Here is a 144,179-nt window from a genome sequence, read left to right on the forward strand (position 1 = left end):
GGAGACAATTCCCCCAGAGAACTACTCCTCAATGAGAAAGGAAAGGAATTAAGAAAGAGACCAACAAAAGACAAGGAAAAGGGCAAGTATAAACAACAAGAAGAAGAAATGCAGAAGGGACATGGAAGAGACTTAAGGGCCTCGGACATAAGGCTTCCAGGCTGATGGACTAGATGGATTGGACAGTAAGGACTGACACGATCCGAGACCAGGAAGATGAGACGTTGGATGAAGATTGGAAGAAAATTTATAAAGGAAACTTTTTATTTAGGGAATTGGCTAACAATTAATGAATATTAGGGAAAATGTTGGAATGAAACTATATGACTCTAGCAGAAATGATATCAGGAGTTATGTATATTTGAAAACTAAGATTTAAGCTTTAAGGTATTTTAGGGTAAGATAAGGTTAAATAAATTAAGGCAATTTGAATAACAGAATATGGGGAAAGATAGTAAGGATTTGCTGAGCTAATTATTAAGTTAAACTGTCAAGATAAATTTTTTAACAAAAATTGAGAAAGATGGAAAGAATTTGCTGAAATAATTAATTAAACTAGAATACAAAAAGGGAGGTGCAAGGAGGTCAATGAAACAAGCAAATGGAAGTTATAGATATGTAATTTGGGATCTATGTTGTTTTCTTTTTTCTTGTGTTTTCCATTTTTCTTTTTGTTGTATTGTTGTTTCTTTTTTTCTTTCTATGTATTACAGTGTTGTTTTTAATTTTTCTTTTTTCTTTATAACTTTGAAACTACTAATAAATATTATTTTTTTTAAAAAATAAAGTACGCTGATACTATGTTAAATGGCCATGGTTTACCCCAAACAATTATGGGAGCTGTAGTTTGTTGAGGGTGCTGAGAGTTGTTAGGAGACCCCCTATTCCCCTCACAAAGCTACTATTTCCAGAGTTCTCTGTGAAGAGGGATTGCTAAAGCTTTTTGTAAAATGTAACTCTGGGAGGAGATTGGAGTCGTCCAACAACTCTTAGCATTCTTGAAGTGTTTAAAGCGGTATCATAGCGTTTTAGATGTATGGCATGCATATGGCCTCAGTTTGTTTCTGCTCTGTGTTACCCTCATTTGTGTTCATGCAGAAGCTGGCCCTCTCCTGTTTCTGTATTCATTTATTATTTGACTTTATCCAATAAAAATGTGGATGGAAATTGCATTACAATATATATGTCAATTTTCTCTCTCTTCAAATACACATACATACATACATACATACATACACCATTTTATTTGCATGCCGACTTACCTAATTCAAACCATGCTTAAGGCGACTTACAATGTGTAAAAAGTTACATAATTGCAAAGTAACAAAAGTAGTCATGAACAATAAATAAAGCATCAAAAAGTACATAATCAAACTGAAACAATATGCCGTTTTAAACATGTTTTCCTTCCAAAATACTAATTTTAAAATATAATTTCTTTCTTTCTTTCTTTCTTTCTTTCTTTCTTTCTTTCTTTCTTTGTTGGAACATATGTGAAATCTGAACACAATTCAATCCTACCCCTGTTGACTAAGAAGTAAAAACCCCTTTGACTAGGGTACCTTGCAGGTAAACCTGCATTGAATTGTAGCCTTAATTCCCACCTGTACATTAGGCTGGAAGGGTCAGATCAGGTCAGTTTGGCTCTGAATCCACAAAGATCAAATTCCTCAGGCATTCCAGCTTGCAGGACCCCTGAGTTACACTGGAGAGGGGAAAAAAATAGAGGTAAATACAGTATAGCTACTGTAGGTAACCTCTATATAACGAACATTGAAAAACAGACAATTAATTTCACTTGTATTAGGGTTTACAAACTCTAATCTCAGCAGAGATTAGATGGCATCAACATTACAACAATTATTTCCTGGAAACTTGTTTCACCACAAACAACATTTCTTACACTCTCTTTTTCCAGTGAAGAATTTTTTAAAAAGGGGGTGGGAGTGATTTATGCTGTTGCCCTAAACTGCCTGACACTGGCAACCTCAGTCTTGCCAGGACTGTCAGCTCAAAAGCATTATTTTTTAGGGCAGAGAGCACACTTTTCTGGCTTCCCAAAAGCTGAGGACCTGACTGGCACATTGCTCTACTTCTAATTTTTGCTTCGTTCTCTGTTAGAGGGGTGCAAAAGAGCAAGAGAAGGGATAAGAAACAAAGGGTTTTGATACAGTAAACATGTTCACAGTAATGATCCAAAATTCAACATATCTGGAAGAGCGACATTGACACCAGGTTTTCAGAGAGGGGTTAGTGACTCTGCCAGCAGAGACTGGGCTGCCAGATTATGTGAAGCTTCACACTCTTCTGTTCCTCCAATAAACAGAAATATGACTCCCACGCTAATAGATAAAGACTCAAGACTTTGCTTAAACTGATAAGCATTTTCCAATTTACTGAACTATGCCTGTCTGCTTCGCAGGGGCCGTTCTATGTGGATAAGAAGCAAGAAATTAAAAAAGGGAAACTTTGGCTAAGTGACGTTTTGACACCATTTAGGGTGATGCTGAAGGGGGAGGGAAAAAAAACCTTGACAAGCCAGTGTGTGATGCCTTTGTATTTGAAATGAATTAGCGCAAATATGAGAATGTGAGTGACACAAATTGTTACAGCAGATAACTACGAGGCTCTGTGAAAGACATTTTACAGGATTTATGCAAGAACGATTCTCCTTAGGAGGCATTTAAGAACACAGATGGACTGTTCTTAAGGATATAGTTAGTATTTGAAGAAGACAATAATGGTCATAACACTTGCAGCTATGATGATTATTTGCAAAGGAGCTTCCCAGCTCAAAGCCCTAGAAATGATCAAGGTGCTGTTCCCTAGCTTGTAGAATCGGTTTGAAGCGAATGCCGTTGCAGAAATTTCCATAGCTCCACGTCATATGGGCATAACTAGGGATGGGAGAAGAATTCATTCTGTTCACTTTTCACATCAGACCAACTCATTTGGATGTTGCCAAGATTGCTGGTGGGGTCAGCATGCAACTTCCAGTTGAATCAACACTCCTCTGGGTTTTGCAATGCATTTTCGGTGCACAGAAGGGCCAGCCAACTCATGAGGCAGTGGGATTTGCACGGGGGTTGCAGATCCTGGTATAGATCTCTCTTGCCTCCTTGTTGCTAATGTAAATCTTCACTCACCCCTTCTTCCCCGGCTGGCCCCATTTTGTGGTTCGCCTCAGATGCCCAAATGTCTTGTTACAGTGCAGGAAAGGACAGACAAAAATGATATTTCATTGAGGAATGCATTAGAAAACATGAAAAGTGTGTATTTTATGTAAAACAAAAAAGAGGAGCACAACATGCATACAAAGTGTGTACAATGGGATGGGACGGGACACTGGGAGGTGGCACACCTCTATGATTGTTAGTGAGTGTGAAGCGGGATGGAATTCACTGCTCAGCCCATCCCTAGCCATAATGTGTAGGGCAATCTCTTCTCTGTTCATGCCCCAATTTGAGAGTAAAATAAATAATCATTGGGTCCTGTGTAGTTCTGGAGGAAGACAGAAGAACCATCGCTAAGGCCACATTCACACCTTCCTCCAAAAAATCCTGGGAGCTATAGTTTGTTGAGGATGCTGAGAGCTGCTAGGAGACCCCTATTTCACCTCCCAGAGCTACAGTGGCAGACTGGGCTAACAATCAATCCCTATTCACAGGGAACCAGAACAAGCGACCCACTATGCACATAGAAAGGAGCCTCAGTGCATTCTGACTGAAGTCCTAGAGACCTGTCCTTCTGGAGGCTGCCCTTGGCTTTTGAAGGGAACCTGGGGTGCTTTGGAGGTGCCTCTGTCTTGCACACTTTCTTCTAGACCTGCATGTAAACAATATTTCAAAATTATGTAGGCAAAGAAATTGTGGGAACTTCCTCACCCCAGGGTGAGAAGAGAAATTCTCCAACACTTTCATTGGTGAGGGGGAGCCAGCCATTGTAAGTGGTAGTACCATAGCTTCTTTCTCCCCCCCCCACCCCACCCTGACACAAGGAATTATTGGAAGCGACGGAGCAGCTGTAGTAAACAGGACTGGAGCCCAGTGATCCCAGTTTCGAAGAGAAACTTCTTCAGCCTGTTAAGTCAACAAGGTCCCACATTGGGTACAAGTTGAGGCAACTGCTGTGTACTGGCTAGCAGAGTTCCTTGCGTCGGAGATAATGAAAACATATCATTTATTGTAATATTGTACTTAATTTGATGATTCTGGAGTACTGCTTGTATGCACTGTATGTCTTATAATAGCGGGTACATTGTGATGAATACATTCGTTGTACTTTGCTTGCCATATATTGTGTCTTTGTATGTTGGCCTGAACCCCTGGCTTTTTCGACTTGTGTGTGTTCCTCCCATAACTGCCAGAGTTGGTTATATGCACTGGTATTTTCAGACCTGTGGAGAAGACAAATGGGGTTTATATCCTCTGCATTTCTCTCTTCTCTAAGAAGTCCCACTCCTTCTGTGCTGCCGTGGGCTCTGCAACTGGTTCCCTTCAAACTCTTCATATTGTTGGATGGGCTGGCCACATCTTCCTGAACTGATAATCCTTTGGGCATGGAGAGCAGTGCAGAAAATAATTTTTGAAGGTGAGAGGATTTGTGATGGTGCATTAGCTGTAGTGGTTGTCCAGTCAGGAGGGCTTGGGGAGTAATGGCACCACAATACATTCTGGTTTCTATGAACCGTAATGGATCAGATTGGATCATTCTTCTCTCCACCAGAAAACTTTAAGGACTGGAATGACTTGGTTCCATTACTTCTTAATTCCTAGCATAGATATTGTATGATACATCATTAGAACATTTTGCTCCCTTTGCATTATTTAGATGGGTTGTAATTCTAGCATTAGCTTAGATCTCAGTAGGATTTTGTTGGAAAATAAGTCTTTATTGATCTTCTTACTGTCATGTACACTAAGGCAGCCAATTCTTCTCCTGATGTATTTCTACGTTCTAAAAGGCTTAGATCTAAATCTGTAGAGTCTCAGTTGTTTTTCATTAAGACATTTTTCATTGTCTAAATAACCTTCATGGCCATACTTTATTCTTTTTTAGCTTTTCTGCTGAAGAAGTGAGCGTAATCAGACTGGTAAGAATGGGAGAATTTGCACTTCTGAATACAGGGTGTACTGTCACCACCGGCCATTATTGCTTCAGTGTCTCACACCATTCAAAAAAGGGCTGTTCACACATTACACTGAACACACATACAGGGTGCTTATACAAGTGTCTGTGTGAAATAATATATGCATGTTCTTGTCCCCTTAAATAAACTGGTGTTTCCATCAAATGCAGCTAGTGATGGAGGAGAAATTTGTCCTTATTCACTTGATGTGCTTTGGGTAGATCATGACCTGGATCAGATCAATGGTCCACTTTATAATCCGCAGTCCAGCGGATTCCATTGCAAGGTTGATCACGTTCACACCATACATTTAAAGCCCCATGGTACTACTTTAATCTGCCACAGCTTCTTCCAAATAATTCTGGGGAAGGTCATAACTGTTTAAAATGGTATCATAGTGAGAGTTGTGTGCTACCTCCATCCTCCCACGTCAATTTTGTTCCTTAAAACTTCTGCAATATCATATCCAGCCACTCACAGCCTGAGTGGCTAGCACATAGGACACCTTGCTGCTAGGCGCCTTGAGTGTGTCAGGAGCTCGTCCTACACTTGAGTAGGACCCTGGCGGAGACACATGCTGGACTGGCATGTTCTCTCCCTCCTGGTCAATCATTCAGGAGCTTCAAAAGCTTTCTTCAGCCCGAACATCACAGTGACCAATGCCAACAGATTTCAGCACACTTAGGGATCTACAGAGTGTTCACAGTTTGCGTAACAAACCTCAGCAACTCAGCATTTTGGCTAATCTACTTTATTTACATATAAACACACACGGAGCACTGCACCATGGCTCCCTCTCTCTCTAGCATCAGACAGCAAAGAGAATGAACAAAGGACAATAGTTCCACTTCACGGAACACAGTAACACAAACATCCTGTCTCCGTCACTTCCCACTCTGTGGAGTCAAAACATACACCATCATGTGATATACAACAATCCCATGACTGCAATCCCATGACTACATGAAGAAAATCCTCCTTGGAGTGATGGGGCTTATTTTGCTCACAGGGGGAATTGAACAGTAAAACCATGGCTGCTTCCATTGTCTATACCAGATTCTGGAGGATCAGACAACTTTGTGATTCATGAGCTCATTTTGTGTGTGGCAGTGTTATGGGACGCAGAAACCAAATCTATGTAAAACACAATAACAGACATAATCCAAATATGGTCTAAAGAATCTTGCCATGGCTTCCAGTCATCAATCAGTTATGTGCCTTTTATTGGGTTCAGTTGGCTTTAAGTGGACCCAACATTCTCAATAGGAAATTTATCCAGATTTCATGTTAGCTACCCTCTTAAACAGGTTCATAAAACCTTACAGGGCTTTAAGGTATGCCCTTAAATGTTACTTCTATATTTGCTGTCATTTTCATCAAGCATAATTTACAAAAGTAGAGGGTGTGGTGCAAAGCACTGACCATACAATAGAACATCACATTGGGAATGCTTTGTCAAAAAAATAAGATTACTCTCCAAAGGTGAGGCTCATCTGGATTTTTTTTTCACTGGCAGAAGCTGGAAGGCAACTTTTAGATCACACTGGGACAAAACATATTGGCCAGCGCTGAATTTCCACAGGGTTTATTTTTCATGGCACCAGGTGCATTTCAGGGGGTAATATTCTTTAGTCTGAAAGAACAGTATTCACCTAGATAAACAAACCTTTCTGTGCATCCATCCTGCTGCACTCTTGACAAAGTGCTTGCCAAAGGAGAGGGATTGCACCACAACAGTGCAGATGTTTATTTGAAGGGGCTCACAATTTGCTGCACTATGTTCCATGTGTAAGAACCTAAGGCGAACCTTGCTGGATCCGACCAAAGGCTATCTAGTACAGGATCTTGTTATCACAATGCCAATCTGATGTTTGAGGTAAACTTGCAAGCAGGAAAAGTGTTTCGGCAAGGAGCAGGAGAATTTGCCTTTGCCTACCATGATATGGCCCTGTCTCTTGACAGAATAAGTCTCACGAGACTTACATATCACTAAAAAAGAGAGGAAATCCATCACCCCCCCAAAAAAAAAACACTAGGCAGAAGAGGAAAGACATTTACACAAGAATCTTATGTAGTAAGTTCAGGGCCGGATTAGGTTTGATGAGGCCCGGAGCTACTGAAGGTAATGGGGCCCTTTATATGTCCAGCTGTCCTTTGTCAACAACAAATTGTTGCTGGTTTTTTGTGTTGAATATATGCTAATGGTAATTTATGGACCTAATAGGTCTCTAAAGCCATTTGCCCATGTTGCCATGCAACCAGTCCATGCAGAATGTAGGCACCCTTTGTATAGAAATGAGCAAACCAGTGATATTTTAGGAAGCAGGCTAGCAGGCGGGGTCCATTACTTACATCATAGGAGCCTACACAACACAAAACACTGTTGCTGTATGTAGGTTTTATTATTATTATTACCTTATATTTTGGAAATGTACATCCAGTTTTATTTTCTTTGAATTTTTTGGGGATCCCCAAAAAGCGATAGCCTGTTTAGCTTAAACATAAATCTGGCACTGAGTAAGTTATATGTACAGGTGCTATAATTCAAACAGAATTATGAAACATCTGACCATTGCACATGGTGAAACTGCTCCATTTTGAGTGGGGCACCCCGGATTTACAGAATCCCACCCCAAATTCTGGTGCCATTCCTGGATGTCCTGTTTTGAATTCCTCTGCTTCCATCTCCACTGCCTCCAGTGCTTCTGCCGCCTCCGCTGCCACTGCCAACACCATGGCTACCAATGTACTTCTGGAAGCTGATGCCACACTTGCCCAGGAACCAAAAGAGGGTGGAACCAAAAGACTGAGGTTTTTTTGGTGCTGCACTCTCCTATTCCTCTGGCACCACTTCAAGAAGTGTGTGTGTGTGTGTGTGTGTGTGGCATGTGTGCATGTGCATGTGTGTATGGCAGTGGTGGGGAAAGGTGGCCAGTGGTGTGATGGTGTGGGGTTGGGGAGGTTGGGTCCTGATTTGCTCTCCCAAGATGTTGAGGGTATGCAATTGTGTTCATACTCAGTCTAATGCCCACTTATTGGATAAGTGGCTGGATGGTTACGTGGGAGCCGGTTGAAGTTAAATCCTTCGAAGACAGAGGTCCTCTGGCTGGGACGGGACGATATGGGATTGAGGGGGCAACTCCCATCTCTTGCGGGGGTGCAATTAGTGCCAGCACCGTCCGTTAAGAGTTTGGGTGTAATCTTCGATACCTCCCTCTCTATGGAGGCGCAGATTACAGCTATAACAAAGGCGGCATTTTTTCATCTCCGCTAAGCTAAGCAGTTGGCTCCTTACCTCTCTCGCCCTGACCTAGCCACTGTGATCCATGCGACGGTCACCTCCAGACTGGATTATTGTAACTCACTCTACGTGGGGCTGCCCTTGAGACTGACCCAGAAACTCCAGCGGGTGCAGAATGCCGCAGCGAGACTCCTTACGGGGTCTTCGCTGTGGGATCACATTCATCCGGTGCTATACCAGCTGCACTGGCTCCCGGTGGAGTACAGGATCAGGTTTAAGGTGCTGGTTTTAACCTTCAAAGCCCTACATGGCCTAGGACCCTCGTATCTATGGGACCGCCTCTCCTGGTATGCCCCACAGAGGAACTTACGGTCCTCAAATAAAAACATCTTGAAGGTCCCAGGCCACAGAGAGGTTAGGCTGGCCTCAACTAGAGCCAGGGCTTTTTCGGCTGCGGCTCCAACCTGGTGGAACGCTCTGTCACAAGAGACTAGGGCCCTGCAGGACTTGACATCTTTCCGCAGGGCCTGCAAGACCGAGCTGTTCCACCAGGCCTTTGGTTAGGGCACAGCCTGACTCCCTCCTTTGGCAATCTTTACAATACTTTAGTTTATGGTTGCCATCAATTTTGATTTTAATTAATTCTTATGATGTTTTTATAATGTTGCACTATTTTAGTGTTGTTAGCCGCCCTGAGCCCGGCTCCGGCTGGGGAGGGCGGGATATAAATAAAATTTATTATTATTATTATTATTATTATTATTATTATTATTATTATTATTATTATTATTATTATTATGATCCTCTGCTCTTCCTTCTTATGGTTCTTTTACCTTTAAAGTGGATTTATTCCCGAAAGGCTTCAAACAGAAGAGCATTTCAAGAACAGAACTGCCCTCTGACAGGCTTTCAGAGTACCGCCCTCTGTAAAGTAGGACCCATGGCCATACCTATCCTTAAGCATAGGCTTTGGCCTAGACCTACCTCTCTGCTTTTGACCCCAGCAACTGCTCCCTCCCAATGAAGACAGAGAGCAGGGGCCGGACCTCAGAGAAAAGCAGAATTTAAATATTCCTGAAGGCCACATGCCATCACTTCAGACCATTTAAGGCTTCTGTAATGCCACTCAGAAGTAAAATAACTACCTCTCCTGAAGTGCCATTCCATTAGAGAGCAAGCAAGCATCAGTAGTGAGATAAATGAGAGTACAGAAAATTGATTTTATACTCTGGTTGTAAGTGTGGTCAGATTTTTTTAGGCCAGTGCATCAAAGAGGATTTTTAAGTTTTTGCAGTGGCTGAAAAACAAACAGTAACATAATATATACGCTTAAATAAATGCAATTTAATATATATTTTGATTTGGTTGTTGCCGAATTTAGATTAAAATAGCCATTAGCTTCCTTTTCGTTTCTTCCCTTCCCTGCCAGGCATATACTTGTAAGAAAGTAGAATCGCTGCTACCTCTTTTCTGCAAAAATACCTCCAAATGGCTTTATCATGTAGCAAAACCTCTCACGGCTTGATACTTGTGTGCGTCAGGCAAATAGTAGAACATATTCACTGCTACTGAGGAGATTGTAGGGGCCTGGAGACAGAAGGATACAAGATTTCATGATATTTCAACTTAATTAAGTTCTCCTGCAGGCCTGTTTGCATACCGAGAGGCAAAGAGCTCTCCGGTTTTGAACAAGACATGTGCATTGCAAAATCCTGATTCGATTGCACCAGGTTTTCTTTTTCCTGCCATGCTAAGTCAATGTTTAATTGCCATCCTTTCCCTTCTTATTTTCAGATCGGCCTGCTTTGGATTCTTGCCTTACTGATGCTGGTTGAGCAGCGGTACTGCTCAGGTGGGACGAGTCATTTCTTTTCAGGTGTTTCAGATCTCCTCATGGTTGAGTAAGGGCAAGGATGATTAATGCAACATCCTATTACTCTCCCTTCCTTGTCGCATTAAATAGTCTCCAAGGCAAGTAGACAGCAGGACGGTGACATTCTGAACAGCCTTGGCGCTCTCTTGGCAGCTTAACGAGAGCACTTTGGCCATTATTTCCCCCCTCCCACTTAGAAATTAAGAGAAGAATCCTCAACAACACTGGCAGAGCATCACAAACACATTAGCATGCCAAGGCTAATGTCACCCAATATGGCTGTTCAGATAAATCAGTATTTCAGGGCTGAGTCACAAAAATCTTGAGTCCATTGCTGATTGTTGTTGTTATTATTATTAATTTTTTCATGGGCAAACCAGAGTCTGGGGTGAGAAAAATGATACAATTGTGTGTCTGGCCATGGACCAAAGGGGCCAAATCCTTAGCTCATGTGAAGGAAGCCAATTTGCTGATTTAGAAGTGTCCATATGCTTTCCTCTAAATTACTTCTGTGTTAGTAATAACACAGGTGGAGTCCAAAGAGAAAAGTCTTGATAACATTTTAATGAGGAAGCTGAACAAACGAGTGTATAATTTGAGGAGAAATAAATAGCAAGGTTTTGTCTAACTTAGGCCTTGGCTATAGCAGGGAGACATTCAGCCAAGCATACAGAGGAAAGCTCCCTCAGAACTATGCAGCTACTCAGAGCACATGCTACCTCAGTGAAGATCATGCCACTCTGCCTGGTTGCAAAGCAACATCTCCACTTACTGATAACAGCATTAAACCTTAAGTTACACACTGAATGATCTCTGCTGTTACACTTCTAGTACTGGGGATGGGGACAGCTGAAAATATGAAGACAAATACTGATACATTAAAAAATCACATAAGTACAAGTGAAGTAAGGTAAAAGGCAACAGAGAAAAGAATTCATCACTTATTTTCTGGACCAGTGTGGTCCTTTCAAAGGCTGGTTTGGAACAGGGCAGGGATTGTGGCCTTCTAGATGTCATTGGGTTGAAATTCCCATCATCACTGACCATTGCACATGCTAGCTAGGACTGATGGGAGGTTGGAGTGTACAGACATCTAGGGGAGCACAGTTTCTCTATCCCTGGGGTAGTCATTGCGAATGTGGCCGAGGACAAAGGAAACTCAGGTTCAAATCCCAACGCAGCCATGAAACTCACTGGGCAGCCTCGAGCCTGTCACTTTCTCTCAGCCTAGCCTCATCTCAGAGATTGACTGTGAGGGTGAAACTGGGGAGAGCCTTGGACTCCACTTTCGACTCCTTGCAGAAAACACATAAAATAAACCCATGATTTTTTCATACCTATAGAAAATTAGGGTTGGGGCAAAACACAGGTGCCATGCAGAATAGTGGAGCTAATGGTGCAGGGGACAATATGTTCCACCCATTGAAGGCAAAGTGGTTGGTATTATGGACCAATGTGTATGTGTGCATGTGGGGTATATTTAGATCATGAAAGGGAAATAGGAAGTATGTGGTAATAAGTCAGGGTTGTCATATTAATTGTGCAGAATTTTATGCTGGAATGGTTTCATGGGAGGTGATGCTGTTGGTTTCGTCCCAAACAGCAAACACTGCAAAATTTTGTGGCATCCCTGAAATAAACCTCTGAAACTTTTCAATATGTATAATGCATATGCAAGTGAATCTATTAAAATGATTAGGGAGAAGCAATAATTTTGAAATGAGAATGAACATCTGGGTTGGTTTTGCTGCCCATTCAGTTTCTATGGGTATATTGCTCTTGGGTAGGGGAGACGTTACAAAATCCTGACATTGCTGTTTGCCTGATTACAGTATGACCTGCAGATTTACTAGCTTTTGTCAGGCCTGACAGATAATTATAACGTTCCAGCTCACATAATAGGGTGTTAGAAATATAGTCTTATTTAATGCCTTGTGTTTTTAAGCTCTATTTTGTACAGTACAATCGTAACAAAATGCATCGCTAGGACCTTGCTTTTATTCTTCGGAATAGCAACCAAAATGCTTGAACTCTAGAGAGAATATATACGTTGTCAATGTGTACCCCAGAGACATTTTGGGGGGGGGGGTTGTGTGTGGAATTTGACACTGGAAAACGCTCCTAAATATTTCCCCAGATGGATTCCACTCCTCATCTTTTAGGTATAGCCCTGGTTTTACCTGCTTGGCAAAAATAATACAAAGGTTCCATTCTGAAGATGTAGGAGGGGGCACTCAGGGGTGATCATGTCAAGGACCTGAGCAAGCAGGATGGTTGGCCAGGGCCTCAACAGAAGAACCAGTCATATCATCGGGGGACGGGGGACGGACGGACCCAGAGCCTTTTGAAAACCCATTGGATCCATCCTCCTCCAAGGGCAGACTATCTCAATAGATCCCCCACCTCTGCAGAGGGGGAAAGGTGCTCAAAGCCTATAATTCAACAGTAAGTGATACAACCATGACAAGTGGTGTCAATATCCTCCTATGTTCAGATCACCCTCTTTCTTCCCTGTTGAGAAAACAAGGTCCAGAGTGTGGCCTGCTACATGTGTTGTGGAAAAGAGAAGGCATTCAGACAAGACCATTGTATGGGTTAAAATTAGGCCACAGCTTTATGAATTGCAGCAGATGGATGGGTTTGGTATTGCAGAAGGCAAGGATCCTGATCTGAACAGCCCCACCTTCTGTTTGAACTCATGCCCAACCCATCTGATGGGTTCGTTTTCCACTGTTGTGACAGCCCTAACAATAGCAAATTGTTCTTGTTGAGAGAAAGGTGGACACCTTGTGACCAATAGCTAATTGTGTTTGGGAGTAAAATTCCTTTCTGGCCCTGGCAATCCAGCAACCAACAAAGTCCTCAGCAAAACCCTTCAATGGAGACGGTTGGGGTTTGGAAGAAGACTGGGTCTTGTGATCAGGGAATGCTTCTATATGTAGCGCCATACCAATCTCTGAGAGACGTCACAAGACCACACAAGCTCCCAGGAAGTCTCATGAGTCCACGTGGGCCAATTGGCGGAACTTGACGGAACTCAGTTTCGGTACCTCTCATTTGGGCACCATTACCATTATAAGAGAACAAGGGAGGTATTCATGATGAGTCCCAGCACCTCTTTTTCTAGAAAAATAGCACTGAGAATAAGAATATGTGAGGGGATAGGATTCGCAAAGATATCCTTGGAATGAAAATTGGGGTTTTTCAGCTATGTATCTGTTTTCATCTGGGAAACGTTGAATGATACATGCACACCAGTAGTTTTAATTTTACTTTTTTAATGCACATTGTTTTGTTATGTTTCTATTGGCATTATATGCTGCCCTCCTCTTTTAATGTGCTGTTATTGGCGTTTTGTTTTGTGGCGTTCAGTATAAGGGTTTCTTGCAAATTACAGTCTTTTAGATAATATATTTCTGGCCAATGCAAACTGCAAGAAGGAGTTTTATTGATCAGAGCCTGCAAACCACATTGACTAAAAATGTCATCAATTAAACTCAGATTATAGTGCAGTCTTGCTGAACAATAAGCATTGGTAACATCTCAGTAAGAGAATGGTTCAGGGTTGGATTTGGGGGGGACACACCCTCTGTTCCTCCCATATTTGTGTCATTTGCTGATAATGACTCTCCACTGTTATTGACAATAATGCCACACTAATGAACATATAGCCTTTTGCTCACTCTAAAAACATGCATTAAGTGGTTTAAATTGTGCATGTGGGTCAGCACAATTACTGAATCATATCAGCCCTTGAAAATTTATGAAATCATGAACTCTCGATATTGGTCCACAGCATGCTTGAAAAAGGCTCTGAAATGCAAGATAATTAACATCCAATGGTGAAAAGGCCCAAGTGTAATAAGGTAGAAACTATTTGGCAAAAGCATAAATCTGGTTTATAAATAGGTTCAGCATTCCTAATCTATGGAATGTGGCAGCTATTTGTAGTGGGGAGTGCAGGGAGGAGAAAAAAATGGGTGTGACACTTGTGGGGATAATCAGCCCTTCAAGATTCCACCTGGACACTATTTCCGACGGCCAAATCTTGGCTATGTCTGGGAAATTTCAGAATAGGGTTTCCATATGTCCTGAAACAAGTCAAAAATTTAAAACGCTCAGTGGCTTAAAGTCAGTATTAGTGCCGGATTTACGTATAAGATAAACAAGCTATAGCTTAGGGCCCCACTCTCTTGCCCCCTGCCCCCCAAAAAATTAAAGGAAAAAAACCCTGGATGTACATTTCCAAAATATAATATAAAAAACAAATAAAATAAAACCTATATACAGCAACAGTGTTTTGTGTTGTGTAGGTTCGTATGATGTAAGTAGTGGGCCCTGCAGATCCTGGAGGCAAACCCAAGAGGCCAGCATTTTGCCCTGGTTCTTTGCCACAGCAACGTGGTTTATACCCTGCTGTTGCCAGTTCCTGCTCCAGTGCGCCTGTCCTTCCTCCAGTTCCTTCTCCTGTTCCTGCATTCCAGCCTCATCACGTTTCCATCTTCCATTGAACTGCTACCATTGTTAGCATCCATACCCTGGTCCTGGTGTGTCAGGTCTCGACTGCAGCCACCTACAACCCACGACAGTTAGGGAGCTGCCTTAGAATCATAGAATTGTAGAGTTGGAAGGGACCCTGAGGAGCATGTAGTCCAACTCTCTGCAATGCAGGAATATGCAGCTGTCCCATACAGGGATTGAACCTGCGACCTTGGCATTATCAGCACCATGCTCTAACCAACTGAGCTATTTTGTTATATAGAGCCAAACCCAGTGGTCCATCTAGTTCTGTATTTTCTACACTGACCAGCAGCAGCTCTCCAGGATTTCAGACATGGTCCTCTCCCAGACCTATCTGGAGATGCTCTGCCACTGAGCTGCAGTCCTGCCTTAGGAAAATGGGAGGGCACCACCTTGTCATTGCCGCAGGCAGCAAAATGCCATGGACCAGACCAGACAGAATTGATACAAGTAGAGAAGAATGTCCCTGTTTTCAGCTGTGAGTTGTTGGTTTGTGTGCCCTGCATGTAAGCTAGCACTTGGCTGAGTACATTCTCAAGAGGCCTGCAGAGCTGAGTATAAACTTTGTACCTAGCCTACAGCTACAATATCCCTTTTCTCGATATATTGAAGCAAGTCAAGCTACATAGCTGAAAACGATGTAGAAAAACCTCCACGGAATGTAGCATGTACGCACGCATACACACACACATTCCTGGCAGAGTGCTTTTTTCAGCTGTATCTCCCAATGCGCCCTTTTTTCAATTCGTAGACAAATGAAAACTCAGAGATCCTGTATGGCAAAAAGTCTGTCACTGAGAGCGCTCGCACGGTTTTGACACATTAAGTAGTGCAGTGAATGTGTTGAGTATTCATTGTATTCATTGTAAAAATGCTTAGAAGTGTTACAAAAATAGTTTTTGGACTCCAGGTTACAGGAGCAGAAAAGATGGAGGAAATTCCCATTGACTCATATCACTGAATGACAGCTATTGGACCAATTTTATCTCTGCGGGTTCCAAGAACAACTTCCTCTCTTGCACATAGATTAGTTTAATTTGCTTTATCTACTGTTTAAAGACATTTTCCACCTACAAATCTGCCAGAATTCAACAGCTTAACCTCCTATGCAAAGAGGAATGCTTATGTCATTCAAAACTGATAAGACAGACATTCTACTCCAGCTGTAGTTCTGTTTTAATAGTTGCCAATGAATTAGTATGAGTATCAGATTCTAATACTTCATCTCTCTAAATACTATTGTTAATCCAGTGGCAAACTTTCAAGATTATTGTGTTGGGTATTATAGTGCTATGAATAGTTTAATTGAATAACTAGGACCATATTATGTCAAAGGTACTTACTAACATACCTTTGAACAGCCAATGAGGACATCAGATTATCATTTTGTCACTTGAAAACATAATGAAGATAAAAATATTTGCACTTATATTTCTCTTTTTGGTATTGGCAGAGCAATGCTCTTTGTATCTACTCAGAAGTAAGTGCCATTTGCAGCAATTTGATGAAGTGCTAAGCAGATTGATTCTTCAATGCAGGCACTTCTACTCTCCTCCCCGCTGGCCCATGTGCTAGTTCAGAACTTCTCCCAATCCCCCAAGGCATTTTTTTAGGGTGTAGAGGCATATGGTGAGAGGAGAAGTGGGAAAGCCCTATTGCGTGGGCTTTGGTGGGGCTCAATAGTTGAATAGTTACAATGGGCCTTACTCCCTAATAGGTGTGCATATCAGAAATCATAGAATCATATAATTGTACAATTAGAAGGGACCATGAAGGTCATCGAGCCCAACCCTCTACAATTCAGGATTATTTTGCCCAATGTGGGGCTTGAACCCACCACCCTGAAATTATGAGTCCGATACTCTACCGACTGAGCCATCCGGAGAAACTTTTTCAGTCTGAGGGTTGCATTCCCTCCTGGACAACATTCTGGGGGGCCATGTGCCAGTAGTGGTTAGAGACAGGGGGAGAAATTTGATTCAGTTTGCACTTAAAAGTGAAGCTACCAAAAAAACTCACCCTGCCTTTTCTGAAGCAATACATGAACTTTTTAAAATTGCAAACTGGTGTGGAAATGTGAAGAATGGAGACAGGAAAAATGAGACACTGAAAGAAACCAAAACTGACATATCTGCTAGTCCCTAGTGGTAGATGGAACCAGAGGCCCAAATGTGGGTGAAGCAGAGGTAACTTGTATTGTGGTATGAAAGGCTACGTTCCAGCTGCACAAAAACCAGAGGTTTCAAAATCCACCTCTCTGCTCTCTCCATCCAGGCAAGCAAGAGTCATTATCACTGCTCTAGGACATATTCTAGCAAGGCGAAAATAAAATGAGGAGGACACAGAGCAGGGCTGAGGAGGTTCCCCACCTCTGGAGTATAGGATTGCAGCGTTAGTATACTAAAAACAATTGCATGGTGTTTGTCTTTGCCTTTTTAATGACTCAATCCCCCCTCCCCCCCCCCATCCCAGTGTTTTAATTGACATGTGTGTTGCAGTACAAATGCTTCTCTCACATTTTAGGTACTTTCACTTCCCCATATCTTTTATAGATCTATCGATTTCAGTCATATTTGCTTCTCTCTGTGGGTGATGCCCATGAGGACTGAATGAACCATAAATTGCATAGAAGTTTCAGGAAAGTTTTCCTTTCTTAAAAGATGGACATAAATTCCTTTTGCATATTCACTTCTTTTCCCTGAGCGGACTTAGGCAAAATGGATGCCTTCCACAGAAATGTCCTCTGTTGTGTTTCTCTTCAGTACCATTTGCCTTTCATTGCCCTTGCGCATGATGGTGGCTGATTATTGCATCCTGTATACATCTCTGTGCAAAATAGCCACACATAGGAAGCATGGACCGTTGAGGAATGCCTTGTCTCTCGCTGCATGCTTTCAGTGCCTTGTTTTCTATTCTGTCTTTCTCTTTTTGTCCAGAACTGAGTCCTTTCCCCTCGTGTTTGGCAGCTCAGGGCTATCTGCTGGTCTGGTTGGACCATATATAACATTGGGAAGAATAATGCGAAACTCTCTCAATATTATTTAATTTTAATTAACAGTTACAGCCGTTCCGCATTCAAACACAATCTCTTCATCTCTCCCCCCCCCCACATCTTCTCCCCACATAGCACTGAAACATTTTTTTTAAAACACACACCAAAAAACAGTGCCCTCTGTAATAAATAAGGTTATTTGCCTGCCTGTTTGCTTTCCTTTTAAAGATAAAGCTATCTGGCTAGGGCTGTGTTAAGCATGAGTAAACCTGGACTTGTCCTCTTTCCAAATTGGATTTGGAATGCTTCCCTCTTTTATTGCTTTCCATTTTGCCGGCTGCCAAACCTCCCGCTAATATGCATAACATGGTTGTCATGGGAAGTACATAGCAACATGTCAAATCTATGGTTTGTGCTCCAGGAGGTGCTGTTGACATTGGAATAGATTCTGTACCCCCTCCCACTTGGCACTGGATACAAGGAGGGGGGGGGGGAGAATCACAGCTGCTAGGAAATCAGTAAAGGGAGGCTGGAAACGGTAAGATCAGCTCAAGAGTAACCTTAATTCCCCCCACCCTTTTAAAATACCTGCATATATATTTTCCCCCCAGGATGGGGGCATAATTGCTTAGAGGGCATACCTTGTTTGCCTAAAGCAGGTGAGCAAACCTTTTGAGGTAAATCTAAACTTTTGGAAAAGCCATTGTTGATGGGGGCTGAGAACATATTGGCCCAGAAACTGTCTCTGCTCCCTCTCCTTGTCTTCCTCCTTCCTGTCCTAGAGTTTCCGCAGGGTCCTTCCTCAGACTGGGGCATTGGGCGGACTGAAGTGAAATGGCCTCACTGAAGCACCACTGAACATACTGTGGTGGCAGCAGATAGCGTCTAAGATTTAAACAGCTTTTTGTCAAAGCTGCAAAGCTGTGGTGGTGCAGGAACTCTCAAGAACCACTTCATCACTCTGTGCCTCACTCTGAAGAAGGGCCCTTCCTTGGATGGTTCACATTGGCTAATGGACCAGACCGGACCATACCCTTCTCTGATTTCTACATCCTATCTAAGCAATAAATACCCATCACTGTGTCCTCATACTTAGACTTTTCAGTATCCTCTGTCTTCTGTCTCCATGTTGCCATTGCTTGTCTCAGCCATAGGACTAGAAAGGACCAAGAGGATCAAACAACTGCAATTTCTTATGAATTCTTCTGATGTACCATACTTTCCCCATCCCTCAAACATGTGATCTCTTAGGGCAAAAAAGCAAAGCAGCTGTAGCTTCACCTATTTATTGCCCATACAGGCTTGGTCTGATGGGAGCTGGAATCTAGCAACATCTGAGTAGCCATAGGAGGTTCCCCATCCCTAAATGGAAAAGAGGACTGTTCACTAGTTCCCCTCATGAATTCAGTGACTTCATGAGAGGGAGAGAGCATGCCCATTACCCATGCCTCCTGACTGTCACTCAGTTAACATAAAGGGACGCTACACACATATGGTTGTAAGTGCAGATAGTTCCTCTATGTCAGTGTTTCTCAAACTTTGCTCCAGCTGTTTTTGGACTACAACACCCATCTTCCTTAACTAGCTATACCAGTGGTCAGGGATGATTGGAATTGTAGTCTTAAAAAAACAGGTGGAGACCCAAGTTTGGGAAACACTGTTCTATGTGATCAGGAATCCCCTCTACCCCAGGGTCTCAAATCAAATGGAGGAGCCCTATGCATGTATATGCTCATAGCCCATCAAAATTCAGTGTGTGGATGTTGGGGAGTTGGCTTGTGGCCAAGCTGACTTCAAGAGTGTGGCTAGAAGTTTCCTTCATCACAAGTTCACTAAACATATCAGGGGGGGATGAGTTAATAGTCCTGATGCCTGTTGAGCTTTGGAGCAATTAAGTGTTCCACTGCTTATGCAAAGTTCTGCCGTAGCTCCCATATTTATTCTGCTGTCAATGCATGCAAATCCCTGACGATGAAGTGTATGGGACAGTCCTTGCCCGCAAGTGCTGTGCTGTGTGTACATGTGCATCAGAGGCACTGGATTGGAGCAAATGAGTCTGAATGCACATCTGGTCAAGGGAATCGTTTTACGGACCCTTCCATGCAGGAAAAAGATACCCATTACTGAAGAGAACCGGTTTTTATTTTCAAGTCATGCAGGCTATTTAAAACTCAGGAAATGGCAACAAGAAATCTCGTATAGCTAACAAGCCTACTGACTGGAAATGATTGGTCATTTGGAGGAGCTGATCTTTAAATAAATGTCAAATAAAATCGTACTACATCTCCTGGGAACACTTTATAAGGTGTTCTCACATTTGAAGATGGTTTGTACTATTTCCCGGTCTTTTAAGTGTTATTTATTACTGGAACCACCAAAGCAGCCAACGGGATGCTTTTTCACATCTGAGCATCAGCAGGAGTCTAAGAGATCCATTGTGCCTGACTGGCACTGAAATTGCTGGGGAATAGTTCCTCTGTACCTCACCCAATGCTATTGTGTGCTGCTTTTGGTGTGTGTAGCTTATTGAGCTTGCCTTCTTCCCCAAGAAGAGGGGACTGGGAAGAGGGCGTTCCATTATTGTAACTTGTTTGGCCTCACAGTAAAACACAGCTGGGAAGAAGAATGTCTTGCCCCAAACACTGAATGAAGCTATAACTTGGAGGAGAAGCAAACATTCTAAGCAGCCTTAAAAAACAAACCCCCAAACAGATGAGTTGGGGACATTCTGAGCAGTGAAGGGAAGGGATGCCTGCTGTAAGTTTGTTTCCCTCTGTGAGGTTCAAGAAACAAGCAATGAAGGGATGGAGAACTTCAGGCCCAGGGGCCAAATGCAGCCCTCCACAACTCTCCTTTTAGCCCTCCTTTTCCCTGATTCTGCTCTGTGGATGCTTTTGCCTGGCTAGATTGCATTCTTGAACTGTGATCATTTCTATTTCTTGCTGGATGGAGAGGTGTGTGTGTAGGTTCTCTATGGGGCAATGCAGCCCTGGAGCTGAAAACTGGTCCTCACCTGCAATGGTTCCTTACCTGCAAATGAAGGTAAACCTGCATCTAGGGTTGTTTATGTATGTATAGATGTATGTAGGGGGAATTAGCTTGAGTGGAGTAGAAAAATGGATGGCAGGAAAGAGGTTGAACACTTCTGTGATGCTCCAAAGTCTGTTGTTGTTGTTATTGTTGTTGTTAGTAGTATATTAATATTTTATTTTATTAAGAGAATTTCAGTTGTAGAAAATGAAGTGAACAAATATTATTTAAAATGGGCACTGTCTTTTTTGGTGATGCGTAAATGGCTACCCGAATATGTAGGCATTTATTGCCAGAAGTAGCAAGTTTTGTGATCAAGTTGTAAAGTTCAGCCTCCTCTGAAATCAATAGTATCTGGCAGTTGGGAATTCAAGTACTCTAGCGTAACTGCTTTGACTTTCAAGCTTTCTCTCTCTCTCTATGTGTGTGTGTGTGTGTGTGTGTGTATACACACGCACACTTCTGTGTATATGTGTGCATATATATCTACATATCTAAATATAATAACGTAACATATTGATGTAGATGCTTATTGTAAATTGCAGTGATGGTGGTGGTAAGAGGCTGGCTCCACAGCTCTGCCTGACAAGACTGAGGAAGGTCACTCTCCGTGTCCAGAAAGGTCAGCTGAAGGTCAGAGATAATGGTTTCCCATAACTGGGGTGCTAGTGCTGAGAAGGCCCCCTCACAAGTAGGGATCAGGAATAAATTCAGTTCAGTTCACATGCAGAAGTGCACCTACCCAATTTGCACTTTCCAAAGCAATACCCAAACAAAACCACAGCAATCTGTCAATTTTTGCACTTCTCTGAATTTTTCAGTGTAGTTCTCCAGCCAAGCAATGTGTGCAAAAATGCATGCACTAGAGTTAAACATGCATAAAAATGCATGCGTTAATGAAAATTGTATATTTGGGGAAACTGCATACAAAAATGTGTGTATTAGGGAAAAATGCACTCAAATGCTGATCAATTTTCATGAGGGTGTTAAAAAGAAAACTTTCAAAAACTGATGTGGAAAAGTAGAGAACTGAACTTAAGACTGGGATGAGAAAGGAAAGAAAAGTGACAGATTTGTCTATCCACGCTGATGGCGACCCATGAAGCTTCTAGCAATGGCACTGCAGCCATTCCACTGCAAATAAGTTTCTAAGTTAAGGCACAGAAGAGATATGGGAGCCTTTGTTAAGGAAGTAGTTCTTAATGCTCTATAGCAGGCATCCCCAACCTGCGGCCCTCCAGATGTTTTGGCCTACAACTCCCATGATCCCTAGCTAACAGGACCAGTGGTCAGGGATGATGGGAATTGTAGTCCAAAACATCTGGAAGGCTGAAGGTTGGGGATGCCTGCTCTGTAGCATTCACACCCACCCTCCCCCATAAACAGAGAAGCTAGTGCCATTTGCAAATATATTTTGCAATTTTTATTTAGGGGTGTTGACACCAGGTGCCGAGAATGAATCAACTCATTGAGAAGACATTTGCAAGAGATGTATGGGGAGGGCGAAGACTCCATGGAGATGTAATATATAACCTTTTAAAAGATTCATAGGCCAAAAGACATATGGAACCCTGGAAAGCCATTTCTTGATTTATTAAGGCATCTGAGTAATCTTTTATCCAATCCAAATCTAGCATTCTAGAAAGGGAACCCATAACTCATTTAAAGAAAAATTAAGAGACTGTAAGTTTTTTAAAAATCCCTATTATTGAAAAGCGGACATGCAGCCTGATGCTATCCATGTTTACTCTGTTGCAAGTCTCATTGTGGCTTACCCCTAAAGAAGCCTTTGTAAGGTTGCAGCCCAAGTCTCAAAGCTTAGAAAGGAAGCATGTATTCATTCCTTCCAGTTTTAAAAAGCAAGCCATCAGTTTACAGTGCTAAAATCTCAAAAGCAAAGTGAGATTGTGCTGTTTGTAATGATGGACGAGTTCCTTCCAACAGTTCGTTTTGTAACTGGTTCAGTTTTCTGAGCTTCCTAAGAGAAAGTTGTTTTTGTGGTTTTAATGCATTACCCGCCCTTCACTTTAAGGTACCATTTTGATAAGACAGAGAAAGTTTTAGTGAAACTCTTACGTGTGTTTTTCTCAAAGAGGGGCTATAATAAACAACATCATTTGTAATACTGGTGCATCTGGAGACAGAACCAACACACAGACAGAAATGTTCTTCAAATTTCATGCTTTTGTAATACTATTCTCTGCTAAAAAAATGCATGAAAATGCATATTTCAATAAAAATGTGTTTAGAAATATGTACGTTGAGATATCATATGTATTTAAATATGTGGATAAAAATGTGTCTAAGTATGATTAAATATCTTTATTAAAAAAACATAGATGGGAAATTGGGTGAAATGGAATTATGAATGAACACATGTGACTCTGACCTAGGTTAGAAATAGACTGGACCTTCCATACCTACCTGGAGAAGTTCCTTGTCAAGCATTCCTGCTGGTCCTCCCTTCCACAATTTCCTCAATAAACTTGCAAAAGGATAGGAGACCATAGTGGAGAAAGATAGCTAGCTGGCGACAGCAGAGGCATTGTAGACATTATCTGGATGTGTCGTAATAGACACATTACGATTGGCATGCTTGGGAATTTATTTAATTTTATTTATTTTCAATGTTTGATGTGTTGGCGTGTATTTTTACTATGCTGTTGCGAGCTGCCCAGCGTGGCTGGGTCAACCCAGTCAGATGGGCGGCATAAAGGTAAAGGTACTCCTGACCATTAGGTCCAGTCGTGGACGACTCTGAGGTTGTGGCGCTCATCTCACTCTATAGGCTGAGAGATCTGGCTTTTGTCTGCAGACAGCTTCCAGGTCATGTGGCCAGCTTCTGGAGAACCAGAGCAACGCACAGAAACACCGTTTACCTTCCCGCCGGAGCGGTACCTATTTATCTACTTGCACTTTGATGTGCTTTCGAACTGCTAGGTTGGCAGGAGCTGGACTGAGCAACGGGAGCTCACCCTGTCACAGGGATTTGAACCACTGACCTTCCGATCAGCAAGCCCTAGGCTCTGTGGTTTAGACGACAGCGCCACCCGCGTCCCTTATGATGGGCGGCATACAAATATTATTATTAATTAAAATTTTATACTGCCCTTCATCTGTAGTTCTCAGGGTGGTTTACAGCATAAAAATACAAGATAAAACATCATCATCATCATCATCATCATCATCATAATTTATTATTTATACCCCACCCATCTGGCTGCGTTTCTCCAGCCACTCTGGGTGGCTCCCAACCAAATATTAAAAACACAATACAGCATTAAACATTAAAAACTTCCCTTCATTCATTCATTCATTCATTCAGATTTATATAACACTCTTCATCAGTAGATTTCAGGGCGGTTCACAAGATAAAAATACAAGGTAAGAGCACAAATAAACAGCTAAAATAAAAACAACAAAATAACCCACCCTCCCACAAACATATTTAAAAGGCTGTAGAATATTAATCAGCCAAAGGCCTGGTTGTAGAGGAATGCTTTTGCCTGGCGCCTAAAGACATAAAATGAAGGTGCCAGACGGATCTCCCTCGGGAGAGCATTGTATAAATGGGGAGCCACGCAGAAAAGGCCCACAAAGAAGGGCCTCAGATGATGAACACAGAGTCCTGGTTGGTTTATATGGGGAAAGGCGGTCCTTGAGGTATTTTACACAATAAAAACAAGAACAAACCAAACCAATAACCAGTAACTTCCCCTCACCCCTCACTCCACCCCTTCCACAAACACATTTAAAAGGTGTTTTAAAATTTGGCAGCAGGGTGGCCAAATTTTCCTACTGTCAGAATTGTGTTTTTTTCCTCTAAAAAGGAATACCAATACTCTAGATAACTAAGAACCAAACCTGGCCCTTGAATGCATAGAGGCCAGACTGTCTCTGAGACGTCTTGCCACTTAGAACTCTGACAAAAGAAAATCAGCCAGATTTGTTCACTGTTATTTGCATTTTCCCCCTCATTCAGGGACAGAAGTACATTTGTAATGGCTGCAGTGATTGAGAATATTCATCTCCTACTTTCAGCCTGGCATGTTTACAAATGGCATGCCCTTGTTACCAAGGGCAAAAATTCAGAGTGCAGCCTTCAACGTCAATATTCTTGGACAGAATAGAATTTGGACCATAACACTGGGATTTGATGCAAACATTGGTTCTCCTGCTTGCCCATTTTCATGTCCATCTGCTAGCATGGCACTTTGCCTAGCTACAGAGCTGTGGGCCAGCTGCAATAGATGTATTTAATAAGTGCAGGTAGTTTTCAGAAAAGACCTCTCAAATAGCAGCAAGAAACACATCTATTGGATTGTATGCACACCAATCAGAATCATTGTAATGTCTGTTGATGCCAAACTAAAGCTCACCAAATGCATTGGTAATCTTTCTGCTTTGCACTGATAATCAGGCAATTCATATTCTCTTTCTTTCCCCCATCTTTCTTTCTTTCTTTCTTTCTTTCTTTCTTTCTTTCTTTCTTTCTTTCTTTCTTTCTTTCTTTCTTTCTTTCTTTCTTTCAACAATCCTCTCCCTATGATCTTAAAAAAACTACATATTTACATATTTATTCCAGCTAAAGTTAACAATTATTTAAAGTAGATTAAAATGAAAGAGAGTAAGCAAAAAGTATGGATTTTCCAGATTCCTCTACTTTTGTGGCTGCTTGAAAAGGCTAACTGAACAACTGAAGAACATTAATGCTTATACTTAAATAAAACATTGACAACAGAGTCACACATAGAAATAAACACATGGGAATTACAACAATATGTTGCATTGTATATTCTCCTGCTAAAAAGAAGTGCTCCTTTTCGTGGTTCCAGCCAGACAACTCCTGCAAGCAGGGCATTTTTCTCTTCTTTTCCTTCTTCCTGGATTCCATTTTTCCTTTCCAGCTGTTTTGCTTTAAGCAGCTGCTGAGAATGCTGTTTGGGGGCATCGTTCAGCCCAGACACTGAGGTCCAGTGCCGAGGGCCTTCTGACAGTTCCCTCACTGTGAGAAGCGAAGTTACAGGGAACCAGGCAAAGGGCCTTCTCGGTAGTGGCACCCACCCTGTGGAACGCCCTCCCACCAGATGTCAAAGAGAAAAACAACTATTTAGAAGACATCTGAAGGCAGCCCTGTTTAGGGAAGCTTTTAATGTTTAATAGACTACTATATTTTAATATTCTGTTGGGGAAACCCAGCCAGATGTGCGGGATAGAAATAAAATTATTATTATTATTATTATTATTATTATTATTATTATTATTATTATTATTATTATTATTATTATTATTATTAGTGGGGATTGTCTACTTAGTTTTCTTTTTTTCTATTATTATTATTATTATTATTGCATTTCTGCAAACCTTGGGCTTCTCCCAGATAAGACAGCCTTCTCCTCTCGATTCTCTGTGGCCCCAATTTGGCTACAAAACAGTAGTTGCTCACTACTTGAGTTCACTATTAGAAGGAGTGGTATGTGAAAATGTGTGCATTTGTATATTCTAATTCCTCCCCCCATGGTTCTAGAACCAATGTAGGGAATATTTGGTCCTCTGGGTGTTGCTGGACTACAAGTTCCATCATCCCTAATAGTTTGGCCCATGGCCAAGCATGATGGGAGTTGTAGTTCAGTAACATCTGGATGCTCAAAGGTTCTCTATATTTGCTCTAGTATGTTTCCTACCAAAGAAAGCCAAACAGATAACCCTCCATGTTCATTGTTTCCCTCTATGCTTTGAGCCAAAATTCAGTCCATTGTCTGTCTGCAATCTTTTCATCACTTCTTTGCCAGACAGGACAGAAATGGGACACTGAATCGCTATAAATTCCTTCCTTACTCATAGAGTGAGATGAGAAGAAGGCATTTTCAGGCTCATTATTACCTCAGGTTCAAAGAAGGCTTCCGTACATGATGTAGCCCCTCCAGTGCACCTTCTCCAAAGCCAACTTCTATAAATAAACCCGGCTGTCATCGTATGAATGTGATGCTCAGCTCTGCCTGCATAGTTTTCACAGCACAGCACTTTCTATTCACTGGCCTTGTCTAAGGAATTGGAGTCAGAGCTGAAACATGTGCCTCCTTATAGCTGGCTCTTATATATGAAATTACAGCTTGGAGGGAAAGCTCATACAGTGGAAACGGCATTCTTCAAGTGACAAAACCAGAGGGAACCATCTTTCTAATTTGGTTTTGCCATTGATACAACTTTTTAAAATTATTTTTAGCAAGACTGAGTAGGCACATGTCTATTCCTGCCTTCATTGGGCCCTCCATGCACTCAAGGGAAACATAGTTTGTCAGTAATGCTAGGAAAACTACATTTCCCCATGTTCCTGATGTCTGGCATGCAACTGGAACAGAATGCTAGATGCAAGAAGGCAGTGAAGAGACCTCTTTCCCGATCTCCCCTCGCCACCACTGCCAGGCATCAAGGCAGGGAAGTGGGTGAGTGTAAACCAGCAAAGTAGAACTTACAACAGATTGGCTGAGGAAACTCAACAACTCTGTACACCTCTCTCAGCAACATATGTATTTTTTGTGTGTTCATTTGTTGTGCTTCACAAAATTCAGAAAAGTGCAAATTTTGAAACAGAGCTGTGCTTTGTTTTGCTTATAGGTTTGGGAAGCACGTATTAGACTGAACAAATTTCTCCCAATTCCTATCTGCTGCTATACAAGACATTAACATATAGATCTGAAACTTGGATCTCATACATACACCCCACACAAAGAAAATAAAACTACCTACATCTTTTTTTAATATATGTATATATTGTCATTTTCAATAAACCGAACAGTTTGCAACAAAGGTGTTATTCTTCACAAGCAGAGGAAATGAAAACAACAACAAAAAATTCAGAGTACCTCTAGTGTGGCTGGGACATCAGAAGAGATAGTAGGGGTGGGCAGAGTCTCTTACCAAAAGAGAGAGAAAAAACTGGATAGGTAGAGCTCTCAATCAGGACACTTTTGTTAACAAATTGAATAAAAGGAGACCAAAATTGATACCCCACCAGCTTTGTCCTCTCCTGGGTCAAATTTCCATCCAATACTAGTTGCCAAACTCTGTTGTACCAAGATTTAAGGGAGAGATGTTTTGATTCTCTCCAGTTCCTGGCAATTTCTGAATAGTAGCCAGAGTGAAATGTTTGGCAGAAATCTCAACTAAACACACACACACACACACACACACACACACACACACACCCCTGCATATACATAAAGCTATTTGGATGGAGGCAAACATTTAAACTTTTCATTTTGACATCCAACTAAAAGGCCACTTTTGAGTGCTAGGTTTGACTAGATGTTACAGATTTGACAAGTGAATAATCAGAAGCTTCACTTTAAGAGAAAGCTACCAAGACATGGTTCTGTCAGTGTTCTGAGAACCAATTCAGTCAGAATGAAGTCTTTTTTAAAATAGAAAAGCAAAGGCCATCACACAGGCGTAGCACTGAGGATGTTAACTCTCTGTCGCCCAGTTGATAGATATAACAATTCCAAATAAGGCAAGAGAAGAGCTTTGCCATCTAAGAAATCAAAGAGCATACTGATTGAAATAACTGTCTTCAGTATAGGCTAGCAAATATGGAGCCCAGAGATGGGTGGCATCAAAGTTCAGCATGGCAAGACATCTGCTAAGAATTCCTATGTCAGCAAGGGACCCAGTGACCTGGTCTACCTGGTCTAAACAATCCATTTCACCACATTAACCTTCTTGGTAGTCCACCTTTGACTTGGGTCCAGAGAATGGTGGTGATGGCAAGGAAAAGCAGTCAATGTCATGGGGTACCCTCCAACACGCCGAAGTGAAAAACTGGGACACCACCTTCCAGGGCTGCACTTCTGCGTGAATCACATGACCCACACAAGATCATGGCCCCCAAAAGTGGCAAGATCACAGTGCCGTGTTCTCTCTCACAAAAAACCCCCAGGATGTCCCAGCTTTATTAGGACAGTTGAGGGTATGCCATTGCCCACTTGCTTATTGATTCTGTGCCTGGCAAGCAAGCCAATGGTAACAGGGATGTGGAAGAGGAATTGCAGCAACAGCTAGTGACAATTGCAGTGTGGAAGTACAGTCAACAACAGAATTGGGACCATGGGGTGCTGCCTTGTCCATAAAGGATGACTGGCTTGGTTAATGTGCACAATGACTGGTTATCTTGCACACTGATCACTGAACTTACATTCCACTTAGCTTGTGCAGGTGGGGCTGGTATGGGGTCAATTATTAGTGGTCAGCATTGATTTCTTCTCAGTGTTTGGTGTTTGTTTCATCAATACTTCCTCCCTGGCTCTTCTGCCAAGGCAGGCATTTGTGTCCCACTCAGATGTGTCCCACTCAGATGAACGTGCAAGAGAGGCCACAAAAACAGACAGGCTGGATTACCCCATTCTGATGTAAGTGAACAGATATTCATTGAACTAATACTCATTACCATCTAAATGAATAAGACTATTCAGAGGCTAAAATTACCTGAATGCCTTTTGCCATCTGTTAAATAAGTGATATTGAACTTTAGTCATCATATGGCTGCTAACTATTTTGCTCACCTCCTCAATTGCTAGGTTGCCCCAAAGAGACAAAGGGTCGCTCCAGATGTGCTTCTTCACGATCATTTGTGATCATGGTGCTATTGGGGTGAGCATACACGATCCTGCTGTCAGTCCTGTTTGTGCCTGCCAAAGCTTTGGGGTGGTCACACCGCTTCATTTCCAGTGAGTGGATATAATAATAATAATAATAATAATAATTTTTTATTTATACCCCGCCCTCCCCAGCCAAGGTCGGGCTCAGAGCGGCTTACAAGCAATAATAAAAACAAGATGAGTGATTACAACTTAAAAACAAAAATAAATACAACATTAAAATAATGGAACATTAAAATATTAAAATGGAGCCTCATTGCAGGAGAAGGAAAAGAAAAAAGAAAAAGGGGGCGGAGGGAATCAAATTGGCTCCAATCCAAAGGCCAGGCGGAACAACTCTGTCTTACAGGCCCTGCGGAAAGAGATCAGATCCTGCAGGGCCCTGGTCTCATGAGACAGAGCGTTCCACCAAGTTGGGGCCAGTGCTGAAAAGGCCCTGGCTCTGGTTGAAGCCAATCTAACTTCCTTAGGGCCTGGGACCACTAGGGTGTTGTTATTTATGGACCTTGAGGCTCTCCGTGGGGCATACCAGGCGAGGCGGTCCCGTAGGTACGAGGGTCCTAGGCCGTGAAGGGCTTTAAAGGTCAAAAGCAGCACCTTAAATCTGACCCTGTACTCCACCGGGAGCCAGTGCAGCTTGAAAAGCACTGGATGAATATGCTCCCATGGCAGAGACGCTGTGAGGAGCCTCGCTGCAGCATTCTGTACCCGCTGGAGTTTCTGGGACAGCTTCAAGGGCAGCCCCGCGTAGAGCGAGTTACAGTAGTCAAGCCTGGAGATGACTGTCGCATGGATCACTGTGGCCAGGTCGGGGCGGGAAAGGTAAGGGACCAACTGCTTGATGCGGCGAAGGTGGAAAAATGTCGCCTTGGCTGTTGCTGTGACTTGCGCCTCCATGGAAAGGGAGGCGTCAAGGATTACACCCAAACTCTTAACGGAAGGCAATGGCACTAATTGGGCCCCCGCAAGAGAAGGGAGTTGGTCCCTCATCCCCATGCTATCCCGACCTAGCCATAGGACTTCTGTCTTCGAAGGATTTAGTTTCAATCGGCTCCCACGAAACCATCCAGCCACAGCTTCCAAGCATCTGGTCAGTGTGTAAGGGGCCGAGTTGGTGTGGCCATCCATCAGTAGATAGAGCTGAGTGTCATCAGCATATTGATGATAGCCCAGCCCAAAGCTCCGGATAATCTGGGCAAGGGGGCGCATAAAGATGTTAAAAAGCATTGGGGAGAGAATTGCGCCCTGCGGCACTCCACACACCAAGGAGTGGCGTGACGACATTTCCCTCCCTAGTGCCACCCTCTGTCCCCGACCAGAGATAAATGAGCACAACCAGTTACGGGCTATGCCCTGTATCCCCACGTCTGCAAGGCGATGGTCCAGAAGATCATGATCGACCATGTCAAAGGCTGCTGACAAATCTAAAAGGATCAGCAGTCCTGACCCGCCTCGATCCAGTTGTCTACGGATATCGTCTGTTAGGGCAACCAGAGCCGTCTCCGTCCCAAAACCAGGACGGAAACCGGACTGAAATGGATCTAATGCCGATGTTTCCTCCAGAAACCTACCAAGCTGTTCAGCAACCGCTCTCTCAATTACCTTACCCAGGTATGGAAGATTTGAAACTGGGCGGTAATTGGATAGGTCTAAGGGATCTAATGAAGCTTTCTTTAAGAGTGGACGCACCACTGCTTCCTTCAGTTCCCCTGGGAATGTCCCCGTGTCAAGGGACAAATTGATAATTTCAACCAAGGGGGTCCGCGCAACATCTGGACACTCCCTAATCAGCCAAGACGGGCACGGATCAAGGAGGCAGGTGGTGGGCCTACCAACTTGGAGGAATCTATCCACATCAGTAGGGAGTATCCGATCGAAATGGTCCAACACTGGACCTGAAGTCAGTCGAGGGGCCTCCAGTTCAGTCACTGTATCTAAATTGGCAGGGAGGTCACGGCGGAGCAACAGGACTTTCTCCGCAAAAAAGCTCGCGAATGCCTCACAGCTGTGGGTCGAATTTGTGCTTAAATTTGGTTGTCCTCCTAAGGACGTTATTGACCTAATTATTCTAAAAAGTTGTGCCGGGCGAGAGCTAGCGGATGCAATAGAAGCTGCAAAGTAAGATTTCTTAGCAGCTTTCATAGCCATCTCATAGGCTTTCATAAGCGTCCTATAAGATGTTCTTGAGGCTCCGTCACGAGTCCGTCGCCATACTCGCTCTAGCCGTCTGAGATCCCGCTTCATTTTCCGGAGCTCCTCAGTAAACCAAGGGGCCCGGTTTCGACGGGGTCGCAGAGGGCGCTTAGGCGCGATCTCATCAATGGCTGCCAAGAGCCGGTTATTCCAGTCCTCAACAAGGTCATCTAATGAGTCGCCAGGAGGAGCAGGGTTCCGCAAGGCTTGTCGGAATCTATCAGGATCCATCAGTTTTCGCGGACGAGCCCAAATAGGCTCGCCACCCGAGCCGGGGAGGAGCGGGAAGTCAATCTTGGCTTTTAAAGCGTAGTGATCAGACCATGGCACTTTCACAGCGGGGAGCATGATCACATCTATGCCAGCCCCAAAGATCAGATCCAGCGTGTGGCCTGCTTGATGAGTGGGGCCCAAAACAAACTGGGAGAGCCCTAGTGTTGCCATGGAAGTCACTAGGTCTAGAGCCTGTGAGGAGGGAGCGGCATCGGCATGGACGTTGAAGTCTCCCAAAACCAGTAGGTTTGGGAACTCCAAGGCCCAGCCCGCCACCACCTCCAGCAGATCTGACAGGGTGGCTGCAGATGTGCTGGGTGGTCGGTACACCAGCCAGACAGCCAAGCTCTCCTTGGTGCCCCACACGAGACCAACACATTCAATGGCGGAGATTGCCGGTGATGGCAGAGCTCTGAAAGAGCAATCCTCCCGGAATAACAACGCTACTCCTCCCCCCCGACCTACAGTCCGCGATTGATGGAGGACAGAGAAACCTGGGGGTGTTATCTCATGTAGGGAGACTACTTCGCCTTCCCGTACCCAGGTCTCCGTCACGCAAGCCAGGTCAATCCCCTGCGAGACAAAAAAGTCACGCATGGTGGCAGTTTTGTTGCCTATGGACCTGGCATTGCACAGCACCAATGACGGAGGTGTGTAATCCTTGTTCTCCCTATCCTCATCCCTTGGGATGGGGCGTAGATTGGAAGGGGTTCGAGGATCACTGCATCTCGAAACCCTTCGCCGATAGAGATATCTAGCCCTACCGCCATTCCTCCCTAGCCCTTCAATTGTGGAAATCCTAGATCCCATACTAGCCTCCCCAATAGATGGGTAACATCCCCTCAATAACAAGTCATCCTTGGGCCAGGACTCCTGGGTCAAAATGGTATGGGAAAGAGGTGGAGGTCTGATAGGGTAAGTATCCCTAGAAGATAAAACCCAACCAACCGCACCCCAAGCGGGGGGGACAGTCCCATGGTGTTTCATTAACTGTCAATCCCCCTCTCCCTCCTGGGTTAATTGGAGGATTGTTGGTTCTATCTGTGGCTGTGGAAGTATTAATGAGGTATGTGTTATAAAATGTGGATCACTGGCCAACAAAGAGCCAGATTCGAATTCGGAAGATCTGTCCATCCTGTCTCGCCAGGAGTACAGTAGAGAAGGCTGATCATTCTGATAAGTTTTTGGAACATTAGGCAAAGGTCCAGATGTAGAGTTGGTGCTGGATATCTCCAGATTGTCAGCAACATAGAATTCTTTGGGTGTTGTTGCCATAGAAATGTCGGAGGTGCCAAATTCCTCATCTAATTTGGTGTCGTTTGAAAAGGGAACAGGGAGTTGCACTGATGTCTTTCTATGGGATAAAGAGCTATTGGACGTCTTTAAATATTGTGCTCTAGGCTCTACTGTCCTTATATTTTGGGTAGAAATCTCAGTCTTTATACTCATTAGCCTCTTCTTCAGGTCTTGTAATTCTAGGCTTATAGAGTTCTTTTCTTCCTTCGGGCAATTAGTATTTCTAGTGTTGAGCTTGGTTTCCTTTATCCGCATTAGCTTTGACTCTGTGCAAGGGACCAATTGCCTCCTTGTTTCGTCTTTAAATACCCTCACTGGGCGGAGAGAGTGGGACCACCATAGAGTATCCTTTATCTCCATGAGTCGAGATGGGAGGGTTGATGACCTAAAGGTCATAAATAGGCGCATGGTGTTTCTCAAGGTAGGCAGGAAGTGGAAATTTTCTAGATCTACATTTCGGTAATGGTAATTCAAGAGCTGAGACAAGGACATAGTAATTTGTCTGCGGTTCATCCACCTATGAGTGTATCGGTGAATCTCAAGCATTATCTGGTTCGTTTGCAAGACTTGACAGGACCTCACTTCATCCATAGTTTGAGTTGGTGAGTTGTTAACTGAGTCATTTCTTATCATCCCTTGGGTATTTAAAGGGGAGGAACTAGTATCCAATTGTTTCTCAATGTTAACTATTCTGGTGAGGATTTCATCCAGTCTTTGGAGAACCAGAACCATAGTATCTGCAGACAACATGCAAATCTCTTGGTAGGGGTGCGTATCCCGAATTGGTTGAAAGCAGGCTCCTCTGCCTTCTAGAGGCATGGGTGGGTCAGCGTTAGGAGTGGGAGGAATCCCTCCTGCTCCTGCTCTTGCCCTCTTGGACGGATTAGCTTTCTCTGGGAGGAGGAGGGTCGGGTCATTGAGATCCTCCTTAAGGGGGGGTGAGGTTCCCCCAACGTTGTTACTCACTGTTTGTTCTATTTGCTCCAATTTCTCGGTTTCCTCAACCCGCTCTGTTTCTGAGCCAGGGCAGATGGCGTTGGCTCTCTGCCGATTCTTTGTTTTAGAGGAATTGTGAGTCTCAATAATGGTCTTCTGGCTCTTTGCACCTCGTTTTCTCCTTCCGGCAGGCATTCTCAATTTACTGCTGAAGTCCCATAACATTTTATACCACAAATGTTCTGTTGTTGTTGTTGTCCTGCTTTCATTGGACTATAGCCTCTCTGGACAGCAATCATGTGTCGGAAGCCTTACAGTACCTAGTAAAGCAAAAAAGGTCCACCAACGATGTACTATTATTGTGCTAAGCAAGGACATGTTGTGGAATATACCTGAAATAAAACCCAAGTCTGGAAGGCCAACAGGCAACAGAGCTGGAAGTGAAAAGTGTCTGAGGGTTTGGTCAACATGTGTGTGACTGTGGGGGTGTATTTTGGTCTCTTCTAGTGGACAGACAGTGGAACAACCTGCTCCGAGTGCCACTTAATCCACCCATATTCATAAAACTGGGTGCATTTAGCCACTTCCTTCTTCACAGCTGTTCTGGGTTGTATTTTATTTTATTTATTTATTTATTCTGGGAAAGGTAATGGGAGTCAGTTGGCTGCCCATGCTTCCAGTTTCTATTGAAGCCAGTGGGCATTTTGCCATTGGAACAGAATAGCATTCAAGGACCTTTTCTGCGAACATATCTAGGACAAAAGCTTACTGCTATAACATAGTTCTCTCTCTCCCTCTCCCTCTCTCTCCCCCTCCCCCTCTCTCCCCAAAAGGCTTTCTTTTCAACAGGACTGTCCTTCTCAGTGGATTTTTTATTTTATTTTATTTTTTGCAAGCTACGTAGCTGGTTTCCATTCTGGTTCCTTGGATTTGAATCGGGACACTGCCAGTCTTCTCCACCATGTCTGTGAACATAAACCCCAGAATGTAGAGGTGGTCAGACACCAAACTGTGCTGTAAGTGACTAGTGTGGACACCAGAGCTTTTTTCCAAGCTGGAAATCACTGAAAGTCAGTTCCGGCACCTCTCAGCTGGGTGCCATTGCCATTACGAAGAGAACAAGGGTTAATGGTGGGTTCTGGCATCTCTTTTCCTACAAAAATAGCTCTGGTGGACACTATGGGAGACAAGCACACAAATCACCCAGCCATACCAGCTGCTCCCAGAAATGATTGGTTTTACAATACATATTATTCCAAGAGAAAAGAGCTAAGGAACACATATACAAGAGGTCACTGTTAGAACTGGTTCAGCTTATTACAATAACAGATGGGGCTGCAGATGTTAACCACCTTGTTCACACAAGCATTTTCCCTTGTGATCCTGTTATAAGGAAGGTGTGTGTGTGTGTGTGTGTGTGTGTGTGTGTGTGTAAAAGCAGGTTTTCTTGTCTGCCCTAAAGATATTCAACATGGGCCTTCAGAATTAAGACCCAGAACTAAGGCGGCAGTCTTAACCTGAATTACATTTATGCAAACGCACTGAATTTCCTGGAAAACTTAAGGATAAGCGAAAGGACAGGAGCACTGAGAAGAGATATATTACATGGAAGACAGAAGGAATTACTTTAGGGCAGATTGTGTCCTAGCTTACACTGGTGTAAATCTGCAATATCTTTATTGACTTCACAATTATCGATTCGAGTTAGTCTGGATTTACAACAAAGAAAATAGGACCCACCCTTGTATTGCAGTGTGTTGCAAGCTACTCTCAAAATATAGCCAGTCAGCTAGAGCAAAAAGTCTTCAGCACTGAATCAATTCTTTTCCTTTTCCCCATGCTGCGCAATTTTCCTTATGCCCATTGTAATATTTTTACTCTTCCCACCAAGCCTTTCCACAGCGGAGCTTCAGAAATGGTGATGAACTAGCAGAACAATGACCTTTCCTAATGAGAAATATTACAAGACTGCTTGTCTGACAGTATTTTAACTGTTTCTGCTGCTGGAAACTTAACTAGTGAAAAAGGGCTCCTCATTTTTTCTTTCCAAAGTTAACCATACAAGTCTTCAGGCTATTCTGATTTGGATTTCTGCTGAATTAAAGTCTGACTGGCGTCTATTCCTAGTGAATATGTAGCAAAATCCAGTAGCAGGTGGTATGGTGGGAGAGCAGCACTTACTCAACCTCCCGACACCTGAGTTGCTGATACTTGCCTTGTGGGAGATGATATGGGGTGGTATTGGTGCAGTGCAAACTGACAGGAGTACTAAATTGGTTTCACCACAGAGTTTGCACCATGCTGACCTCCTCCCTCCTCCCCTACTTCCTTCCAGTAAGCAGCTGCAAGTCACCTATTAGGAACTCAAGGTTATGCACTGTCACTCCAACATGCTATCTATAACTACCAAAATTCCTTCTTAGAATCACACATACAGAAAACAAGAGAAAACAAGCACTGCATAAGGTTAGCAAAAGATGGGCAAATCAGTCTTTTCCCAGTCTGTGTAATTTTCACAGGTGATTACTCATAAGCAGATCCCATTGTGCTTCTGTTCATGTATACAAACATTTTTTAAAATAAAAAAGCATGGAAAATTCACATTTAAATGCATATTTAAAAAAATGCATTCTATCTTAAAATGTGCATTTATAAAATATTTTATCCAAAAACACATACTTTAAACACAGAGTCTGATAGGCAGCCTATGCCAAGATCAGCATCGCTGCATTTAGAGAAAACCCAGTAGGTAGCTGCATTCAGATACTTCAGTGGCCTGGATCAGGCCAGTTCATAATGGAATTCACAAAGACTGAATTCTTCAGGAAGCCTTATTTCAGCAACTTCCGAAATTACTAAGCTTCTGCTGATGAGGTGTATCTGCTTCCTTTCCCCATAAATTATGACAGTGTTGTTAAAATGTGTATTTTAACACCATCCCACCCAACCCCCGTTCTTTGGTAGTAGCCTGCTTCTTTATGAACCTGTTCAACCTTTAGAGGTACAACCAATTGCCAATGTAAGTTGCATGATAACAGGGGATCAGGGAGATCTATAATTTAGAGGGTTAGATATCAGGGTCGAGGAGCCTGTGTGCTTCCAGGTGTTGAACTACAACTCCCATCATCCCTGTTCCTTGACCATGTTGGTTGGGGCTGACAGGAGTTGGAGTCCAACAGCGTACAGTCTCCCCATTCCCTGATCTGGACTGATATATGGATATACAAAGATAAATAATGTGCTCTCTGCATTAACCTTGCAGAGCTATGGGTCCTGCCAATATTCCTGTTTTCTTTGAATTCCTTTTTGGAGTGAAAAAGTGTTCTGCTCTGGAAAGGCTGCTGAGGAATTGGATATCTTTAAGCAATCAGTCCACTGTACCAATCTAAATTGACACAAGATAGATTAGAAGCTTGAAAAAGAGTTTTGACCTTTTGCTAGGTAAAGTACCAGTGCAGTATCGTCTGTTGTAGTCTTGTTTTGTGATACATTTCAAAAAATGCTTTGGGAAATGCCAAGAGCTCCATCATTGTTGCTGAGATATTTTTCAGTTGAGGTCAATAAAACTGTTAAGAAAAAGCTCCATAAAATTAACTTGCCTCTCAGTGTGTTGAGTTCGGTATCTGAAGAGTGGCTTCTGTTGATCTCTCTGCCCTCTTTTTTGTAATTCCTCCTTATCATTGCTTTCCATTTGATCCATCTCCCTGTTAGCACTCCCTGCAGTTTCTTGTAAAATGAAACTTGACTCCCTCCCCATGCTACCTGACTCCACAGTGACTGATACCCAATCTCTTCATCTTTGCCATTTCTGGACTCTGATTAGTCATTCTTTTTTTTTTTTGCTGGGGGAAGAGGTGGCATCATTTTTCTTCTCCTGGTGATTGTTGGGCACATTCCTATTCAGCTTTTTCAAAAATGTACCCATCTTGTTTGTTTTCCAGTTGAGACCTGTATTTGTGCCTGTGTGTCACACCGAAATAACATACAGCCAAGAGAAATACTCCAGTTGATTCCAGCCTTTAACCCTGAGATAAAATGCTTTGGGTACTGAAGTGCCATCAGATCTCACACAAAGGAGAAGTTTATTCTTGGTTTACTTATGCCAAACCATGCAGCTTAACCAACATGCTTGTTTGGGATTCATAGCCCATGTTGATCTGTTCCTCTAGCTGTCATAGGATGACTTTCTCCTAGTGGGATCCCTCTAATAAATGACCTAGGGGCTTCTTTGTTATAATTATCCATGAGAAGCAAATAAAAGAGTGCAGCTTGTATCCCTGAAGACCCAGGACCTAGGTGGATGAAACTAGCAAGCAAGGCTCAGTAAGAAAGATGTTTGATATTGGCACAGAGTCCCTCCAAGTCCATCCTGGGATGCTCCTCCACTGAACTACTGCCTTTCCCCCAAGGTTTGATGCTGGGGAGAACTCCTACCTGCTGTCATTCACCATCGGCCGTATCAGGCAAGATGTGCCAGTGGCTTGACTTGGTATAAGGTAGCTTCCTACGTTCCCATTTATAAATAATAAAACGTCGCATGCATAAGAGATGACGAGCTATATGCTGGCCTACCAGTAAATTGCTAATGTTGTTATATTGGAAAAGTTTGTGAAGCCATTGTGCCACTGTATGTTTGCAAAAAGAAGAACTGTGTGTAGGATTATGGGCAGTTTAGTCATTTATCTTTCCCTGCTGCTGCTACTGATGAAATGCTTTGAGCTATTCTTTAGGCATCTTAAGACTTAAGTGGGATGTGTGGATGCACATAACTTCCACGAATGCTAACAAAGTTATGCCAGACCTTCCAAATGTCCCTATTTTCCAGATACACTTCTGGATTTACAGAAGCCATCCCAGTTTCTGATTTGAGTTTGGAATGTCCCACTTTTCCTTAGGAAGTCCCTATTTTCATTGGAGAAATGTTGGAGGGTATGGAGTTATGCAACCCCCAAGCCAAGGAGATACAACCTGTAGAAGACATCTGAAGGCAGCCCTGTATAGGGAAGTTTTTAAATGTTTTATGTTTGTTATGTTTTTATATATGTTGGAAGCTGCTCAGAGTGGCTGGGGCGACCCAGTCAGATGGGTGGGGTATAATAATAATAATAATAATAATAATAATAATAATAATAATAATAGAATAGGACATCCTTATTTTCATAGGAGAAATGTTGGAGGGTGTGTTATGATGTAGTGCTGAAAGTACAGAGAAGCATGCGCCTTTCACTTCAAGGAAATAGGGTGGCTGAATGCTTTGAAAAACAGCTTTTGGTGCATCTATTGTCATTATAATTAACCTGAAAAATTGAGTGGTAATGAATATCATTTTAGACCCTGCAGGGTGTGGTTTCTGAAAGAACACGGTGCCTGAGAAGGAATGGATACAATGAGGAGTATCTGTAGCTACCAGGAAGTTATGTCTACTCAGAAGTATGTGAGCATAGGAGTGCCTCCTTAAGGGGTTAAAAATGATTCTAAAGATCAGCGGGAAGAAAATAATCAGAGAGAGTGTAGGAGGCTGTTCTTAAAGGTTGTGGTTGGGAGGATGAGTTTGCCCTGATGAACAGAACTTGGCTGGTGATGAGCTGTATAGACAAAGGCTACAAAAAAACCCCCAGCAATCATGCTCTTAGAGAGGAAGTGCCAGGGAAAAGAACTGCTCTTTTGGCAGAAGTGTTGACGTGGCAGGCAGGTGCGGGGGAGAAGGAGCAGGTTTCTAGCGATAAAAGAATTACATGAAAAACAAACAATAAATTGCAAGCAATAAGATGAAGCATTAAGAACGCTCAAGAGTCCCATTGGACATGAACACGAACTCCCACATTTTATCATTCTGCTTTTTGCAGGATAGGATCTGTGTGCATTAAAAAATGGGGAGGGGGATAAGTTAATTAATACGTGTAACTATAGTCCGAAACATACAGAGGTCACCAGGTTAGCTGGTGTTGACAAAAGTAAGCTAGATGGACCACTTATCTGTCTCGACACAAGTAACTTCACGTGTTCCTAAAATTTGTAATTCCTGGCTACAAGTTTGCCAGAGGAACCAATACCATCACAATTATACACCATACTCACAATGCCATCCACAAAGGGAGGAGTCACTAGTCAGTAACCACCAGTCACACAGTAATAATGGGGCATTCTATTGGGGTCTTCTTAGTTTCAGTTAGTGGCCAGTGGGGCTGTGTTGCTCTCCTGACTTCTCAATGCTGTGTGACGCTGCTGGTTACCAAAGGGGAGAGGCACAGCATTTGGAGCATCCTATTGGCACGGGTGGCACTGTGGGTTAAACCACAGAGCCTAGGACTTGCCGATCAGAAGGTCAGCGGTTCGAATCCCCATGACAGGGTGAGCTCCCGTTGCTCGGTCCCTGCTCCTGTCAACCTAGCAGTTTGAAAGCACATCAAAGTGCAAGTAGATAAATAGGTATCGCTCCGGCGGGAAGGTAAACAGTGTTTCCGTGTGCTGCTCTGGTTTGCCAGAAGCAGCTTGGTCATGTTGGCCACATGACCCGGAAGCTGTCTGCGGACAAACGCCTGCTCCCTCAGCCAATAAAGCGAGATGAGCGCTGCAACCCCAGAGTCGGTCACGACTGGACCTAATGGTCAGGGGTCCCTTTACCTTTACCTTTATTGGCTGCACCTGCACTGTGCCAAACTCCCCATTGCTCTGTCCCTCATAGGAACTGACAGTGAGGTGTGACGTTAGGAAAACAGGAGAGAATCCAAATATGCTCAGCCCTGCCCACTGCTGTTGCTTAGTGTAGTACCTACATACTTCCATTTATTGTGTGTTTAAGGCAAAGAAGAAGTCATTGTTGGTCCCTTGTTTGCATTTGTGTGAATTGTACACATACAGGGCTGACCTATGGCATTTAGCTGCCTGAGGCAAAGCAGCAAAATCTAACCCGAGTCAAGGCACCTAATACCCAAAGCTGTGAAGTCAGTTTGGCCTCTGAGGCAGAAAAATCTCAGAAGTGCCTCTTCTTGGGAGTAAAAAAAAATCAAGAAAAACAAATCAAATATCTAATAATTTGCTGCTCTTTCTTGACATGCAAAATTAGCAACCTGAAGTGGCTGCATCACTCTGCCTAATGGTAGGGACTCAATGCCTTGCTATTACATAACTGTGCTGTTTCCCCCCAACTGCTTTATAAAATAAACATTGCTGCACTGCTATTGGTGCACTACTTCAGCTTGGGAAAGTCTCTCACATTTTAAGAAAGAAATAATTCTGTTGTGTAAATAATGTTGACCACCAGTAGGGAACCTCCATTATTCCCCTACATATTACTATGTTCGCAAGTAAGTGGAAACGTTTTGGTGAATCTTTCTGGAAACCACAATTCTGTCAACATGCTGGGAGGTAGTATTGAGAAGCCTGAGGCAATATACAAGGGGAAAATAGTGCCAGGACTCTCCATAGTAAAACATAGAAACCTTTCCCAGTGAATATGACATGCTAAGTAACCGAGGGATATATGGTAATTGTAACATCTGTCTTCTCTCAAGAAAAGATTGGAGAAGGGACTGTGACACAATTCCTACTTTGGAAGAAGGGATTTATCTACCGGTAGAATAAAAATTTAGCTATAACTGAAGAAAGTAACACATAGAAGTCACTGTAAAGAAGGGGGGAGCATGGAATTACCCACTTGTGAGAAATTCTACGTACATGACTTTATAAATAATACAAGCAATATATCACCCTCTTTGTGTCACGCTGTGATAACTGAGGATAAATTATTTTCTCTTGAACACATTCCTATGCAATACTTTATGTCTTTTGCAAGGTGCTTACCTCAAAAAAGAACATAAGCTCCTTTTGCAAAACAAAACAAAACATAAGCCAGAACAGCCTTTAGATAGAAATGCCAAGCCAAGCGAATGTCAGAGCCCCGGTCTGGTGAGGGGTCTGCTATATGCAGAAATAATTTCCTTTGTACATGCAAGAGGCTGTGCTATCTTAGGCCTCCAGAGAACTATGTGAGCTTCCCCTCATCCCTTTATTTTGAAGAAAGGACCAGCACAGTCCAAGCATCTCCTTCTTCACTCTTGTCAGTGTTGCATTTCTCTAGGAAGGACAGGCACTGCCATTGGGCTGTGTGAGGTATCTGCCTCAGGTGGCATGTATTGGGAAGTGGGCACTGTGGTGGAGGAGGAGGCTTAGGCAACTGTGGGAAGGCAGGGACCTCCAGTCCTTATGATTGCCTCATTAGGGCAAGATCTACTGGGAAGAGTCGCTGTGCTCACTAGGCCTCTTAAGCTGTTTCTTCTTTCAATAAAAGAGTTAACTTCACTGACGCCGTGTGAGTTATTACTGACCTACTCCTGGCACCCACCCCTGACATTAGGGATGGGGGAGAAATTTAATTTGGTTCTCTTTTAAAGACAAACTTACCAAATTCACATTTTTCAAAACAACATGCAAACCAAGGCACAGCCATTTTCTTGTTCAAATTTGCACTCTAAACTTTCAATCTAGACCTCCAGCCAAGTAATAGGTACCAAAATACATATGTTAGGGGTAAAGCATGCACATAAATAAGCTTAGAAGTGCATATATTAGTGAAAATACAATACAAAAGTGCATTCTATTAGGGAAAATTTCTAGCTATTGAGCTCAGTAGTGCTAACCACTCCTGGGTAAATACACATAGGATTGCAGCCTTAAAAATAATGCCACTAGTGCTTTTTCAAAATTTCCACTGCAAATCCTCTTTTACTCAGCACCAGCACTGTGAAGAAATGCCACCACTCTCATTCTACATTTTCTTCTCCCAGTTTTTTGTTTGTGGAGGTCTGTTTTCTCTTTTACACAGCAATATGAAAGCTCTGTACCTGCAGACTTTTTATCTTTCATTATAGTTTGAGTGGTTGGTTTACAGTAAATTCAATAGTTGGTGCATTTCTTATCCTCTCACTGAGGGAGTATAGATGTTTCCTTTTAACAAGACAAGAAATGTTGACCGCCATATCAGTATGTGGTGTCTGTTGATAATTCTAGGGTGGAGCTATATATTTATCTTGCATTACTTTATGTTTCGAGAAGCTGGACATTGTCTTTTGAAGTATGCATTTTATGTAGTCCATCACTTATCATTCCCCCCCCTCATGATTTACTACTCTCTATTTGCCTTATTTTGTTCAATTGTCATGTCCTGTTCTTGTTTTTCTTGTGACATGTATATTATTATTATTAATATATTATTATTATTATTATTATTATTATTATTATTATTATTATTATTATTATTATTATTATTATTATTATTATATCACCCTTTCTATATCACCCTTTATCTGAGGATCACAGGGCAGTTTACAGTATAAAAACACACAAATACATAACATAGCAACAAACAAAATCAATAGCCCTCTTCCACAAACACATTTTAAAAGTCATAGAATATTAATCAGCCAAAGGCCTGGTTGAAGAGGAGCGTTTTTGCCTGGTGCCTAAAGATATGCAATGAAGGCACTAGATGAACCTCTGAGAGGAGAGCATTCCACAAGTGGGGAGTCACCACAGAAAAGGCCTGCTCTTGTGTTGCAGCACTCTGGACCTTACGTTGAGTAGGCACATAAGGAAGAGCTTCAGATGATGATTGCAAGCTCCAGGTGGTCTATGAGGTATTGCAGTCCTGAGCCATTTAAGGCTTTATAGGTCAAAACCAGGGCTTTGAATTGGGCCTAGAAACTAATTAGCAGTCAGTGCAGTTGGGACAGGAATGGAGTTGTATACTCATACTGTCTTGTCCGGTTAGCAAGACATTGTTCCATCACATGCACTGCCACACCTGCAGATGTAAAGTAGAGCTGTGTGTCATCAGCATATTGCTGACAATGTACTCCAAAACTCCAGATGACTCCACTCAATGGTTTCATGTTAAACAGCATAGGGGATAAAATCGAATCCTGAGGAACCCAACATTGAAGGCTCCACTGGACTGATGAGCACTCTCTAAGCATCACCCTCTAAAAACGACCATCCAAGTAGGACTGGAACCATTGCAAAGCAGACTTTCTGAATTCCATTGAGTTTGGGCTGGAAGAAGAAGAAGAAGAAGAAGAAGAAGAAGAAGAAGAAGAAGAAGAAGAAGCAGCAGCAGCAGCAGCAGCAGCAGCAGCAGCAGCTCTGGCAGTTAGTGAGATAAGTGGGAGGTGAGAGGAGAGGGGTCTGGAAGCAAGTGGATGGGTTTTCTTCTCTGGCTCAGGTTGAAATCCAAACCGGGGGGGGGGGGCACTCTTAGGCCATAGAGCTTAAACCATATGTGAGGTGACCATGACAAGTTATCCATCAATAATTATGGTTCTATATGATATAAAATTAAAATTGCTACTGTGTTTGAATATAGCACATGGCTTTTATTGCTGCTAGGACCATTTTTCTAGGGCACCAATAGTTGTTCAAAACTGTAGCCATTGCCAAACTATGATGACAGTGTCATTCAGTCTCATGAGCTATTCATACTAAGTAGTCATTTCTTCCAAAAGTTGCTTATTTTAGCTAACTCAAATTTGTAACTTATGCTGACATGGTATGAGTAGAAGGGGAAAAATGCTTAAAAAGTGATTCCATAGATTGGAGATTTACTTAAACTCTATCTTAAATGAGTATAACCTAATGCTAATGCTGATGGACTGAAAGAAGATTTACAATTCCTCCAACTGTAATGACCACACTGATGAGGCTGCAAGAATAAAGCATTCTTGTTTAATCAAAGCACCAATTTTTATTCCCTAAGTCTTCGGTCTTGAACGTCATTTGCATGCACGGTAGCCCAACATACAAAACAGCTAATTGGACTCCTGCATCATCACTGTAATAGCCAACTCAAGCGGGGTGTGTCAGTAGGACTGGAACAGATACACTGAAAAGAAGAGGAAGGTATAAGTGTTCTTGGGGAAAGCCCATGATTTGCAGAAGTGCAAAAATGTCATTTACAAAAAAATACCTAAGGGGACAACCTCTACCTGCAAAAAAACAAAACAAAAACAGCCTAAGGACTAAGCGTGCTGCATGGCTATAGAAGACTGAATCGTCACTCTAATAGCCAACTCAAATAGAGAATGCCAACAGGATTGAAACAGGCATTCTGGAAACACAGCATGCTTCAGAAAGCTCAATAGTTTGCATAAATGTGTGTGTGTGTGTGTGTGTGTGTGTGTGTGTGTGAAGTCTAAGGAGGAAACTCCCCCTCAGTGCAACCCTGATCTAATGGATATACTAAACTTGCTACAAAATACAAATACTGAGTGTTAGCTGAGCAATAAAAATTGAAAATAGAGAGATGGTGAGGTCAGGAATGCATGCCCTGATCAGAGATGTTCTGGTTAAGAGGCAAGGTTATACTGTAATATATTGTTGCAGTTTCCATTTGTTGCATTTTCATTTCCCTGGTTTTGTTCATGAAGGCACTCGCCATGTTAAACACTCAGTTATACCTTTAAAAAAAGAAAGAAAGAAAGAAAAGAGATATACCAACATGGAACAGCAATGACTTGTCTAAAAGTACCAGAGAGGGGTAAAATGTGTATTTTGAGAGAAACTTGGAACAGAGATAGCTATCTAAAGGGAACAACTTCCACACTGACAGGCTTGACACAGTAAAGGCTCTATTGCCTCTCAATGTGAGATGCAATGGTAGACGTTACGGTTTCTTGACGATGTCTCGGTTGAAATTATTTGTGATTTTGCCAAACATGACAACATACAAATTCCAGGGGATATTCAACAGGATAAGAAGCAGTATGTCAGAGAATCGGTGGTTTACGGCAACTTGCTGAAGGTCAAACCAGCCTTAAATACTTAGAGACCTTTTAAGGCAATGCAAAATTTGGTTCAAGGTTAGGGATAGGTAGATCAAACTATTTCTGTCAGCTTCATATGTTTCCATGCATACGTCCAATCTGTCTGAATTCATTTGCAGTTGTTTTTTAAAAAAGCCCAGAACAAAATCTGTTCTCTAATATTTAAATATGTATTTTCATTTCATTTTTTTCTAAAATATGTCTTAAAATATATTTTTATCTCAACCAACTCATTTCTAAATATGATTATCATAAAGTCCATTTCTTCTTTACCGATCTTGGTACATATTTGAGCTGAGAACTGTATTGTAAGATTTGGAGAAGTGAGGAATCTGAAAGATAATTGCATTCTGATTCACAGATTAGCCATCCAGAAGGTGTGGATCAGGTCAGATCACACCAGAATTAACAGAAATGGAACTTTTGAAGCATCCCTCATGTGTGTGTCTCTCTCTTCCCCTCCCCTGCTCTCTGTGATATTTAATCAGCTGTACCTTCCCTCTATAATATTATTGTGTCAACACTGGTATCTTCAGAAAATGTCAAATACCTATTATTTAACAGGACGTAAGAGCTAGCTAGAAAGGATTCCCATTATCCACATGGGGATGGGAGAAGGGGGAGAGAAAGGAGCATCAGGGTGAAGTTTTTTTAGGCATCTGTACTCAGAACTCTCCTTTCATCTCTAGTTTTTATATTTCTGTATCATGTTCTGCAGGAAAATGATGATGAAAGAATACTAGCACATCCATGCTCATTCCTTCCTGGTAATTTCTGTGTGTGCCAAACAAACTTTAAAGTACCTGTCAGGTCAGATTTCCCAATTACTTGTGAGGCCTGCGGGTGTATAGATAATTATAAAAAAAGACAATAGTATTTCAGTACACATGCTTTTAAAAAGATGTCAGTCCTTTGTGTAATTGTGCATTTTCTAAATTTCAAGTGCTTCTGTTTTGAAAAGAAAAGCAGCCTTATTTTGTCCCAAATGTGTTATTAAAGTTGTAGCAGCGGCTTGGTAGATTCTGGTAGATTCTGGATTCTGATGTTTTGAGCGATGTTTATTGGGGGAACTAAATAAATTGGAGAGATAGAGCAATAACCTGCCAATTGCCTTTTAATCTTAAATGTTTGTTTGGATTGGATTCCATCCCATAAATGAGGCAATGAGGGCTGAAAGTCCATATGTATAATTGACAAGTCAGTAAAAAAATAAAGCCTCTTTAAATGCATAGTGGAAATTAGGAAGGGGGAAAAATTCTCTTATTTATTTATTTTTTTAAAAAAATGATATTTATTGAAAGTTTAAAATTACAGAGAATAAAAAAGAGAGAAGAAGAAGAAGAAGAAAAAGAAGGAAAAGAAAAGAAAATATATATATATAATCAGAAAAACAAGGAATTAAGCAATACAAATCAATAAAAAGAAAAAAAGAAAAATACAAAACACACAATACATCAAAACCAACAACAAAAAAAGAAAAACAAAAAAATTAAAAACAGATCCAGTATTCCCAAATATTTATTTTTCGTTAACTTGTTTCATCGACCTCCTCACACCTCCCTTTTTTGTATTCTAATTGTTAATTATCTCAGCAAATCCTTTCCATCTTTCACTATATTCTATCATTAAATTACCTTAATTTATTTTAACCTTATCTTACCATAAAAAGCCCTAGAGCTTAAAACTTAAAACTTATTTATACATAATTCCTTATAGTATTTCTACTAAAGCCAAATAGTTTCATTCCAGCATTTTTCTAACACTCGTTAATTTTACAATAATTCTCTAAATGAATTTTTAAACTTTCTTCCAATCTTCATCCATCGTCTCTTCTTCCTGGTCTCGGGTTTTGTCAGTCCTTTCTATCCCTTCCATCTAGTCCATTAACCTGGTGACCTTCTATCCGAGGCTCTTAAGTCTTTTCCATGTCCCTTCTGCAGGTCTTCTTCATGTTTATACCTGCACTTTACTTTATCTTCTGCTGACCTTATTCTTAATTTCCTTCCTTTCTCACTGAGGGGTAGATCTCGGGGAGACTCCAACTTGACAATGTCTTTATCCCTTCTTGACAGGTCAGCCCACTCTCCACAGTCAGCACTGAAATCCAAAAGATATTTGAAGGTATGTTTCAAAGTCTCTCCAAAGTTAAGGGCCCCCACAACTCCAAGCTCCCCCTGGCCCACAACCAGATCCCAAAAGTCAGAACATCCCTGCATAGGGGGATCCATCCAGCTTCCCATCTCTAAACCAAACAGTACTCCATCTCTCTCAATCTGACTTTCTCCAGGTTCAGTCGTCAGAAACAACAACTTATTTTCCTGCAAGGCTGCGGCTCTCTCCATTTCTATTACTTGAGGTTCAGCAACAACCTCCTCCTTTGTCTTCTGCACAACTTGCCCTGTCAAAGCAAATTCCTGAGATGGTTCCTGAGTAGTTTCTATGTAGGTATTCACCGTTTGTCCAAAATTGCTAACTGCAACAGTCATCAAATCCATCTTTTCATGTAGCTGTTCCAGTAAAGCGCTTGTGTTGCAAAGAGCAAGCACTAAAACTTCTTCTAGACACATTCTTGCTCAAGGTCAAAGTCTGGTTCCCACGATCTTTAATCTCTGCAGCTGTAAAATTCCCCAGATCGACTCCAGCAACAGTATCACAAGCTCCCTCTAGAGGAAACAATTTCTGTTTGTATCCATCTTTTTGAAAGCAGCTCCAGCAACAAAATTACTTTCGTTTTCCAGATATTTTATTCCTTTTTATATGCAGACGGAAACATTGGAATCAATATGTTTCTCTTTTTTAACTATCTGTCAAAAAACGTTTTATTCACAGTCAATGAACTTCCCCAAAGCGTCTGTCTCTTACACCCCGTTCCCAGGTTCAAGACGGTGGAAATTTATCTTTCTTTACTCTCTCTCCTGCAGGTTTAAACAATCTAAGATTTCCCCCCTCTTCTCCTGCTTCCAAGGGGTGTTTGGTGTTTTTAGCTGATGAAAATTTAGTCCTTTACAAACGACTTTCCAGACTTTAGCTTGCAATGTCTTTGCTTCAATCTATTTACAAAAGTGGAAGGTGGACTTCCTGTTTAGACCTTCCCGCTTCAGTGCCAAATTAGTTCAACTTTTAAAACTCCAATTCTTCACTTTACTCACGGGTAGTTACTTTTAAATCCAATTGCCCACAGGAAAAAGTCAGCGCTCTCCGGCAACAGCTGTGAGGCTTCACTCCGTGAAAGTAGCAATCAGTTCAAAGCACCGCGCCGCTCACCCCACTTTGCTCCGGAGCCCCAAAATGGGATTCCCCGCGAGTAGGGGAGGCGCTCTTGGTGCCTGCCGAATCCCACATTCCCAGGCTTCCTCCACCTGGGATTTTAAGGGGTCCCCGCCTTCGCCGCGGCGGCAAGACCCGATTCTCACGGAGCGGGTTCCTCTCGGTCAGAGGAACTCCGCCATTGCCGATGGCGCTAACCCGGAAGTTGGGGGAAAAAAATTCTCAAGGAAAAGTTCTGGCTCCCTGTGTCTTATGAATTTTGCCAGAACATAAGCCCAGATCTATCCATCGTAAGCGAACAGTGACTGGTGGCAATTTATACAGTTTGAGGAGGACAGAAAGATAAGGATTGTCCACTGCTACATCCTTTTATCTATAGAAGGGATAGTCTGTACACTATATGTTGTTGGACTACAACTCCCATCATCCCTGACCATCGACCATGCTAGCTGTGTCTCATGGGAGCTGTAGTCCATCAACTTCTGGAGGGTACCATGTGGCCTATCCCTAATCTGTAAGGTGTAGTTTGGGATCCAGCAGAAATTTCCAACCACTTTGTTGTCCTGGAAGAACATACAAACAACCATCTCAGTTGCTCATCCCCGCCTTGGGACAAAATCTCCAGTTTGTCTGGAAATAATAGCTGGCAAGGGCTAACAAATTAGGCCACGGTGCATTTTGCAGCTCCCATTGACTGTCTCTGTTGCTAAGCTGAATCTCTGGTGCTTCCTAATGTATTTATTTAATTTAGGGTCTCTGTTTTTTTGACTGCCCAATCAACAACGAGTGGTTTTAACCATGGAGAAACAATATTCAGTTTAGACAGAAAGAAAGATTCACTGCAACCAGAGAGACCCAACCCATCTAGTTTCCTGCCTAAAAATCAACACAGTGCTATTTAATACTTAGCAGACATAGTCTGTTCCATGGGGGGTGGCAGGGACAGAGTTCTAAAAGAATAATAATCTGGTGCCAAAAGGATCTTTGTGTAGATGCCAATCAAGTATGGTTAGGGAAGGGATTCCATAACTGGGGTGCCAGCACTGAAAATACCTTCTTAATAACCACCCTACCCAATGCTCTAGGCTTCTTGAGAGGGAATATATATGTCTACCTGAGCCTTGAGGTCTTTATTGGATAAGAGCCTCCAGTAAAGACCTCTCAAGTAGACACATATATGGTTCAAAGCCATTTAGGTCTTTAAAGATTAGTAACAGTGCTTTGAACTGGGCCAATAAATGGATAGCCATGAAAATGAGAACATCTGTCCCTATTTACTAGCCTCACCACATTATTTTGGGACATTTAGCGTTCTCAACAGGAAGCTTCATGCATGAGTTTCCATGCATGAGGCATTACATAATTCCAACTGATTTTTGATAAAGAGCAAAATGAGGAGTGTCCTATATGGTAGGGCTATTTGGTGCTGCTTTGCTTGATACTGGACCTACAGTAAGTAGTGGACGTACCAATTTGACATACTCAGGAGCTAATATAAAAATACTTTTATTATCAGATCATGGTGCAGTACTTGTGGAGATGTTCAGTTCGAAACAGTTGACATGAATTTTCCATTAATCTAAACAACCTCTTTGAAAGCTGCCTTCCAGATCAATGTCCTTTGGAGCACTGTGGGAAGTTGTTTGAGTGTCAGACTAAATTTCATACACATATTTTAAGAGACTCTGCCATAGGAAAGGGGTCAGAGATACTGCATGGTGGTTGCAGATTTTATAGGAGTATGGATTAAACGTCAAATAAAAGTAGCAATGATGGGAATGGAATTTAATAAATTACACGCAGCAAAATGTCTCAGGAAGGGTCAAAATAGTTTAATATGTTGGGGGAGGGGCAAAAACTATTTTCTTAAAATCTAGAATTATAATCTACTTACCAGGTGTGAGTTAAAAGTAAGAGTTGATTTAGTTAATATTTGCAGAACTTGCAGATTTGTTTTTGTAACCGTTTGCTAATATTTCTCCATTTTCTATAACCAAATAAAAGAATAGTATGGGGGATGGGGGGGGAGGGAAATCACAGTGTACAGCCAATAAGTCCTTTAATTTACTAAAAAGTATAGTAGGTACAAATTAGCCTCAGCATTAGCACCAGAACTCTCATTTCATATGTTGTTTCCTTCAAAGATCTATCAGTAGTTTACAAAAATTAAAAATCCAGTACAGATTAAAAATGCTGAAAGCCAACACAATGAAGACGGGAAGGTGATCAAACTATAAAACAAATCTCTCCACCATTAGCTTTGGCCACCCCCCTCCTCTATGCTGGCTTATCTTCCCTCCTCCCAAAAGCATGGACATGTGACAAATTGAAGGTGTTGAGGGCCTGAATCAAATCTATACCATGACATGGGATTGGGATGATCATCACTGTCATTCCAATTTGCACTGGATCCTTCATGCAATTTGCCATCATTTAAATGAATGGATCCTTCTCTGGTGATACAAATTGCAGCTATGGAGGTGAGGTGTTGATCCAGACGTGGGCAACAGTGAAGACAAGGGATCAAAACCAATTCAGAGTGGGGCCCAAGCCCCTGCTATTTGCTTTGGAAATGTGTGTGGATACTTCCCACCGGAGTGAATAAGAAACCCCTGTCCACAGTGCAAATAAAAGGAAATGACTTGGGTGTTTGTGTGTTTGTCTCTATGTGTGTAACTTCCCAGCAGCAACTTGACTTTTCACAAAATACTAGGGGTATGCATGGGCTTTGTTTATAGCTCAAATTATAAGGTGGATCTAGCTGATTTAGGGAAACTCACCTTTCTGAGTCATATAGAGCTGTTAGCCTTGTGTCTCAAGGCAGAACAGAGATCCAATAAGCTTCCAGGTGGCATTGTGGCCTTGGATGTGCAAAATAATGCACAAATCTCTCCCCTCCCCCAAGAAATGAAACCAAGTTGACTGGGACAAGAGCCAGAATTCAAGAAAGGAAGGAGTTAAGAGTTGGGCGGGGGAATCTTTCATTTTGATGGACAGCTCTGGTTTTAATTACAATTGATTATTCTCCCAGGCCGCTCCGATCACAGGGATTTGGGAGAGGGATTACAAACTGCTTGATCTATGCCTTTCCATATGCAAGCCCCTGGATAGATCTTCATTGTGTACCCCAAAATCCATGTGGAGAAAGCAGAAGCTCACCCCCAACACTTGGGACAACAAGGTCCTTGAAGGGGGGAGTTACATTTCCCCTGCCTCAGTACCCCCCCAAAGTGATTTGTATTGTACTCAGACTAAAATTGTAAAGTCTACGCTTGCAGGAGAACTACTACAGCTTTAATTAACTTAAACCCTGTTGATTTCATTGGGTCTACTGTAAGCTTGGATCAAAGTTCGGATCAAACTCAACCCTATGTCTGCTTCACAGTTTTGCATCTTCTCCAGTGCAACTAGATCCATTCCTAAAATATAGTGACAGAACTATAGGCAACCCTCTATGTAATGTCCAATATATCGCTTACATGGTAACTGTTTCAACTCCTTTGATTTATGATGTTTTCCCTCTAGCAGTACAACACAAGCAATGTCCCACTTGCCATTAAAATAAAAAATAAAAATTGTACTGTTTTCCACAGATTGAAGACTGTAGGGCATTTCCTTCGTTAGCTATGTTATGTCTTTTCATCAGGTTGATCATCTAAAGATGCTATGTGAAGTCTTGGGTGCCCTCTGTCTCTCACCTTCCATTACATTAATATCTCTCAAAGAAATCCTTGGCAAGGCAATAAATCTGTGACCTATTAACCACCCTCTGTGTTAGCAAGTAAACCTATGGACCTGAGCTTTCAATAATGGGGCCTAAGATTTGCTTTGCATGGGTGAGAACCAAATTCGGTGATACATGCAGCTAAGTGTTTTCTGTCTTCTTTAAATCAAACCACCTCACCTTCATCCCTTTAGTCCTCACCAAACCTCCACTTTCTGGCCTAGGCCTCCTGCCAGTTTGGGCTACCCAGTTGCTCACTTGCTGGCATGGGCCACCCACTCACATGCCAGCCTAGGTAACCTTCTCAGTCACTCTTAGCCACTCACCTGCCTTCCTGTCTCTGGTCCCCTCCTCCTTGCCCTCTGACGCTTCTGCGATGGCCCAGCAGCTCTGAGAACCCACTTTGTCATCATACTGTAGTTCGCAGCACCACCTGTCAGGGGCCATGCAAACTGCATCATGATAGCACTCTTAGAAAAACATGGATTAGGAGAGCATCACCACATAGGGATGATGTTACAAACAATGAAAAAGAACCAGGTGTTTCTTAAAATAAAAATAAAAATGTAAAGCTGGCTGGAGTAACCAACTTGGTTCCTACCACAAGTTTTCCGACTACAACTCTCTTCATTCCTTGTTGGAAGTGTAATAGCAGGGATCACTCAGTTTGTAACATAAGGGTTAATTATGTTACCAGTAAGTCATCTAACCTAGAGCCAAAGTGGAAGAAGAGGAGGTGTTGCTTAGCAACCAGCATAGTGTTCACTGAGGTAGCATGGTGCCCTGATTGGGTGCATAGTTCTGAAGGAGATTTCCTCTGTATGTTTGGTTGAATGTCTCCCAGCTACGCATAAGGCCTGAGGTGAGAAAGACAAAACATCTCTGTTTATTTTCCCTCAAATTATACACTGTTTTTGTTCAGCTTCCTCAATAAAGCGTTATCAGGTTTTCCTTTCTCTTTGGATTCTGGCTGCATTATTCCAGTGACTGCTAGCATTTATGACCATTCTGGGGAAGATGGGAGTCCAATGATATCTCTGGAGCACCTTGTTGGCTACGCCTGAAATATGACATAATTGTAATGGACACAGCCTCTCCCCACACCCCCGCCAACTGCTGAGGAAAGGGAACCCACAGTGTTAAATTAAGGCCTGTTGGAGTGTCTGGCTTTGATTGCTTATCTTGCTTCATAGCTTATTAGTTTTATAACTGCTTCGGAAAAGCAAGAGCTTATTAAAATAAAATATTATGTTCTGTTTATTGCATTGCAAGTAGTTAGAAAAATTCCAGAGACACATGTTTCCCCTTGCCTTAGTTTTACAGGTACTGTTAAGTGTCTGACAACTAATAATTTGGCACCTCTGCCTTCGTTATGGCCTTGTTAAGAGGGATAGCATTCAAGATGCTTCTAAATGGGTCTGTGGTCATTAGGTTGCAGAGATTATATCTGCTGAGGAGTTTTCTCTAATAAGGAACAAGAACTATGACTGGAGTGTACAGTATCATCGAAGCAAAGAAAGACCATTTTCAGTGACTAATTATAGCCCAAGGCGGCAAGGAAAGACGTAAATAAGAAAAATCCATCAGCAGAATTAATTTGGTTGTTGGTTTAAAAAAGAAAAGAAAAGAAAAAAGAGGATGCTTTGAAAAGTGTTTGGTAACTGCTCATAACCTTATTCATTCTTTACACTGGCATCCGTGTCACCATATATATTAACAGCAGCTTGATTATAAGGAAGACAAAATGGTTCACATGATAATATGGAGGTGTGAGTAATATTGTTCACTGGGCTAGAGAGGAAGTTTTATTTACTCAGAATAACTGCTTTAAAGACTGCAGTCTGGACGCCTTGCATCCAACTGTGAATGTGACAGCACACAGAGTGGCCTTAATGGGGTTGCAAACTGAATTTCATCTGAAATGGGATTCAGATTAAACTATGCATTTCTGCAAAGTTAGAAATATTTCTCAAGAGGGAAACTCACCCAGGTGCACATTTTAGTGATGGATCTTTTCTACTGGTAAAGGCAACCATTTTAGCATACTTTTCACCATACAACTGGTGTGCAGTAAATTCTACATCCCTTAGCAGTGTGGTGCAAGTCCTCTTCATGGCTTCAAATGAACATACGGGGCTTAAAGTGGGGAGGGGGAGGAGTCATGCATGCAAGCCCCACCTCAGGGTCCTCACACTCACCAGCTTTTCTCCTGACCATCACATGTGCAGTAAGGGCAGAGTCTAACCACTTTCAGCCAGAAACTTCCCTAGTATCAGGTATGTTGAACAATCAGGAATTGCAGTTGAAGGGAGGTCTCTAACTGCATCCAACCATGCATGGTTAGGATCTCCCTGCAGACTTTCATGCATCCAGGAGTGGAGAGGGGGGCTGTCATGCAAGAGAATACTTATCCTCCAGGACATGCCCCCCCCCTTACCAAGTTGGAAGCCTCACGCTTTCTTTTGAGGACCTGAAGAGGGCTACAGATGAGAGGTGAGAGGGGTGAGAGGGCTTAATCCTAGGTAGACTTCTCATCTCTATGGACACTACAAGATATCTGGCACCATTTCCTTGCTTTTGATGACAGAGCAGCAAAACGTTTTGCCATCTCTCATTCTATGGTGTGAATCATAGGACTTGCTGTACTCGGAATGTCTTCTCTTTTTTCTGTGTGGTTTTAACCCTTCTTGCAAACAAAATAAAACAAAAAAACAAAACAAAACCTCTTTATGGAACTTTCAGTGGTTAAGACAAAAGTTTCAATGCAGGTCAGTTGCTGCAATAAAATGGACAGCTCCCAGTAGAGGACAAAGATAGCAAGGCAGGTCAAATGCTGAAGGACCATGGACAGCTCCCAGTAGAGCAACCTGCTCTGATGTGGACTGGGAGTGCACTGAAGCCTTTTGAGACTCTGTTTCCAACCCACCTCTCCAAGGCTCTACCTTATCACTGGGAACTAGTACCCTTAAACACACCCACACACCTACTCACACCCTGGCCTGGAGACAGGCACTTCTCTTGTACTCAGTAGCCTCCTGCTTGGTGTGCTCTCTGTGCTGTTGCACTGAAGAGGTAGTTTGGTTCCTCAGTCCTTGGGAAAGGTATCCATGAGGATCCTGGTTTTAAATGCCCTGGTGGTGTAGGATATGGAACAGGGGACTCTTGCTCACCAGTCAAAGATTCAGTGGTCTTTTGGACACCAGGCTCAGAGTCAAGAATCCAGCCTTTGAGTCAGTGTCCTGGTCACTGTGGGTCTACAGGATAATGACACTCCAGTGCATTTGTCTGCTGCCTCAGCAGATCCAATGACAGAGCCTCCTGTTAATTATGAGTACACGCTGTCCTTTGCCATAGGCTCAGGGTGGATTAGAGGATCTTAAAAAGTCAAAGAAGAAAAAGCTGCATCCACGCTTTGCTCTAATCTGTAATTCCCATTAAGTCTGGCAGGAGTCAAAATGAGCACATGGTTGATGGAGATACAGAGCTCGCAGAAGAACCAGTCATGGCAAACTTGGGGAAGAGAAGAGAAAAGTGCAAATACAGGAGGTATTACTGAGCATATTACTAAGACTATCTTACCATTCCGACTGTGAATGGAGCCTACCTTGGAATTATCAGTTCTGCTTTGCTCATTTTCCACAGTCAACATTCTTTTGAATATCTTCCACTCCTCGGGCAAACATTCTTGCACAGTACTTTCAATAGGGACAGCATATGGTATAAAGTCTCTACTGTTGCTAAGTAAATGTTATTTCTCCTCACCCCACCCCACGCCCCCCAAATCACCAGCAAATATTGATCAAGAATTGCAGATTCCTTAGAGACTTTCTATGCCAAAATTAATTAGTTTAAAAGTAGATTCAGAAGTAGTAAAGATGAAAAGCGCTTACAGAATTATTCCCCTCTGACTTTTGCTATGGATTTGGGGAGCTTCCAAATTGCATGGACCATTTCCAGCTTTTGTTCAGGTCACCAAGTGTGTACAGTTTGCTGCACTTTGGGGTCTGTGCATTTCCTCCCCCCTCCTTAGAGGTTACCACTGTGCACAAATGCATGTTGCACATTGAGCAAAACACCACATTTAGAAAGGGAATCCTGATGCAATTGCACATGCAGAAATTCCAAAATTAATTTTGGAAATTAAATGGGAAGACAGGTGGAGTGAAATGCAGAGCTGAGCTGAGCCACGGAACAGTAATGAAACCAAACAGGTGGCATCCATTCATTGCCCCACTATTTGCAAACCATTTTTTTCTAGAAGCAAATAACATAAAACTGAGTGCTAAACATGTGCTATATTCTGCTATACTGTATTTCAGAAAGTGCCTTTTACATGGTGTGAAATCTCAAATACAATGTGAAAAATAACTGGGAAATAGTGGGAAAACAATGTCATGCGAATGCAGACATTGACTGTGAAGTCTGGTTTATTCCAGTATTGGACTCTTCCCTCCTCCCCCTAAAAAACTGTAGATCAGATATTTTAGCAACTAACAATGCTTCAGTATTTTATATCTGTAGCTGCTGAAGGAGATCTCAAATTACGACAGACTATCATTGCTAGAAGCAGGGATGAGGATGTACACTTGTCATTCTTCCCTCCTAAGGCAGTAGATAAAGGGGACTTGTTTTCTTCACTGTTTTCCTCCATTTCCCATTGTCTGGATGCCAGGAGCTTAAAGATAATTATTACAGTCTTCATGAAATGCTTTCTGCTGTGGAGATGAGACTCTGGGGAGTGGTAAGAAAGTAAATGGCAAGGAGGTAAACAGCATAACTAGAATTAGATTAGCTAGAGCAGTGTTTATCACTCCAGTTGAATTGCCTGTGAAACTTGTGTTATGTCTCATGCTGAGTTCAGGGTAGGTGCAATGAATGAGAAGTGGCACTGCTCATTATACAGCATAACTACTCAGGATGGAGCTGTTGAGTCTTTAGTCAGGATTTTAACCCATGGGGGGTTAAGGAAGGTTTTGGTTGCATTGTTTTTCATTTTTTTTTACTTGAAGCTGTGTTGTTGTACAGCATTTATCTGCCTTTGCCTCAGTATACATGAAGTATCTAAGTTTTTCCATAGCTTCCAAAAAACTGGGCAGTCGATGACAAAGGCTCTAACAGGTATGGAGAAATTGTAGGCTTCCATTCGTTGGTTCCAGCTCCCATCAGCCCCTGCCACCATAGCCAATACCGTGGTACCTCAGGTTACAAGCACCTCAGGTTACAAACACTTCGGGTTACAGACTCCGCTAACCCAGAAGTAGTAGCTTGGGTTAAGAACTTTACTTCAGGATGAGAATAGAAATTGTGTGGTGGTGGCACTGTGACAGCGGGAGGTCCCATTAGCTAAAGTGGTACCTCAGGTTAAGAATGGTTTCAGGTTAAGAACAGCCCTCCAGAACGAATTAAGTTCATAACCAGAGGTACCACTGTAGTTGATGGGAGCTGAAGTCCTACAAGATCTGAAGGGGCACAGGTTTCCTATGCCCATTTTTGTTGTTTATTACATTGTCATCAACCGTCCAGGTTTTCAAAACTGGTGGAGTTTTGAAAACCTTGGGAAAGGAGGAGAAATGGTCAAGGCAATAGTCCAGCTTTAGTGAGATAGCACAAAAATGGTATTTAGAATGAGGCCTATCAGAATCTCTCAAGGCTGCCTGACCAGGCCTAGGCTATAGAGCAGAGGTAGCTGACATGGCACCCTCCAGATATGGACAGATTATAACTCCCATTATCCCTGACAATTGGCCATGCTGTCTGGGGTTGATGGGGGTTAGAGTCCAACAACTTCTGGAAGGTACCACATTAACCACCTCAGCTGTAGAGGGACTGAGCCATAAGTAAAATCTGAGTTGGAGCAACTCAATTTCCTGGAATTCTAGAAAATATGGACTGATATTTTTTTTTAAGTCCCCTAAACATTCTGGTATATTCTCAGTATTATTCAAAAGAAGACTTTATTTCAGATTTTTGTAGGCTTTCAATTTGATACTACAACCTCTTCTTTCATAAGTACTAATGTTTTAATGGTGGGCAGAATTACATGAAAGTAAACCCCAATGAATGAACCCATTACTTCCAAATGAACATACCTAGCTGAGCCTGCACATGAAATTACAAACAATCTCAAACCAGTTTGTGTGAGATTTCACTAATTTATCACGATGAACCAGGCAATATTTTAAAAGTGCCATGTGGTTTGTTCAAATCAATTCCCAATAATGTAACTTTAGTTGGCCTTCCACCAATATCTAAAAGGGTCTATACGAAGCACTTTCACTGGGGGTGAGTGTCAGCAATTTAATTTACATAGTTCCCTTCAACTTCCAAAGTGTCTACCAATATGATCGTTTCTAAATTAACTAAAATCTGCAAATAAAAGCATCGTGGGAGATGTTTCATTGAGAAGAAGTTAGGTTTGAACTATTCTGCACTTCATTATCCCTCAATCAAGCAATCAAACATGCTCACCTCTGGAATTCACATTTGTCTGATTGCGATTTCCGCACTTTAATTGGTTACACTGTAATTTCTGGCTAGACCCTCATGAACAAAACTGGAGCTTCATTCACAGTTTTATTTCTTTTTTAAAAAATAGAAATAAAAAATAGAAATAAAAAAATAGTTGGCTGAGATTCCCTCCAGATTTCCCTATCATCACCTATACAGCTCTCCCACTGGCTATAAAATACTGCAGCAGCTTGTAGGTAATTGATCAGACAAGTGAACTGTAAAATATTCATTTTCTACTTCAACAGCTAGATAATTCTCCTGGGAAGTGGATGAAAATATTGCTTATGCACATCAGGGTCGACAGAGTAATAGCAAGGTTACTGATAAGCAGGGGTCTGCTACAGAGTTCAGGCTTAATTCTGCTCCATGCCAGAGACAAGGAAGCATGCGGTCTCCCCTTTGCCTGCAGCGAGAAGTCTCATTATATACCAAAGCTGAAGGCATCAACACTGATGGGCACGTCTTGCTGCTTTGGGATTGGTACTTCCTCTCCTAATTAATCAGGTTCCATCTCGGCATGCCAAGGAACCAATTAACACTTAGCTACTGTAACCAACCTGCTAAACACCCAAATACTAATGGATACAAAAGAAAATATAAGGAAAGGTGACAGCAGAAAAGGTGCAAAATGTTTCTGGTTTGTCCTTTTGTAATACCAAATAGTGTCCCCCCCATGCGCTTTTCCTTTCAATTCCTTTAAGGCTAAAACAACATATAACAGTGGCAAAAGGGTCTTCTCGAATCCTGTATTTTAAGAATCAAAAGGGTTTGTGCAGATGAGCTGAGGTCTCCTGCAGATCACCTCCTTTCTCCCAAACCCCATCCTATGCCCATATGCTCCAGCTCTCTGTATTTACTAGTCTTTTTCTGGTTCTTACACATAAGAACATAATAAGTGCCTGTTGGATCAGGCTAATGGCCCATCTAATCCAGTATCCTGTTCCCACAGACAACCAGGTGCCTATGGGAAACCCTAAAGCAGAACATGACCCCAAGAGCACTCTCCCCTTGTCTAGCTTTCAGCAACAGGTGTTCAGAAGCCTTTTCTGCCTCCAACCATGGTGGCAGAGAATAGCCACAATGGCTAGCAGTCATGGATAGCCTCATCCTACATGAATGTCTTTAATCCTCTTTTAAAGCCGTCCAAGTTGGCAAAGATCCATAGCTTATCTATGCTGTGTGTGTGAAGAAGCACTTTCTTTTATCTTTCCTGAATCTCACAACGTTCAGTTTCACTTGTCATCCTTGACCATTAAACAATCTCTGAAGGGCCACAAGTACCCCATGCATGCCTGATCGAGAGACATGAGAGGGGGCAAATCTAGGAGGCAGTTCTGCGGTGGAAACCAAAAATCTTCAGAGGTTCAGGGCCCCAATTCTTAGTGGTGACAGCTATCACATTTTTCATCTGTGGCAATGGTGACAGCAGAGCTTTTTTTGGGGCGGGGGAGCTGTCAGCTGCCATTTTTCTCCACAGTGACCTGGCTATAGTTCTGGCATGTCCAAAGTCTGTTTTGGGGACCGCCCGCTGGTTGGTTTAATTGAGGCCCTGTGGCAGTTTATTTCCTGGTGTAAAATCCTAAAAAAATCTCAACAACTTTGGTTGGCCCCAACGGCCCTTCACTTCATCAAATCTGCCCCTCTTTGAAAAAGTTTGAACACCACTTGTGTTTTCCTGTCTGTTCATGGGTGGCAGTGGCTGTCAGTGGGGCCTACCTTTTTAATTCTCAGAAAGCCCCAGAATGTGGGTACTCCCAGAGCAGTATGGGAGGAAATTGGCAGAAGCCAGCCAGCAAGGAGAACTCTGTTGCCGTTCCCCAAGGTGATGTCAAATAACTAGCTGGGACAAAATACCTGGGCTGTTGCAACAACAAAAAGTTAGCCCCCTTGAACTTGTTACGAAATCTCTGAAATGTCTCAAGCAATGCAGTGCCTATAAACAAGACCAAATTTTCTTTTTGCCTGGGGTGAGGGGTGGGATTTGTGTACAACATTCTTTTTCTAGCACAGTTTCCCTAAAGATTCCCTGTCTCATTGGGTTTTAAGTCCATGGAGGATTGCTGATGGCAAAGCAAATGACTGTAGCATTTAGTCAGATGTTGAAGGTTCTTCATCCGTTTCTACAAAGTGATTTGGCATGAGAATAGTACCTTTACAACCATGCCCCTATTTTCACTGGTGAAATATTTGAGGCTATATAGGTCTCAATATTGCAAATGACAAAAATGTTTGGGGGAGATAGGATGTCTGAGAAGGGAATCCATAGGAGAGAAGACAGTGTTCACATGCCCCCTTTATTCTGTAAATCAGTCCTCACCATACACCTTATGACTGGGGTAGATCCAGGTTAAGCAAATGTGCCTGCCTCTGTCAAATGTCATTTAAGCCTAAGTTTTCAAATAACTGTCAAGGTACTTTAATTGAAAGTGGTTAAAAGTAGTCTGCCTACAGGGCATAGGAAAGCAAGGAACAAGTAATTCTTTTCATCTTTATCTCTCCTGGTTGCTATAGCAAGAGGTTCTGAAGGGAATTAGGAACAGCTTTTCAGTCCGTCTAATGTTTAATGTTTCTTAAGTAACCTTTCCCAAGCCCAAACTGTACTAATCAGAAAATACATACAGCTCCCCCATACACTTTATTCTGACACGGGCAGCATAAAAGCAAAGCTTTAAAGATGAATAACAGGATTATACATACACCCTCTCGTGTTTATTTTTGAAGCGGCAGAAGGCATGCATTAGGGTTCTCTTTCTCTGGAGTAAGATATTGGGGGGACTGTCAGTTAATATAAAGAAGATGCACTGGAAGTAAAAATATAAGTTAAGAATTTGTATGCCACAGTCAATATGAACAGTGGGGCATGATATATGATGACTAACCATTTTGCAAGAGTATCAGAGATAGCACGCTCTATAATATATAATATTCTGATCCTAGGAAGTTCGATTTACTTGTCAAAACCTGTATCGCCTATATAGACTCGATATACGCCACACAGATTTTGACAAGTAAATCGAACTTCCTAGGATCAGAACAGTTTGCTCAGTTAAGAAGAAAAGCTCATTCCCTGTTTCTTTCTTTATCAGTAAACTACCAATGATTTAAACCCCATCCCAATAAAATGATGGCAATCAATCAGTCACACAACTCTGGCTGCTTTCTAACACTGGCAAAAGACATTAACTTTGCTCTGTGAAAGTGAATAGCCTTGTTCTCAAAGAAACCCTTTTTTTGTGAGATAAAGTGCCATTTTGGGACCAGTCACATTAGCTATAAAGCGCTCTTCACCCCAAGGTCTTTCTGCAAAAACTTCCACTCAGCTGAGAAACAAATCATCCCAAATCATGAGAATTCATTCCACTGGCCCCACACCTGATGTGCAGCTCCATTCTCTGGGTACTTGATATGAATGTATTTGAGCTTCTAGCACATAACTGTTGATGAGAAAACTGCTTTTCGACGATTATTTATTGAGTAGAAGAGATAGGTACTCATGCTCTAAGGTACTACGATTTTGTTTCTGCTCTTTTGTGGGGAGCAAGAGTCTTGCAGAGCCTTGTTGAGGGTGTCTCTGCGATAGCATTTGCCTTTTCAGCTTAATGGGATGACAAAAGAGGCTCTCCTTGACTGTGAAAATCTTGAGGGGGGACCCTACACATGCTCACAGTGCTGCAGGTCTTCCTGGACTGGCTATGAGACCACATGGCATCACATGATCACAAGACCATTGGAGACTGAGCTAGAAGCTGCAAGGAAGCCCTGTGCCAGTGTGAGCAAATGCTTCTCCACACTGTGCACCCATTTCACTTACATGCTCTCTCTTTCTCTCTCACACACACCTATGGTGGTATCCTAGGAATGGAGGAAGACACTGCAGAATGTGGGTGTGGATTTCATCACATGGAAATAACAGAGGGGGCACCAAAGGCCAGTTTGGGGAGTTGCAGTTAGGGAAGGGGGAGGAATAGATTTGACATACCGACAGACATAATTTTATTCGTGGTTCTTCCCATCTGATCTTGCCATTTCCACATTGTTCCTCTATGAACAATGACAGGGATGTGGCTCTCTTGCATTGGCCAATATCTGTGTTTTGGATGAGCAAGTATAGTCATCAGAAAAGGAAGGGGAGGGCTGTAGCATTTAGCTTACATATAGATTAGTCCCTGGCATCTCCAGGAAAGGCTGGGAGAGACCTCTTCCTGGAATCCTGCAGAACCACTACCAGTCAGTGTAGGCAATGCTGAGCGAGAAAGGCTAGTAGGATGCGGGTCTAAACCGTTGCACTGTCCCAGCTTCTGCCAACCTAGTAGCTCAAAAGCATGCCAGTGCAAGTAGATAAACAGGTACCACTGTGGCGGGAAGGTAAACGGCATTTCCATGCGCTCTGGTTTCCATCATGGTGTTCGGTTGTGCCAGAAGCGTTTTAGTCATGCTGGCCACATGACCTGGATAGCTGTCTGTGGACAAATGCTGGCTCCCTTGGCCTGAAGCAAGATGAGCATCATACCTCATAGGCGCCTTTGACTGGACTTAACCGTCCAGGGGTCCTTTACCTTTTTTTCTTTTTTCTAGATTGGCTAGAGGTCTGAATCAGTGTAAGGCTGTTTCTTCAGAGTGTTTATAAGAGCTTTCTTTGGAAGCCAGGCTATGGAATATTACATATGTATCCACTGTGGGATTTATGTATTGAAAACATTCCACCAGTAGGATAAGCCATTCAGCTCCTATACTAATTCTTTAAAACACACATTTTGAACCTCTCAAAATCTGTGGTTCTGCCTTCAGTTACTTTTCATAAAGAAAACAGTTAAGTGCTGCTTTATTATTTTGATTGCTCTTTTACCCCTTTCTTCTACTTTTTGTTTTAATCTAGTGGTTGAACTTCAGGCTTTTATTCTTCAGACTTTTTATACTTTCTGGTCCCCCCCCCCCACTTTTCTTTCTTTTTCTATGTGCCCCTTTTTCATAATCACCCTAGTTTCACCACGCATTGGCATTAGTTGTATATAATTCATTTTTAAATACTGATAAACCTTTGCCTTTGTCATACAAATGTGATGTGCCTGTTTCCCCACACAGTTCTAAAATATAGCTCTCTGGGTGAAGATAGTCCCTTTGTTCTGTTAATCATCTGCCCAGCTCCCTATAAAAGACTCTCTCCCACTTTCAACTCAACTATTTCAAAAGCTCCTTTCAGGGCTTTATATATCCTCTCATTCTGGCCGGTTATCAGGGGATTTATTGAACAGCCATAGTAAATGATTTTACAATCCAAAAGTTCAATTAGTCCAGTTACTGCCATTAATCTAGATAATTTACAAAGATCAATTAAGAAACTTCTTCCTAAGTTCTTCTACTTTAGTCTCAACAGGACTCTTGGCAGGAAGTGTATGGGCTTGTTAACAAAAGTGACCAGAAGCAGTGGGACTTCCGCAGAATATCGGGGAAGTGCTTAGCCTTAACTTCCTCTCTATTGTTAACTAAGAGAGGAGTTTATGGTAATTTTGTTATACAAATATGTGTGTGTGTTGCCTGAATGAGGTGCTCCCTCACCACACACATTTATTTATTTATTACATTTATATTCCCCTTTTCCTCCAAGGAGCAAAAGGGTCTGTACATGGTTCTCTCCCTCTCTGTTGGTCAATCGGCAGGGAGTTCCAAAGCTTAGGTGCTGTCATAATGAAATATCAATTCCTGGCAAATACAGTATAGAGATCATGTGACCCTTCTTAAGAAAAGAAGGTAAGGAAACATTTGCAGCAGTTAAGGAAAATAGTTATGTCAGTGTAGGACATTAGAAGCATGAATATTCTGTACACAATGATTCCTTATTCTGGGTGTTTCGTTCCTGAAATAAATTTTACGTTTATATGTGAGCTTCCTGTGTTCGGATGTCATTGAATTCTAAGCATATATATCATCTAATGCATACCCTCCAACACTTTGTAGCCAAAATCCAGCATGCTGTCTTCCCAAATTCCATCTTCCCAGTTTTTATGAGAGCACAGTGGCCATTTTGGTTGCCATGATCTCATGTGATTTTGCACCACTGTCCCCCCCCAAAAAAGTGCTCCTTGTTTGGCATGGTGCCCCAAAGCACACATTTTGGGGCACCACACAAGATCGTGGCCCCCCAAAAGAGCTTTTTCTACGGAAAATCACACCATAAAATCACATGAGATCACAGCAATCAAAATGGCCGTCATTCTCTCATAATAAGAAATGGGGTGTCCCGGTTTTTTCAGGACACTTGTGGGGTATACCAATGTGTCTTGAGTAGATGTTCTTGAGTAAAGGAGAGTTCTACTGCTCCCTGTAAGTCAATATATGGTAGAAGCATTTATTTAAAGGGAAGTCTCTGGAAAACACAGCCAGCAGTATAGCTGAGTGACTGACCTTTGTGACCACCTGGGTCCCGGTCCTTGTAGAGGACCCCAGGAACATCACGCGATGACAGCACTTTTTTTTAGCTGCTGTGCTCAACCTGTTTACTGCAAAACAGAAGGCCTGTAGCTCAGTGGCAGATTTTCTACTACATGTGCAGACGGCCCCAGCTTCAACCTCTGTAGGGAGGGAGTTCCACAGGTTTGGGACAGCTCTCTTCCAGTCCCCCCCACCCCCGGTCTGAGTCTCTGGGGTGGAGAAACCACTAAGTTGTCCAGAGAGAAAGCCACTTCCGACATCAGGAGGAGGTGGGGTTGTGGGCTTCATGCCCCCAACACGCTCGCGGAGGCTGGTTTCCAGCCCCCGTGCGATCAGGGGAATCCTTGGGCAGTGTCATCCCCTGAGCCAGCCAATCGGCTAGCATGGCCCCGGGGTCTCCCTCTTTTGCCTGCACAGCTGCGGTTTCTCTTTTGACCTTGCTATGGACCTTGGTTGGTCGCCGTTAAGGGGCCTGGTAGGAATTTTTTCCACTTGGCAAATTGGCACCGGCCATTTGGTTTTTCGCCTACCTCATAGCAAATCGTCACAACTCCTTTGGTTTTGGCGGTTAGGCATTGGTAGGGATATTGTTATTGGGGGGAGGAGCACCATCACCTCCCCCATATACTGAAGGGTAGTCTGGTAAAGGATTCAGGGGGGGGGGGGTTGCCTCGTCCGAAGCCTATGGAGGTCAGGGCCTAAAGTGCGCCCCCGAGCAGTGACCCCGGGGGAGTACCTAGTTGATGTGCATCAGTAGGGCTGGTGTTAACCCTTCCCGGTCTTCATGCAAGCAGACTGAAGCCGGATAGTCTGATAGGACCAAAGCCTAAGCCAATACCACTCTTACCTGTAACCAATAAAGTTGTGGCCAATTTTAGCCCATTAACCTAATACAATGTTGTCACGTGTCTTTATTTCCATTGGGGTGAGGCGGGAACTCGCCACGCAAGTAATATAGCTAAAGATCACTTCACCGATTTCCATTTCTGACATTGCGCATAAACACACCTGTGCATGTTAAGAATAAGAGGGTGCATAAACATCAGCTTTATGTCGCAACCCAGACACAGCACACAACGCTGCCTTATTTTCCTCCCCTGTATTTCTGTTTCAGTGAGTGATCTGATACCGAGCCCTCTCCTTACCCTCCTTTCCGTCCGCCCCTTTCCTTCATCAGCTCCATTTGTCCCTGGAGAAATAAAGGGAACTGTTTCGCACATTTCTCATTATGGGAATCTAATGAGAACTCTAATTAGCATCATGAATTCTTCCTGTAGTTCTCAAACTTTACATTGGTCTGCGTGCTTCTCTGCAACACAGACACACACACACTGTTATTCTCAAAACTGATTTATAAAGTTATGTCTCAGTTTGGCATTTGTTCCAACAGCAATGCAAACTGAGGCTGAAAGGGCTGTTTTGCACTTAACAACAGACTCCATGCACCTCAGGAATGTAGAGTCTCATCATTGTACTGAGATGGTACATCCAGGTGTGGGTTAAAGGCAAATAGGAAGCTGTCTGATACTGAGTCAGACCAGTCTACCCAGTTCAATATTTTCTACCCTGGCAGCAGCTCTCTGGGGTTTGAAGAAGAAGAAGAAGAAGAGTTTGGATTTGATATCCCGCCTTTCAATCCCTTTAAGGAGTCTCAAAGCGGCTAACATTCTCCTTTCCCTTCCTCCCCCACAACAAACACTCTGTGAGGTGAGTGGGGCTGAGAGACTTCAAAGAAGTGTGACTGGCCCAAGGTCACCCAGCAGCTGCATGTGGAGGAGCGGAGACGCGAACCCAGTTCCCCAGATTACAAGACTACCGCTCTTAACCACTACACCACACTGGCTCTCCACACTGGTTTGATACTTTCCCAAGGGCATGAAGCTTCTTGGAGAACTTGAACTGATCTCAGCCATAATTAGGAGACACAGAGATAATGAATAATTAATAAAAGTAATAATGAAAATATATTGTAGAAAGATTTTTAAAAATTCTAAACAAAAATAAATTGAGAACACTCTGCTTTCAAATGAATTCTTAGACTGGGGTTATTGTCCATTTAGTTTCCAGAACTCTAAAGGTGGTAGCCTTTGGAGAAAAGCAAATGCATTCCCTTCTCATGAACTGTTAGTTGATGCATGTTTTACTTTACACCAAAAAAGGACACTTTTGTCTAATGATCTAGTTGTCCCCTGATTATAGTCTCTGTTTTAGTTAATGCCACCCCCCAAAAGCTAAGTCATTTTATTTTTTGTTCTCTCCCAACTTGTTGAGACAAGATGTCTGCTATTTCTCTCATTCAACTCTACTGACCTGTAAATAGTTCCTGCATTAGTAAAGCCCTTGAAGTCCAGAAACTGCAAGTAATCTTTTCAATCCAATTCACCTAAGCTGCAAGGTCTGCTAACAGTAGCTTCAGCTGTTCACCCAAAGCAGTGATACACTGCAAACGCCCCATGGAACAGCTGTTACATGGTGGCTATGAATAGCTTCCATGTTGGATTGATAACACCTAGACTGCCCCTCTTTTACCAGCACCTTCAGGCCTTAAGATTAAGTGTTAAGCAAATGCTAGGAGGTGTGGAACTGCGCGGTTATGCACTAGCCCTGTCTCCATCACCATTCCAGATGTTCTTCAACTGTTTGAGGGAATTCTTCTAAACATCGGGACTCACCAGTATTCGTGGAGGATGCTTGTTGTTTTTTAGTCTTCATTTTCCAGTGTTCTAAACATGCAGAGAGTCTTTGTGAGTACAGGAGGCTCCCAACTCCAGACAGTCATCATTTATGAGTTGGAGTGGTGACAGGAATGGTGATATGGGGTGAACTACAACTAGCATGCCCACCCCCATGATTACCCTTGACATGTTCATAATGCCTGAAGAGGGATAAACATGGTCCGAGGTTTATCACATGTGGTTCGTGGTGTGTGGGGAGATGGTAGGCTCTCTAGCTCAAGAGTCCTTAAAATTTGATGCTTTCTCCCATTCTGTCCTGCTGAAGCAAATGGCATTCCTCTGAAGAAAGTAATTCAACAATTGACAGGAATGACTGCACATAGGAATCTATAGCCTACCTAATTTCAAATTGCATCATTTTTAATTTATAATGGCAAAATGGTCCTTTGGGCTTCAAGCTGTGAAGTACTAAATGAGCTACCTGACATTATGAATGGCAGGGAGTGCAGGAATTCTCTGATTTGGCAGCAGGGGCGGGGGGAGATGACCTGGTGTACAGGAAAGACTTCAGATTGCTATATACTTGGGAAAATTCTAGGGACCTGCTGTGTGAAACACATGTGATCGTTTGGAAGATAATTTGGAAACTATGAAAATGAAGCTAGGTTCTGGTCTCATGGCAAGGTGGGGTGAAGCAGCTGCCTCTGCTTTGAAACAACAGGGGCATAAGTCTTGCAATTTTGTGCACACTTTTCTGGGACTAAGTGGGGCTTATTTCCAAGTAAACATGTGTACTATTTCGCTATGTATGTAGACATTGCATGAGTGGGCTTCTGCTTGTACAGCGGAACTTCTTCTTTTCTCAGGCCTCCCTGCTCAACTGCTCTGGAGAATATCTGAAGGTTGCATGGAAGAGATGCAGGAGGCAGAGGTGGGACACTGTTCTGACCATGCTTAGGCACAGTTAGATGCAACCGATGCAATATCATGTATTCGTAAAGACATAAGCTGCCTCCATGCACCATCTGCCATACAATGGCAGAAAGAGAAAGTATGGGCAAGCCTGCTGTCACCACTCCTAACATTCCCAGCCCCCTGACAGCCATGTGTCATTGGGAGCACATCTGTAGTGGTGAGTACTCTCTGTGCATCCCCTATGATGCAGATGTGCTGTGCAATCAAAGTTCCACATCACGTGGAAGCCTACACACACAGAGCAAGCTACAGATGTGCACCTCCCTCCTGTGTGGAGGGAGAAGTCATGGTGAGTTCTGGCATCTCTTTTTCTAGAAAAATAGCACTGCCTATATAGAAAGCTGATCACCAAAGAATTGATGCTTTTGAATTATGGTGCTGGAGGAGACTCTTGAGAGTCCCATGGACTGCAGGAAGATCATACCTCTCCATTCTTAAGGAAATCAGCCCTGAGTGCTCACTGGAAGGACAGATCGTGAAGCTGAGGCTCCAATACTTTGGCCACCTCATGAGAAGAGAAGACTCCCTGGAAAAGACCCTGATGTTGGGAAAGATGGAGGGCACAAGGAGAAGGGGACGACAGAGGACAAGATGGTTGGATAGTGTTCTCGAAGCTACCAGCATGAGTTTGACCAAACTGTGCGAGGCAGTGGAAGACAGGAGTGTCTGGCGTGCTCTGGTTCATGGGGTCACAAAGAGTCGGACATGACTAATCGACTAAACAACAATAGTCTGCTTGTTTCCCACTGCTACCAAGTGGATGGGCGGTAACAAATATTGGAGACCATTAGAAGCGGGCAAGATTTCAAGCTTTAGATGTATAGTTCCTGCATCCCCACTGGCTAGCTCACATGAGGCAAGTCTGATTAGGATTCTGCCTTTTAGGCTCCCCATAGTGCCAAATACAGAACAGGCATGGGAAACCTCAGAATTGACAAATGCTGGGCAAGATTGACGAACAGTCTGATCTGTGCAAGACAGTATTCTGTGCTCCTGCCAACAGTGACAAAAGCAGCTTCTTCTGTCACATCCTCATTTACACAAGCGTGAAAGGTTCAGGGGTCTCGCCCTCCTATGGATCTGGCTCAGAGAAAGTCACACAGTGACAGAGGAGCAGGCCAACTGAGACTTCATTGGGCAAGAGGGCATTGTTAAGGGAAGGGGCAAGGAGGGAAATAAAGAAGGTCAGGGAGGCGTCTGATAAATATGGACCTCTAATGAATAGGACTGAAGGCAATTCATGGAAGGTAAACAGTTCACTGGGTATAAGCCGAGTTGAATGAGCAGTAGATGATTCACGGCTTGTCCCAAGCTTTTAAAGTGAATCATCATAATGGCCATCACAGTGGGGAAAATTACATGCTTCCTGTAAATGATGGTGATAATTCAAAATTCATATTTTGTAGAGAGAGCTTAAACACACACAGACAGACACGAATCACAGACTTCTTTTCAATTTCTCTTTGAAAATTAATTTTCTTGTATTCCAAAAATAATTCAGCTTCAGATGGGAAATGGCTGGCAGGGAAGAAAGGTGGGGTTTTCCCTCCCACCTCCATCCCAACCTTGTCTTCCTGTGCAAAAGCTCCCGTTGTGGAAGTGTTGCTTAATGTGTTTGCATTGCTGATAATAGAGGGGGAAATGGATGGCAAACGGTTAAAAGTGACGCTGAAGATGGCAAGAATTCAACTGGAGACAGAGAATCGGTATTTTAAAAAGACAGCCTTACAATGTGTCGGTTCATGCTTGATCTGTATGCTTATGTTGCCTGAAATTGCATTTAACATACTGCGAGAGCCTGGATTATTTCCTCCCTTCTCGCTTTTAGGAACCTATTATGAGACAATAGTGTGTCCCCACTTTAAACATGGAGTACCTGTTTAACAGTCCATGAACATCAATGCTGCATTGCTCTAAATGTTACATAGACTTTGAGCAAGTGAGGGTGAGAAGGGGATGCATATTGACTGATGCAGTAGAAGAGGCAGGCTTTGAACAGTTTAAATAAGAAACAGTTGGAAAAATGAAAGCATGTGCATGGTGTCTGAAAATTGTTGTGTCCAATTACTAGTAAATGTTGCTCTCGCCATGTGTGGATATTTATTTATTGCAGAAATGTATATCCCATTTCTTTCACTGTGCATCCCAAAATGGCTTACAAAAAGCCCCCATACAATATTTAAAAATAATTAAAACATAGATGAAAAGATCAGATATAAAACATTAGAACAATATTCATGGCACAAAGGGCTCCTGAAATAAATCTGTTTTGTTCAGGCATCTGAAACATAGCAGAGAAGCACAACTCTTTGTGGAAATGTGTTGTGCTTCTGGTCCACGATAGACCCTTACTAGTACTTTCCCAGATAATCCCTGTGATTGACTTAAGACATATTGGGGTAAGGTGGTCCTTAAGATCTCCTGGGGCCTAAGTTGTCCAGGGCTTTGTACACTAGTACAATAATCTTGGCGCGGGTGGCGCTGTGGGTAAAACCTCAGCGCCTAGGACTTGCCGATCGCATGGTCGGCGGTTTGAATCCCCGCAGCGGGGTGCGCTCCCGTCTTTCGGTCCCAGCGCCTGCCAACCTAGCAGTTCGAAAGCACCCCCGGGTGCAAGTAGATAAATAGGGACCGCTTACCAGCGGGAAGGTAAACAGCATTCCGTGTGCTGCGCTGGCTCGCCAGATGCAGCTTTTTTTTTTTTTGCAAGTAAATTTTTATTCAGAATTTGTAAAGGAAAAAAGAAAAAAGAACAAACAAATACAAAAATAAACATTTTAACATAAATTATTCATCCTATTTTCATGCTATACAAAAAGTAAGCGTACAATCATACAAAAAAATAATATAAACATTAGGCTCTACTTAGCCTTTGACTTCCCTTCACCCTTTTGGTAAGTATCAAATAAATCCCGGGTTGCGTAATTAGTTTATTAAAGTTTATAATTATTAGCTGATAAAGTTTTTCTAATACCGCCAGTTCCTCCTATATATCCGTTCCAATATATTTCCAAAATTTACTCCAATTTTTTTGAAATTTCTGGTCGTCTTGGTCTCTTATTCTGCCTGTTAATCTATCTAGCTTGGCATAGTTAATCATTTTGACCTGCCAGTCACTTACGTTAGGTATAGTTTCTGTTTTCCAGTTTTGTGCCAGCATAATTCTTGCGGCTGTGGTGGCATAGAGAAATATTTTTTTATCTTCATTTTTTATTTCCTTACCCATAATTCCCAGCAAAAAGGCCTCAGGTCTTTTGGGAAAAGTATATTTAAAAACTTTTTTAAGTTCATTATAAATTGCTTCCGAAAAAACCTTCACCTTGTTGCATTGCCACCACATATGGTAGAGGTCTCCCTCCACTTCACCACATTTCCAGCATGTCTTATTTTCTGATCTATAGATTTTAGCCAATTTTGCCGGCGTAAGATACCATCTATAGAGCATTTTCCAAACATTTTCTCTCAAACTCGTACAGGCCGTAAATTTAATATCTCTATTCCACAATTTCAACCACTTTTCAAACTCGATGTTATAGCCAAAGTCAATTGCCCATTTAATCATTGCCTCTTTGACTTCCTCGTCTTTTGTACAGATGCAGCTTGTCACGCTGGCCATGTGACCCGGAAGTGTCTGCGGACAGCGCTGGCTCCCGGCCTATAGAGTGAGATGAGCGCACAACCCTAGAGTCTGGCAAGACTGGCCTGTACGGGCAGGGGTACCTTTACCTTTACCTTACAATAATCTTGAAACTGGCCTTCTATGCCTTGATGGCTCACACCTGCACAGATCAGCAGGCAGAGGCACTAGGTGCTACGCACTTTGCCTGATGCGAAACCCCCCAAATTGCCATTGGATGCAGAGGCTCTCCTTATTGTTGTTGTTCAGTCGATTAGTCATGTCTGACTCTTCGTAACCCCATGGACCAGAGCACGCCAGGAACTCCTGTCTTCCACTGCCTCCTGCAGTTTGGTCAAACTCATGCTGGTAGCTTCAAGAACACTGTCCAACCATCTCGTCCTCTGTCATCCCCTTCTCCTTGTGCCCTCCATCTTTCCCAACATCAGGGTCTTTTCCTGGGAGTCTTTTCTTCTCATGAGGTGGCCAAAGTATTGGAGCCTCAGCTTCAGGATCTTTCCTTCCAGTGAGCCCTCAGGGCTGATTTCCTTAAGAATGGATAGGTTTGATCTTCTTGCAGTCCATGGGACTCTCAAGAGTCTCCTCCAGCACTATGATTCAAAAGCATCAATTCTTCGGCGATCAGCCTTCTTTATGGTCCAGCTCTCACTTCCATACATCACTAATGGGGAAACCATAGCTTTAACTATACGGATCTTTGTTGGCAAGGTGAAGTCTCTGCTCTCCTTATAGTTGGATTTTAATTGGTATTCAGAATAGGCACACACCAGAGATAGATAACAATCAGCTGCATGGAACTGAGGTTTTAAATTGGAAGAAGATTCTTTCTTGTGTTGGAGGTGGATGCAAGAGAGGGGGGCTCTCTGTTATATTTTATGAAAGTTTTTCCATTTAGGATTCGGCAACCCTCTCCTAATGTTGAATTTTAAGATATACAAGTGAGGATGGTTTGATGTACGATGTAATGTTGAGATTTTTAAGAAGGTGTATGGCTTGTAAGGTGTAAAGGGGGTGGGGAGCCTTGTTGGAAGGATGTCTCTGGGAGTTAGAGCCTACCCCCCTAAAAAGGACTTAAAGATTGAAAGAGATCATGGAGATGTTGAGATATAATCTTTCTTTCTTTCTTTCTTTCTTTCTTTCTTTCTTTCTTTCTTGAGTAAAATGTTATGGTAGCAGCGAAAGGAAAGCGGCGTGAGGGCTTTTTGGATGTCAGAAGAGGAATGGCACCGCCCTTACCCTTCCTTCCCAGCCAGAGGAAGAAATGGTGAATCTCTGGAGAGCCAGTGTGGTGTAGTGGTTAAGAGCGGTGGACTTGTAATCTGGTGAACTGGGTTCGCGTCTCCGCTCCTCCACATGCAGCTGCTGGGTGACCTTGGGCTAGTCACACTTCTCTGAAGTCTCTCAGTCTCACTCACCTCACAGAGTGTTTGTTGTGGGGGAGGAAGGGAAAGGAGATTGTTGGCTGCTTTGAGACTCCTTCGGGTAGTGATAAAGTGGGATATCAAATCCAAACTCCTCCTCCTCCTCCTCCTCCTCCTCCTCCTCCTCCTCCTCCTCTTCTCTGGAATTTGTCAATTCTCAATGCCAGTGGAAGGGACGGATCTGCTGCTGTTGCTTTGGAACTGCTTGAGTATTATGGGAAGGAACTGAGCCAGAGAAAGAAGAGGGTTTAACCTTGAAGCTGCAGCTCCGCCCCAACCAAGCTGGAATACAAAAACAGTGGGAGTAAGGAGATAGCCCCAAATGCCACAGGAAAAAAGGAAAATCACCAGAGAGACATGTAAGGCCAAGAGACTAACAACTGACTTTTGGATGTGGCACACGAAGGATGAAAAGGAAAAAGCTATGGTTCCTCACTTGAAGCCCTTTTTTTGGAAGTTAAATAATATAATAATAATACAAATAGGAAACATTAAGACTACAGTTGTTAATTATGTGATAATTTTGAAAAATTGAATGTAATCGAAACAAATAAGAATATGAAACACAGTAATGTTAGATCATAAAGATCCATCAAGAATGGTACATGGGAAGCCTCTTAACAAAATTGTATTAATTTGTGTAATTGGGTTTATATTGGAAAACCAATAAAAATAATTGGCAAAAGAAAGAAACTGGCCTTCTAAACACGAAAGGCAAAAAATTCAGGAGGCAACACGAAAGGCAAAAAACTCCATGGCTTCCCCACCACTGCACTAGACACTCCTGAAAACAGCCATGTATAGAATGTATGATTACCATTATTTCTATCCCACCATTCCTCCCAATGGAGCCCAGGGTTGCAAAGTAGCAAAACAATGCAATCAATAATAAAATAAAAATATTAAGAACATCTAAAGCATCAAGAACATCTAAAAAAAAAACAACTTTTAAATACAGACACATATTCTCTTAGCAAGTAATTTCAAGGTTTCCAGGATCAGTATCTTTCAGACATCAAATGCTTGGGCAAAGAGATATATTTTAAAATGCCTCCTGAATGTTCATAATGAGGGAGACAGACACATCTCATGAGGAAGGGCATTCCACATATGGAGAATGGTCATAGGTCAGTGCCAACCAGGCAGCACTCAGTGGTTGGCACCACCAACAGGGCCCAAGACAATTGATATTTGGGAGACAGTCTTTTAGATACTTGGCTCCCAAACAATTTTGAGCTTTGTATGATAGTTCTAGCACCATGAATCGGGCATGGAAACTCACTGGCAGATCTAACTTTATACCTTCCTAATGGCAGGTTCCAAGCAGAGTTGCGTAAAATTGTGCTGCAATTTAGCACACGTGTGTGTGTGTGTGTGTGTGTGTAAATAGATATAAAAATGTAACTATTGCTGCTTGCTTGAATAACAAACATAGATTTATAAAAATTACTGTTTCCTTTGAAAGAATGTAGGTATACATTTGTATAATAGCATGCACACCATGAATAGGCTTAGAATTCTTGCCAGAAAGTTGTAAAGGGGATTTTCCCCTAACACTGCTCCTTTTGTGAATATGCTTGTGGGTGTATGAATCTTATCGAACATACCCAAAATACACACCATTTTTATAAACCATGTTTGGCATTTCAAAAGTCGAAGCGGAGCTAGAGATGGCTTCACACTGGGATGCACTTTCAAAACAATTTATCCACTTTCAATGTAAATTTGATAAGTGACACAGCCACCCCACAGCTTTCCAAAGATTAGGCAGGAGCAAATGAGTCCATTTTTGTGCTAAGAGCTTACACCTGTTGGAGAAGGCTACCGAGTAGAAATCGCATCATGGGGGGAATTGGGGCTGATTCTTTCAGATTTGATCCCCTAATCATTTCACAAAGCATCTCTTGATAACAACGATGCATAATGGGAGCTCCATGAACAGGAATATAAACGATACTGATTGTGGCAATAGCACAAAGGGAGATTTTGTCATTCCCTCTTCAATAAAATTCCAAGCTGGAATTTTTAAAATGTTTTCCCCAAACAATTAGCCTCCCCCCCCCACCTGCTATTTACTATGGAATAAAACAAGGGTTTTTAGGCCGAGGGCCTAAATATTGTTCTTCAGGCCTCACTATCTGGAACTCTTCCTAGGACCACACCCTTTCTTAGGCCACACCCCTCACTAGTCCTGCTTTCCATACCCAGAATTTTCCAAATGTGTATAATGTGAACTCCGATAATACTTCTTGTGTGCCAGGATGGAGAACAAAGAGAAGTGTTTGAACATGTGTAGAAACTAGCCTATTATACAAAGGTAACAATTGCATTAATGGCTCTGCATCATTTTGCCGCTGGTCCTGCCCAGCACTGCCATGTGGCCCACAGAAGTTTGTCTAGAAGGGAACATGGCTCCCAGGCTTAAAAAAGAAGAGAGGCTTCCTATCCATGGGATAAAGCACACAGGCAGGGGGTTTTTCAGCCAGAACTCACCAAAACTCAGTTCCAGCACTTCTGAGGGGAAACCATTGCCATTATAAGAGATAGAGGGATAAGATTCACGGTGAGTTCTGGCACCTCTTTTTCTAGAAAAATAATAAAATAACACTGCACACAGGTATCTGTGTTTTGCCGTAAGGACAAATGACTTTGGGGTGATTTAAATGAGGAAAGTGTTGCAGGAGCAGAATTGGCCCACCTGTTAGGCAGAGTGAGGCAGCCTGATAGATGAGGAACAGCTGAGGAGACGTGCTGCTGGGAACAGTTCCTTGTAAGTTATTACTGGGGAGGAAGGGAAGGGGTGAGGCAGAGATATGCTGAATTAGGTTTCAGTTGAGCCAAAGTCTGGCAAGCAGAAAGTGCTGGCAGGCCACGAGAGGAGGCGTGAGGCCTCAAACTGTACCCAGCTGATGGCTCCAAAAGAAACTGCTGGAGCATATCGGAGGGGGCAGATAGCGTGTGATGTAGCAATCCTCTCCTAATAAAAAAACCCTGTAAACTGAACAATCCAGGAGTTTGTGCACGGGAAGAGAGGGAGTATAGGTGTGGACACTGGGCCTTTTGATATAACCCTGCCTATGGAAGCCTAATGTAAGGGACATGGTGGTGCTGTGGGTTAAACCACAGAGCCTAGGACTTGCCGATCAGAAGGTCGGCGGTTCGAATCCCTGCAACGGGGTGAGCTCCCGTTGCTCGGTCCCTGCTCCTGCCAACCTAGCAGTTTGAAAGCACGTCAAAGTGCAAGTAGATAAATAGGTACTGCTCTGGCGGGAAGGTAAACGGCGTTTCCGTGCACTGCTCTGGTTTGCCAGAAGCGGCTTAGTCATGCTGGCCACATGACCTGGGAGCTGTACGCTGGCTCCCTCGGCCAATAAAGCGAGATGAGAGCCACAACCCCAGAGTCGGCCACGACTGGACCTAATGGTCAACGGTCCCTTTACCTTTACTATGGAAGCCTATTAACAGTAGTAGTAATAATGTTAATAAAAGTAATATGCAATTAAAATATGAAGATGCACTGCAGTCTTGTAGCTCCTGGTATATTCCTGAAAGAAGCACTTTATCTGTGACCAAGCAGCAACAGATCACATACTGATCTTTATACAGAGCTTTGTACAAGTAGACACTTCTGATTATTCCTCAACACATACCTTGAGGAACCTTCTGCACATACTGAGTGTCTACTGCCTTAGTGAGAAATGCTCTCATGAACAGCAGTGCACACATGGACGTTCTTTTGCTTTGTGTTTCTCTGGGTTTCCTCTTTGCTGTGGCTCTCTCATTTTTGTGCTTGTTTCCAGAGCAAACCCAGCATAGGTGGGGAGGGGAATGCAATACCTTTTTCCACACACTGTCTCACAAATTCAACTGGGAAGCAGACTCACTGTTCCCCTTCTTTGTCTAATAGAATATTGGATTTTTTTCCCTCCAATGGTCCCTGTACAGAAATCAATGATCTGCTAGACTGAGTGAAGAAACAGTAGCAAAGGAGATATTGTTCCAAAAACACTGATACACCATCAGTTCTTAGGTCTCTAAATTACTCTTTTCCTACAATGAAGAGTAGAGGATTAGGGGGAAAGAGCAGCTTCTGTATTTCTTGAAATGAAACGAATTCTTCAGGAAGAGAAGTGGTCAAAGAAAATTTATTTTAGAAAAGGAAACCCAGTAAATCTATAGCCAGCTTTTACAGATGTGAAAAATAAATACTTCTGTTCTTTTAAAGATGTAGTTCCATAGTAAATGGGGGCCATATTCCTAAACAGAAGTGGCTTGTCGCATAGAGTGGCGCTGTTAAACTAGCTTCCTGGAAGGTGGTTTACCAGGAGGGTGAAGGATTGACTCTGCTGACGTGTTTGCACCATACAGACCTCCTACTATTTCACATCTCCCCATTTCCCTCATGGTAAGCCACAATGAATTTCCTAGATCTTCTGGGACTCCAACTCCCATCAGTAATGAGCATGATCTGGGGGGCAATATGTTGTTGTTGTTGTTAATGTCTATACTGCCCTTCATCCAAGGATCATAGAGTGGTTCACAATATAAAAACACAAAAAAACACCACATAGCAACAAACAAAAACGATACCCTCCACCAATTTAAGAGGCCATAGATTGCTTAATTAGCCAAAGGCCTAATTTGGCCATACATTTGCTGCACCTGGTCCAGATCTGACTGTACCTAAATCTCATTTCTGAAAATGTATCTCTCTTTTGACCCCGATTCTCTGCTTCCTCTGCCTCCTTTTTGTTCTTCCCCTTTTCTTATTATGTTCTTTAGATAGTAAGTCTTCAGGCATGATGGTTCTTTTTAACTTAATCACTGTGTGACATATGAGGAATCATCACCATAATATGCATAGCTTCCTAACTTAGTTTGACTGTCAGGTGCATTCTCATGTCAGAAGCCCCATACCTAGGGCAGTCACAGGGCTTTCAGGAGACTGTTAGCGCCTCAACTAGAGAAGGGGGAGAATTTCTACTCAGTTCATGTTTGAAGGAGAATTGGCCAAATTTGCAATTTCCAAAACAATACGTGAACCAAAACACAACCATCTTTTGAAATTCACACCGCTCCATTTTTTGCTGTGCTTTTCTCAACCCAAGTAATGTGTACAAAAATGCATAGATTAGAGTAAAGTGTGCATAAAGATGCATATATCAGTGAAGTTGACATCAGCATACAAGAACTATTAGATAACATGGCATTTCAACAATGTGTAGATTAGGCAAAATTGCCTACATAAAATGTTGTGTTAGGGGAAATTCTCACTAAAATGCTGGTGAATTTCCACAATGACTTCTAAAAAAAAATAAAAAATAAAATAAAATTGCAACCTGCTGTGGAAATGTGGAGAGCCGAGTTTAAGATTGGAAAAATAAGAAATTGAGAGAAACCAAAGCTGGGAGATTCACCCCTCCCTTCCCTCAACCATACTTGTATGATGTGGAAGAACATATTGTATATCTCAGTAAACCTCACTGCTGTATGGAGTATTTAAGACTGGAGGACAATCTAATCAATGTATTTGTGACATATAGACTATCTACAGAACATGAGCTCACTATTTTGATAATTATAATAAATGGGAAAGTTGTACACGGAAACAATTCCCCCAGTTGTTCCACTTGTATTCAACTGACCACAAGGTGGTAGCATTTCAGAATATTATGGTTATTGCCAGGCATTCTAAAGGCATGCTTTCTTAGTATTACTAAGCATCAAGAAAAAAGTGCACCAGAGACCCAGCATAAGAGCACATGAGATGCTGCTTCCTTGCCGATTATTGAAAAAACAATAAAATTGTAAATGCAGGAAGCAAAGTTATTTCATTGTTCTAGTCTCTAGGAATATGTGCTTTGGGCAAAGAACTTGATCATTGACAGCAAACTCATTTGATTGATCAATCCTTACAACAAAGACGCTATTCTCCAATATTCCACAATTTACATAAAGAGAGGTTGATATTAGAGACTGGAAAGTGCATTTTTAAAACAGCTCTACAACCAGGTTTTCAAAACTCTGAAGCGTAACACTATTTGATGTAGTGTTCTGACAAACATTTATATTGTGTTTCTTTATCTCTGACCATTCCCCATCAATTAATGAGGTGTGTGGGGGGGGGGGTAATGCATTCGAAAAATAAAAGTGGAGAGAAAAAATTGTGGGGTTTTTTTTGTTTTTTTGGATGGGCTTATTTTACTCTTAAGGTTGCTAAGAGGCATTGTGGGTGTCCTTTCTTACTTGCTACAAGCCATATCTGGTAGGAATATAAGAAGGCATCATTTTTTGTTCTGCCCTCCATTCATCACATGCAGCGCTGTTTCTGTTCTGCTGTTATTCATCTCGCTGAAACTATGTCATTCATGTAATTATAGTAAATACCAATCATGCTCCCTGGCTTGATTTCTGTTCTGGACATGAGACAAATAAACAAACATTGGCAATTTCCGTTTCCATTTCCATTGGGATTCTCTGACATCCCTACTCTTCTCTTGATCTGAATTCTGCATGCTTCCTGAATGCCTGAGCCTTCTTAAAACCCTATGACATTCTTGACTGGGCCTTTCCCTGTAAGCAGGAGAAGGCAAGAAGGCTGTCTATTGTGCACATAATACCTGTCCATTGTTATTAATATTGTTGTTTGTGTTTTAATGTTGTAACCTGCTCTAGGATCTTAGGGTGAAGTGTGGGGAACAAACAAATAAACCAACCAACCAATACAAATGTACGGTAATCTTTTGTACTTTTAAATAAATTGGTGTGTATTTTAAAATTCAAATGGAAGAGCTTCCATTCAAAATAAAAACACTGGGCTTCTTATTATTGTTTGCCATTATTCCTGGCACTCCAAACTCCAATTAAAGCCCAAAGGAAGGTAGCATGAGGTAACTACCATATTAGCCCGAATATGAGCTGCACTCCCCCCCCCCCAAATTCCAACCATGAAAAGTTAAAGTGCGGCTTAAATTTGTGGCCTTACAAAAATTGGGTTTTACGATATCACTGTAGGATTTTCTTCTGCGTTTGCCATTTATGGGTGCGAGTGCCTGCGTAATTTTAAGGGAGCAGCTTATATTCGGGTATTGTCTTCTTTTCTCCCCCCCCCCCTTTGAATTTTAAAGGTGCGACTTATTTGCAGGTACGGCTTAGATTCAGGCCAGTAAGTTACTCCCATGTGGCTTTTTCAGATTAGGATGTGTCATAGCTGAGGAGACTGCAGAGGACTGGAGGAGTGTTTAATGGAAAGAAACACAACTTGCTTGGTCACCTTTCAGAGACTATGTAAGCTACGCCCCTCCCCAAATAATAAAAATATATATTTCCAAATTAATTCTAAAGCACTCCACATGTCATAAAGAGAAACAGAATTCTGATTTCTTTTTTTGAGAAATAAGGAGGATAGATCTTGGCATAGCACTAGGAACATAAGAAGAGCTTGGCTGGATCAGGCCAATGGCCCCTCTAGCATTCTGTTCTCATTGTGGCATTGCAAATGGCTATGAATTTGAGCCCTGCAGTTCCCAGCAACTAGCATTCAAAGGCATTCTGCCTCACTAATTTGAACATTTCTTCTTTTTCTAAACTAATATATCAGGTTTGTCTATCTATCTATATCTATCTATCATCTATATCCATATCTATATCTATCTATCTATCTATCATCTATCTATCTATCATCTATCTATCTATCTATCTATCTATCTATCTATCTATCTATCATCTATCATCTATCTATCTATCATCTATCTCTATCTATCTATCATCTATCTATCTATATCTATCTATCTATCTATCTATCTATCTATCTATCTATCTATCTATCATCTATCTATCATCTATCATCTATCTATATCTATCTATCTATCTATCTATCTATCTATCTATCTATCTATCTATCTATCTATCATCTATTCATCTATCTATCTATCTATCTATCTATCATCTATCATCTGTCTATCTATCTATCATCTATCTATCTATCATCTATCTATCTATCATCTATCATTTATCTATCTATCTATCTATCTATCTATCTATCTATCTATCTATCTATCTATCTATCATCATCATCTATCTATCTATCTATATCTATCTATCTATCTATCTATCATCTATCTATCTATCATCTATCTATCATCTATCTATCTATCCTCTCTCTCTCTCTCTCTCTCTCTCTCTCTCTCTCTCTCTCTCTCTCTCCATCTATCTATCATCTATATCATCTATCTAACCACTGAGCCTCTTGGGCTAGCCAATTGGAAGGTCGGCAGTTCAATTCCCCGCAACAGAGTGTGCTCCCATTGCTCTGTCACAGCTCCTGTAGTTCAAAAGCATGCCAGTGCAAATAGATAAATAGGTAAACGGCATTTCCATGCTCTCTGGCTTCCATCACAGTGTCCCGTTGCATCAGAAGCTGTTTAGTCATGCTGGCCACATGACCTGGAAAGCTGTCTGTGGATAAACGCCACCTCCCTCGGCCTGAAAGCAAGATGAGCGCCGCAATCCCATAGTCGCCTTTGACTGGACTGAACCATTCAGGGATCCTTTACCTTTACCTTACCTAATTTTTGTATGCTTCAGGAACTAGGATTAATCTTACCTTCTCATTTTCACTGAATCTTCATTTTAATATTATATTCCTGGTGTATATAACTGTTCTTTGAGTATTTCCCAAACGTAAGATCCTTTGTATGTTGAGTGTTGCTTTGGAGATCAAAAGGATCATCTTGCAGTATCGGAAGTCCCATGTTTCTCTCTCATTGGACCGTTGGGTTAGCAATAATGCTCTTTTGTACTAATACAAAAATCACATATAATTGGCATTCCACCTCTCACACCTCTACACTTTACAACTTCAACTCTGCAACATGCCTTTTTCTATCTTTTTGAGATGCTCTGAGATGCCTTGAAGATTCTACGGTTGCATTTCCCCTTTGTACACCCTTTGTACACTATTTCCCCCTTTCTTCTATTTCTTCTGCATGCAGCCTTCCCATTTATCTTTTCCACTATATCTGGCTGCAAGCAGCCTGCAACTTTAGTCTTCCTTTTCTTGTTAGATGGGGAAAAGGTGTGGGTGGATTTTGTATGCCAGGGATAGTCAACCTGGTTCCTTCCAGATGTTCTGGACTGTGACTCACATCACCCCTTGGCCATGCTGATTGGGGCTGATGGAAGTTACACTTCCAGAATATCAGGGTGATTGCAAGGTTGTGAACCATTGGCGAAGGTCATTTCTGTTCTTTACATGTTCTAATTTCTGTTTAAACCAATGGCGATCTTAATAGGGTCAAGAATAAAATGTAACAACCTAAAATTGCAAAGCACAAGCTACAACTGTTAGTATATCAGGCAGACCATTTCAGTTCTAGACTTCAGGTTTTAGTCTTCTACTATCAAGTGAAATAGAAAAAAGATAAAGATTAAAAAAACCCCAGATTTTACACAAGTACAAATTTCTGGATCATTGGCAAGCACTGAGGTCTTAAGGAACTCTCGCCCCTCCAAAATTCCTCAGTGAGAAACGAATTGAAATATATTTCGAGCCATTTCAAATGAGTTAAAAGCTGAACACAATTACTTGTGCAACTAAGATGTTACCTTTACTTTCCAGCTAGGAATATGTGCATTACCTGTTTCCATGCAAGTATGGGGAAGGGCTGTGACTCAGTAGCATATTTTAAAAGTATGCATTCATTGAGGGCCTTATCAACAGTGGCACCCTCTCTGTGGAACGCCCTCCCATCAGATGTTAAGGAAATGAACAACTATCTGATTTTCAGAAAACATCTGAAGGCAACCCTGTATCAGGAGGCTTTTAATGTTTGAAGTTTTACTATGTTTTTATATGTACTGTAAGCTTTCCCCAGATGGACGGGGTTTAAATACAACAACAATAAATACTACTCACTTCCAGAGGAAGTAGACCTGATGCCCTTAGTAACAATATAAATATTTAAATGATATGACTTTGACAGCAATATCCTTTATTTAATTTATATATTTAATGACTTTTATACACTGCTTTTAAGGCTGGGCTGGATGAATCCCAAGCCGGAATTAAGATTGCCAGAAGAAATATCAACAACCTCAGATATGCACACAACCTTGATGGCAGAAAGTGAGGAGGAATTAAAGAACCCTTTAATGAGGGTGAAAGAGGAAAGCGCAAAATATGGTCTGAAGCTCAACATCAAAAAAACTAAGATCATGGCCACTGGGCCCATCACCTCCTGGCAAATAGAAGGGGAAGAAATGGAGGCAGTGAGAGATTTTACTTTCTTGGGCTCCATGATCACTGCAGATGGTGACAGCAGTCACGAAATTAAAAGACCCCTGCTTCTTGGGAGAAAAGCAATGACAAACCTAGACAGCATCTTAAAAAGCAGAGACATCACCTTGCCAACAAAGATCCGTATATTTAAAGCCATGGTTTTCCCAGTAGTGATGTATGAAAGTGAGAGCTGGACCATAAAGAAGGCCGACTGCTGAAGAATTGATGCTTTTGAATTATGGTGCTGGAAGAGACTCTTGAGAGTCCCATGGACTGCAATAAGATCAAACCTATCCATTCTTAAGGAAATCAGCCCTGAGTGCTCACTGGAAGGACAGATTCTGAAGCTGAGGCTCCAATACTTTGGCCACCTCATGAGAAGAGAAGACTCCCTGGAAAAGACCCTGATGTTGGGAAAGATGGAGGGCACAAGGAGAAGGGGATGACAGAGGACAAGATGGTTGGACAGTGTTCTCGAAGCTACCAGCCTGAGTTTGACCAAACTGCGGGAGGCAGTGGAAGACAGGAGTGCCTGGCGTGCTCTGGTCCATGGGGTCACGAAGAGTCGGACACGACTAAACGACAAAACAACAACAACAAAGTAGTTTAAAACACTGTAAAAGAAAACTAACATTCTAAATTTTAGAAAAGTTTTTAAAAGGTATTGAGCTTATTCGAACAAGGGTTAAAAATCAACAGTAGCGAAAGAAAGCAACCCATGCATAATTTTACATGCCTATACTTGCCTAAAGAAACACGTTTTAAGAAGGCACTGAAAAGGCAGCCTGCCTGATGTCAATAGGCAGGGAGTTCCACAGTGCCTGGATGACGCAACACTAAAAGACTTGCTTCCTACATGTGTGGAATGCATATTATGTGGCACCTGCAACAGCACCAGTTCCACAGACAAAAGGTGCGCATATGCGAGGTGATCTTTCAAGTAAGGTGATCTCTCAAGAAAATGGATCCCAAGTCATTACAGGCTTTGTAAACTAATAGAAACACCTTGAACATGACCCAGAAGAAAATAGGCAACCAGTAGAGATCTCTGAACCAGTAGGGACGCGGGTGGCGCTGTGGGTAAAACCACAGTGCCTAGGACTTGCCAATCGTATGGTCGGCGGTTCGAATCCCCACGGCGGGGTGAGCTCCCGTCTTTCGGTCCCAGCTCCTGCCCACCTAGCAGTTCGAAAGCACCCTTAAAGTGCAAGTAGATAAATAGGTACCGCTTTATAGCGGGAAGGTAAACGGCGTTCCGTGTGCTGTGCTGGTGCTGGCTCGCCAGAGCAGCGATGTCACACTGGCCACGTGACCCGGAAGTGTCTGCGGACGGCGCCGGCTCACGGCCTCTAGAGTGAGATGAGCGCACAACCCTAGAGTCTGTCAAGACTGGCCCGTACGGGCAGGGGTACCTTTACCTTTACCTTTTTAGAGATCTCTGTTATAAGCAGCTTCCAGATCAGGAACAAGCGAAAAGTGCATTGCAGTAACCCAACCTTGAAGATCTTTGTAATCCTTTTAATATATTGTTTTCAGCCCTTCCTGCTTCTCCTTCTGCTGATTTAAAATGAATCACAATCTCCCTGCCCCCCCCCAAAAAAATACCAACTCCATTTTTTGCTTTGAACACCAAATATCATCTTGGGTGATATTCAACCCTAGTCCTACTCAGAATAGACCTATTTATGCCTAGTGACTAATAACTTTAATCAATAATACTTTAATAATAAGACTAGATATGACTATTTTAGGTTCATTAATTTCAGTAGGAGTTAGTTAAATACAACCCAGTATTCCTTCGCTCACTTTGAATGTAGACTAGTCGATCAAATATTTTCATGCCCCATTTTCTCTCCGTCTTTTTTTATCCCGTGTTTTTAGTTTATTTTGGATGAGCCAGATTTAAGAAACAAAAGAATTGTAGGTAGAAAGAGAAACAAATGGGCATTTCTTCAATAATAATATTAAGAAAATCATTATTACTGCCACTTTTTAAAAAAGTGACCCAAAGTTTGAGTTCATTCCCTGTCAGCCTTGAAAGGCAGGATAGCATCTGCGGATACATAAGGAAGCTTTGGTTTGCCAGCAAATCTTAAACGAATACCAATTTTTAGTCCTTTGAGCTGTAGAATTCTTTTGAACTCCAGTTGGATAGAGGGATCACAGGGATCAATCAGAGGACTGCGGGCAGGATGTGTTCATTCAGTGCAGCAGCTTTGGCACCGACAGAGGATTGTTAGAGCCTATTTTCCTTTGAGCAGCAGGAGTAAGTACTGTAAAGAAACAGGACTCTGTGAGACTGCCGGATGCATAAACAGTATGTAATCCTCTGAATGCGCAGGGAATTATATCCGAACGAGGGACAGGAACAAAAATCCGGTCGCTGCTTTCACAACCGCGTGGGGCTCAACACCCTAGGTTAGTCTGAGCTACTGGAGGACTCTTGTTTTGTCTTGAAAGGTGGGGAGGGAGGTGCACATGGAAAACACACACACACAGCATTTACCAGCTCCCTCCATTCAGAGTCTTAATCTCTGAAGTCCAGAAAGTAAACTGATCTGGACTTAGCTGTTTTCAGCTCCACAGGTTTCTGGTTTAGTAAGGCAGATAAAGCACATCACTTTATAGATTAGCTCGAAGCTATAGAAGGGGACAGCAGTGATGGTGGTGACATTTATTGGATTGGCTTCTTTAAACAATGCGGGGATAAAACTAGCTTTTTTTTGTAACAGCCAAGGGAAGGAAAATTCCAATTGGTCCCCTAGAAGAGGCCAGACTCTGGAAATAATTTTTAAAAGCATGCGAGGTGAAGCTTGCCTTGATGACCAGCTTGCAGCCCTCATTGGACCATGTCTGCAATAAATTGCTGCATGTTTCGTTCCTTATTTTCCTTCCTGAGACTAGTGGTGCAGTGATCACTACACAAAGAAGCTCAAGTGCAATGCCTAAAAGTTGTACACAAACATGCAAGGACGCACACAGACACAGACACATGCTGCCACAATCTGTTGGGAAGAATCTTCCTGCTAATTATTTCTAAGGATGCCAGGTGAACATAGGGACACAGAAACTAAAACGAAACGAAAAGATCAGCAGCAGAAGGGCTCTGCCAAACACAACACCCCCAGCTATGTTTCTGTTTGTGTGAGAGATTTGATTTGACATTGGTTCGGCTCTAGCATTTGAAGGGAGTTTAAAGCCTGGCAGATGCTTCTGTGTATTTTCCTCCTACAGATGGAGGAAGTGTTCGACAATCTGCTAGACCTCATTAAATAGCACACTCATGGTGGAAATGGAAAGCGAGTGGTGGCTTTCACTTTTGTCAGAGGCTAGCATTTAACAAGTTCTTCCCTTTAAAATGCATTTGTCCCCTGCAAATAATAATAATAAGAAAATGATCAAGTGCCCTGGCATCTTAAAACACAAATGTGTTGCGGACCAAGCATTCATGAAAGTGTAGAGCTCACTGTCAGCTCTCCTTCTGAAAATTATTTCCCAGTGGGTAGATTTGGCTAAATCCTTTTGCCACCTCCAGCACAGTGATAAGGTGGAATAAATAAGATTTAAATAATAAATATATACATCCAATTAAATGCAAACCTGGGGCACGGGTTAAGCACTTCTAAGTCCCATTGATTTAAGCATATTTGAACTGACCCTAATTCTCCCTGACGTCTCCAGAGCTAGAGTTCAAGTAGATGTGTTTAGAATCATGATGAAAGGAAGAGAGCGCATTCTGGCTTTTACTCCAACAGAGTGGAGGCTGGGATACTGTCCTCAGAGCCACTAGAGATCTGACCCTGTGATTTCAGTCAATGATAATGTGTAGTAAACTCTGATCTCAAGCAACCTTTTGTTGTTTACAGATAGTGAGCTTATCATTACTTGAAAGAAATGGTTCTCTAAAGCACCATCATTGATGGGCTGACTTCCGGCTTCCGGGATCTACTTTGAACCCCAAGGTCCACCAACCAGAACCAGGTTCAAAATAATGGTTCAGGGAAGCGAGATATTTATTAAGGAATTAAGTAACTGGGTGCCTCTGAGGCTGAACACCTACTCAGCCCAGGAATTTGTTTTAAGTACCAGTACTGATTCACAGTCCTCCCATTTTCTCCCTCCTGGTCCCCCTCCAATGTTGTTCATTTCAGCAGCCTAATTTCGAGGGAGGGGAAGCCTTTTAGTTATTGCTATTCTCAAATAATTGGTTGTCGGAAGCCCTTACTGATCCACTTCTAGCCATGGGGGGAGAAATTCAATTTACTTTGCATTTAAAGGCGAGCCTACCAAATTCAAATTTTCCAAAACAATTGAAATCAAAACACAGCCAGCCTTTGAAATACGCACTTTTCTGGACTTCCCAATGCTGGTCTCTCTATCTGGCAAAATCAGACATTGGCTGCTCCCTGCTCTGGTGTTGCTTCTACCTTCTCCTACCACCAACTGTGGCATTATGGTAACATACCCTCTAACATTCCTCAGATGAGAATAGGAACATTTCTCACCCCCCCAAATGACCCTCCTCGACCCCCAATTCCCCTCCCCCATAGAGCCTTCCACAGCCACAATCCAACTGGACTCAGGGGGGAAGCTTAGCAAATACTAAAATAAAGCAAACCATCTAGTGCCTGCTAGCACTACAATATATATATTTTACCAGACAGTAGTTCAGATTGTAAGGTTGTGGCTTGCAGCACATGCTATTGACAGCGAACATCCGAGAAGAATATGAGTGTCTATAAAGGTGAGCTTTCACACACGCAGGTTTATCACTTTGTGGCTGCAATGGCAAGTTATTACTTGCCCATGGAAATGAGCTTTTACAGATCAGTCACCACAGACGGGACTTTGCTATCACTTGAAATCACCTGAAAGCAAAGCAGAAATGTTTGAAAGTTGTACAGTAAATTACCTTACACCAGATATGTGGCATACAATATTTTTTTTGTAGTACCAGTGTATATGACTCCTAGAGCTGTGAGCTTCCTTCTAAGAACACTGTGGAAAAATCATTGTGGAATTTTCCAGCCCTTTGTAACGGTCCCTTCTTAAGCCCATTATTATTATTAAGCAATTCTTTATTAATAATCAATGGTAATGTGTTTAAGCTCCCCCCCTTTCAAAATATCTCTGGAATCTCCTCTTATTAGATTTTGAGTCAATGTACCTCCCTTCCCCCAAATCTCTGCATTTTGTTAAAAATGAATCCCATATATCTTTCGATAAAACCTACAGAGTTAAGTGCCTAATAAAATACTACACGACTAAAATTACTATTAATATTTTAGCATTATGCTGAAGCCTGAGCTTCCCCCCCCCCACAAAAGGTATGAATCACTGGTTTCTTCATTTCTTTAATTCTTTATTAATTGGTACTCGAGGCAATAAACCATAATATATAACTTTGGCATCAGATAAGGTTTAATGAGTGCCTGACCTTTGCGTGGATAAATTCTCCATCAGAGAACTGGCACAAGATAACCCCTTTTGAGTTGGAATTCTTGTTACTGAAACCTGCTTCCTTTCCACTGTCCTTGACATAGCCAGTTGCTTTTTTTAATCTGTAAAAGGCAGTCATTTTGCAAGACAGCTTCCTTTCTGAGGGGCTAATTCAGTGGAAATTTAATAGGGCTGGGGACATTTTCCTTTTTTTTTTTTTTTTTTTGGCTCTCTGTTCCGTTAATTATTCTGCATGGGAGCAGACGTCTGATTACAGCCACCACCAAACTGAGGATCAGGCAAGTACCCACTCCAGGAAGCTTAGCTGCTATTTAGCCATCATAAAAATTCCTGGTTTGTTTGTTTTTAAGTGAAGTTTCCTAGGCTAAATGTACTACTAAAATCCTGATCAGTATTTTTATTTATTCATTGCTTCTATATCCCTTCTTTTTCTTCAAAGAACTCAAGGTGGTTTGTGTGTTGAGGTCCCCCAAGCCACCCCTAAATAATTCACAATTCACATATAATTTTTGTTTAAGGTTTTTGGCATAACTTTGGCCACAACTTTATTAAAATACATAAATGTGAGTGATTGCTTAGGCATTGGTTCCAACTATCTGTCCCCACGCCCAGGGACAGAACTGACTTCCAGATTCCAGCGAAAGCCAGTAAGGGAAAACAATATTGGGGAGAGCATGGAGCCGGGCACCAGACCCTCAACCCCCCCCCCGGCATGCTCCCAGGGGCTTGCGTGGCCCTAAGCCCCATTCAGGGGTATGGACGAAAGAATGGCAAGCCCCTGGATTCCTTTAATGGAATTCCCTTGCTGCAGCAGCATTGGAAGGGCAGGCACCGCCAGTCCTTACCCCTCCACCAACCAATTTTTTAACCAATGCCTAACCGCAACCTTACAAGTTGTGGCGATTTGCTACGCAGTAGGCAAAAACCAAATGGCCCCAGCCAATCAGCCATATGGACAAAATTCCTACCAGGCCCCTGCCCCAAAAGCAGACGACCCCATGACAGGCATAGCAAGGTCAACGCAATAGCCCTAGATTAGGGAGGGTGGGTGGGTGATCCGATGCATGCAGCAAAAGAGCCGAGTCAGTGCTGCATGACTTGATTTTATAACCTTTGGTCCCTCCCCCTAAATGGCAACACCAAAATTTGCCCAGTAACCCAACCGTCCAATCACTGTGGATGGTCATCCATACTAACCCGCCCAGCAACAGTGGGGTGGCCTGTCAGACCCCACCGCAACACGTGCTCTCTATGAAAGAGAACACGCTCCCTCCCCCCCCCCCCGATATACGATATCTTTATTGTCATTGTCCCTTGTGGAACAATGAAATTGAAAAACTACATAAAACTACATAAAAACTACCACAAAACTACATAAAACTACATAAAAACTACATGCTCAACACTGCACAAACATGGTGGAAGTCCCAGGTCTAATAATTTGGGCACCAATCTATGCTTTATCTGGTGTCCCCTCTCTCCACCATTTATTCCCCACAACAACTCTGTGAGGTAGGCTAGGCTGAGAAGCAGTGACTGGCCCAAGGTCACCCAGTGAACTTTGTGGTTGAGTGGGAATTTGAACCCTGGTCTCGCAGGTCTTAGTCCCCCTCCCCATTTCTGGTGAATGCCACCCACTCCTCTTCCGACCTTCATGTGTATTTCTAAAAGGGGAATTTACACTGTGTTCATTCGAAGCTGATGGACGTAGGCTGGATCTAGACAAATCAAAGAAGTGTTTTGTTTAAACCAGGCTTCCTCAAACTCTGCCCTCCAGATGTTTTTGGCCTACAACTCCCATGATCCCTAGCTAGCAGGACCAGTGGTCAGGGATGATGGGAACTGTAGTCTCAAAACATCTGGAGGGCCGAGTTTGAGGAAGCCTGAGTTAAATGCATCACAAACCTTGTATGAGAAATCGGGTTAGCAAAAAACAGAACTCCACAGTGCCATCTGGTGCCACAGTGTTAGAATGCATAAACAACACATATAAAGGGCTTTTTCGCTGCCAATGTAGCTGAGTCCTTAGGATCCCTTGAGGTCCACTATCGATGGCCCTTGTGGTCTCTTCCAACTCTATGATTCTATGATTCTATGATCTGTTAGAGATACAAATGGAGGCTACCAAGAAAGCAAGGCAAGCTGTTGATCTTTATTGGTCTGCTGCAACAGGGTCTCTCCTTCCCAGCTTACTGTTGGCCTAAACCATGTTGTTGATCCTTAATGCAAAACACCAGCAACACAGCCAGGGACGGGAGGAAAATTTGATGCAGTTCACATTAAAAGTTAATTTGCACTTCCTGCATCAATACATGAACCGAAACACAGACTTCCTTTGAAATGCGCTCTTCTTTAGATTCGGCAATTAATCTGTACCAAGTAATACGTACAAAGATGCATATTGTAAGATAAACTGTGTCTACAAATGCATATGTTAGGGAAGATAACATACCAACATGCTTTACATTAGGGAAAATGGCTTTGCAAAAATGTGCGTATTGGGCAAGATTGCATACAAAGCTACGTATTTTTGTACCAAAATGCTCACAAATTTCCTTGCGGACTTTGAAAAGACATTATTGAAGTGATGCTGAAATGTGGAGATGTTAACAATGGAGAAACGAGAAATTGACATTGACAGGTTTCCCTACACAAAGCAAAGCCTGTGTGATGCTTGAAACTATGCTGCTGTGATTGTGTATGAACTGCTTCATCATTGAGGGCTTCCTTCAAATGGGCCATCTGTTTGCTCCTCATCCATGAAGGTTCTCATTTCCTGCTGGTGAGAGTGTTATTAGCTGCTTCCATTCCCCCACCCCATATAACTGTATCGGGTCCTCCTGTATACAGGATATTCACCAATACGGACCATGCCTCTGTAAACTTCACTTCTTATATTGTTAGACATTTGTGTAAGTTTCCAATAAGAAAGCTCACATGTTGTCAAACTCATATATGCTAATACTGTTTTTTCCCCTCAGTTCTCTTATGGCTGATCCATGTGGAGAGCCAAAAGAGCATCACCCACATACAAGGGGGATGTATCCTTGGGCTATGGGGATACAGCCATCTCTCCAAACATTCTCATGGGTACTGAGCAACCTCAGTGGGCATGGAATGCTGATTGGCTGTTGTGGTGGGGGAAATGGAAAAATGTGGAGAGGGAAATGGAATGGAATGGCTGGAACCCCAAACAGGAACATATTGTCCACTACAACATTTTGTTGCAGCTCCTGCCTCTCGCCACATTTCGCCCGTGTGGCTCAGTGGGCTCAGGCTTCTGAAACAGGAGCAACCTGGGCAATAGAAGCAGATCAACTCAAAGCTCAGGAGTAAATTCCTGTGGAAACAAGCTGCCACCTCATGGCTGAAAGCATATATACCAATTGCGGAGAATTAATTAAGCTCATTTCCAAGAAGGACTGCCCTTGGTCCACTGAGAGTCAAAGGGCAGCTGGAAGACTATAATTACTTGTGTTAAAGAGAAATCTCCATAGGAGGTCATCCAGTTTCGCAGTATGATTTAAAAGAGCAGCATGACTTCAGAGTATTTTTAGCTTAGATGTGGGTGAGTTGCAAAGATTGCGGGGTGTGTGCGTGTGTGTGTCTTTCTATATGCAACATTACTTATGGGATATAAATGGAAGCACTCTTTCCAATTTTTCATTCAGAATAACAAGGGGGGAGTGTTGATAACATGTCCAGCTGTTGCAATGAATGCATTCTGATACAGTCCTACTCCTTGAGCATATCAAGATAAAAATAATTTTGCAAAATCCTGAATTGAATTGCTAATTGCCAAACATCTTGGAAGTAACAGGATACCTAAATGGCCCCTTTCTTAAATCATGCATGCTAAGATTCTTTTTTTCTATTTTTACCTACTCCATTCAGTAACATTCAGTGAAGTGTAGCAGGTACTTTAAATCTCTAGGAAAGGAGACACTGACCTTTAACTAAAAAAAGAAGCAACAAGCAAAGGTAGTCATGATAGCCCATTAAGGGGGGGACCCCTCCCCAAAATTCACATTAGGGCAATACTTTTTTTACGCCAACCACAATATTGACAAAATAGAGTGCAAGAATTCAGAACTCTTCATTAGGATAGATGGTTAAAAAAAAACAGGGAGTGGGGATTGGCTAATGCTGAAGCTGAAGCTATGGTTGGAATTTGCATTTTATCAAAGTTTTCTGATAAAATGGCAGAGGAGATTGTACACATTCTGATCAGGGCCTGTTAGATGCTTTGCAGGTTTCAGGTTGCACCCAGGGCAGCTTGAAAGGAGAAACATACAATGGTTGGTGCTCCATATTTGGAAAAAGAAAAACTTGCATTTCCCAAGCCATACAAAAATCATACAAATTGTGTGTTAGCACAATATTGTTGACCTGTGGTACACTCTCCCACCAGATGTCAAAGAAATAAACAACTCTCTGACTTTTAGAAGACATCTGAAGGCAGCCGTATTTAGTGAAGTTTTTAATGTTTGATGTTTTATTGTGCTTTTAATTTTATGTTGGGAGCCATCCAGAGCGGCTGGGGAAACCCAGCTAGATAGACAGGGTATGTATGTATGTATGTATGTATGTATGAATAACGAAGTCAACCAAAGTGATACAAAATAGCATGTGGGCTTTCACTGTGGTTGCCAATGATTTCAGATAAATCTTAGTCAAAGCCCATAGACGGAGGGTGGTTTATCCATTTTTTATTTATTTTTTGCTGTGAGCCAGATAAATGCAGGTTAAGACATCTCAGACGGTTTTGGATAGTTGCATTTTTTTATAGTGTTTACATAGTTAAATTTTCTGTAGGGCATTATTGTCAAATAGGTTTCTGTTGAGATACTGTCAGCATCTAAATGGAAGAAAGAGTGTGTCATCAGGAACCAGTGGCTCTGCCAGAATATGTCAGATTCTGTTATTTCACTTTTCATCTGTGTTTTTGTCATGTAATTTTACAATGCACTATGGATTACAGAAGACTTTACTTTAACATACCTTTCTGGAAATGGTGGTTTTCATCCATCGTTCAACCATCCTAACACATTGCCTGCAATACATGCTGTAATCTAATGAACATCATAGAGTATGCATCCACTGGCAGCTACCAATTATTACATGTTGCTGTGCAATATTAAATGTTGCAATCAGGAAAGTAGATAAGCAATGCACATGAATTGCATCTGTTCTGAGGATGGATTTGACTTTACAAGAATCTCATAATTAGCTACCCAGCTAAACCCCTTGATCGGTGGCAAAAACAGTGGAGTGAGATCATAGATTATCAGTGTTTGGGCTATGCTGTTCAAATATATTTTATTGCAAATATAAAAGTTGGTCTACAATGAAATCTTCCCGGGTCATCCCTCAAGTGTAGCTCTGAACCAGATGTTTCCAGACATAATGTTCTTGGTTAGCTAGAGAGCACAGCTGCCTTATAAATATTCTACTTCCAGGGTGAATGTACTGCTGAGAAGTTGCCATTTCAACTCTTCATAATTTGTGGAGAAATGCAGAAGAACATCTATTCATAGCAACCGAGATCTTCACACTTAAGTCTCTGTGGTTGATCATTATGATGCTGTTTGCAAGGGTACTCGCTGTCATCCCAATGTTGTCATGTTTGTACTTACAGGACTTATCCCTTATGAAAGTCTCAGCTCCCAAAGTTCCAGAGCACCTGATACAGAAGCTAGTAATATGCCAAAGAAGAGTCAAGACAAATAACTTTGGGAAATGGATTATTTACCCCACTGTGATGTGTGTCTCCCAGGCTGCATGCCCAAACATGGCTCTTTGTAGTGCTGTAGGAAGTGGTGCAAGAGTTGGGACATCACTGTGTCACTCCACAGCCCCCTCCTAACACTGAGCCCGGTTGTACCACCCAGGGAGCTGTGCAGAGGTCACTCCCAGACACGACAACCTTCCAACCTGCACATCCGCATGACGTATGTCGCATGCACTCCACACATCCTGCCTTTTTGTTGAGGGTTGGGCATCACATTTTTTGAATATCCAAAACTCGGTACTTTGTTCAGATTGCATAAAGTACCCTGTAAGTCCACTGCATCACATTTGTTGCTCTTGTGAATGCTGAATGGAATCCGGTAGACTGAATGGCAAAAGCACTGATTGGATATTGTTTGTGACATAATCAGGGACAGCAAAACAACTCCCCTTGCAATGATTTCCCCTTTCAAAAGGCATTTATTTGTGTGTTCAGACCCAGAGACCTCCCCCCTAAATAAAAACACATTTGACTCAAATTTTACTTTTGGTTTTTGGCAGAATTTAGGCCTCAACTTTATTGATTACAGAAAGTGAGTGGTTGCATGGGCTCTGGTTCGACTAGCTCCCTGCACCCTTGCAGGTAGCGCTGACCCAGAGCTCTATCATAGGTCAGCCAAGGGTGAACACCTGAGGTAGGTGGAAAGCCCAGGAATGGACTATGTACGCTCCCCAGATGCTCCCCTGGACTCAGGCACGGGCACAACCCCCTCTCAAGGGTTGACCAAACCAAGTTGAGTCCCTGGATTCCTTTAACGGAATACCCTTCACATAGGGATGGTGAGACCGTTCTCCCATCCCTATCACCTGAACCAGTGCCTATCCACAACCTTACAAGTTGTGACGATTTGCTACGCAGCAGGCGAAACCCAAATGGCAACAGCCAATCAGCCAAGTGGGGAAAATTCCTGCTGTGCCCCTGTCCCAACGACAGATGACACATGACGGCATAGCAAGGTCAAGAGCAACAAGCCCTAAATATAGGGAGAGGTGGGCGGGTGTTCCAATGCACAAGCCAAAAGAGGAAGCTCTGGGTCACATGCATAGGTATATATAGGTCCCTCGGTCCATTTAAACAGCTCCCCATTGACCAGATTAAACCCAGCAACAAGGGACCTACCAATCGGGTGTTGTGGCTGTCCAATATACCCACCCACAACCAGGAGGTCAGTCTCCAGGTCTCACCGCAACACATGCCCTTTTTTAGGGAGGACACGCTTTATTACAGGCTGTGTGATCTCCTACTGTATAGCTCCTGCATGGAAACACACACTTGCAGCAAAACACTTTTTTGTCTTGATTTATTTCATGATGCTTTGTCTTTGATTGTTTGGAGGCTGTGTACTTCTCTGCTGTCTCAGCCCTCTATGGGAGATGCCTGCATGTCTAGCCATGTTGTTGGTTGCTTGCTTTTCCAAAAGGGGCAAGTATAGAATGACGATCAGCTCCTCTGTCTGATGAACAGCCTAAGGCTATCTCTCCATTATATACACATGAGATATTGCGTAATGGCTTCTGGTCACTTGCAGAAGTATCACACAATGGCTAAAACACACTACTGGCTTACATTTGGTGCTTGTGCATTGATTCTCATCACTAGGGTGATTTAAGTACAGGAATAAACACTAGGTGGGAGATTAGCAAAGTCAGTGCTGTGCCCTGTTCACTGCTAATACCACCATAATTCAGGCATAATGCTGCATCCAAAATTACGGATTCAAGACCCTTTTCATCTGAACATTCCTCCCTAAATTAGCTCCTCAATTAATTCTTTAAAAGGCCTTTAATTACACCAAGAATCCCCTAAAGTGCCTTCTTTCCTTCCCCATCTTTCATGCAATATATTCTATTAAATGTACATTAGTTAAGATTTATTGGTGTAACTGATGCTGGAAAATTAACTATGGGGGAAAAGAACAGGTCAGCAGCTTTGGTAAGCTACAGCAATGGAACTGGGTTTGATTAACAAAGAGCAATGCAAAAAATACCTACAGAGGATGTTGTGCAAATGGCAAGCTGCCGTTTTAAGGCTAACTGCAGCAGATGTAAGAAAGGCACCCTTCCGCTGACCAGGCAACAACTGGACTCACTTCCACTGGAGAGTTTATTACAGCTTTTGAATAGTGATTAGTTCAGTATTTCACCCTAAATGTTAGTCATTTGAAACAAATAATAGTGGAGAGCAAGAAAATAAAGATCATGCTGAGTGACAGAAATTCAGATGTTCTTTTTTTTAAGCATTGTCAGGAAATTTGTAGAAAAACAGTATTTTAAAAATCAGAGGGAAGAATACCAGAGGAAATGTGTACTTTTAAAATCTGCAGATGGATGGGTGAAAGTGAAAGGCAAGCGACAGAATCATTAGCTGGAATATACTATTGTCAAACAATAGTGATAAATTGGGGCCATGCAAAACACAAAACAAAACTAAACAGAAATATGTATATGATGAGAAGTATCACCAACAAGAAATACTATGATTCTCTTGAATTGGATCATGTCCCTTTTGTGGAGTAGGAGGAAGGAAGACATTTAAAGGAGAAGGGGAAGAAAATAAAATAAATCTGTTATTTGTCCATCTGTTTATCCATTCCTAAATGCCTCTGTGATTTAGTGCATTCGAATGCTATACGTTGATGAACTCGTTTAGGAAAATAACAAAGGTGTCATTTGCAGAAAAGACTTACAGCCCCCAATGGTAGTGTATAGTTTAATAGCCTGTGCTTTTGATTTCATCTGTTCCATAGTGGCAATGAATGCTTCATCGTCACTGCCAACAAGCTGAGCCAAGCTTGCTCTAATGTTGCCTATTGCCTCAATTTTCATTGTGAGCCGAATACTTTCATCAGGACAGCAGGAGAGAGAGAGTGCTCCAACATATTATGCCACTCATGAGGCCACCCATGTGATAACTAAAGGAATAGAGATATGCATTAACGTTATGGGAGACCACTTCTGCACATTTAGTGTCTAGATCACTGGTATTTAAAGAAGAAACATAGGGGGTATCCAAAATGAATCTGAGTGGGGACCTGCAGATTTCATTAAACAGGTCCGGGAGAAAGATGTGCAGGGATTCCACTGTGGCCAGTTACAGATATTAGAAGAAATTCATATTCGGAGAAAGAAAACGCACACTTGCACATGCTCAGTGGAGGTTTTGCATAAAACCCTCATGTTTCATTGGGGACGAAATAGGAGAGGAGCAGCTGCTTAAAATTAAAAGGAAATATTCCTTTAGGATAATTAGGCTGTAAACAGCTTGGGCTCAAGGTTCAACTGGAGGTGCAGGAAGTTTGATTTGAATTTTCCTTGCTCTGTAGAGTAAAGCTCACGTCAGATTACAACGTTTTGGTTTGGAATTGGAGTGCTATTTCTTGATGGCTACTAACCCTGATACCTCCACTCTTGGAGACAGTGTGCTTGTGAATAACAGCCACTGAAAACTGCAGGAGGGGAGATTGAGTGGTGTTGCACTCAGGTCTTGCTTGAGGACTTCTCACAGGTCTCTGGTTGGTCACTGTGAGAACAGAATGCTGGACTAGATGAGCCAAAGGAACTGCTGACGCCCTGCTGGTAGGCCTCCTTGAATTTGATGGGCCACTGTACAAAACAGGATGCTGGATAAGATGGGCTTCTGGTCTCATCTAATAATAATAATAACAACTTATTATTTATGCCCTGCCCATCTGGCTGGGTTTCCCTAGTCACTCTGGGTGGCTCCCAACAGGATATTAAAAACACAATAAAACATCAAACATTAAAAATTTCCCTAAACAGGGCTGCCTTCAGATGTCTTCTAAAAGTTGTTTATTTCCTTGACATCTGATGGGAGGGCCTTCCACAGGGCGGGTGCCACTACCGAGAAGGCCCTCTGCCTGGTTCCCTGTAACCTCACTTCTCTCAGTGAGGGAACCGCCAGAAGGCCCTTGGAGCTGGACCTCAGTGGATGATGGCTGAATGATGGGGGTTGAGACGCTCCTTCAGGTATACTGGGCTGAGGCCATTTAGGGCTTTAAAGGTCAGCACCAACACTTTGAATTGTGCTTGGAAATGTACTGGGAGCCAGTGTAGGTCCTCTCATGTCCTTAATGTTCACTTCATACTACACACCCAGAAAAGGTGGAGGCAGCACCAGAGATGTGCATGACCACCACAATCCAGTTAAAATGCCCGCCTTTAATTTTACCAGACTTGAAACATACATATGCTTTTTTTTTCAGGGTGAACTCACAGGAATTTGGTTCTGGCCCCTCTCAGGTGGGTGCCATTGCCATTCTAAGAGAACAAGGGAGGTGTTTGTGGTAAGTTCTGGCACCTCTTACTCTAGAAAAATGGCACTGAACATACATACATGACATTTGACTTGCCCTTTCTGCTCTTACATGCATTTGAGTAGGAGGCGAGCCTCCCTAATGCCTACAAAAAGAAAATGGATGCTAGTTTCCAATGAAGCTTGAAAAGAGCCCAGTTTACAAACACATGCTTGTGGACCGCAGCAATATAGTTATCACAGCAGCTGGGGGGAAAGTTGCCCATTTATAGAGCTATAAGCAGACTGTATTTCAGCATGCCTGTAATCTGCAGAAATTTTGGTTTCAGTAGGAGGCCAAAGAGGCCAGTCACCAGACCAAACCTCAACTTCCCACTGTGTTGGAAAGAGAGAGAGAGAGAGAGAGAGAGAGAGAGAGAGAGAGATCGGTCCCCAGTATCATTAGTATGTAAGAGAAAGGATGAACATTCAATGAAAACTCCTTCAGCCAGTGCTTACTCCAGAAATCACATACATTAAGTCATTGTCCCTGATGGTAATGTCCATTGTGTGGGTAATTGCAGTTCATGTCACCCTGTTCATGAGCTGCTCTGCATTGTTGACATATGCTCCCCTGGAGGGCAGCCACACTTCACTGAACTGCTAGATAGTGGTTCAGCTGTGTCATTCCTGCCTAAATCCATTTGCTGGTGCAGCTCTCCAAATGCACAGCTTACTAAATGTGAAGTACATTTAAGTGACTTATTTGAAGAAAGCCATTCCTGTGCTTGGGCAGCTTAATGCGCTGATGACACCTGGCACATGGACTTACAGGATCCCTATACCGTGAACAAAAGGTGGCACTAGGTTATTGAAATCCTTACTCTACATTTGGAGCAGGAGGTTAGGCAGAGCCGCATCACCGACAGTGCAGCTTTTACATATTGCTAAACAAGTTGTCTCTCCAGTAGGAGAAAACAATTCAGTCCGTCCCGACTACCAATTAAATTAAATTAGCATTGTGGCAATAAGAAGCTGCACAACATCTTGAGATGGAAAAACATAGATAATACACTCAGCCAGTATAATGCTAGTTTTATTTTTTTCTTCAGGACAGGGAAATGTATTCTTCCGTTGCACTTTTTTTTGTCTTTTGGATGGGAGGAAATAAATTCCTGGAAATAGGAAAGGCATTTTTGTTAATCTTGTCAATTAGTTTAAGTCAACTTTGTTTTTCATGGAGAATAAAGCTATCAGTGGCTGCTAGTCATGATGGCTATATATTACCTGCAGCTTCAGAGGCTCTGTGCCTTTGAATACCAATTGCTGGGGATCGCAGACAAGATAATCATTCAGGACTTACTTGTTGGAGTAAAGTCCTTTAGCAACCCTCCCCGGAATAAGCACTCTCTCTATCATAATCTGAACAAGAAGTCTTTTCAACTTGCTTCCTGGCCTTTAAGACATAGAAGGAGACCTGAATCCCATTTTACATTTCGGAAATCCGTACAACATACATCAAATGGCTGCAACTGAGAGTGCAAAACCCTTCCTTTAGCGATAAAAGCCATTTTGCCTAGAAGGTATCAGCTCAATAGAACCAAATGATGCATCCTCCTCCGCACCTCATTTGTCTTTGTCATGTAATGTGTTTGAGGTTCTTCCTCCTTGAGGCTGATGACCCAGCAACCCCCCCCCCATTTTCTTTCTGCTAAGATCTCAGACTCTTTCGAGAAGAATATTAAAAAAAGAAATCATTAGTGATTACAGCTCGTTTTTGGAAATTGGATCATTCCGTCTCCTGGTCCCCAAGGATAACTGGTTAATAACTTCAGAATGGCAAAGTAAAGAAGACAGTTTAGAAAAGAAACCTTAAAAAAAAAACCTGAAATCACAGGCTTTTATCTGTTTTCCAACAATGTCACTGAATCTTTCCTGGCAAAACTAATAACTTGGAGAATACTACCCTATAGTTTTCTGGAAGACATTGTAAGTGTTTTTTAATCAACAGAATTTCTTCCTGTCCTGGTATCAAGGCTTTAGATGAAACCGCAAGTCAACTGTTTTAAAAAGTCATTGTGGTAGGTGAAAGGGATCTCAATTTTAAACACCACTTGTTATAAGAAGGAAATATCTTCCCACAGATATGCAATCCCCAGAACTGCTGTTGACTGGCTAAGGAAAGAAGCCTTATTTGAAGGTTTCCTTTCACTAAATGCTCTGAGATATAATATGGCACAAAAATCCTAGAAGATAATTTGATTTTAATTTCAGTGAATGCACGTATTTTGAAAATGGTACTTTAAATAAAAATACAATTAGTATTTATTTTTAAAAAAAGAAAAGAAGCCACATATTGTCTATTGCTTGGCGCAATTGATTTTATTACTGGTTTTTCAACAGAGTTTGAGGGTTCAAGGGTATCCATAACTACTAGAGTCAGTGAATCTTAGAAATTTATAAAAGGGTAGGGTTTATCTCTTTTTTTTTCAGTATAGAAGGGAAGATGCCAGGGTGGTGGGGTCTGTGCGGGCTAAACTCCCTTTCCAGGACAAGGAGTCACCTGGAATAAAAGTCATTAAGCAGGACAAAAGATGTTCACAGGGCAATTGTTGGGTGTGTGCTAACGGAGGTTGCCAAGGTGATGCTTAGCGATGATGTAGGTTACAGGAAAATTGTCACTTTTTAGAAACTAAGGATGGAATAGCAAGGAGAAGGTGGCAAACAGAAGTCCTTCTCTGACTTGGAATGCAAACTCAACTCAGTATACACAGGTCAACAGTGAGTCCTTATGCATGTGAGGTGCCTTGGAAACAACATACTCCAAGGCTTCATTGTTGTTGCAATATATAATTTACAGGGCTGCTGGTACCTAGTGGAGCATAGGCAATGTGGTACCTCCTCAATGTTGTGGCTTACAACTCCCATCAGTTGTAGCCATCAATGACAGTGGTCAGAGAGGGCACATGTTGGCTACTGAAATGTGTCCAGACAGGGGCACCGACCTGGGCTTCATGCTATGGGTACCCAATGCCAGCACGCACCATGTCACGCCATCATGGTGTCACACTACCATGACGGAGCAGCTCCAGCCCCATAGTGGTGACTGGACCGAGGCCTCCACCTCTGTGCACTGCCTCTTCGGTCACCCAATGTGGCATTTGTCCGTTCCTTTGGAAATGTCTGTACAGGGGGAGAGAAAGGGTTAATGGGTAGACCAATAGAAAAGCCCAGAGGCGGAGCCTACATGTTTTTAAAAGGCTTAGCCAGAGGTTTAGCAGTTGGGGGAAAAGCAGTTAGGAAAGCAGTTGGAAGAGAGATGGAAATAATGAGACAGTTAGTACAGGTGGTTCTTGTGTGAGGGGAGGTAGAAGAGTTAGAGACAGGATAAAATAAGACCAAGAGGGTAAAGGGTAACAGTGTTCCGAATGCATTTAAAGTTTATTTGTGTTTGCAATAAACTACAATCTTCGTTGTTAACTTGAGGACCTGACTGAGACTAAGTGTTTTACTGGGGAGAAGCTGGTTGGTGGCAGCAGATTGGTGGTGTACGGGTCAATAGTTTGTGAAATGACCGGCGGCTCCGTACGAAGCCACACCCACCATGGCAACCTCCAGATGCCACCAGATGCTTCTGGGAAGCCTCCAGAAGGCCACAAGAGTCACAGCACTCTTGCCATCTGATTCCCAGAAACTGGTATAGGATACTGCCCACCTCCAGCCCCCCCAAAAGAGTCGTGCCTCTGTGTACACACACATTCTATCAACTAGATTCAAAATTCTGTGTCTAGATGGATTGATTTAAATCTGTGGTGTGAAACAATGCTCAGAATGTAAGGACTGGAATGAACTTAAAAAGGATCTTAAGAAATGAACAAGTTAAAGAAAGGGATTTCCTTTCTCCTTGTTAGGCAAACTTTCAGAGATGCACTCTCAACAATTTACAGCTCAACAGCTGCACTTTGTCTACATTAGGAGCTACTTAGCTAGCACTTTGAGTTCATTGGATAGGCACACAAATACAAACTCATCTACACAAGCTCACTCTTGGCTCTCGCTTATTTGCAACCAATTTTGAGATAAAACACAGGCTGCCCTTTCCTTCCCTAAGCGCCGTTATTTGTTTCTATCCCTCTAGGAATTGGATGCTGAGCCCACTGCCCTCTCCCCACACTGACTGCATGCACTGAAGGGGATGTCGTAAACACCTCTGCTATGTGACTGTTTATAAAACACATATAACATTTCTACAATGCTTCCTCAAGTCAGGGTGTTGGTTCTCTAACACAGGGATGGGGAACCTGAAGCCTGGAGGCCTGAATGTGGCCCTTGCAGCCTTTCCATCAGGCCCCCGAGACTCTGTCCAGGCCATGCTCTTTCCCAAATGTGCCTGTTCCATGCCTTTCTCAAGTGCTTTGGTTTGCCTGGAAGGTGTCCTTGAACAGTGATTGTGCCTTTTGCTTGCCCGAATGGTCGTGTGTGCATGTGCATATATGCACGTGTATCTACATGCTCATAAGACTGATTTTTGCATGATAAGAGTGTAGCCAATTCATAAAGAAAGTGCCAGGTGTTGCCTCGCCCACAGTTGTGGCATGTGACCCCTGGAAGGCTACCCACAAGGGGATGAGTCTCTTGGGCTGAAGAAAGGTTTCCGCCTTCCCATAAAACAGATCTTGTGCTGTGTTAGGGATTGCATCCCGAGCTACAATATAATGGAACATTTAGTTAATCTCTATGTGCAAGGCCTCTAGGGCAGACCCTTCAAAATGCATGATTTCGCTCATCACTCTCAACCACAGAACAATATGAATCTTTGTAAGTTTCTTAAAAAAACCCCAACCAAGATGATGCTATCTTACATGTTATCACTGAAACACATCAAATGTGTCTTGTTATAGCATAAGATGTGTTACGAAGCAATTGTATAGAAAAGGCTTTAGGGCTTTGCTAATTAGAACAATGACAGATACTATAGAACAGCAAGTTACGCTGCCGGGAACAGTAGACAAGGAACAATGTATTTAAATTAGTACTTTAAAACAATAAAAGATAATATGTTAAGTATCATGCTATCTTTGACACAAATCTCACTAAACACTGACAGAGCACAAAATGTGTTCTACAAGTAGCTAGGTCAGTGAATAAAAGTGAATGAAACAAGGCCATAGATGGAAGCCGCATCAGTCTTACAATATTCAGGAACACAAAAAGATTACAATTCTTTGAACAGATGTCTATTGTGGGCCTTGGGGCCTCAAATTCCAGCAGTGCCCTATGTGATAAATTTGGCACCCTCACCATTCGCTTTCCATTCTGCATTGCAGTTGCAGTGCCCCCTGATGCGCCCCTGAAGCACTGCACCCACTGCACTGAACCAGTTGTGCTTCCCTAAATCTGTCTCTGTACATGTGTTCAAGTTGCACATATCTTGGCTACATGATCAGGAAGACCCTGATTTGGACACTATTTCCAAAAGTGTGGACAGAGTCTCCCTGATTACAGGCTGCTGATTGTAATCACCTGAGGGAAGAATGTTTGAATAGGGCTAGATATATGAATATAGGAAGCTTCCTTTTTTTAATAATAATAATAATAATAATAATAATAATAATAATAATAATAATAATAATGTTTTCAATTACAAAAATCCAATGTAAGCCTTATTATAGCAATACCAAATTACAATACCATTTCAAATACCTATCAATCATATAGCCAATTACACAATTTAGGTGACCTGCCGCATTCTAGATTTCAAGGTTTAATAGTTCCCTTTAAATACTGCTTCCAAAGTGTTATTCAATCCAATTACAATCCAATTTTAATAATAATTCCTTATACAACAGCTACAAATATTTTTTAACTTCAATTCGTGATAATACATTTAATCATTTATGGTGTGCAAGTGAAGTTCTCTTTTCTTCTTCCTAGGTGTGGTATTTATTTTAACCATATTGTTCCTTATTGTCTTGGGTAAATATTTTGTCTATCTTGGTTATTCCTGATCCCATCACGCCTCACGGCACTGTTATCTCGATGTCCTCATTCTAAAGAAATCTCTCTTCCTTTGTTTTCAGCCTCTGGCTGTAGCTGCAAAACTCTGTCCCTGCTCTTTGCCATTTCTTCCCGATCTAGGAAAGGGAGTAGCCTGGCACCCTGCCAAAGCCCTGGCAAGCTTCCTTATACTGCATCAGGCCATTGGTCCATGTAGCTCAGTATTGTCTGCACTGATTGGCAGGATTTCAAATGGGGTCTCTCAGCCCTAACTAGAGATGCCAGGAATTGAACCTAGGAACTTCTGTGTGCGAGGCAGATTCTCTACCATTGAGCTATGGCCCTCCCCCATAAATGATGGCCAAATGCTGATACTCAGAAGAACAGTGCAGAATGTTCAGCAATATATCTGAATTTGGGCAGATTTGGTGGTGAATTTTGGATGTGGGGTTCTTTGAAATCCTGTTCTGTGATATTCAGTACCATGGAGGAAACTACAGATACGAAAGCTCAGCTATTTAATTATAATATCCTCACCTTAACTACGGTAAGTTCTAAATTGAGGGGTAAATCGAGAGACATTACATTCCAGATAATGTGCATGTTAAAATTTTGAATATTTAAATGATTTGTACTGCTGGACTTGTGTGAATATTTCCTTTTTGTCAACAAGCTGTTTCTTGGCAATGTGATGTGGGCCTTGGAAAGTTCTGGATTTTCAGCCATTGACTTTCAAAGGTAGTGTCTTCTGCCTGGGTAAATACAGAATGGTTGAAATTTAGGCAGGCACATAAGCGCCCTTTCTGAATTTATTCTGTTGCATCAGGGCTCTTTAAAAGCTGCCGGTTTCAAACACTCACTGGTTCTGTGACACTTGGCAAAGCATTAGGCTTTAAGCAGGGCTGACTGAGACAAAAGCATAAAGACATTATCGAGTGGCTTGTTAAAATACAGCTCCAGTTTGCAAAACCTCTTTCAGATTCAATAATAAGTGCTTTATGGCAACAATAAATACATTTTAATCTCGCTTAATAGTGTCTGGCATAATACATGAAATACAATTGGAAGGAAGGTGGGGTTTTTTATGATGTCTCTGAATTGGTTGAAATGAAGTTCTAGTGGAATTCTAATGCATGGTTCAGTCAAAATCAGCCATACAGAAAGAGCCTGCTAGATAATACCAGTGGCCCATCCCATCCAGCAATCTGTTTTCAGAGTGGCCAAATGGATGCCTATGGATGCAAGGAAAATTTGAGTCCAACAGCACACTCTCTGCTTGTGGTTCCATAGGAAGTGGAATTCAGACCCTGCTGCCTTTGACAGTGGAGCTGGAACATATCCATCAGGATTAGTAGCCACTGATAGCCTTATGCTCCATGAATCTGTCTAATCCTCATTTAAAGGCATCCAACTTGATGGCCATCGCTGCATGTTGTGGGAGAGAATTCCATAGTTTAAGCTACAGTAAGGCCAAGCTTTTCTCAGCCTCAGGTGTCATAGTCATTCCATGGAATACACAACATAGACCATGGTAGTGACAGGGGAGAAACTTGCTTCACTTTGCATTTAAAGGTGAACATACCTAATCTGCACTTTCTGAAGCAATGTGTGATGGCTTAAATATAGCCATCCTTCAAAATTCACACTTCCCTGAATTTTGCAATGCAGGTCCCCGGCCAAGCAACGCGTGCAGAAATGCATGCATGACACATGCATAGAAATGCATGTATCGTAGAAGATAACACAGTCATGTATTATATTAAAAAAACTTGCTTTGCAAAAAAAATTTCCAGCAGATGGGCAGGTGGTATATATTCTTGCTTGAACATTTATAAATAAAATAATAATAATAATAATAATAATAATAATAATAATAATAATAATAATAATAAATCCAGTGCTTGTTTGTATCCTCTAAGGCAGACATTTTGGTACTCCAGTAAAAAGCCTTACTGGTCCTCTAATAACCTTTACAATATGAGTATGTCTAGAGTTCTGTGGAGTTCTATATCTGAAGGAGTGTCTCCACCCCCATTGTTCTACCTGAACACTGAGGTCCAGCGTCGAGGGCCTTCTGGCGGTTCCCTCACTGCGAGAAGCCAAGTTATAGGGAACAAGGCAGAGGGCCTTCTTGGTAGTGGGACCCACCCTGTGGAATGCCCTCCCACCAGATGTCAAAGAGAACAACAGCTACCAGACTTTTAGAAGACATCTGAAGGCAGCCCTGTTTAGGGAAGCTTTTAATGTTTGATGCATTACTGTATTTTAATATTTTGTCGGAAGCCGCCCAGAGTGGCTGGGAAAGCCCAGCCAGATGGGTGGGGTATAAATAAATAAATAAATTATTATAATTATTATTCTAAAGAGTTCAGTTTTCTTTAAAGCATTTTTTAAATAAAAAAGCACACATCAAAAACACAAAATTAAGCTTTTCACTTAAAAATAATAATTTGCTGCTATGCTCTAATAAAAAATAATAACCCAGGGTTCTTCAGGACCGCACAGACAACATTTAGGATAGTCTCACTTCTTGAAAGACCACAGAACTAAAGAAACTCAGAGACATACAAAAATATAGAGCTATTCTGTTCAGTTAAGTAGAGTGGAAAAGCTGAAAACCCCTGACAGAATGAGATGAGAATTTGTGGAGTCCCTGATTCAACTTGGGTGGGTATTGATATTACATTTCAACTCAGAAGGGGAGGGGTGGAAGTCCCCCAATTATTTGAATTTACCTCATAATTTCATCCCCCGTACAGAACAAACTATGTGCATTTGTGTGCATTGTACTATTCAGTTGATAAATCCACTTGATCAAGAGTATAAATTTGTTTAGCAGTTGTAATTATATTACATGGAAGTGATTATTACAAATTTCAGAAGTTCATTGTTTCATAAGCCCCGTTCCATGCCCAATAAACATGGGACACCTTTGCCCGACAGTGCTGGTAGATTATATGACAAAACCATCTCTCAACAACTTGATTTTACAGAATCCGTACAATAATATTTCATTTTATAAGATTATGCACCAGTGACTATATTTCAATGGACAAAAAGCTCGTGTAATCCTACATTTCAGTAGGAAAAGAAAATCTTTCTTACAACCCTCTTAAGGCTGATCTTAGGATTTATTTATTTTTAACCATTTTTGCTGGTTGCTGAATATGGTGTTGATCAAACGACATAACTATTGCAAAATGACATAATGTGCAGTGTTTTCTAGAGGATTTGTTTTATGTCACTTTTTAAGAAGCATTGTATAATTTGCTTTACAGGCATCATTTAAATATTATTATACTAAAAGACGGGGGGAAATACCTTAAGTTGGAGAGGGTGGTCTGCAAGTTAAATTGCATTTATAAATGCTCCACTGAACAGAATTTTTCAAATATAATTCAAGTACAGTAATCATGTTTAAAATATAATTTCTCATAGTTATGCCCCATCTGCTCTGTACTGATAAGGGGTTCAATAAGCCAGCGTATAAAAATCAATGCCATTAAATGTTTATTAATTATATTACAGATTGTTTAGCCTTACAAGCTCATTTAATACCACCAATGGGTATTTCAGGTCTCTGCTACAAGTCCAGAAGATACATATTAAGCATGTTTAGCCTGCGCTTTGTTCCTCTCAATTTATAAGCAACATGCTTATTATTTCATTAAATCTGTTTCTATATTGAGTAGGTGGTTTCAGTCAAGGCAACAGAAGATAATTTCTGAGTTTGGGGCAAATGAAAAATCAGTACATATTAAAAACCAGTGAAGCATGTTGGATAAAGCTGCATACAAGCTGGCTCCTGGTGTTTCCCCCAAATTATCAGCAAATTCAAGACTCGTTTTTTAATTTTCAGAGCCATTATTTTTCGCTGTAGCCTCAATGCGAGCTGATTTATTCAGCCAGTGATGTGTTTTCCATTCTTGTGGGCACCAGAATATTTCATGCTATGCTCAGGATAGCATTGAAAGGAATTCAGTCCATCTGTGGTATCTTATGACACTGAAGGTAAGTACGAGTGCAAAAACATATTTCAACATAAAACAGAAAGGTAGAGTTAGCAATTGGTAAGAGAAGTGCACCCTCAAATGCCGAATTTGCACCAATTTCTTTCTTGTCGTAGTGAGACTCATTTTAAATCAGTTAAATAAACGATGCTTCCATTTCCCAACCAGCCACCATAGTATGTGGTTTAGAGCGGCAATGCAGGGCCATTTTCAACTAGAGGACCACACTTCCTTCTGAGCAAACATTCAGGGGAGTGGGGAATTATCAGTGCTGAGTGGGGTCAGAAGAAAGAGTGGGAAGAATGATAAATGGAAATGTTACCTTTGTGCAGCAGGCTAGTTTCTGCATACACTAGCACTGTCCCCCACCCCCAGCCTGTAAAGCAAGAGGCATTATCAGAATTTGAGGGCACATTCCAGCCAGGCAAAAACACTAAAGGAGGATGCAAAGCAGGGGGAATCTGAGGTTGGGTTATGCTGTGAGGAAAGCATATTTTTGCCACAGTTTGTGAATTATTATTATTATTATTATTATTATTATTATTATTATTATTATTATTATTATTATTATTATTATTCCGAACAAACATCTTCAGTGTTTTAGTTCAAATTTCTCCTAATAAACACATTTTGTATGTCGTTTTAACAAATATGCACATTTTTGCAAGCACTTTCCCCCTCACTTTCCCTTGTTGTTGGGAAACTGCCAGGGAGATAACGTCCATCGTGGCCCCCAAGCCGGAGTTCTGGACGTCCATCGGCCTCCCGTAGTCACGCAGATCCAACAGTTAGGGGCACAAAGCCTTTGGAAATTCCTAGCCACATTCCTAGGCTTGGTGCACTCTCTTTCAGCAGAAAGCACAGTCAAAAGCTTGCACCGCAGAAGAGTATATTTAGCATATTTACAGACTTTATTTAGCGTTTAACAGAACAAAAGAAAACACGTCCATTCTCAGTCAGCGTCTCTGACCAACTGGCAAAACCGAAAGGAATATCTGAACAAAAACATCCTGTGATCAGGACATGCGCAGACTCTGTAACTCCCCAAAGCCTGCTCCCTTTTAAGGTGGAACGGAAATATCCTAACATCCTCCCCCTTTCCGTGTAACCTGTTGTACCTGTGGTTCACCCAATTGCAACCTTTGTACATAAACCTTAAGTTGTTCTCTGTTAACAACCTTAGACAACAGATCAGCAGGAATTTCATTTCCTGGCATGTAGGACACCTGAATCAGTCCTTTCTGAATACACTCTCTTGCACGATGTAGCTTAATCTGCAAGTACTTGGTTCTCTGCTTGCAACTCTCCGAGTTCAGCAAAGCCAAACAAGATCTATTGTCTTGATACACTTGTATAGGACATTTCACAGAAACCCTGATGTCCTTAAACAGTTGCATCAACCATTCACAATCCATGAGTGAAAATGACAGAGCATTGAGTTCTGCTTCACAGGAACTTAAGCTCACTGTTGTTTGCTTCTTGCACAACCAGTCAAACAGGCAGTGGTTGTACATGTAGCATACTCCAGAAGTGCTTGTACCATCCGTGGTGTCACTTCCAAAACTTGCATCTGCAAAGATTTCAAGACCTCCAGTCTTCTGACTGGTGAACCTCAGCCTGTAGTGCATAGTCCCTTTCAAATAGCGGGCTATGCGCTTCAGAGCTTTCCAATCCTGAACCGTAGGATTGTTGGCATGTCTGCTAAGCAGATTACAGCTTACAGCTATGTCAGGTCTTGAACATCTGGCAATGAAATTCAGCTTGCCTAGAATGCATCTGTATAGCGTTGTGTCAGAAAACGCTTCAGCAGTACTGTCTACCTGGTAACCTGTCACCATCGGTGTGTCTGCTGGGTTTGCATCAACCAAATTCAACCTGGTTAATACATCAGCAATTTTCTGTGTTTGGTGTACCAGAAAATTACCTGCTTGGTCCTTCTCCACCTGCAGAGAAAGATAGTTGGATACCTCACCAAGATCTTTCATGTCAAAGTGCTCCTTCAGCTGAGCTAGGGTGCTTTGGTAAAAAGCCTGATTCTTCCAAAACATCAGAAGATCATCAACAAAACATAAACAAATACAGTTTGTTTTGCCCCTCCTCCTTGACAAACACACATGGATCAGCTTTGCCCTGGTGAAAACCTAGAGAAAGCAATGTCTCAGTGAGTTTTGTGTTCCAACACCTGGCACTCTGCTTAAGACCATATAAGGATTTCCGCAGTTTACAGACCATTCCCTTTTGTATCTGCATCCCATCAGGTGGAAGCATGTACAGCTCCTCCCCCAAAACCCCGTACAAAAAAGCTGTATTAATGTCATGGTGGGTAACATGCAGTTTCTCCTCCGCAGCGATCTTGAGCATCAGCCGAATGCTCTCATATTTGACTGTGGGAGAGTAGGTCTCGTGGTAATCCTGTCCTGGTATCTGTGAAAAACCTCTGGCAACCAATCTGGCTTTGTGTCTGACTACCTTGCCATTCTGGTCTGTCTTGGCCTTGAAGACCCATTTGCTTCCAACCAGTCTCATTCCTGGGACTACCGGTACCAGTTCCCAAGTTTGGTTCCTGTTCAAGGAATCAACTTCAGCCTTCATGGCATTAAGCCAAGGCTCAGCATCTTTAGAGGTTAACTCCTGAACCTCTTTGAAGCTTGAAGGTTCCCATACCTTCTCTGAGCTACTAAGAACAGCAGTTGCTGTCTTAGCAAACTCATCAGCATACCTCTTTGGAGGTCTGCCCTTGGTCGCCCTTTCAGACCTACGTACTAGACGCAAGTCTTCTGGACTCATCTCCTCTTTCTTAGGAGAAAATTGACCAATGGTGAACAGTGGTTCTTCCAGTTCATTGTCAGACGCATCAGATGGTCTGACTGAGGCTTTTGCGCTCTGGTAGTCTGCTGTGTCGTCACTGTCACTGACATCAGCAGCAGCAGCAGCAGCGCCGCCCACTGAACTGGAATCCGAACTCTGATCATCATCATCATCATCCTCATCATCATCATCATCATCATCCTCATCCTCATCATCAGCAGCAGCAGCTTTCTCATCTTTAGCTGCTTGCTTGACATCACCTTCATCCTCCTCTGGGTAACTCTGGAAAATTCCCACATTTTCCCCCCACTTAGGATTGTACTCAACACTCCTTGTGAACTTAATGGACTTAGAGTCAGTCATCCATACCCTGTATGCACCTTTTTCGTACCCCATGAACAAACCATGTGCCCCACGCTTCCCAAGCTTGTTGGTTTGTTGTGTCCGTACCCACATGTCCGAACCAAAGATTCTCATGTGTTTGGTGTTGGGTTTCTTGCCAAACATCTTCTCATAGGGGGTACAACCAATGGGTGATGACAATCTGCGATTAACGGTATAAACCAAATTCCCCAGAGCCTCCCCCCAAAACTTATCAGGGAGATTGGCATCATGCAACAAGGTTTTGATTCCTTGCAGCAACGTTTGATTTGCTCTCTCCGCAAGACCATTCATCCATGGCGATCTGGGCGTTGACATGTCATGCTGGATTCCCTTCTCAGTCAGGAAAGCTTCAAACTGCTGAGAAGTGAACTCCCCGCCCCGATCAGTAAATAAAGAAGAAATGCGTTTACCGTGCACATTCTCCAACCAAGCACAGAATGCCTTAAACTTCGGAAACGCTTGCGATTTCTGTTCGAGCAAATACACATGAATGTACCTGGAAAAAGAATCAATCAGAATCATGAAGTACCTTGCTCCTCCTATAGAGGGCGCAAGTGGACCAACCAGGTCCGCATGCACTAGCTGGTAGGGTTTGGAAGCCTGCCTGCTAGACTCCTTGCCTTTTGGAGCAACCTTCACCTTGTTCTCTGCACAGGATACACATTTCATGTGAAATTTACAGGGTTTGATGTTCAAACCCTCAACCACCTCTGGCATCTTGGCCAGTGCCTTCCAAGAGAGGTGACCAAATCTTCGATGCGCATCATGAATGCAACCTGCATGAAGAACTTTGTTAGTCTGTGCAACACAACAAGAATCAGCATTATTCACAACAGCAGTGTCATCATAAGTTATATGGAACAAACCATCCATAAACTTTGCATGCAAATAGTCCTCTTTGCCTTTACTGATGACACAGACGCTCCTCTTGAAGGAAATCTGAAAACCACGCCCAGTAAGCTGTGGGACGCTCAACAAGTTGCTCGCCGCTCCTGGAACAAAAAGTACATTACTGATGGTAGTGTGCAGACTTGCAAGTTTCACAGTCCCTTCTCCTGCAATTTGCAACGTCCTTCCATCAGCCAGGTGGATCTCACCTTCCTGAGGCTTGAAGGAGATAAAGAGATGCCGATCCTTAGAAACGTGGCGATTCGCACCTGAATCAACAATAAATCTGCCTTTGGCTGTTGGAGCAGTCCTTACAGCAAGCAAACCCTTGTTTTCCACTGGCGTGGGCTTTTGCAGCTTGCCCCCCTGCTTCTGGCCATCTGCAGACGTGCCTTTAACCTTTGGTGAAGCCGTGCCAGCAAACAACGCTTTGTTTTTCCCTTGCGCGGGCTCTTCACCCTCCCTCTGCTCCTGGCCATCTGCAGGTGTCTGCCTGTGGCTCTGTTTACCTTTGCCTTTCCGGCCTCTGCAAAGGCGATGGCCTTGGTTCCCATGAGAACCAGTGCTCTCAGCTGCCGACTCCTTGGCTCCCCCTGGAGGCTGGAATGCTGCCTGGGATGACGTGATGGTCAGCTCCCCCTGCAGCTTGCAACCGGTGCCCTCAGCATCCCTGCAATCACCCGCATTCTGGGAAACAGCTAGGACCTCCGATGCAGTCAAACTCTGGGCTGGGATTATTGGCTTGTGAGCTTTTTTAAAAGCAGACCACATTCCACGTGCAGTGGTGTTGCCAGCCAGCGTCTTAATTTCCTCAAGAGATACGGATAGGACTATTACGTCAATCGCTTTCGAATTCTGCGATTTCCATCTCTCTGTCAGAGGAACTGGGGGGGCTTCAGAAACAACATGCCACACCCCAAACTGACGCAGCAAACTCTCACACCATTTTGCCCAGTTTTCATAATTCTGCCCATCCAACTTAGGGCACTGTGCATTTGCCTTTGGGCACTGAGTGGCCTCTGAAGCTTCAAAAGCGTGGAAAAACTCCATTCCAGCTTTTACTTTAGCCGTGAGCCCTATGCCTTCAAAGACTCGTTATCTTGGCAGCCATTAATCACGAAGCCTTTTTGGCTCAGCTCCCAGGCCAATTTAGCCTTGCCGGAGATCAAAGGCTCTTTGCCGAGGTAAAACAGAAAAAGCGTCCGTTTTGCTTTTCCCCCCTTCATACCTCAAACGCAGTCTGTTGCAGCTTTACTCTCCTGTAGGTGCCGTGAATCTGGGCCCGAAACCTTGTTGTTGGGAAACTGCCAGGGAGATAACGTCCATCGTGGCCCCCAAGCCGGAGTTCTGTACGTCCATCGGCCTCCCGTAGTCACGCAGATCCAACAGTTAGGGGCACAAAGCCTTTGGAAATTCCTAGCCACATTCCTAGGCTTGGTGCACCCTCTTTCAGCAGAAAGCACAGTCAAAAGCTTGCACCGCAGAAGAGTATATTTAGCATATTTACAGACTTTATTTAGCGTTTAACAGAACAAAAGAAAACACGTCCATTCTCAGTCAGTGTCTCTGACCAACTGGCAAAACCGAAAGGAATATCTGAACAAAAACATCCTGTGATCAGGACATGCGCAGACTCTGTAACTCCCCAAAGCCTGCTCCCTTTTAAGGTGGATCGGAAATATCCTAACACATTTTAGCCTAATATGTACAGTTGTGCACATTCTATATATGCATTTGAACACATTGCTTGACTGGAGATTTGAATGGCAAAATTCAGAAAAGTGAATTCAAAGGGATGTTGTGTTTCTGTTTGCATAGGGCAAATACGGCAATATCACCTTTAAATGTGAATGTGGCTCCCCATTTGTGGAATGCTCTCCTTAGGGAGGTTTGTCTGGCACCTTCATTATACATCTTTAGATGCCAGGTGAAAACGTTTCTCTTCAACCAGGCCTTTGGTTATTAAATGGGGGGAGGGGAGGGGGGCTATTGTTTTGTTTTGCTTTATAATAAATATTTATTTGTGCTTTTATCCTGTATTTTTATCTTATGAACCACCCTGCGATTTCCAGATGAAGGGCAGTATATAATTTTAATAAATGAATTAAATCAATAAATTAATGCAAAATAAATATAATAAATTTCTCCCCCCTCTGTAGGGGAGAGTCCTAAAGCAGTGTTCCCCAACCTTGGGCCTCCAGCTGTTTTTGGACTACAACTCCCATCATCCCTCGCTAGCAAGACCAGTGGTCAAGGATGATGGGAGTTGTAGTCCAAAAGCAGCTGGAGGCCCAAGGTTGGGGAACACTGTCCTAAAGGACAGAGAGCCTTGGTAGGTCACAACTGGTCCTTTGGCCTAAGGTTCTCCATCTTTAGTTTGGAGTGTCAGACTGGACAGAGACAATGATCTATAGAGGCAGCAGGTCAGCTGTCTGAATGGCCATAATGACTGGGGCGGTGGCACTCAGTTTCACTACTTGTTTTTCATTACAGATATAGTAATTACAGATATAGTAGTGACATCATACGGCAACAGAATTAGTCACACTGTATCAAATAAGGGACGCGGGTGGCGCTGTGGGCTAAAGCCTCAGCGCCTAGGGCTTGCCGATCGAAAGGTCGGCGGTTCGAATCCCCGCGGTGGGGTGCGCTCCCGCTGCTCGGTCCCAGCGCCTGCCAACCTAGCAGTTCGAAAGCACCCCCGGGTGCAAGTAGATAAATAGGTACCGCTTACCAGCGGGAAGGTAAACGGCGTTCCGTGTGCTGCGCTGGCTCGCCAGATGCAGCTTTGTCACGCTGGCCACGTGACCCGGAAGTGTCTCCGGACAGCGCTGGCCCCCGGCCAATAGATGTGAGATGGGCGCACAAACCCCAGAGTCTGTCAAGACTGGCCCGTTCGGGCAGGGGTACCTTTACCTTTATCAAATAAGAACAAGAAAATGAACCATTGCTTTTTCAGAAATATTTCAAGTTTCTCTTGCAAGTGGCTGCTCAATAGGTCATATCTGCCTCATCTGCTAATCTGAATACCTACAAAGCAAATAAAATTGTTGCTAATATCGCTCCTCATTGCCTAGAGAAGGAAACAGCTGATGGATGATTTGGGGATAATGATAGATGAATCTCATTCTATAGTCTGTCAACTAAATAAATCAGTAAGGCAATCAATATCTTCAATGCATTAGCCCTCTAGAGAAGTTGCATCAGTATGGTGTCGTCGTTCCCCCCCCCAATTTTATCTACAGCTCCATATGGCTTTGTCCCACATTTAAGAAAGTTAAGAATACAAAAGGGACTACTTGAACTGAATGGCCTTGCTTTCTATAAATAGGAACTGGGTTTCTTGCAGAATGACACATGTGCACATGTGGTCCTTCCATTTCTGGGATCATGTGATGTGCCTTCATGGGTCTAACAAGTTGGGTCTAGGATACCGTCTTTGAAGGAGTTACTGTTAGTGGTTCTCAGTGGCTCATATGCGGCAGGAACGGTGTGTTCAGTCTTGTGGGCCAAGTTTTATTGTGGGCTCTCTCCTTGACTAGGTTGTCCTTGCCTTTTCCACCTGCACATGCCTCAGGTGAATGAAGAAGGAAGTGGTAATTGCGATCTTGGTATATGCCAACCCTGCCTGAACCTCCATTGTCGTTGCAGCCATATCTTTCCATCTGTTTTCAAATAGACACACTGCAGGGTCCTACAGAATACCACTATCTGAATCAGCTATTGTAGGAAGGTATTCTGAGGAACTGATGGAACAGAAACAGTGATGATGAGAGACAAAGTTCTAGACCTAATAGACAAAATAAAAACTGACAAATCACCGGACGACATCCACATGAGCTTTCTCAAAGAACTCAACTGTGAAATTGCTGATCTTCTAACAAAGATATGGAACCACATAGGCCTATCTAGTCCAGCATTCTCTTCTCACCGTGGCCAACCATATGTCTATGGAGGCTGTAAGACACAAGGAGGACACGGCAGCTGTAGCCCTCTCCTACTGTTGCTCCCCAGGGATCTGACAGTGGAGTAATATAGTCATCATGGCTAATACTCATTGATTGTGATTGCTATATTCCTTCTTTGAGCAGAGGCAGTATGTCTCTGAATGCCCATTGATGGAGATCAGAAGTGGGAGAGCGGTATTGTGTCCAGTTACCTTAGCTTTGCACACTAGTAGCCTCCCTTAGTGTTTCATGGGTGAGTTCAGTAGGCTTTCATGGGTAGAAAATCCACACAACTTTCTGGATGAGGAAATTCTGTTGTGTTCCTAACATGGATGCTAAGAAAAGGCAGGGTTCTTCTAAGAAAAATTAATGGGTCGAAAGAAACTGTTACCAAGCACACAGCCCTTGATGTGATTTGAGTTTATGCAAATAATGTTAAGTGCATGAGGATGGGCCAGATACCTTAAGGACCTCTTAAAGAACAGAAGTAAACATGTCATGAGACACCGATTCCATTATCATTCCTCTAAACAAATACACGCACCATTTCTTTCTTATTTTCAGAGCGAAGTCTGTTCATTAACTAAAAAGAGCTCTTCGACCTAGCCCCTTTCCTTTTCTCATGCAATGTTTTGAGGGGGCATGGAATATAAAATAACACAGCCAGCTCTTATGGGCCTAGCAGGGCTCTGGATGTTTTTGATTGCTGATGTCAAATAAGTTGTTCCTGCTTGGTTAAACACAGGAGCGTCCCAGGGTGTTCTGTTGTCCTCACAACACAATTGTTGCTGTGCTCAGTTTGTGTGCAGAAAGTCAGAAGAAAAGGGAACTGCGGAGATAGGTAAATATGTTATGCCCCCTGCCCCTAATGTGTTACAATTACCAGAGTAGTGCAGTGAAGGGAAATATTCCAAAGGAAATAAAAGGCAGAGCAAACCAAAGGGAAAAGGGGAGGGAGACTCTAAAACAGAGGAACGGCCAAATCTGAAACTCTTCTGGTGATTCTTCCTCTCTTCCTTCTAGGAATATTTTATGTTACTGACCACTTCTAGGTTCTAGACCAAGGTACAGTGGTCAGCAAACTCCCATTTTCCAGAGCTAATGAACTTTGCAAACAAAGGTGTAGGAGTCTGTTTAACATAACAGTTTGTTTTTCCAGACCCCACTTAACATTTTTCTTACAAGAGTGTACATTGGTTCTACATAGGGGCTGAAGGAGGAGTAAAATTGGCCACTCCCAAGTCAAATCATGACTCTCCCTCCAAGTCAGATCAAGGGCCCCACAATGCTTTGTGTTGCCCTGTTTCTGTGCTTTGCTATGCTGCATTTCATATACACTTATGTTTCTCAAGGTCCATTGGCCTTTTCAACAAGTGAGATGGTCTCCCTGTGAAGCACTGAAGAACTAAAAACAGAGACTACTGCCAATGGGCCCCCTCCACATTAAAAGCTATCCTAAGCAAAAACATTTTAGACCCCCTAATCTCTACAAAGGAGAGGGCTGATGGTATATTCCAGAGGAGGAAGTTACAAAGCTCTGGGGCCACCACAGAAAATGTGCCATCCCTTGTACCTGCCAGGCTGATGTCCCTTCCTGGTGGGCCTATGAACAAGGATACAGTACAGGTGATCTCAAATCCCTGGCAGATTCATATGGCCATTGGTGGTCTTTTAAGTGGCCTGGACCCAAACTGCTGCATTTAAAGCCTTCAGGTTTACACCCCGTGTCCTGCAGAGGAAGACAGAGATTTTGTAGCACAATATATGAAGGGCATATAACTCACTGGCAGAGAACACGCGTTGCACACAGGAAATCCATGGTTCATTCACTGACGTCTCCAATTAAAATGGGGTTTGGTTGCAGGCCAGGAAAGGCTCACTCATTAAAGTTTGTAAAGCTACAACCATACAGGGAAGACACGGATGGGAAAGATGGCCCTATGGATACGATTAACTCAAGTATGAATCAGCTCCATACCTTCAAATGCTTTCCGGCTGGCTATTTTCTAAAGGAAGTTCAGATATTTAAAATCTCAGGATATTTTAGAGTCATGACAAAAAAAAAAACTTCTCAGAAGTTACTTTTCCATTTAAAGAATAACTGCCTCATTTGCAAATAATTGGTGTAAATAAAGGAGATGTACATGTTCTGAAACCTACTAATTTCCAATTGCCATGGCACCTAATGAGTTGTCTTAACAGGATTACCAGACATGGAAAAGGAACCAATTACGCTGCATTTAATTCCAAAATTGCAACTAGATTCAAAATAGCCTTTGCAGCTGGCATTTTGCTGGCATTGCAAGAGGGAAATGAAGAGCTTGTTGGTGATCTAAGGACCATCCTTCTAATTTCTCAGGAAGAGTCACTCCTTCCTGCGCAGTATAGGAATCAAAATTAGTTTCCAGGCTCGAATAATTGGGGGGGCATTTAGAGGAATTAAAACATTATAGAAAATTTGTTTATAGAAGTCAACACTCAGGAATTATGGTCCACTGTTCAAATATGTTTTATTGGTCCTGTTACCAATGATAGTACTGGCTCAGTATGCAAGGGTAAGCAATTCCTTTCACTTAATTTCTTGCAAAATTGTGACATTATACTTTCAGTCCCCTTGATTTCCCTACCCCTGCTTTCAGGAGTGAAAGGCAGGTATTCACTTGAAAGTCTCTTGATCAATTGGCCAACGTCTACAGCTAAGCTGAATGAACAGCAGTACAAATAACATATATTTAATCGTGATAGGAATAAATTGATGCATATTCCTGGAATCCAAATGCATTTAAAACGGGACTACATCTATACGCCTACAATTTCCTTCTAGGTTTAAAGAGTTTGCGTCTTGCAGTCACCCAAGACAAATGAGAGCAATGCTCATCCCAGTACTCCACTGTAGCATATTTCCATTTACAAAGCAACAAAGTTATTATATAGTACCTCCTTTCTACAGGGCAAAAGTGATTTCCAACAGATGGTGTGCCTCCCAAGTGAGATTGCGAGGGCGACACTGCCCACTTTGGTTATTTTTTGCTCCATTAATGTGCAACTATAAATCTGTTCTGTGGGAGGAAACCCCAACGCCTGTTTTATGTAGCTGCATTTAGGGTCTGATAGCATGGGAACCTTGAAAACAGTTCTCTTTATTCCTCATTCTCATTCAGTGTTAATATGAAAGCCAGCGAAGAGATTTTGCATGTCGTCATGTAAATTGTTCTCAAGCGTTTGCATGAACAGTGATGGGTATTAAGACTGGTGATAATTACTAGGGAGGCTGGCGATAACTACTAGGGATTATCTGAAGGTAATAGCAGGAAAGTGTGGGGGCCTTTGGAAATCATCAAAGTGGGGGTTTCACAGCTTTTGGTGGGTTAATAAAAAGGTGTGTGTCTCATGTACATTTAGTTTGTCTTTCCAAGAAACACATGGGAATGTTTAATTTCTGGCAGTCTACACTTTAGCCCTATTTAGGTTTAGCCCTATTTATTCTATGCATATGTAGAATTACAAACATGAGAGAAGAAGTAGAGGCATGCTGCCAAGCCCTGCCTCCTCAGCACATCACATTTCTCTCTCTCTCTCTCTCTCTCTCTCTCTCTCTCTCTCTCTCTCTCTGTGTGTGTGTGTGTTACAACCCTAAGAACACAATACCCTTGTGAGATCAGGCCAAAGCCCCACCAGTTCAGCATCTTGTTCCTACAGCGACAAAAAAGATGCCCATGGGAAACCCACATGCAGAGCTTGAGTGCAACACCACTCTCCTCACCTGCGATGCAGAGCAACTGGTATTCAGAGGCATATTGCCATGGCCTGGTTGGACGCAGAGGAGTAGCGGGAGGAACCAGCTGGGGAACCACCAAGGGAAGAAGGCTCAGAGCCTGGAGAGTGGTGGTAGCAAAATGATGAGTGGCTAGAGGGAGAAGAGAGAGAAGACAAGGAAGAGGAGATGTCAGAAGCTGAAGGGTTAACAGGGCTTAGTGAGCTGGCAGAGTCTATGGCAGAGAGCAGACCAGAACCAGAGGCAGAAGCTGAAATGGAGGCCAAGAGGCAGAGATGAGACAGGCTGGTGAAGTCAGGGGTATCTCCCCTCTCCTCCTATGAGAAGCTCCCCACCCCGGTCTCCCAGAACCAGAAGAGGCATGAAACGGATGGAGCAAAGACAAGCATGCAGGTATAGTCTCCGACTGCTTGGGGAAAATCCAGGAGGGGACTTGGGCAGCTGTGGGAAGGTGGGAGACCTTCAGTTTCTGCAACTGCTTCATGGGAGTGGGGAGACCTACCAGAGATGAGCTGCTGTGCTTGTTATGCCAGGCACTCTGCCAAACCTGTGCTGATCATGCTTTGGCTACTAAAGAGTTAACTCCAGCTTGCACAGTGTGATTTACTGCTGGCTTGCTTCTGACGTACTGTCTCACACAGTGAAGGAAAAAATTAGTCATCATAAACACAGCAACCGCTATGGAAGTCTGAAGCAGGGAGCCTCCTCTATACATGGTTGCTTCCTGTGACATTTACTACCACTACTTGTGGTAGTACCACACCTTGTACTCCAAAGAACTCAGGGGGGGCATACATAGTTTGCCCCTCTTTGTTTAATCCCCACAATGATGATGCTGTGAAGTAGGTTAGGCTGGGGGCAGTGACTGGCCCATGGTCACCTTGTGAGCCTCATGGCAAGCAAGGATTTGAACCCCAGTCCCCCAGGTCCTGGTCCAAAACTCTAACCACTACACCACAACCCTGCAACATAATTAGAGCATGTGCATAAACATGCTCTCGTCATGGTCTGCACTGTTGCTCATTTTCATTTCCACTTTATTCCACTTAGGCAGCCAGAACCGCCAGTGTTACAGTTGCAGCAATTTAAAATCACTTGTGATATGAGAGGATTAATTAAAGAAGCCATTGATTGGAATGGCCAACAGTGGGAAATTGTCCATTGTTACCCTTTCCTTCACATGCTAGAGTCATGTCTTAGTAGCCCATGCTAAAATGCTCTTCAAAATGTGATTAGTGTGCCTGTTTGGAATGCATGCAAATGAGTCTATAATTTCCCTCCACAACATATAATGGCCCTTCGTTCTTTTAAAGAGCTGGTCTCCCCACTCCCAGGTATTAAGTGAACTCTTCAGCCTTTCTTTACAGAAACTATAACTGTTTTGAATAGAGTAAAAATTCAAATAATTAGCCAATTCATGGGACACACTGAAGAATGAAGGAATGTGATTAAGGTTTGGGTGACTACGGCAGCAAAGTCTTTATGAGCACATATTAGCTTCAAAGTCTAAATGTGCCTTGATTGTTTATCTGAACTCCTCAGCTCTTTACCAAGATGCATCTACAACATTTTGCTTTCGGGGATCATCTCTGTAAAGCTTCACCATCTCTCCATTCTCCTCCCTCCCTGCAGACTGATGATGTAATTATTTAAGAGCAGCAATAAACTGATTGAACTGGATTTAAATGGGCAAGAAGGAAGGCAGTGTTGCAACAGGTGAAGGTTTAGTAGCAAGAGAACTTTGCTCTTAGATGATGGAAGGAGAATCCAGAAAGAAATAGCACAAAGTGTTCTGAGACCCACAGATTCCAGAATACCTAGTCAGATTTTAATTTGGAAGCAACAAAGCAATGTTTATTCTCAATGCTTTTATTATTTACAAAACATAGCAGAGTCTGGTCCCGAGACTGCCAAACTTTGGGGCCAGTGGGCATATTTAGAATTTTTGAGGGAGTGCCATGGGCACGAGTCACAGAATGATGGCTGCAGGATGTGGCATAGCACAGATTGGCCATGCTAGGGGCTTGGCTTCTGCTGGCTACTGATGCCAGCCACTGGTAACAAGTTTTCAAATTAAATTTTATACATACTGTCAATGCTGCATTATTAATGGATTTTATTGTGCCTTGAGGTATTTTCAATAATAATCACTACATACACATTTTTAGATAAACAGATGCATGGCAGGAACTGAAAATGAACTGGAAATATACTGCAATCTAGTGCAGAATTAGGGAAATGTAAAGGTAAAGGGACCCCTGACCATTAGGTCCAGTCATGACCAACTCTGGGGTTGCGGTGCTCATCTCGCTTTACTGGCCAAGGGAGCCGGCGTACAGCTTCCGGGTCATGTGGCCAGCATGACTAAGCCGCTTCTGGCGAACCAGAGCAGCGCATGGAAGCGCTGTTTACCTTCCTGCCAGAGTGGTACCTATTTATCTACCTGCACTTTGACGTGCTTTTGAACTGCTAGGTGGGCAGGAGCAGGGACCAAGCAACGGAAGCTCACCCCGTCACAGGGATTCGAACTGCCAACCTTCTGATCGGCAAGTCCTAGGCTCTGTGGTTTAACCCACAGCGCCACCCGCATCCCTCAGTGCAGAATTAGCTAGAGTTAATTTCATTGGCTGCAATGGGTTAAGCAGCCCAATCTGTATGCTGGATTCTTGGGCATGCAGGCAAACCAGACCCTCCAGGAAAAACACTGGCAAGAGGAGAAGCTACAGATCATGTGGAGCAGCTCCAAGGTTACAAATGGCATTACAAATGGCCACTTGCACTGGAAACATGTATGAACTGGGCCAGCGCTGTTGTCTCTGATGGAGCACTCAGGTGATTGCTTTGCAATGGATGAACTAGAAAATCCAGGTAAGAAAACAATAGTAATTGGCACAGTCACTCAAGAGTCATTTGAATGAGCCTTTTGTGAGAAAGTGAGCTGGAGGATGGAGCAACTCAACTCACATTATTGTGAAGAAGTTAATGTTTATTATCTTTTGACCTTCTGTGCAATATCAGCCTCAGCTGCGCTGATGGCAGGTATCAGCCCAGGGAAATCAACTCCATTGACTTCAATGCAGGCACCATCACACCATTAATCTTTAGTTTGTTGAGAAATATTTAACTGTCACAGGGTAGTTGATAGACAATGGCAATAGATACACCACGACAGTGAGTGTTTTTAATCCCTCTCACTGCTGCTTTCCTGAGTGACGATTGTGTATACCTTTGATTTTCTCTGGAAAGTGGGTCTAGGTCCGGAACTCAATTTTGATCTGAATGGAACTTCATCCTCCCAAATGAACAACTGCAGGCCTGATTCTGTTGGGGAGCCCTGACATTACGGACAATTCATTTTGCTTCGACACACAGGGGAGAAGTGTCCCCCACCCATTTCTGCTGTAGTTGCACAATTTGGCAATGGCACCAGTTTCCCTTTTCTCTTTGTAGGAGAAACTTTCCTCTAAGCAGCAATCACATGGTGGGAAAGTAAGGCCTGAAATAAAACCTTGTTAAGTGTTTACCTTTCCTTGGACAGTATCCTCGTAAAGAGTCTCTATCCACATCTGCAGTTGTTCCACACCAAAGTTGTCCATGTTCATCGTCCTCTCTTATGCACTGAGCATGCCATTTATTCCGATACTTGAATGGAAACACACAGGGGGCTCCAAAACCATTGCCTCTTAAGGTCCATTGTAACTTTCCTGTGAAGAGCATGTGCTGCACTTTATTTGTCCTTTCCCCAGCTTTTGCAGTGGCCTACCTCCCCCGCCCAAAGCAAAGACGTTCCGCATTAAATGAATGAAGACACTCTTTGCTTTAGTCAAAACAAATGGAAATATCTTAGTCTTGCTGTTTATTTATCTGCTGTTTGAGCCACCACACTTATTAATTGCGCCAGGGAGTGCAGGCTATTATGGAACACAATGCACCCGATGATTCATGCAGGCTAATGGTTATCGTTGTTTTATTATTATACAGGAGGCAGAATCGTAACAGCAAACAAGTTTGTACACACAATCTCCCACTGTACCCTACATTTCCAGCAGAATATATAATTAAAACCACTTCAACTGGATGATTCTATTAGCAGCACAGTGTTTGCTTTGCAGGAACAAGCAACCTGTGAGCATCAACATGTTGTTGAAAATCACATTCAAGTATTGTCTGCTTAAGGCTGGGATCAGTACCTGCCATCCTTGGACAGTTCCCATGACTGCAGTACCTTGGTAGGGTCCACAGCTGGTGCAGACAGTGGGGGGTCCTTGGTTTCTTCTCCCCTGATCCAGCACTCTGGGAACAAGACCTAACTAGCATTTCATTCTGAGGCAATGTGGGAAATTAAAAGGGTGGGTAGATTCAGCCTGCTGGTACTGCTTGGAACCCTGCCACCATCGCAGGGAAGCACACCAGGGCCATGTTCACACCACACATTTAAAGCACCGTGATACCAGTTTGAACAGTTGTAGCTTCTCCCAAATAATTCTGGGAGCTGTTGTTTGCCAAGGGTGCTGAGAGTTGTTAAGAGATTCCCTATACCCCTTCAAGACCTGCAATTCTTAGAGTTCACTGTGTTAAACCACTCTGCAGATTGTTGCTCTAGGAGGAAAATAGTGGTCTCCTGACAATTTGCAGCAGCTTTCATGAACTACAGCTCCCAGAATTCTTTGGAGGAAACCATGACTTTTTAAAGTGATATCATGCTGCTTGAAATGTATGATGTGAATGCGGCCCATAGCTCACAATTTGGGAATGGGAGGGGAAATTCATACAGTTTAACCTACGGGACGCGGGTGGTGCTGTGGTCTAAACCACTGAGCCTTGGGCTTGCTGATCGGATGGTCAGCGGTTCGAATCCCCGTGACAGGGTGAGCTCCCGTTGTTCGGTCCCTGCTCCTGCCAACCTAGCAGTTCGAAAGCACGTCAAATGCAAGTAGATAAATAGGTACCGCTCTGGTGGGAAGGTAAACGGCGTTTCCGTGTGCTGCTCTGGTTCGCCAGAAGCGTCTTAGTCATGCTGGCTACATGACCCAGAAGCTGTCTGTGGACAAATGCTGACTCCCTTGGCCTATAGAGTGAGATGAGTGCACAACCCCAGGGTCGTCCGCGACTGGACCTAACGGTCAGGGGTATCTTTATCTTTTTACCTAATTCATAGATCCTGAAACAATGGAATCATGGCTATCCTTCAAAATTTGTTCTTTGAATTTTGCAAATGCATTTCAACAACAACAACAGGAAAAAATGAATATTTTAGGGGAACATAAAGATAGTACTGAAAATAACATTTAAATGCGTTATATCTGAGGAAATGCATGAAAACATGTGTAGATTAGGCAAAGTTGCATACAAAAATGTGCATATTGGGGAAATTCACATTCAAATGATATGGAAATTTTTGAGGCCTTTTTAAAAAACAAAACAAGACAAAACTGGTGTGCAAATGTGGAGAAATAAACTTAAGCTCAGTAGAACTGGAAATGGCAAGAAACTGAAGTTGATAGATGTACCCATACCTACCACAGATGTTTGTGTCACCAGAGTCAGCTCTGGTCTGAATACAGCTGCTTCACATATAGATTTGAGGGTTGATTTTGCAGAGGCATGCTCCCAGAAATTCAAAACCCTTTTCTTGTTTCCAGATAAAATATATGTGTCAGCAGGTGAAGCTAAAAAGGCAAAGGAACAAATGAGGGTATCAGTCATCACTAGATCCTATGTGCCAAGGCTTATAACATCAATAGTCTGTGTTCTATCCTGTCCTTTCTTAAAGTCCTTGCATTTCTCTGTGTCAGGTAAATGCAGGCCTCCAGATGCGGTTGGACACTGACTCCCATCAGCCCCAGTCAGCATGGCCGGTGATCAGGAATAATGGGAGCTGTAGTCCAACAACATCTGGAGGGCCAAAGATTCCTCATCTCTACTCTATTGCAAAGTGAAAAATACATGGTGGTACCAGTATGTTGAAACTTAAGGTGACCACCAGATTATGAATAGTGAAATGACCCATTCCATCATAAATATGCACCACATATATTTTACTTTAATTGCCAAAAATGTTATTACAAAGGAAACTGTTCCGTTTTAATCAAACAGCTATGCTTTGTCTTGTTTTAGACCTGGGGGTTCCTCCCTAAAAGGTACACATTTCCTTTCTTTCCCCTGCTATTTTAATTTCTTTGCCCAAGCACATGGTGTGCAATGTATATCTTAGGAAAGCTTACACACTGAGCAATATAATTTATAGATTTATCTTAATCAGTTACTTTTGCCAACTGTGATCTTTTCAAGACTCCCTTGGCTCTCTGTGAAAGACAGATGTCAGTATCGCTGGTTAACTATGGTATATGGCTCCCCTCCTGCCCTTGAAGGTTGTCTAAGTATGCATAAAAAGGTTCCTCAGTGAGAACAGTTCTGCATTTAAGAGCTCGTCATTTTGTTCTTGTCAAAAGAAGCAGTCTATGTTGACAGTGGTAAGTCTGCCTTAGGTGCCAGAGACTGTTCTTCCTTAGAATTCATTACAAGATAAGAAGTGTATCATTCCACTGATCTTGGTAGTCTCGGAAACAAAGAAATCATTTGCTCAGAGCATGGGAAGGGAAGATCTTCACTTTTATAAAAATCCTCATACTTATAGCACTTCCCCCTCCTTATTCAGAAGCCACTCTGCCCCTTGTGGACTGAATGCTAAGATTGCAAAGTCCATTCTGATCTACTTTAATGCTTGCTTCAAATCAAGGACATAATGATGCACAGCTGAACTGTAGGCCAGGATCCAAAACAAAAACAACCCAAATTCAAAGTAGGTTTCCACTATGCTGTCTTAGATATGGCCATACAATTTGTTGAAGAGAGATTCCAACAGCTACAATAATATAATTCCTTATTTGGCTTCCTGTATGATATGTGTAGTATCAACAAAAAAATCTACTCAAGATGTACTTAAGATGTGCCTGCAAGAATATATATTTTTTAAAAAAATCATTGATACACAATGGAAACAAAGATATTGATGCTGAAGATCTGTGCTGTGAACTTATAGCAATATCCTGAAGACTTCCAAAGTCTATGTCGCCACAAGGAGTACTCTTCTTACTACAACAAAAACTCCTGGAGAATGTGGCTAATGTTGTTGCTCTAAGGATCCTTCTCATAATTCCAGTGTCAGTGGCACGCGGTGAATGTAGGTCCTTAAATTTCAAACATATAAAAACACTCAACAATGTTGCAGAAGAGACCAGTTGGCTTGGCAACTATATCAATTGAGCATGCTGAAGCAACGGCATTGGACCTGAAGGGATTGGTGACAAAATTTGCAAAGGAAAAGGTACACAAAGTGAGATGTTGATGTGCCTGGAATTGAAACTCTGGAAAGACTTAAATTTTAACATCACAATTCACAACATTATTCAAAATGATTTGTGTGCTAAAACATTTTCTTCTGTATTTGAGAAAGGTAATCAAAAATCGTTGTACTACTTAGTTTTGCAATTTAAAATAAATTTAGCAGTATCAAGTTTTGTGCTTTTCATTTTTTTCTTCTTCAAGGCATCTGTTTTTGAAAATTAGAGTTAGTGATATTCTTTTTGGTGCAAGTAGTTAGCCTTGCCTAGGGTGCAAAAGAGCTTGGCACTGAGGCCTCTTTTAAGTGCCTCTTGAATAAAAGGACAGAAAGCCTCCAGAATAGCGCCTGGGTTCTTGACATACTTCTTTAAAATGCTTTAAGTATTATCTTAATTAGGCAGAGGGCCTTCTCAGTAGTGAAACCCGCCCTGTGGAATGCCCTCCCTTCAAATGTCAAGGAAATAAACAACTATCTGACTTACAGAAGACATCTGAAGGCAGCCCTGTTTAGGGAAGTTTTTAATGTTTGACGTTTTATTGTGCTTTTAATTTTCTGTTGGGAACCGTCCAGAGTGGCTGGGGAAACCCAGCCAGCTGGGTGGGGTATAAATTAAGGTTACCAGATTTTTTTTCAATGAATCCAGGGACACTTTTTAACTTCAGTTGAAGAGGATGGATTTTGTCAGGGGACTGATTTGTAAATCCGGGGACTGTCCCTGGAGAACAGGGACATCTCGTAACCTTAGTTTAAATAAATTATTATTATTATTATTATATTATTATTATTATTAGATGTTAATCAATTTCTGGCTTCGACAAACTACGGTTTTGCTTCATTCCTGCACTTACACATATCACATATGCAAAGGCTCCATACGCATGATTGCAGACCCTGCAGAAAGTCTTTTCAGTTGTGCTGGGACTGAGAGACCTTACATGCACGCAACATGTATGAACACACATTTTGTTCTCACAGAGCTGATCAATGCTTGAAGGTCATAGACACTATTATATGCTCAATGTCTGCATCATCTGAAATGTTTGCAGAGGGCCAGGATTTAAACTGTTTAAATGACGTCTGGTTTTAATTTCTTGTTTGGGCAAGAAGAGGTGTCGATCGTTACTATTAATTAAACTGAGCTCATAATTGGCATTGGTCAGAGCTATAGATTAAATATAGCAAGCACACTATTTTGGGTAGGAAGATTGTTATATTATTGGTAGGCAGAGCAGACAATCCATCATTATAATGATTCAATAGCCTGTAGTAGTTTAAATTCCACTACTTCACTTGCTGTGAATAGCTTCCTTGCATAAGGCTCTTTCACTTTCTTTTAACTGTTCAAAGCAGTCATTTGTCTTCAAAATGTCCTGTCAGATTTGTTATACTTTTTCGTATGCAAAGTTGCTGGAAAAATCATTGTGGGCCCGAGAAACTACAGTGGAATGACTTTAATGTTGTGACACAAAGTGGCAATGGGCAATGAATTACAGCTAGCGCTTGTGCTGCTCAGAAGTCATTTTTTAAAAAGGGAAAAGAAAAGAAACGAAAAACCGCATTTGTATGAGCATGCAATGGCACGCCAGCCTCATCTTTAAGTTTCTTCCATTCTGCTACTTTTGTGCAAAAACTCAAATTGCATTTAAAAGCTTCATGTTTCATTTCTCGGTGCCGAATGCTATGAGGAGAATGGGAAAATGTGTGGCCATAGCTACTAAATATTAAATAGGCACATAAGCCACAGATTCCGTTTTGATCTTCCCATTGCTTTAATTAGAATATCTCTTCTCAAGGTGCGTATTTCAACCTCCCTTATGGGGTAAATGGCCTCCAGTTGAACTTAAGAGGAAAAACGACAGAATGAAATGAACTCACGCTCTCAAACAAGCTGTTAGGAAGAACACCTTTTGCACATAACTTGTTCAATGTAGTAAAATGTGCAAATCTGGTCATATTTATATTTAGAAAGCAAGGGTTGATGGTTGTCCAAGGATCTTCTATTTTGATAGGAAGTGTAATGGATTCTGTCTTATTTATTTCACAAGATTTATTTATTTCACTTGATTCTAATAAAACCTTCATTCTGCTTGATGGTCACGAATGTCCGTCTGCTAGAGTGCCATGAGAATGTGATTCACGATATGAAATCACAGGGTAAGAGAAGTCATTGTAGGCCATAGGTGGAGAACTGGTTCTGGGTGGTGGGCCAGATCCTTATCTTTCCCCCTTCCATGGGCCACCTGTCACCTGACATCATAACTGGCAATACAGAGTAACCTGTGTTTTATGTAGGCAATCTAGAACTAGTACATTCTCAAAGACTTCCAATGAGGGAAAGCCCACCTTCTTAGGCAATTGGTTCTATTGTCAAACAGCTCTTACCATTAAGAAGTTTCTCCTAAAGTTCAACAAAATTTAAGGCTATCAGATCCAGTCCATGGCAGCAGAGAATACAAGTCTTTGTCCTTTTGTATGTGATAGGTCCTTCAGGTAAAGTGGTACCTCGGGTTACATACGCTTCAGGTTACAGACTCCGCTAACCCAGAAATAGTTCCTTGGGTTAAGAACTTTGCTTCAGGATGAAAACGGAAATCGTGCTTGGTGCGGCAGCAGCAGGAGGCCCCATTAGCTAAAGTGGTGCTTCAGGTTAAGAACAGTTTCAGGTTAAGAACAGACCTCCAGAATGAATTAAGTACTTAACCCAAGGTACCACTGTATTTGAAGAGTGCTGCCATGCCCTACCTCGTCCTCTTCAGGAGAAACATATTGAGTTCCTTCTGCCTTTCCTCATAAGACTTCTTCCCCCCTCCCCAGCCATCTTTGCTGCCCTCTTCTGAACCCCTTTCAGTTCTTTCCATCCTGCCAGGTACCCAAATGTGAACAGCTTGTTCATATGAGAATTGGAAACACCCCTAAGGCATCTTCTTAAGCAGTGTGGAAAGGAAAGTGTAGGAGTTGGAACTGACTGGGGAGGGGGGAGAGATCATGCCAAGCCTGGGAAAGGCTACAGCTGAGTTGTGAAGAGCACATCCTTCTCATGTAGAAGGTCTTAGGTTTCATCCCTGGCATCTCCAGGTAGGGCTGGGAATGTCCCCAAAATCTGAAACCATGTAGAATCACAGCCAATCAGCATAGCCAATACTAAAGCTAGATAGACCAATATTATCACTCAATATAAGGCAACTTCCTGTGTAGGTCCAGGAAGCTCAGATAGACTGTCACATGGAGTGATGTGGCTGTACTGCTCTCTGGAAGGTGTCCATGGCCGCTCCATTCCAAACAGTGAGTTCAATGGGATTTAAATGTGTCTAGACCAGCTCTTGAAGTAGGGTTAATATTGAAAGCACTAATACAATACAAAATACATTAACCAACATGTATAGAAGTGTAGGTCTGATGTCTGATTTATATTCCTTTGCTGTGTGTGTGTGTGTGTGTGTGTGTGTGTGTGTGCATACAGACATAAAATCACACATGTACCACACACTATATATGATATTAAAGTTTTCTGACCTCCTGCCTTCTTACAGTACCAACAGAACTGTGGTATGCATGGTTGTAATTGCCAACACAGGCTTTTTCAAAAGATTTAGTGTATTATTACGGTGGCTGATGTGATGGTGAATGCTATGTCGAAGTCGGTTGAGCATTGGCCATTTTATGTTATTGTGAAGACCTTCCTTGCTTTGGCTCAAAGTGACAGCGGCTTTACATCCTGTTGGATGGGGAGGCTGCATGAAATGCACATCCTCAATTAAAGTGAAGCTCACATTCAAGTTTCCAATAAAGAAACAAATTATACTTGACAGACACTGACCTTGACATGTTCAGTCACACCGTGGAAATTCATAGCCAGTTGGGAGCGTTCAGAGAACACATGCAGAGTTTTGCACAGCAAACACTTTGGAAAACGTTTCAAGCATTTGGAACACATTGTTAAGAACAATGGAAACTTTAACAGAAAAAAATGCTTTTGTGTGTGTGTGTGTGAAATAATAAATGCCATTTAGAGATGTGAGTGCTCTCAGTGTATATGCAAAGTAATACCAAAGTAAAGCAAACATAATTATAGAGTAGGCAATGGATAATTCTAAAATTTCAGCCAGCAGTAATCTCTGTTCCGGGATTTTGTTGCCTGCCCAGAACTATTCACTGGTAAAGACTGGTTCAACTTAGATTTATAAAAGCAGTACTGGGGTATTTTATTTTTTTAAAATATGGGTATTTGCATATTGGATCACTGCATCCCTTTGTACTAATTGATAAATGATTAAGTTTCCTTCCTGAATCCTGCATGTTTGTTGGTAGTTCACTGGGTAAGAAACATGCTATGCTCCCAGTTTTAGATTCCCATCTGTAAAAAGCACTGATAAATTAAATAAGAATATAACCCTTTGCCCATTGGTAAAGGAGCTATAATAGTAATGAGAGCTCATTTGTTCTATGCAGGCAAAGCCCTTCTTCCCCACTCCAGATTGACTACTCAGCTTCAACTATGGCGGGGGGTTGGGGGTTGGGGGGAGAGCAAAATGCAGATTTTGAAGGACAGCTGTGTTTCAGTTCATGTATTTCATGAAGTGGATATTAGGTGAGTCCACATTAAAATGGATAGAATCTCTCTCCTACCCTTAACTGACAGAGGGCAAATGGTGAAACAAAACAGTTACAAATTCTGTGTACAGTGGTACCTCGGGTTAAGTACTTAATTCGTTCTGGAGGTCTGTTCTTAACCTGAAACTGTTCTTAACCTGAAGCATCACTTTAGCTAATGGGGCCTCCCGCTGCCGCTGCATCACCACCGTGCGATTTCTGTTCTCATCCTGAAGCAAAGTTCTTAACCCGAGGTAATATTTCTGGGTTAGCGGAGTCTGTAACCTGAAGCGTATGTAACCTGAAGCGTATGTAACCCGAAGTACCACTGTATGTTGTTTTATTTATATATTTAGGGTTGTATCCACCGTGGCACTGAGGAGATCATCCCACCTGTGCAAGCATTTCTGTTTACCCAATAGAACAACTTCCTCTCTTCCTTATCCCTTATGCTGTTCTGATGTTCTCCCGACCCCCCAGAGCAGATTTGGGATGGGCACAGTAGGTGCATGTGGGAGAACAGGGAAGGAGTCCTGCTATGGTAGCAGGAATCCTTATGTTTGGCTTCCACTAGTAGTGCATTGAGCTAGTTGCTATTTACAGTGGTACCTCGGGTTAAAAAATTTGTTCTGGAGGTCCGTTCTTAACCTGAGGTACCACTTTAGCTAATGGGGCCTCCCGCTGCCACCGCGCCACCGCCGCACGATTTCTGTTCTCAGCCTGAGGTAAAGTTCGTAACCCAAGGTACTACTTCCGGGTTAACAGAGTCTGTAACCTGGAGCGTCTGTAACCTGAAGCATCTGTAACCTGAGGTACCACTGTATATATTTATATAATTTATTGTATCTATAATCTGCTTAATATTTTTTTAAAAATTGCAAAGCAGCATGCCGCAAAGAAAACAAATGCCGTAAAAAATAAAACATAAAGTCAGGAAAACAGCAGCATAAAAGTGTACAAAAATAACAACAACAGCAGGAATTTGGGAAATTCAAACAAATAAAAATGTTTCTTCATCATTGATTGCCCAGATGTAGCATAACGGTCCTAGCCAACTTCCCAACTACTTAATTTCCCACAGCTATACATTTCCTGATGTCAAGTATTATATTTTCTTTAGGTCACTGTGACAAGCCACAATTTCAACAGACTATTAAAATACAAGGAGGAAAGCGGATGACTAAACACTGCAAAGCAGGAACTACAGAGAGGGAAGCTTTATAAAACAGTGTTTGAAGCGGAAACTGGGAAGATTTCTAAATGAAAGCAGAACTGATCTCATGCTTTCAAGTTATGGTTGCTATGGGTGACCTAGAAATGAAACCAATCATGGCACTGTAATTTAAAACTAAAACAGCTGGCCAAAATCTTTCCTCTCAGAACATGTTGTCTCCAAAGTAAATGAAAAGATTGGGAGACTTTTCATTTACTTCTGAGACAACATGGACTGCCTGAGCTAAAGAATGCATTAATGCTCCCTCCATAGCTTTCTATTACATGTCAGCCACTCCATTCCAGAATATCACAGTGGAAGTGATGAAAAAAGACAGGTGATAGAATGAAACGCTTGGTCCTAACACAAAATAATCAGCCCATCTTTATATTTCCACTTTACATTATAACAAGAATCCTGATTACCTTCTTCACTTGGTGTTGGTGGTGTTTTACCTAAAAATGCCAGCATCTTGAAAATGTAATTGCCTTCATCGCCTTTATGCCAAACCAGAAAGCACGTTGTTGTGATGACATGTTACAATCAGTAGCTAATGCCACGAGAAGAAGCGGTGTCACATTCCTGGAAAACTGTCCAGTTTAGAACTGGTCCTTGGCAAATGTGTAAGTGATCATTTGTGGCAAGTTCAGTGCCTTGCGCCCTCACTAATGTTGGACTACAACTTCCGCATCATCCCAGAATGAAGTGATGGGAATCAAGAGTCCAGTGATGTGTGGTGGGCTACAGGTTCCCCACCCCATCTTACTGGGATGTCAGAACTTAGGCTGTGTGCTGGATTCAGCTGAGGCCCAAATCCCAAGCCAAACGGAGCCTATTTAGAGGGATCCAGGCCTTGTTCAAGTCTGGTTGAAACAGCTCTGGACTGCTAAAGGGCATGTTGGCTCGCTCAGAGACAAAGCCATCTGGGTCTGGCAGGGGGTGGGGTGAAAGGCAGGAAGGCGAGGCAGGTATGAGACAGAAGAAGCAGAAACCGCAAAAAATAATGGACCTACTGGATAACTATCTTTCCTTCTTCCTGCTCCCTGAAGCAGCACCATGCAAGACTGGGAGGATCCTGCTCTTTTGCTTCCCTCATGAAGGAGCAGCAATATGCAGGGCCTGATCCTCCTGCTTAAAACTGAAAGATGAATTTAAAGTTGCCCAACATTCCTTTTCCATTTTTAAAATTTTATTTTTTTTACAATTTCCACTTCAATATAATGTCTATTATTAAAGAGCCTGTAGCACTAACTCTGTAAGATTTCTAAGAAAACAGTGGTTTGGATCCTGTGGACCATGAGTGGAATGAAGTTCACAAGAGTGGGCTTTCTAATGCTGTCCTCCTGCTGTAGTTCTCTGAGTCCTTTCAATACTTCTTCAAGGAGTTGGTGGACCGTCCTGTCTAGCACCAGATAGGGAATTGGGGGTTTACAGTGGAGGGAGTAAATCACCCCAAATCGAGTAGTAGTATGACTCTGGACCTCAACTCACTGACAGTGCCTTTGGGGGTCATTCTTCCCCACTCCCAGCAATGCCCAGTGGCTATCTCACTGCTCAGAAGGCACCCCAAAACTCTACTCTACACATGGGGAACCTGAGGCCTCTAGCCCATATGTGGCCTTTGGGGTCTCTTAGGACTCTCCCGAGATCAGACCCTTCCCAGCCACACTCCTCCTCCTCCTCCTTGGGCCATAGCCATTAGTAGTCCCAGTTTGTGCTTTCCTTGGGTGTTTTGCCTGGATGCAATGTGTCCTTGAATGTGGACAACTGCTCCAGATGGAAGATAGAGGGTTTGTGCAGGTGCGTGTTCAACACTTTTCAGGGCTTCAGGGAGAAGAAGGGGTGCTCCTGTTGCTCAAGCTCTAAGGCACAGTTTGGACTTCTTTCCCATTTTCTTTCCTTCCTTCCCATTATTACCACCAGAAAATATGTTGATGCCTGATGCAGTGATGCTCTATGGCAGAGTTCCCCAAATGGGGGTCTCCAGCTGTTTTTGGACTACAGTTTCCATAATCCCTGACCACTGGTCCTGCTAGCTAGGGAAGATGGGAGCTGTAGTTCTAAAATAGCTGGAGACCCAAGTTTGGGAAACTCTGCTCTGTGGGATCGGAGGCATGCGATACAACACACACACACACACACACACACACACACACACACACACACACTGGTACCTTGGTTTAAGAGCATCTTAGTTTATAAGCAACTTGGATTAAGAATGCTACGAACCCGGAAGTAGGTGTTTTGGTTTGTGAACTTTGCCTTGGAAGCAGAATGTGTTCCGCTTCCTATTGAGTGTAAATTGAGTCCCCTGCTGCTATGGGAATGCATGCCTTGGTTTAAGAATGCTTTGGTTTAAGAATGGACTTCTGGAACAGATTAAGTTCATAAACCAAGGTACCACTGTACTAAAAAGAGTCTCTTGGCTGTGTCTCCATAGCGCTGATTTTTCTTGGGTTGCCATTATATGCAAGAGTATTGCAATGAAATAGCAATGAATGAAGTCCACAGAGGCATTTAACGCTCGCTGCTGTGTTTTCAGTTGAGGCTAACCACATCTTACTGTTGTGTATTTTCACTACAGGGCACAAGCCGCCCTACAATGCATCTTCATTAGGAACACGATTTTTGCCTAGATTGCCACCAGGAAAGCCTGACATGGTATGGAATGTTAAAAAGCCAAAGCAACCCAGGTCCCAAAGGCTGCCCATCCATAGTCAGACCAAGTGACATGTGAGTAGAGAGAAGGACCGGAACTCCAGCAGAACCACGGCACTCGGCCGTCAAAGAATGGAGAGCACTTCCTCTGGTAATTATCTGAACGTTAGCCACAAGCATCCAGAAAATAGCAGAAAGTGCTTTTTCTTCATAGCTCTAACTTCCAAGGCACACTGCAGAGTGCTGTGGCTTTAATCAGAAATATGGTGATGAATGGGCTCCTCTGCTAGCTAAGATCAAGGCAGCAAAGATTAGCAGACATGAAGACATACTATGGGAGAAAGCACAACATACACTGAATGATAAGAAGAGCCCAACTAGTGACTCCTTAGGCAACTCTGCGGTTTGCTTTCCCCAGACATGAAACTTGACAATTTATTCCTACACTTTATTTTGAATCTTATTCAAAGTGTCAAGCTGGGACTTGGGAGACCAGGATTGAAATCCCCACTAAGCCATAAAGCTAATGGGGTGACCTTGAGTCAGTCACGGCCTCTTCAGCCCACCCTACCTTGCAAGGTTGTTGTGGGTATTAAAGGAGGAGTATAAGTGCTATAAATAAGTAAATAAACCCCAGACCTACTTCCTTAGGCATAAGCCCCATTGGACCCAGTGGGACTCATCTCAGGTTAGACACATATCAAATTGCTGCTGTTAATCTTTTTTGAAAGGGAGGGGCAAATGTGCTTTTAACACCTGTCTTCATTCTACATTACTGTCTATCTGACCTATTCTTTTAGTGTGTGTGTGTGTGTGTCAGAAATTAACAGTGAATTAAAACCACAGGTAAAAATAGTGACACTGGCATATTCCTGTCACTGATCTTGACAGCAAATTTATTTTGCTGCAGCCAAGAAGTAATTAACCTCCACTGAGAGAGAATTCTATTACTAGCAGCTATTCTGCCATACAAAGTGCACTACATGGAAATGTTACAGACCATCAAGCAGAAAAGGCAGATTTGTCTGCATTTTAAATGGAAGTTCCAGGTCCTCTGTCCCCTCCCTTGCTACCTCCCTTCCCCCCTCCTCCCGGTTGTCACTGGAGCCAGAAATTGAAGCTCATGTGGAAAAGGGGAGTATGGGATTATTTTTGAAAGGTTTAGGTAAGGAGTTGATTTTGTGAATGCTTGCAGGCCAGGGAGTGTATTTGTGACTTTTCTTTTCCTTTCCTTTTTATGACCAACATACTCTTTTATGGAAGGAAGTCCCTGTGATGCTCTAGAATGACATTCAGCCATGAATAGTTTCATTGCAGGAATATAAGAAAAGGTCAGCCTCACAGCCTGATGGCTTCTTGTCGATGATACCTTGTGCTGTTTTGGTGAGTGAAAACGGCATGCTCGCCCACTTGTGAAAATATATACAAAGTCAGTAGCGGGGGAGTTGGAAGACTAAATTTAAAACAATGGCGGAGGTCTTCAGAGATTTCTAGCCTCGACTCAGAGTTTATTAGACTTTGCAAACTGAGATAACAAGGGACAGCAAACGGGCAGTGAATATTCAGACCTTCCTTCAGTCAACAAAACAATTAGGAACATATACTGAGTCAGACCATTCGCTCCTCTAGTTTAGTATTGTATACAGTGATTGACAGTAGTTTCCTGGAGTTTCAGAAAGGAAGTCTTTCCCAGTCTTTGCAGTGCTGGAGATTGAAACTGGGATTTACACACAAGGCAGATTCAAGAAGAGTAAGTAGAGCCATGTATATACTCCATGTAGTGGAGCCCACATTTATGCTGCTAATGTAAAAGTTGCCCTTCATTGGAAGTCCAACCCTCCTTTGCAAAAAGGGCTTGGCTTAATAAAGTGTGGTAGCTGGAATTGTCTGGAACAGCTAACTCAATAAAAGAGTAATCTGGAACATACTGCAATCTGGCCACTTTGTAGTTAATTGGTTCTCCTCTATATTGCCTATGAAAGGTAGTGAGGACAATGAATGTTCCTGAGATTGCAAAAAGAAAGAAGGGATACTCCCCCCCCCCCAAAATCACCACAAGGTAAGTAGTCAGAGGTTGAGAAATATGTGCTATGATGGATGAGTGTCTCTGGTCTACTGGAGATAACTGGAAATAAAGCTTATGTGCACTTGATTTATTGAAAATAATAAAAACATAATTGACTTGAAATTTCAAGAGAAATTGACACTGAATTAATCAACAGCAAATGAACTGTTATGCACAGTTATAGGATGGTGGAGACCTGGCTCACCAGTAGCACATGTGAAAAGGACCTGGGGTCTTAATAGACCACAAGCTTAACATGGGTCAACAGTGTGATGCAGCAGCAGTAGCAGCAAAAAACAAAACAAAAAACAACTAATGCTATTCTAGGCTGCATCAACATAAGTATCGTGTCCAGATCAAGGGAAGTAATAGTACCACTCTATTCTGCCTTGGTCAGACTACACTTGGGTGCCACAGACCAGTTCTGGGCACCACAATTTAAGAAAGATATTAACAGGCTGAGATATGTGCAGAGGAGGGCATGCGAGATGATCAAGGGTCCGGAAACCAAGACTTATGACGAACAGTTGAGGGATCTGCATATGTTTAGCCTGGAAAAGAGGTTACTGAGAGGAAATATGATGGTCATCATCAAATATCTAAAGGGCTGCCACATGGAAGATGGAGCAAGCTTATTTTCTCCTGCTCTGGAGGGTAGCACTTGAACCAATGGATTCAAGTTATAAGAAAGGAGATTCTGACAACAACAACAACAACAATTTATTATTTATACCCCGCCCATCTGGCTGAGTTTCCCCAGCCACTCTGGGCGGCTCCCAATCAGTGTTAAAAACAGTACAGCGTTACATATTAAAAACTTCCCTGAACAGGGCTGCCTTAAGATGTCTTCTGAATGTCAGGTAATTATTTATCTCTTTGACATCTGCTGGGAGGGCGTTCCACAGGGCGGGCGCCACTACCAAGAAGGCCCTCTGTCTGGTTTCCTGTAGCCTCACTTCTTGCAATGAGGGAATCGCCAGAAGGCCCTCGGCGCTGGATCTCAGTGTCCGGGCTGAATGATGGGGGTGGAGACGCTCCTTCAGGTATACAGGACCAAGGCTGTTTAGGGCTTTAAAGGTCAGCACCAACACTTTGAATCGTGCTCGGAAACGTACTGGGAGCCAATGCAGATCTCTCAGAACCGGTGTTATGTGGTCCCGGCGGCCACTCTCAGTCACCAGTCTAGCTGCCGCATTCTGGATTAACTGCAGTTTCCGGGTCACCTTCAAAGGTAGGCCCACGTAGAGCATGTTGCAGTAGTCCAAGCAGGAGATAACTAGAGCATGCACCACTCTGGCGAGACAGTTCGCGGGCATGTAGGGTCTTAGCCTGCGTACCAGGTGGAGCTGGTAGACAGCTGCCCTGGACACAGAGTTAACCTGCGCCTCCATGGACAGCTGTGAGTCCAAAATGACTCCCAGGCTGCGCACCTGGTCCTTCAGGGGCACAGTTACCCCATTCAAGACCAGGGAATCCCCCACACCAACCCGCTCCCTGTCCCCCCAAAACAGTACTTCTGTCTTGTCAGGATTCAACCTCAATCTGTTAGCCGCCATCCATCCTCCAACCGCCTCCAGGCACTCACACAGGACCATCACTGGTTCTGATTTAAAGGAGAGGTAGAGCTGGGTGTCATCTGCATACTGATGAACACCCAGTCCAAACCCCCTGATGATCTCTCCCAGCGGCTTCATATAGATATTAAAAAGCATGGGGGAGAGGACAGAACCCTGAGGCACCCCACAAGTGAGAGCCCAGGGGTCTGAACACTCATCCCCCACCACCACTTTCTGGACACGGCCCAGGAGGAAGGAGCGGAACCACTGTATGACAGTGCCCCCAGCTCCCAGCCCCTCTAGACGGTCCAGAAGGATGTTATGGTTGATGGTGTCAAAGGCCGCTGAGAGATCCAGCAGAACTAGGAAACAGCTCTCACCTTTGTCCCTAGCCCGCCAGAGATCATCAACCAGCGCGACCAAGGCAGTTTCAGTCCCATGGTGAGGCCTGAATCCTGATTGGTAGGGATCCAAATGGTCCGTTTCCTCCAGGCGTGCTTGGAGTTGTTCAGCAACCACCCGCTCAATCACCTTGCCCAAGAATGGCAGATTTGAGACTGGGCGATAGTTGGCCAAATTGGCCGGGTCTAAAGATGTTTTTTTAAGAAGCGGTTTAATGACCGCCTCTTTCAGCGGGTCTGGGAAGGCTCCCTCACAGAGGGAAGCATTCACCACCCCGCAGAGCCCATCGCCCAGCCCTTCACGGCTCGCTTTTATCAGCCAGGATGGGCAAGAATCAAGGAGACAGGTGGTCGGTTTCACTTGTCCAAGTAGCCTGTCCACATCCTTAGAATCATAGAATCATAGAATCATAGAATCATAGAGTTGGAAGAGACCATAAGGGCCATCGAGTCCAACCCCCTGCCAAGCAGGAAACACCATCAGAGCACTCCTGACATATGGTTGTCAAGCCTCTGCTTAAAGACCTCCAAAGTAGGAGACTCCACCACACTCCTTGGCAGCAAATTCCACTGTCGAACAGCTCTTACTGTCAGGAAGTTCTTCCTAATGTTTAGGTGGAATCTTCTTTCTTGTAGTTTGGATCCATTGCTCCGTGTCCGCTTCTCTGGAGCAGCAGAAAACAACCTTTCTCCCTCCTCTATGTGACATCCTTTTATATATTTGAACATGGCTATCATATCACCCCTTAACCTCCTCTTCTCCAGGCTAAACATGCCCAGCTCCCTTAGCCGTTCCTCATAAGGCATCGTTTCCAGGCCTTTGACCATTTTGGTTGCCCTCCTCTGGACACGTTCCAGTTTGTCAGTGTCCTTCTTGAATTGTGGTGCCCAGAACTGGACACAGTACTCCAGGTGTGGTCTGACCAGAGCAGAATACAGTGGCACTATTACTTCCCTTGATCTAGATGCTATACTCCTATTGATGCAGCCCAGAATTGCATTGGCTTTTTTAGCTGCCGCGTAACACTGTTGGCTCATGTCAAGTTTGTGGTCAACCAAGACTCCTAGATCCTTTTCACATGTACTGCTCTCAAGCCAGGTGTCACCCATCTTGTATTTGTGCCTCTCATTTTTTTTGCCCAAGTGCAATACTTTACATTTCTCCCTGTTAAAATTCATTTTGTTTGTTTTTGCCCAGTTCTCTAATCTGTCAAGGTCGTTTTGAAGTGTGATCCTGTCCTCTGGGGTGTTAGCCACCCCTCCCAGTTTGGTGTCATCTGCAAATTTGATCAGGATGCCCTTGAGTCCATCATCCAAGTCGTTGATAAAGATGTTAAATAAGACCGGGCCCAAGACAGAACCCTGTGGCACCCCACTAGTCACTCTTCTCCAGGATGAAGAGGAACCATTGATGAGCACCCTTTGGGTTCGGTCAGTCAGCCAGTTACAAATCCACTGAGTGGTAGCAGAGTCAAGACCGCATTTTACCAGCTTCTTTACAAGAATATCATGGGGCACCTTGTCAAATGCCTTACTGAAATCAAGGTAGGCTATATCCACTGAGTTCCCTTCATCTACCAGGCTTGTAATTCTGTCAAAAAATGAGATCAGGTTAGTCTGACATGACTTATTTTTCAGAAATCCATGCTGACTATTGGTGATCACAGCATTCCTTTCTAGGTGCTCACAGACTGTTTGCTTAATGATCTGCTCCAGAATCTTCCCTGCTATTGATGTCAGACTGACTGGGCGGTAATTATTTGGGTCCTCTCTTTTCCCCTTTTTGAAAATAGGGACAACATTTGCCCTCCTCCAGTCTGCCGGGACTTCGCCTGTTCTCCAGGATTTCTCGAAGATGACTGCCAGTGGTTCTGAGATCACATCTGCCAGTTCTTTTAATACTCTTGGATGCAGTTCATCTGGCCCTGGAGACTTGAATACATCTAAACTAGCCAAATATTCTTGTACTGTCTCCTTAGTTATTCTGGGCTGTGTTTCCTCTGCTGAATCATTTGCTCCAAATTCTTCAGGTCGGGCATTGTTTTCTTTATCGGAGAAGACTGAGGCAAAGAAGGCATTGAGGAGTTCAGCCCTTTCTGTGTCCCCTGTTTGCATTTCACCATCTTCTCCTCTGAGTGACCCCACTGATTCTTTGTTCTTCCTTTTG

This window comes from Podarcis bocagei (genome assembly GCF_964188305.1).
Source record: "Podarcis bocagei genome assembly, chromosome: 12".
Taxonomy (NCBI): Eukaryota; Metazoa; Chordata; class Lepidosauria; order Squamata; family Lacertidae; genus Podarcis; species Podarcis bocagei.